This window comes from Apteryx mantelli, chromosome 22 (genome assembly GCF_036417845.1).
Source record: "Apteryx mantelli isolate bAptMan1 chromosome 22, bAptMan1.hap1, whole genome shotgun sequence".
NCBI classification, from domain to species: domain Eukaryota; kingdom Metazoa; phylum Chordata; class Aves; order Apterygiformes; family Apterygidae; genus Apteryx; species Apteryx mantelli.
In genome coordinates, this window is record NC_089999.1 from 2019574 (window position 1) to 2145128 (window position 125555).

Sequence of the window (125555 nt, forward strand, 5' to 3'; positions counted from 1 at the left end):
CTCATGTACAAATCAGTGCAGCACTGCCAGTCTGCAGTTACCCTCACACCTGTGAACTTGAGAGGAACAAAAACAGGAAAGAGACTGAGAAAAGAAGAGGAGAAGAAACAGGGTAAAAATTAGACACACGCTTCCCCAGGAAGTGATGCAGCATATTGCAATCAGAAATGGAACACTGAACAGAGATAGCTCAAAGTTCAGTTGCTGTGCAAATGTTACAATCTGCTTTTGCTCTTTGCAGACCACGCAGACAAAGTTCTGCTATAAATTGAGGGGAATGTGTGTTCTTCAGTTGTATCCTTGAACAAAGGCTCCTTCTGCTAATAACTGCAGAGACATAAGAGCCCAGGAGCTTCACAGAAACATACAAGGGAATACAGAATTTAACCCTTTTCTCGAGTTCTGAATTTATGTCATATATCATTCCTTTGTTTTGATTTCATAAATTACACAGTGGCAGAAAGTTCTTTTCTCTAGAAATGAGTCAGTCTTAAGGCACAGGTGGACAGATTCATTTTACTGATGATTGATCTGTATCTACAAATGCTGACAACTATTATCGGCATTTCTCAAGAAGTTATCTACTCATTTCATTACATGCCAAACAGCGTTCATGCCTTGACCTTCAACATCACTCTCTTCTTTAAGAAGAAAAGCAAACTTACCAAGTCATTGTAGACTTGAGACTTTTATAATCATTTACTATTCAATATTTGAAAAGGTGTTAAAGGGTTCGCAGGTCCAATGTTTGGTGTTTTAGTTTGCCCAGCAAAAGTGTCAACAACTATCTGTATCATTATGGCATGGCAACAAAATGCCTTGAAAAAATGGGGGTCCTTCCACAGGTATCTGTGGAAATGCAAAGATTCTGGGGCTGGATGTGTTACAGACTCCTTCCCCCCATCTAGGGAAAATGGCAAAGGAAGAGCTTGAAAGGCCTCCAGGCACCAGCACTGTGACTCCTCTTGTCCTAGCAGAGAGAAGCTGCTGAGCACTCCCAGGCTGGAGGCAGTTGAGGTGGTGGATCACAGGTCTTGTTTCTGGTGCACAGTGGAGGCAGAAGTGCTTATGAGGTCTTGGGGAAGGCTTTTGCGTGCTTCCTGCATCCGGCGCCGTGCCCTCTGGAAAGCCTCTGCAACACAGCAGGTGAGAGCAAGCCAGAACGCATCAGTGGATACCGAACCAAGGCAGCCTCAGGGAAGGGGAGGGAAGTGTCCAGTGAACATCATCTCTCCAACAACAGGAATCTCACTTCCTAGTACTAACTCCCACCAACAAAGCACCAGGTACTTGCTGCTCTCTTCATTTATTTCTAGTACTGTGCTTCCTCTGGGCATAACAGAATGAGAGACAGAGCCTGTGCACTACAGCCACATGCCAGGCAAGACCGGGCAGCCCAGCCAAGGCTTGGTCCTGACAGAGTGGCTATCCTCCCACCTGCTGATAGCTGATGCCTCCTGAAGGTTCCAGCAATTTCAGATCAGAACATTAAACCTCTGCTGTGATAGTCTCAGACTAAGGAAGCTCAAGGGGGTGGTTACGCCCACAGCAATGGATTCTCCAGAAATCCCCCACCCACTCTGTAAAAAGAGGGCAAAAGTGAGCCAAAGGCTTCCCAGAGGGGAGTGAGATGAAAGCCCTACCCAAAACGTTGTAGACAGAGCTCTGCTGACTGAAGCCTCCAAGCCGGTCCAGCACACTCTGCATGCGCTGTCTCAAGGCACTGGTTTCCAGAAAAGCTCTGCAGAGAAGTACAAGGTCAGGGCTTGCACAACGCAGCACAGAAGATGGAGCTTGCACTCACTTTGCAGCACCTACTTAGACTGCTGCAGGCAGTGAAGCCGGAACGTGACACTCCCTGTTGTCTTTGTGCGAAAGCCAAGGCGGCTCAGACGTTCTCCCTGCAGAGAAAGCACAAGTTAGAATAACCAGAGCCTGCAACCTGCTAGGGCAGGCTGATCCCTAGCAACCACACACCTCACCCCAAAGAGTATCAACAATTGCGGGCACAGAGTCTCTCCCAAATAGTTCTGGGCTGCACTGAGGGCAGGACCTGATTACTAGTGAGCTGACAGCACAGTGCTGGAGAAGGGTTTTAGTCATTGATTCAGGACCTATTCCTATTAAAAACTGCTACTAAGACCAGTTTGTTCGTTACACCAGCAGGCACCTCGGCAGCTTTCCTGAGCATGTGGAATTTTTGTCTGTCTCACATTCCTGTTGGCTTCTTGCTTCAACGAGCTGTTCCAAGCTCAGTACAGCCCAGGTTCCTTACAAATACACATGAAGACTAGAGCTGGTAAGAGATGCTAACCTGAGGGATGCTTTCCAGACATGGCCCAGCAGAAGCAGAGGCAAGGCAAGGCAAGGTAAGCTTTAGTCTCTGTGCACTCACTTCTCTAAGCTGCACACACCCCAGAGGGCAGAGGACTCTACTGCAGGGTTTGTCCGCTCCTTTGTCCCTGCTCACAAGTCCCACAGAGGATCCATTTCTTTTGTCACAGGGATGGGACCATCAGCTCATCCTTGCTCGAGTCTGGTCAAGGCTGTTGACAGGAATCTGAACTTGAGAGCAGCATCTAATATTTCCCAGCAAGAGCAGCATCCTGCAGTTGAACCCACCTTGAAGGATGTTGGTATCCTGATGTAGGTTAAGTCCTCCAGCTCAGGAGATCCACCAATGAAAAATCTTCTCAGCTCAGAGACTGTCCCCAACTCCACAGGGCGCCAGGTAGGGATGGTAAGCGTGTGGAGACCTGATTGAGGATGACAGGCCAGTTTAGTGGCTATGGCCAATTAATCCATTCAGAGTCACAGAGGACAGCATGGTAGATGGATACCATGGTACCGATCCATACCATGGCAGGCTGGAAATGGAAACATTGCACCATATATCTATACCTTTTCCCAGTGACTCAGCCCCAGACAGTCACACACAGGCAGCGCTGAAACTACCCCCTGCTCATGAGGAGCATCCCCTTACTACATCTGGATGTCTGATGTGACCCTCAGAATCCAAGTCGGACAGGAAAGGACTACCACCATAGTAGAGATGGACATGCTGCACCACTCCAGGGCTTTATTGCACAAGATTTTCAGACAGAACCACTGAAGGAGCAAGGACAGCAACACACAATGCTTCTCAACAACAGGCAAAATGGTTCAGGATTCACCAGATCCCTCTTTACTGCCTCACAGGGAGCTAACTATCCCCTTCAGTATGCACAGGAAAACCCTCCCCAGGACCAGCTGAGTCCACTCCCAAGAGAACCACTCAACTCTCATTCTTCTAGGCACTTAACATACTGCTTCCAAATACATTTTACCTGGAGAGGCTGGCAGCACCAAAGAGCCATATCCTTCAACACGATACCTCTGCCAAAAATCCAGGGATAGAACCTCAAAGTAAAGAACGGGCCACTGAGGGAGAGAGTCTGCAAGGAAGGGAAGCAGATGACAGTTGTGTAAAAGCTGCAAACGGAGACTATCACTGAGAATGAGTTTGTTAAATACCCAAGTCCACTAGCAGGAAGTCCTCTCTGTATTTCTTCTAGAATGACAAACCTAGACATATGGGTGATTATCTTCCCCTATAAGATCTGGACCCCCAGACTTCAGGATGAAAAGGGAAATACTGGTAAGAGGCCAAAAATCTTGGAAATTTTTTTGTTTTGATGAGTCTCTGACAACAAGTCCAAACTGGTTGCTCAATTGTCCTTGTGCAGACAAGGCAATCTTTTTTGAACGATGTGATGCAAAACAAGGGAGCTTTTTTATCTCTAACAGATACTTGTTTCACAGTTACTGGAGAGTTACTAACTTGGTTTCTCCTACAAGCTTCCAAGCATTTCTTTTCTCCACTGTGTAATAAACATATCATATTTATTTTAGGCTGAAAGTGTGTTAGTGTTGTATACTCTAATCCAATGTATACATTGGATTCAAGTGGCAAGGCATGATGTGAAGCTGTCCCTAGTGATAACATTCCAAAAAGCAATGGGGCTGGTGACGAAGAAAGAGCAATGTAGTGATGGGGTAGAAAAAGGCAGCAGACAAGCCCAGCTTAAAACAGAGCCAGGAGTTTCAAAGTGACATAAACTATACAAAGATTACACAGGTCATTTAGTGTGTCTACAAACATAAGACTCAGAACAAAGTTCTGGTTGTATACAAAAAAGCTGCCTGTTTCTTCAGCTGCAGAGTCCCCATACTCTGTGCAGTATGTTGGGCATGGTACCACAGACCAGCCTGCCCATCATTTTGAGGCAGACAAACTATGTTCCAAGTAGATTCAGAATTGGATAGAACTGAGTATGGCCTGGAAGCAGCACAACATACTATTCCATGCAAATACTGACACATTGCTGGGCAGAGGATATTTGCTACATGTCCAGAGGTTGTGTGATGATGGGGTGAACGTTTGCTGAATGTGCAACATTTTCCTTTGTTTACATCTGTCCACATGGCATGATGCCTACCTACACTGCAATCAGGAGATTCAGTTTCACCTTTCAGAGCAACAAGGAAACACACCTTCTGATTCATCTTCTTGGGTGAAAAACATCTCCAAAGTGAAGAGGTAGCAGAAGTATGCCACATTATCCTGGAAAAGAGGAACAGGGCAGAGATCAGATTCCTGGACAGGAGTAGAATCCATTACTAGTATTACAATGGGCAGGCACATAGAGAGCAGGGAGAAAAGAACTAATGGGGAGGGGAAGCAGTGGTGCCCTAGATGAGATCAATCACACCACACTAATGAACACATGGCTGCACGAGGGACCTGTACACAACTTCCAGTGCCATGTAGATGGAACAGGCTGTTAAAACTAATGAAAAGGGAGAAAGAGTGACACACCTCAAATGACAAGTCAGCCATTGGCATAATTATTTTACACCATCAGGATCTTTACAGGAACCTAGCAAAATACCTCAAACAACAGGATTACTGAAATGTTGTATGATAATGGTTTTTGTAATATGCAAATTAGCTCTTACAAAGACATGAAAAAGCTGGTAAAATTCAAATCTAGCTATCTGTAAGGGAGGAGCTGGAAACAGCAACTGAACTAACTTCCCAGGCAGGAGGAAGGCTTCACTGTGAGAAATCAATTCAGAGACTGTGTGCATTTCAGGCCCAGTCAAGCCAGAACAATGCTTCATTAACTCTGAGCATTTGAGAGAAGAAAAATCAAAGATCCAAAGGCAATCAGCCAAAAGGATGAAAAAAGTTAGGCTCCAGAAACTGCTTTGAAATTTTATTCAAACACAGCGACACTCTGAAAAAATGTAAGTGACTCAGAAATGTCAGAAATGTCAATGTCAAATGTATAATCAGAATGAGGAGAATCCCAAGTATGGTTTGCTCTAGAAAGCAGCTCTCAGGTCAGAACCTTTGTTGAATACACCCATAGCTTGTAACACTACATGGTCCACCTCAGAGTGCGCCTATTCAAGCTCTGCTCCTCTGGTTTGAAAGCATCCTTACCCAGCCCACTTTCTTGGTGGCACAGGTCTGTGTCACTCCTGAGAGCTGCTGGAATGCCGGGCTCGACCAGCCTAGGAGAAAAGGAGAATCTGAACTCAGTGGTGAACGCTCTGGGTGACAGCGAGGACTCATCAGTCAGAGCAGCTGAAAGGAGAACGTTACTCCCACACTGAATTTTCCCCAGGTGCATCCCACCCTCCTGTTGCAATTACTACATTCCAGAACTCCATGGAACTGTGTATGACAGCACAAACTCCACCTTAAGAGAAAGGAACCTTACCTAAAAATACAGAGTAGCAAAAGCGATAGCCCCTCAGACAAACATCAGGGCTATAGCCAGACGAAGAGGGGAAGCAGGCCCATAGCTTCAGGGTGACGAAACAAGTAGCAGGATGTGCATATTAATGCTGGGGGCCTTACTTCTAAGCCAAGATTTAATACTTTAGCATCAGCAAAAAACATGAGAACATGATGGCTGGCAGTGAAATCAGACAGGGTCACTATTAAGATGGAGAAGACAGGAAGGCTATTCTCTGCAGTATCAGGAACGAACTTGGGTAGTTTGCTGGACACCACCATTGCTGTTTGGGAAGCCAACTGTCCCTTATGTCCCAATCCAATTTGGAAGAGACAAGAGGTGAAGTTGCTACTTTCTCCCAGATGTCAGTTTAGTTCACACCACTGAGTTCTGGGCTTATAGCTCTGACAGCCTCCAGTTAGATCCCAGCCCCTACGCTAATTTTTACTGACTTTTAGCAGAGCTGATCTGATGCATTAGCCAAAGTATGGCTTACATCTTAAACTGCTGTGATACGGCTGGAAACAGGGATACTCACATTTAGGCAGCTCCAGAAAGAAATGAATATAGAGGTTGTCATACTCATAGCCTTGAGCTGAAACTGAGGAAGAGAGAATGAACATTCAGCCTCTTGCTTCCACATAAACTCCTCCAGCACTCACTGTAGAGTGTGGGAGATGCAGCACCAATGGTCTCAGGGATAGTCAGTTACCGCTGGAAGCTGGGAAAAGCCAGGTTCTTCCACGCAACAGAACATGACCCTCAGAGAAGATTCTTTCTCGGGATAAGCCCTGTCCCCACCACCAGATTATGGAGGTCCCATGTTTAATTGCTTTCTTTGCTATAATCTATATTAATTCCCCAATCTGTTCTCCCTTCTTCAGACTTGTATGTTTTCCTACAACAGCTGCCGTGTTTGTAATCTCCAATCTGTTAATGCCACTCAAGGGATTAGTTCACAAAAACAGGGAAGGAGGAGGAAAAGGAAGAGGTGGAAGGAGGCTAGGGAGAGAATCATCTGCTCTGGACTGGCCTGTGAGTCAAGAATCCTTGGACTGTTTCTAGCCTTAGTCATCCCACTAGACCCAGTTTTTGCCCCTACAGTGACTGTTCACAATAAGGACTCACCTACTTCCCCATTCACAAACAGACGCAGCGTACCAGGAAGAGGCTATGAGAACAAGCAGATAAAGAAGATAAAGAGCTTAGTGACTATTGGTGGAACCTCACACAATCCCCTCCCAACAAGGTGTCACATGGATATTTCATGGCTGCTTGCACTTTAAGGCTTCATCCTTTGACTTGCTTCCTGCTGGTCAGGGAGGAATTCTGACTTCTTGTATTAGCTCACCATCATTTCCAGAAGTGACCAGTCTCTCTGGATAGAGCCTCTCTAGAGAGACCAAATTCCCCGATTGCCAGAGTTCACTACTCTGTAAATCAGGTCTTTTACAGTACTTCAGAGTGGATATAAGATGCAATCTGAAGTCACTTGCAGAAATTGTAGTCCCCTTCCCACTGTAGTGCTCCTGCACTAGCCGAAGAATAAAACAAGCACAGGAAGAGCTGAAACAGACTTTTGAAATACAAGAAGGAGTAGAAAAACTTTCACCCATTGGGGAACAAGATTTGAGCAGAAAAGATTCCAGTCTGGGTAATTTAGTGAGCAGTGAAAGCATACATGAGTTTGAGTTTGGAGGTGGGAGGGCTATTTATTGAACTGAGTGACACAATCTGTCTGGCATTCAAGAAGTTAATAGCAACCACTCCCCCAAAATACAAACTTTCCTTCCTTCCTTCTCAGAGTTTTTACAGTCAAAGGCCTTCAGACAATGCATGCAGTCTCACAGAGACCGCAGTGTTCAGCATTCTCTGCTGCAGGTCTGACAGATGCATGTTGGACATCGGCAGGCTCCACATCCATTGCAAACGGATCCTTTCTGCCCAATTTTCAGTAGGAAGTCACATGGTAAAAGCTGCCAACACCCCCCCAGAATTAGACAATCTTTGGAGACTGTGGTACAAACAGCAGCCATGCTGACCAGGTCAGCAGTCTCCAAAAGGTAGGTCCTGCTGAGTGCCAGTGGTACTCACCATTTCAAATTCTGAGCCTACAAGGCCACTGAGGTATTCTTTGTGCCGACTATACAGCTGAAAACACAGAAAAAGAGGATTACAAAAAGTGTCATTTTGATTATATGTTTTGGCTTATATTATTGCAAAAAATATAATGGGTATAAAATAAAACCAATTTAAGTTGTTGACAGGCATAGCTAACAGTTCTTTCGTTGTTATAGCAGATACAGAGTAATGTAAAAATTTAAGAATCTAATACAATTAGAGATGCATAATTGCTAACACTGCATGACACTTCAGCTTCCAAGAAGACCTCATCTAGAGAAAAAAGAAACTCCAAAGAATCAGCAGCTCTTAAATGACACCATGCTAAAACCACAAGCACAAACTATTCCACTGAAATGAACGGATGGGAAATCAGTGTGGCTAAATCATGATTTCCTCATTGATCTCAAATGCAATAAGGAAGTGTACAAATCAAAAACTGAAACAGATTAATAACCTGTATAAACTGCCAAAGACAAAAAGGCAATTCAGAAAGGTCAAGACACAAAATAAGATCCAAGTATCCTGGAACATTAAGGGTAACAAGAAATCATTCTGTAATTATACATTCGGCAAGAGGAAGACCAAGGAAAGAGTTGGCCCACTGCTCAAAAGGGAAGGAATACCATCAGCAGGTGACACTACAAAGACAAGAATTTAGGTGCTTTCTTGCATCAGTCCTGACTAAAAACATCAATTGCAGTCAGTGGTCAACACAACCAATACCAGTGACAAACGGACAAGACCTCAGCCTAGACCAAGGAATGAAGCAGAGTATTCACGGAGTATTTGAATGAGTTGGAGTTTTCAAATTGCTTGGCAGATGAGACTCACCTTCAGTGACATTCATCTTACCTAAGTTTAGGTGTCTATAGCACTAATGTTTATGTCTATGTGAGGGTCTGAGCTCCCTCTGCCAAGTAAGGAGAACTAGTCAGTATAATCAGTGGAAGCTGGTCCTTACATCTCTAAACACACGCTGTTCCCGTTCCTCCTCCTCCTGCTGCACTTGGACAGATGCATTCTCAATGGTGTATTTCCACAGCTCTCGCTTCTCTCCATCCAGCTCAATTCTGCAGAGCCCCAAAACACATGGGTAAAACTCTCCCAGTAGGCAAAGAACAGGCCCAGGCAGCAATATGATCAACCATTACACTCCCTCCCTACAAGGCCTGTGAAGTAACTCAAGGGCGCTAATGACCCTCTCCTCACTCCCAAGTGCCTGCCAGCATCAGTGGCTCAAAAAGGGTCACTCACGTCTTGCATACATATAACCTGTATCCTTAGGGGCCGGCTCCAAAGCCCAGATCACATGTCCAGTGACAACACATATAAGCACACAATAATCTGTCTCAGAAGCCCCTGGAACAAAGCTAAAAAATATCCCTCAACTTCAGTGCTGATCCACTGCCTGAAAGTTGACCGCGGGTATCAACTTTGGCCCTCTGTATCAGTCCCACTAGTGGTACCAGTCCTGTCCCACTCACCGGTAGGCTCCTTTTGTGCCAGTAAAGTCAGGCTTCACTGTGATCACACCATTGCTGTCTACCTTGATTGTGCAAAGAACATGTTCATATTCCCTGTGACCAAGCCTAATGGAAGACACCAAAAAAGACAAAGACAGTCCAAATAGAGCACGTGTACGTTTTCTTGCTCCAGAATAGCAGAGCTAGTAAATGTACATGGAGACACAGAAGGGAACAAATGCACCCATACTTCCCTAGTAGTATAAGAAGCCTTTGGGAGGGACACATTCAGTGCCTCCCAACTGAGGTAAGAGGAAGGAAATAGTAGCTGGAATTACTGAGCTCTTAGAATTTCCAAGCTCTTAGAATTCCCTCCCCTTGACTAATGAAAGAGGCAAGTGATTTGAGTAAGGGCAGGAGATGAGTTTTCATCTGGGAGACTAGATTAGTTCAAGATTTTACTTACTTTCCATAAGGACCCAAGTCCCCCATGATGTACATGGTCTGAACAGGAGTGTTAATCACATGATTGTTCTTTATAAATTCTTCCGAGGGCTCCCAGGTGATGACTTTTGACTTCAGAGAACTCCCTTCTCTGTCAATGACAGGACAGCATAACACACATCTGTCAGACAATCAGATACACTACACCACAGCAGCCTGGTACAGACAGCACCGAACACTCCAGAATGAAAAGTCACAGTGCCAGTTCTGAGCGCAAAAGCCAGTTCCTGAGAGATCTCAGTAGGCAGTTCAAGCTGCCAACTTCCACAGACCACGTTCCTCCATACCTGAGGCACTAGTACCATGAAACCTGCTTTAGCAAGCTCTGAGCCCCAGTTTGTACTCACACTGGCCTACGGTCTTGTCTTCTCCTCCTCACAGTGGCCATCCTCTCTGCCAGATATGATGGCACCTCATGAACTGAGTCAGTTACTTTCTGGCAGTGCTGGAAGAGAGAAACAGAATTAGAACCAGCCTAATTACAACAGGACATCTTTCTCAAACAGAGTCTCACCTTGCAGGAGAATACAGGTAGTTACGCACATACACACAGGGACAAACTGCTAAAACACTCTAGATTTCATTCGCCACTCTTTTGGCAAAGCACAGCTGAACTCCACCCAGCAAGTCACCTAAAGAAAACTCTACGAAGCCAAGTACCTCCAAGCTGTAACTGTACACCCTTCTGAAAAGGGGAGATCTCATCCTGGGTCTGGAGCACCAGGTGAGCATATCGCTTCCGCCTTGTAAAAGCAGTATGTTCTCCTGCTTTCACAATGTCTGGCCCACTTCTGCATGCCTAAGAAATGACAAACATTCCCCTCTGCCCTAAAAAGTTGTAGGCCTGGCCTTGCTGACAGACAGTGCTGTACAGATTATGTGTAACTAAGAATTGGTACCTCCTCCAGGTTGGTGAATCGGTCATGATCAGTGTAGGTGAAGATGCGATAGTTCTTCCGACCTCCAGCCTTCTCCAGTTTCAGGATCTCCTCATGGTACTGCCGGTCCAGGGGAGTCTGACAGGCTGACTCATTTTGATAGAGATCTACCTCAAACTGAGAGCACCACAGGTAAAGCACAAAAGCTGCACTTCATCAACATGGCCAGAGCCAGAAAAGCTTCTCAGTTGAGATTTTTAAAGACACCAAAGACAGATAAGATCCTTTGGGAATCCCAACCAACAGCCCTATGTCCAATACGGCCCTGACACCACTCTGGGACACGGTGGCCCATGGCGCCCACCAGCGCCCTTGCAGAGGGGCTCAGACACAGCAGCTCACCCCAAAAGGGAGAAAACCCGAGGGGATGCATGGACAGGCGGGAGACATGGCTCTCTGGGGGCCGCAGATGGCGGCACGACAAGGAGAAGCCCGGTCAAACTGCCTCCGGGCCCCCACGTCCGTTCCCTCCCGGCCCCAAAAGGGCGTGCGCCCCGACTACCGGGACAAGCGGGAAGGGGAGCGCAGCGGCCGCCCGGGCGGAGCAGGGCCGGCGGCCTCGGGGGAGGCCAGGCCCTGCCGCCGCGCACCCACCTGGCTGAAGAGCTTCTCCTGCCACGCCACCACGGCCTCCTCCTCCTCGTCCGGGGGCCGCCGGGCACCTGCGGGACAAGGGCCGGTCACCTCCGGCAGCGCCCCTGCGAGCGCTGCCGCCGCCCCGCGCCGCCCCCGGGGCGACCCACGTACCGGGCGCGGCGCGGGCGGCCAGGCTGAGGAGCTCGGGGCCGCGCGGGCCGGCGGGCGGTGGCAGCGGGGCCTGCTGCAGCAGGGGGCCGGCGGATGTGAGCCGCTGGATGCGAACCCTGCGGGGAGGCAGCACAGCGTCACGGCGGGCCGCGGGGGCCGGGCCGGGCCGGGGGACGGGAAGCGGCCCTCACCGGAGGCGCAGATTGCGCACGGGGTCGCGGGAGCGATACACGGCGCCGGCCGCGTCCGCGCTCCACAGCGGCTCCTCCATGGCCGACGAGCGGGCCGCGCGCCGCCTCACCATGGACACGGCGCCGCGGCGGCGCGCGGGGCAGCGCCAGCGCCCCCCGCGGCTGGCGGGCAGCCAGCGGCCCGCGGCGGCGGCGCGAGCTCGCGGCGCGCAGGGCCGCGCCGGGCCGCCTCTTGCTTCACCCCGGCCCGCTATGCCCGCTGCTGGCCGCACTGCCGCCCCCGGACCCCAACAGGCCGCCCGGCTCGGTCGCGGGTTGCCTTTTTCCTCCTGTCCTTATTTCTGTCCAGACACTGTCCCCGCACCCACCACCTGTGTCTGGTGTCCCGCCTCGGGCCCCCACGCCTGAGAGTCGCTCCGTGGCCATGCTGAAGCAGGAGGATGAGCCTACGGTGCCCACAACAGCCTGCAGTCGGGGCCGAGGCCGAAACCCATGAGGCTGTGACCAGGCCCTTGGTGGCTGCGTTTGATGGAGCCTCATTCCTGAACTGGAAGAACAAGGGGAGAAGGTATCCCCATCCATCTCTGCCACTGATGATTTTATATGGTTTCTATGATATTTCCTTTTCTTGGTCATCTCCCAGGCTAGAGCACCAGCCTACGTCATGCCTCATACACAAGCCATTCTGCACTTTTGATCCTCCTTGTTGCTCTTCTCCAACCTTCCCTACTCCGTCCCTTTCAAGATTCAGGGACCAGAAATGAACACTAATATGCCAGGTACAAGTACACCAGGGATCTACATAATGTCATCTTCTGTTATTTAATACTGCTTTCCTAAGCGGTCCTAGCATTTAACTGTGTTCTTGACTGCTAAGGAGGTGACATCCTCATGGAAACCACCCATCATCACGCTAAGATCTCATCCGTGAGTGGCCACAACCAGCTCAGAGCCTCTCATTTTGCATGTGAGATCAGGGCTGCACCCCCCCCCCCCCAATACACACCTTGTAGGTCACTTCACACTGAATTTCGGCTGCCCCTTTTACTGCCTAGTCACTCAACCTCACCAGGTTTGTCTGAGCTCTCCACCCTCAGCCTTTATCTCCATTCCATCCCATGTCTACTTAGAGTCTTTTGGCGAGGGGCCTTGTCAAAACATTTTGGAAATCCACATACACTGTAGCAACCAGAGCTGCCCCTTTTTTGGGGTCTCTGGCTAGGTGATATGCACACAGCATATTGCCTAAATGACCCATTTTCGCATCTTTTTAACAAACTTCCTCATTTTATGTAGTTCCCCTTTTTGAAGGTGAGCAAAATGAGTGGATTTTTGGCCTGCCTTGCCGCTGCAAGGAAGGTGGGTTTAAACATGCTATGGGGACAGGTACAGAGCAGCCCTTCATCTGGGAGATTTTGGAGCAGGCCCTCTGTGCTCTTCCAGACCACCACAGCAGACTGGTGTCCTCTCATGGGCCCCATACCCAGCAGGGCCATGAAATAATGCTCAGTATTTTTAGAAATGATCAGTGTTGGTTGCATGTTTTGAGGTAACTTTTTAGCTATAATTATCCTAATTAGGCCTTGGGATTTCAGTCAGTGTGACTGTGGTGCTCACTGACACGGTTACACTGTTAGTCTGATGTGACTCCAAATGCTTTTTTAACATCCAGTGTTAGGCTTTGTAAGCACAGCTGGCCCTGGTCATTCAACATCTCCCCTCCACCATACTTCTGACAGGCCTATAATATTCTGACAGGCCTCTTTATAATATGCTCACCGTCATGATGCTGGGCTTCCGCAGTCTCAGGGGAGGAATATGTGGGTTGAAAACAGCTCAGGCCCGTTGCTCTCTTCAAAATTCTTTTTGTTAGTTGTTCAGTTTTTATACTCTATGTTGGGCTGAGCCACATATTAACCCGCCCCCTCCCCCCATGCTGGTGTGGCTGACTCAGGGAGACATTCACACCATTTTGATTAACTGAGGAAGAAACATTTACACAACCAGTTGATCCACTTGACTGTGATACAGTCACTTGATCAACTCAACTGATACAGCCCTTTATCTAAAAGAAAGGCCACCCTCCAGTCCCCTTTGAGTTGAAATGAATTCAACTTTCTTTGCAACAGCTGTGGCCAGTCACACTACATTCTTCCCTGAGCTTCATGGGCACATCACCCTTGCCCATCTCCTCTGAGCCCTCTTCCATCGTAGGCCTTTATTGGTTGGTCACAGCCCAGTACATCAATGTCTCCATTTAGAGCAAGATGTTTCCAGGTGCCTGACTCCTTTCTCAGCCTTCTGGCATCCCTGTAGAAGCTGCATACCACTGCTCTGGGTCTCTTTTACATCCTGTTGTACTCCTTTCTGGGTCTAGTTTTCATTTCTTATGGGACTATTGCCATCCCCTGTCCCACTGGAAAGGACAGAATTTCTGTGGCCTCATTTACAGTGGATGTGTCACTTGAGGCACAGGCTCTTCTGCCCTGCCACCTTCCCCTGCTCTTCAGTTTGATAGGAAACCCACCAGCCTGATCCCTTGTGGTTCAGACAGCCATTTATTGTGCAAAGGCAGAAAGCTTGTATAATTATGTAAGAGCCATAGCAAAATGTCATTTTCAGGGCAAATATGACATTATCATGCCACTAATTTTTCAGCTTTTTAAAAATCTAATAGTGCTTGTGTCAGAGTAAGCACTAATAGGAGTTGCGTTACAAGACAAACATTGGCAAAGCTCTGGCAATAGTTAACATTTGAGACAGAAAGAAAAGACTTAATTATGTGGTAGATTCTCAACAGTTTTCTGCGCAATCAGAATTTAAAGAGCCATACTGCTTATGTCAAATTTGACATGACAGTAAGAACTGAGCTTTCAACATTTACGCTGAATTGCAACAGCTTGTTAACTTCAATAGTCCCAGTTAGAACGAAGAAATCTTGGTGACTCGCTGCAGTTTCTAAACAGCTTGGGTGGGTACACAGGTGAGCAGCTGCCAAAAGGAAGCAGGGTGAGAGAGAAGTGCTGTATCCTTCTCTAAGTAGCATATTCCTGCCACATCTCATGCCAGCACTAGCACTTGGGCAGCTGCATGATGAGGTAGAGCTGATCTGGCTGAAGACTAATTTGCTAAAAAAACATGAGTTTCCAGCTCGCTGCACCATTACACACCAGACCCTGCTTATGAGAGGGTTGGGACTCTGCTGTTGGGGACAGAACTGCCTCTGTTGACAGAAACCTGCATTTAAGGTGATTTGACTCAACCACAAAACCACAGCCCCAGTCCCAGCAGAGATGAAGACAGCCACCACCACTCCCAAAAGCAGGCAATGGCTATAAATTTTTGGATGAGAAAAGGGAGGATGTGGCTAAAAATTAACCAGTATCTTCCCTCCTAGAAAAAAGCAGGATTTTGAATATTTGCATCTGCACCAGCTGAGATCCAATCAAGGATGGTCCCTGATGTGTTTCCAGCCAGTGTTTCCATTCTGTTGTGCTGAAACAGGTGAGAATCATGCAATCAGTTTAAAGAGCAGGGGAACTGAAAGAACAAGCCTCCAAACTTTTCTATAATTTGTCCAAGTAGCTTGCAATCATTTACTTCCTTCTATAATAGCCATTTTCAGCAATTTGTCCTCCTCAGGTGAGGTGTCCTACAATTAAAATCAATTTTATGAAATATTACAGGCCTGTACATGACAAAATGTGTATATGGAACTGCATCATTTTTTAGCATAGACTACAGAATGAAAAGGGCATCAAATAATCTTAATGCTGCCCTATAATATCACTGAACAAAAAATGAGTGAAGCATTCTAGTGTCTACAGGCTCATATAAGAGTGAATTATCATCTAAAGATGTCTTTTAGGAACATCTTCTCTTTGTGAAACAGCAAATGGAGTTTAGTGTTGGCTCTGGATGCCACACACAGTAAAAGATGAGAGAAATCTCCCTTTGTGCAGGCATGGGGTGGGTGCCAAACACAATGCTGCTTTCAAGGCCTGAGAAATGTTGGATGCTGTCAGGAACAATAACATTTCCTAAAACATCCACTGCTGTCCTGAAGACCAACCTTACCCTGTATTTCCTTACTTGTCTTTTTAGCGCAGGTTCCAGGATCTGATAAAACTCCTCTGTTGCCTTCTGTGTCCTGCACAGGATTGCAATAGCTCTGAACGAATAGCCATGCTTGATATAACTGATGCACTTCCTGGTCACATACTCTGCTATTTAAAATGTTTCCATATTTTTCTTTATTCTGTAGCCACCTGGCAATGAATGGGCACTTTCAGCCTGTTTAAACAACATTTGCAGTGTCCCATATGGCATATGTGTTTTATGTTCTTGGAAGAATTTTCTCCATTACAGGAAACATGGCATCATATATTTGTTTGGCATTACGGACTCCTTTGGTCAGCCATTCTTGAGGATATGGTTCCGAAAATGGAAGACCAGAACCATATGGATGAATGGACTGGAAGAAATCCAGGAAGATCCAGAAAATGCTAGCTTCATCTTGACTGTTTTTCTGGATCAGCTCCTGGGCACATTGTTACCAGATATTTTCTGGATGAAAATTCTGTGCTTCATCAGTCACAACATGTTTCAATCTTGGGAAGTCCCCATTTAAGAAGGCAACATGTCACAGACTGGCAAGTCTCATTTCTGAAGAAAACGCGTATAGATAAATAAAAAGAAGTGATCAGACAAATCTGTATTGACTATTTCTCCATTTCTTAATGTGTTCTTGCTTGGAGGGCTATTGCTGTTTACTATCTAAAAATGCAAAACTTCCTAAGCTCCAGGGTGCTACATCATTTTCAAGGTGAAAATACTAATTTCCAGTGGATTGGCTGTGTGCAAGCATTGCTACACAACCTGCACGCCCCTGGCAACTGTCTTTGGTTCTACCCTAGGAGCAGGAGTCAAAACTCAGACCTAGCCTTCCTATATGGGGGCCTCATGGCAAGCCCCCCCAGGTATGTCCCTCAGTCCTGCTCTCCCAGCTTCATGAACCTTGTGGTCATGGCCATGCAGCACCTGAGCTCCAGCAGGAAAAAAGGGTTCCCCTTTCTCCCCAGAGTGAGTGGGGACAGTAAGCACTTGTGCCAGGTGATCTGCCCTGCTCAGGCCAGGCATTATTGCTTGGGTATTGCAGTGTTTGAAATAGGCTATAGTTTTCTGATGCAAAGTGCAGTCCACCCACGGTGGCTTGCTGACCTCTCTGTGCTGACACAAGTGGAAACACAGTGAGAACAAGACTGGAAAAATGTTCTGGCTGAAATCCTCTACCAAAAAGGCTTTCATTCCTGTTCTGCTTATCTAGATGGCACAAGTCCAAGAGGTAGTTCATAGCACAACAGTAGTTCATAGCACAACATTGCACAGGCAGTGTCAAGGCAGCAATAAGGAAAGGCAGGTGGTCATTTTTGGTGTCAGCAGCAGGCTTAATAGTGTGTTAAACTAAGACCTTAGTCTTTTAAAGTCTAACACAATCCAGCATTCACTGAACATGGGATTCTCACCGCAGCCAGTGAATACTGTATCTGGGCCAGAGCTCAGTTCATTCTGGTTTTCATTCCAATTCCTTCTTGTTTTAACATCTACACTTTTCCCAGGATGATGATGATGATGATGATATGTGTGTGTGTGTGTGTGTGTGTGTGCGTGTGTGTGTGTGAGCCAAAGATATATATTTGGCAAATGGATGCCAAATCAGCAGAACTTGTTCTTTATGTGCAGAGGATGCAATGAAAGAAAAAAGGGGAAATATACATTTCCACATGCTTCCTTGAAACACTGCTTAGACAGTTTACAATTAACTGACTCTAGTTACTTCAAAATCTAACTGAGATTTAAGGATCAGACCAAGATAAAAACAATTGAACCAAATTTCTTGTAAGTCTATGAATGTTTTGAGTCAGTGACTTGTGACCCTGGCTATATATCTCCTCTTCAAGGAAATGAATTACAATGATTCAGAGCCTCAGAACAGAGCTGCAATAGAACTGCTCTCTTGGTTTCCTTGGAGTTGCTCTTGATTCTCATGAGACTTAGTGAGAGGAGGATCATTTTAATTTGGTGTTACTCAGGTAACTCCAATTTAATCCAAGTGACCAGATCACTGCTTACCTTAAAAACTTTTTCAGGGATTGATTTTCACAGTGGAAAATGTTTCTTATTCCACGATCTTCAAAGCCACAATTGTTTTGCCTATTCCAGGAAGACTAAAGACAAACTGCTTCTTGTCTTTCTGCAGGTTCTTAGAAAGCATCTCATAGTGCTTGAGAGTGAGAAGGTTGAAACTCTCACAGCCAAGACAGTCACTTAAAAAGGATCTGAACCTCAGCACAACTATTACAAATGCACACAGGAAGGCAGGGGTGTCCGTGGAAGGGAGGATGCAATTCTCTGGATACAGGCCTGGGTTTTCTTGTTTTTCTTGCTGGGGGTGCCATTCCCTGGAACTTCCATCTGGTTGTTTGTGCAGTTCAGGTGCATTATTTTGGGAATCACACACACTTTTGAAGTCTATCCCCCATCACTGACTAGTTTCTGCTTTAATGCATAAGCAGTTTCTCTTGATCATTCAGACTCAGCAGAAGAGGTATCTGTGAATACAGTACACAGTACTGGGTATGCCTTTTAGCTACTAAGAGAACATTGCACACAGCGTCCTGGTTTTCCAGTAATCCAATGTCAACAGCCCAACTTCTTGAAAATATCAATACCCTCTCATTAAATAGAAGAATTTGCTTTCTCATTAAATCCTCTAATCCAGGATACTCTGAGAACAGTTCAGTGCAGATGGTTTTGGGCTTCCTTTTGATTACATTAGAACCCACTAGAAAAAAAATCAAAGATTAGAAAAACAAGAGACATAGCAAATAAGTTACTCAACACACCAGTTGCCTAAGGAGCATATTGTACCATGAGCTCATCAAAGTAAATGTTATACTGTGAGCAAAAAACTCAGCATTCTTATGGATAACCCAGACACCTGGTGTTAAGTCTGTAAGGATATTTTTTAATATGAATAAAAGGGGTATCGACTCCCAGCTTCAGGCATGACTGACTTCTAAACAGATTAAGGAAAAAGTCTCTCTGGAGGGGCCTGCATCCTTCATATCTGTCTCCTCATTACCCAGGTATTCCTGGGAAGGATATGGTGTTGCCATTGTGAGAGGCTGAACCAGACAGAGCAGCCCTGTTACAGCATCCCCTACACTCCTGACTAGTAAAACTCAACGCATACAGTGAAGGAAAAGGCATCTAGGAGCATCACCAGTCTCTTGATTCTTGATGTATAGATACACATTCCTATTAAATATAGGGGAATATGAGAATACACCTCTTATCACAACTCTAACCTTAGTGCCTTTCCAAAACAATCAATAACTGTAATTTTAAAAATGAATAACATGAATACGCCAAAATTTATACATTAAAATTATAGCTGTGCACATTCACAAGGCACAAATAAATCTCAAAAGCAAATGTGTTTATACTGACTGTCATACAGTTTTCCATTTAAAAAACACATTAGCATCAAGAAAGAGCAAGTACATATCATGTATCAAAACAGTATTAACTGGCTAGTAAATTAATGATCTGAGAGTAAGCATGAAAAGAAAACAAGTATGAAAAGAGAGCAAAATTACAAAATTAATTAGCAAAATTAGCACTTAATACATATATGTACAAGTCAGAATTTGGATTGTATTTGAAAGCAAATTCAGTGGAATATATTTAAAGACAAAGTATCTGTGCGTTACTAATTGGAATGATTTTAGTACTGGACTGTAGACTTGGAGTTCTGTGTCTATCCTATGTACTTTACTCAGAGCTTGACCTAAAAGCCATAGGCCAGTTCTGTGTGAGCAGTCAGGATTTATAGTGTCCTTGGTTATTTTTATTTTCTTGTCCTTAAGAGCTTGTTTTGAATGATATGGGAGTATCTGTTGCTCAGCAACCATAGCTGCTTCTATAGCTCAAATGTTTCTGAAATAAAGCAAAGTGTTTATACATCTCTGTTCACCTAAAAAAGTAAAACAAAGGCAAGATTCTCCACACCTGTACTGTAAGGTGAGAGCTTTACTTTCCCTTATTGGTCCTAAAGTGGACCAATCCCCCATCAATGTGCAATGTGGCAGAATTAACATATTGGCTGAGATAAGTGTCTAAGATAATTAGCCATCTGACACCCAAATATTTGGTGTGTAGTCCTGCAGCCCAGTACTATAGTATTGCCATTGCTAGTACCAAGACACAATATTTGTACTGAGTTTGCAAGGCCTCAGGACTGAGGCTCATCAGGTTTGCTTTGTCTGAGCCTTCCTTGACCTGTCTGGAGCTTTTTTTTTTAATTTGGTTTACCTGCATCAGCAATTTTTCTAATAACAAGGTGGTTGTGGCTAATCTGGTTTGCTTTGCTTATTTTTGTATGGTACCATCATAGTTTTATACAATAGTAGCAACAAGTAGTTATTCTGCATAGAGTGAGATATTTCTGCCTCTAACATAATGATGTAGAGTAGAGAATATAGGCCTGGTATGATAGCAGAGGTCCTGAGAAACGGGAATGCCACAGGATGTGATGTTGAGGATTCTAGATATGGGATGATAAGAGATGGGGCACAGGCTGGCACTGGCAATCCCAAGGCTAGAAACAGCTCTTGAATGCTCAGTTAAAGCAGTGCAGACATGGAGCTGGACAAAACTGGTCTTAGGCGTAACAGAGCAAACAACGAGTATCTGTCTGATGTCAAACACAGCATGTATAGTAAATTCAGATGTAACGGTGAACTTGCAGCCAGTGAAAAACAAATGTGTCGTAGAAGTGTGTTAGCAAACTTGAGGCAAATGACCCCAAGTAGATCTTGGCATGAGGAAGAAACCATCACCATCAACAACATACTCCTCCCCACAAAGGACCTGGGAGGCTGATGACTCACTGCAACACCCTCCACACCAGACTGAAGCCATCAACATGCAGACCCCGAGGGGCAGTGGAAAGCTGAGCATAAGACCAGGAAAAGGGGTAGATACTAGGAAATGGGTGGGTAACAGTTTTAACGTACTATTATTATTAAGAATTTTTCTGTAGAGTAGTATTCATTTATTCTATTTTTCTTTCTTTTTCTGTAATAATTAGATCTAGACTAATAACAAAGTCTTGTTTGACTGTTAAGATTTCAAATATACTACAAATTTCAAATATACTACAAATGTATTGTTGGCTATATATATATGTTTTGCCCATAAGAAGATTTTTGAGCATCACAGGTGGCAGCTCGTGCCTAAGCCCCCAGGACATGGGGTATATTCTCATCAATTGTGTGTGTGTTAAGGATTACACCTAGTGGCAAAAATGGGAAAGAAGAATTCAAAACACCTGAAAAAATCAAGCAAATCAACATTACTGGTGCAGTTGTATCTTTTAAATACCCTACCAGTTGTATGTACGTACCTATGTATGACAATATTGGGTCAAACCAACATGATCTTGATTTGCTGTGGGTGACAGAGCACTGGATCAGGTTGCCCAGAGAGGTTGTGGAGTCTCCTTCTCTGGAGATATTCAAAACCCGCCTGGACGCGATCCTGGGCAACGTGCTGTAGGTGACCCTGCTTGAGCAGGGGGGTTGGACTAGATGATCTCTAGATGTCCATTCCAACCTCAACCATTCTGTGATTCTGTGATTCTGTAGGCAAAATAGGGCTCAAAACATAGATGGTTTTACGATTCAAAGACAAGATTTAAACCACACCTGGGATGAGGTTGTTGACACTCCAGTGCACAGGCAAGAGACACCTGAACAGCGTACAAGCATCTAAAAGGAATAACGTGTGTGTGCCACACGAGTCTCTTCAGAAGACACACATCTCCAAATGCTTTCCCTGCTTCACTGCCCTCCTATCAACATCACTTTCTCTGTGTTTTGTGCAACTTTATTGTCCTTTCAGCCTCCTTCCCTTCTGATCATCACCGACAGGAAACAACTGACTGAAGAGACCAGACGTCTCAGCCCTAAACACAGACCACAGGCACAGGAGGGAATCCATGATGCGCCAGAGCTGCCATGCATGGCCTCAGCTCAGCTTGGACAGGAGGTGCCATTTGACTAATACATTCCTTGTTCATGCTGTCACTGCCATGAGCATACACTCATGGGAGATTTGTGTTACAGGGAACCAGTAGGAAAGGAGAGCTAGTTTCCTTTAAGACTGAAAACCTCTTTTTCAAGTCCCTGGTCTATGAAACAACAGAATGACTTCCCTAGGGCCTGCAGTACAGGTCTTGTCATGGGATGATGGAACACAAGGCAAGACACAGCTTTCCAAGGGGAAGGATTTCAAAATGAAGTGGGACAACATGCTTTAAAACAAGCTAAGCCTTACACTCCTGCTCCTTCAAAACACAGCTTTTAACAGCCATAGAGCCAACAGCAGGTATGCGAAGTGACATTTCAACTGACACCTGAAATGTTTGAGAGCCTCAGTATGGAGGAGCCTTTTGCAGCCTGTGCTTGTTGGCCTGCAGACTTAAAAGCACTTTTCTCAACCTCCAGCTGATCCCTAAAAACCTAATTGAAAAGGCATTAGTAGCCACACCAGTGTTGCTGACTTCATTCCAGATTTTGTTAGTACTTGATAGGAGGAAAGAGAAGAAAAGTTGCAAGTCAGTCTGACACCACCATTACAGTTAAAATGATCATTTTATTTTAATGCTGGCACCAAACACTTTGTGACCAGATGTTGCATCCACAGAGGCCAAACCAGGACAGAGGGGAGATTAATCCTCACTAGCACATCAGGCTCCAGGGATTTCACTCTCTGGGGCACAACGCCAGTAAGGACATTTTTTTAAAACAAGCTCCTTTTAGACACCTAAAGTGGCCAGATTTCCACTAAGCATCCTCCTAAGCATCTTAACAGCCATGGCCAGCTTCAAAAGTCTTCTGCAATTCCCATTAAGAGTAATGGAAGCTCACGGGCAAATTTTGAATCTGGCCACTTTGTTTCAGGGGGCACAGGAGATCTGAACCCTAGGAAAACTTCCACCAGGTGGGAGTGCTTCAAAAAGTCCTGCTGAAACAGTTCAAACAGTACTGCTTCAAATAATGATTTGGCTTTGGAGGTCGGTAACTGTATAGTCACAGAGTGGCACTGTCGAACTGCTGCTGTTGTACTGAAACTACTGCTGTTGTACTGTGACTGTGCCATGGGCCAGAATCCATTCTCTAGGTACAGCAAAAACACAGAACAAAAGAAGTTGGTCTTCGCTCTTGAAAGCTTACAAACCAAGGCAAAAATGAAGATGGCACTAAAATAAATGAAGACTTCCCCCTAATTTTACTGGATCTGCAGCTGTCATGTCCATTTTTTGATGCTCAGTCTGTCAGCCGTGTTACCCTTCACAATCCAGGAGTGAGGGATATCATGGAAAACAGCCCAGCAAAATGGTTTGCCTCTCAGAGCACATACATAGCCATGCAAGTGTTCCTCTTTGTCATAAACATTCAAGATGTTAGACTTAAACTGCACCGTAGCCTGAAACCTACAGAAGTGATAGACGCGCAACAAGCCTATGACATCAGCTACTGTTTTTGCTAAAGCTTCTTTTTCTACTTCATTATGGCTTCCAACAACTTTACTGCTGTCATCCACTCCAAAAATTAAATAACCACCCTGAGTGTTTGCAAAGGCAGAGACATAATTTAGAAGGATTTCTCTAATGTATTTCAAGACATCCCTTGTTGAGAAGTTCTTAAATTCAACATGGGTTGTGTCTGTGAAATCCAAGACTTCTCCAGCCATCAGTTTCTGTCTTCATAAAAACCTGGCCATGACAGCTTGGATGTGGCACTCCTGGGTGTTCAAAGGAGTCTCCTTTGCTCCCCCATCAACATTCAACAGGGCTTTCTTAGGACTTGGCCCATTCTCATCACAGCTCTTGGCATGGTTTTCCTTCTTTCTGAGCAATCCAACAGCTGCACTCGGAGCAATAGGAAGGACTGAAGTGAAAGATCTACAGGACAAACAGGCTACAGATATGTGGCTTTGTGGATTCACTTTTCCCCTGTGGATCTCCACAGCTTCAAGTTTTTCACAAAAAGCAGAAAGTGACTCTGCTGCTGCATCCATGTAAAATATTCACCGGTCTCTGCAGAGTCAATTAAAAACCCTGAGGGACTGCTCTATGTCTAGGCCAATGCTGTGTTCCTGAAAATAATAATTCTTGTTTTCAATCTCCATCCTCACTACTCCTCCTCCTGAATTCAGCAAAGCACACACTGCTTTAACAAGCTCACTTCGTTTCCTTTTCTGATTGTTAGAGATCTTCTTTTTGGATATCTCGCCAAGAACTATTTTCCCAATATCTACAGCCACATCAGGGTAGTTTGTTTTCAAATTAACCAGCAGCTGCCCTTCTTTTCTGGCCATCCTGAACCTGAAATGATAAATTTTGAAAAACACTTAATGATTATACAAGACAGTGTAACAAAGGAAACAGTGAGTCTTTGGTTTAGGCTTACACACTAAATTTAATAAACTGGAAAATGATAATAACTATTTGCAATACACAAACAAATCCAAGACAGACTGTTGCAAAGACACTCATGGACATAATGTTAATTAAAATAATTTATTGGGATCTTTTGCGTGGGGTAATGCTCACATGGGAAATCAAATCTCTTGAACATGACAGCCAGTCACAGTACGGCAAGAGAAGGAAGTTTTCATTGCAAGCATCGTTGCAACAGCATCTTCAGCTGGGTCGGGTCAGCTCCCTGAATTGTTGTCCTGATGAATTATTACAATCCAGTTGGTCCCTGGTCCTGCATGATCACTCCAGTGCATGCATGATCCATTTCTATTCATTATTTTAAAACTACATACAAAACATATCTTAATGCTCTCAACTATGAACAAAGGACTATCCTATGTGACCATGTGCAGGAGCAGTTTCTGCTGCTGAAAATTATCTACACCACAATTGTTAACTATACAGCAAACTTGAATTTCCTCCTGATATCCCCATTATAATATAAATTCCACAGGTGTTGCCAGAAGACTTTGAAAGTATTGTGGTGGACATGCAGGAGACTGTCTAATTTAACCGCAGATTTTAGATAATCAGACAGCTTGGAAAACACCAGCAGTATATGCAAGAGGAGGCTTGCGGGCTGCACCAGTGATCTCTTCCCAGAAAAGCAGTGGTCATTAACTCACCCTGCACTTTATGTACATGCCGAAGCTGGGAATGGAGAATTTGACAAGCCCCATGATGAGTCTTTTATGCTGTGAGCCTCCACCAGTTTGATGCTTTTCAAACAGAAAACTTGCAGACAGAAGGACAGTACAGTTTAGTGACCTTAGAACAATTCTTCAACAGGACAAGTGTCATCACTGACCTATAAACTCAAAATGATGCTGGACAGCGATTCCCAAACTTATTCCAAGAACTACCTCACTTACAAAAACCATAGTGCTGTGTCCCCAAGAGCTAGCAAACCAAAAAGTGGAGGAGACACCTCATTGAGGGATGCCATGCTTTGAATGGGCGACCTGGGACCCACACCCAGGCGAGCCCACATTTGCCCAAGCTAATTTTAGGGTGAAGTTACACAACACAGCTTGGTTGTTTTGGGGGCTGACTGCTGCTTGTGGATCTGCTCACTCCTTGCAGTGGTCTGGCTCTCTTCTAATTCCATGCTGAGTTAACTCAGCCGGTTAACTGCCAGAAATCAAACTCAGAGAGAGTGGGGGAGTAGTTTCGTGCTGGCAGGCAGCTCAGACTTGCTCCGAGTTTGCAGGTCTCAGTTTCATGCTACAGTGCTCTTTGGCTTTCCTCTCTGGGGACCAGCCTTGGGGAGATCCTGGGGATGCCCACACCTGGGGGGTGCCAGAAGCAGGTCGGGAGAGGCTAGAGCTGGGGGACACGTGGACACTCAGCACTGCAGGGTGGCAGGCGATGCCAGGCATGGGTGCTCAGTGACAGGCCCCCAGGTGCAGTGGGCTGGGAGGGGGTCCCTCCGTGGGTCCCCTGGTGCCTGCTGCTGGACCAGGGCTGTCCATGGGTGTCCCCACCGGGGAGGGGGCAGGTTAGGCTGGTACCCACTGTCTCGTGTTCCCCCTGGGCTGCTTGGACACCACTGGGCTGGGCACCCTGCTCTGGGGGCCTGGTTGGTGGGGGGAGGGTCATGGCAAGACCTGAGTGAGGGGGCACCGACCATTGCATGGCCTGACCTGGGCAGGGGGGAGCCTGGGCATGGCCTGACTGTTCAAGGGACACCAGGCACAGCATGGCCTGACCCCGGGGGGGAGCCTGACCAGGTGGGGGGGCACTGAGCATGGCACTGCCTGACCCCGGGAGGGGGAAAGGCCTGGGCATGGGCTGACCGGGGCAGGGGGGGGCACCAGGGAAGGGCTGATGGGGCAAGGCCACCGGGCACCACCTGACCCGGGGGGGGGGCAGGGGGCACTGGGCTCAGGCTGACTGGAACAGGGGGCCCTGGGCACGGCACAGCCTGATTCGGGGCTGGGAAGGGCCTGGGCACGGCCTGACTGGGGTCGGCACCAGGCTCAGGCTGATGGGGCTGGGAACCACACGGCCTGAGGGACACTGGAGGGGGTGGGGACCGGGACCAGCTTGACCAAGGGGGCAAGGGAAGCATTGGCATGGCCTGACTCACAGCCGGGGTGGGGGCAGCAGCCCCACTTGCCCTCCCAGGCTACGAAAGCTCCTGGCGGCAGCACTGCGCCTCGGCCCTGCCACTTCCTGGGCCCCAGCCGGCCCCAAGCAGGCGCAGGGATGAGGGAGCCCCTCCCACCCCCCTGCTGAGACACCATGTGCTGTATTTCAAATAGTTTAATTTTAAAAATATTCTATTCAGTGCTAAAATATCTCTCCACTTCCACGCGCAGCCGGCGCCTTCGACTTCACCAGGCTCGATCACAGACTCGGTGGGACATGCAGATGGCGGCGGGGGGAGGGCTGGGAGGGGCAGCCGGGCAGAGCCCCGGGAGCGGCTCCCCGGGGTGCGGGGTGGTGGGTGCTGCAGGGCCGGGGTGCTCATGGCAGGGAGCGTGAGGGCATGGGGGACTGGGTCCCCACACCGTGCTGGAGGAGAGGCAAGGAGCCCCAGGGCAGGAGGGCTTTCTGGGGAGGGGAACCCTACACCCTACTGAATCCTTCCCCTTCCCAGAGGTCAGAGGTGTACCTAGACGGGTGGCAGGAGCTCCCCCCAGGGCTCAGGAAAGCAGCTCCCTCTGCTCTGCCAGCCTGGCCTGCGGCACTCAGGGCACCAGAGGGAGCTGGAAGGGGAGCAGGGCGCAGACCCAGCTGGGCTGGCCTGGCAGGCTCCCCCACCAGCTGAGCTGTGCTCCAGTCCCAAACCCCTCGGTGATGCCATCTTCAGAGGGTGGTTGGGAGGCTTTGTGAGTGCCTGGCTGCAGAGCAGAGGCAGGCTGTCACCTGATGCATACAGTACCTGCCCTCCACAGCGGTAGTGCTCCTGTGTCTTCCAATACTAATGGCTTAAACTAGCAGCTTATTGCACAGCGTCCCAGCTTGGGATCCCTGCCCAGTGGCATGGAAGGCCTTTGTCTCTATCCCCAGAGTGCTCTCACCCCTCCTGTCTTTTCTCACATCTCATCTACTGCAGAAAAGCTCCAGGATATGGTTACAAGGGAGCAGACAAATCACTTGGTGCAGGTGGAACAAGGCTCTTCCATTCCCAGCACATGGGGAGGGCGGGCAGGGGATCCAGAAGCAGGCAAACAGCTTCTGCCAGTGCCTTAGGGGCTATGGAGAGCAGGCAGCCCTGAGCACTCATCCCCTTGCACATGCAGACTACATGCCAGAGACCCCCACACCACTATAGTACAGATTAGCAGGGAGAGAGGGACCCAATAAATAGAGGCAAATTTGCAGGTATTGGTGGCATGAGGTGCCCATAAGCACCATCCACCTGGGGGAAATGCAGGCTGCCTCTGCAGGGGCTGGTGGGAGGCACCTGTCCCTGAGGGCAGGGCAGGCTGGCTCACAGGTGGCAGGAATGCCCTGTCCCCTGGGAAAAGGCAGGCTAGAGGGAGGCACCCCGTCCCCCAGGGAAGGGCAGGCTGGCTCTGCGAGGGGCTGGCGAAGGCGCTATCCCCGGGGATGGGCAGGCTAGCTCTCCGAGGCCGTGTGGCACACAGAGTTCTGATCGGCACAAAATCTCTTCAGAGGCGGTGCACCAGAGTCCTCCTCCTCTTCAGTTACCTGCAACAGCCAGAAGGCAGAGGTTACTGGCTATGCCAGGGGCTCAGCATGCCCACGAGATCCAGGCCACCATGTCCACCAGCAATGCCAAGGCTAGACAAGGCTTTGTCTCACTTTGTGAGGACACCCTCGGCTTTAACTGTGTGGCAGCTTCAGCAAGAACCAGGCAGTTAATGAGCCACAGGGGCATCCTGTGAGAGTCCAGTTCAGCCCTGGGTCAGCTATAGTCATTATTTTACTCCATTTCCACATTTTTCTTCACACACTTAATTTGTGCCCTAACACCTAAACTGAACCACAGAAAACCTCAGGAAGGTGGGAGGTTTAGGGAGTTGGGCCGAGGGTAGTTTGGGACTGCAGAACAAGTCTATCAATCTTGATGTTTCTGCTGCAATGGGCAGCAATGAAAGAACTCACAGTGGGGCTGTACTGCAGTCATCAGTCAGTTCCAAAGTAAATGTGCCCTGGGGTGAAAGGACCAAGCTGGATCCACGTGCATCTAGCCACAGTTTCAATTCTCCCTCCCTTACCTGAGTCTCAAGGGGGACTGGCTCTTCCTTTGTGAGAGTGGGAGGCTCATCTGCAACTTCCGAGGAAGGCAGGGAGGGCTCTGAAGGGAACAGAAGGGTTAACAACACTGCAGACCCAGGAGCACAGTGTTACCCAGCTCAGCGAGTGAGCCAGACCACTGCTGCAACCCAGGAGCCAGGAGGAGACCTCCAGCCAGACAACATAGGTCTTCACCGCCCTAGCCACTTCCAGCAAAGCTGCCTCAGTCACCCACCAGCACAGAGACCTCCAGACAAGCAACACACACAAGCACTCAAGGGCAGTTCTGCCCAGGCTCCGGTAGGGCCTTCCCTGGGCTCCCCAGCCTGGGCGTCCACTCCTTCTTTCCCAGCACTGCAGCCGTGCCCATGCAGGTCAGCACCCACCTTCCAGCGCCTCCTGCCCCAGTGTGGGTGGCTGCGAGTCATCCGTGCGGAAGTCAGACGTATGAGCAGGGCTCATGGACTCACTCTGCTGAGGACTGGGGCTGGAGTTCGGGCTGCTGTCCACCTTGAGCTGGTAGACGTCTGACAAGGAGCTCTGGTTACTGTTCTCATCTGCAGAAACAGCACCTAGTGAAGAAGAGCACCTTGACCCAGGGGCACAAGCAGCCAAGGGCAGCATTGAGAGCCAGGGCCTTGTGGTGAAGGAAGAGCATGTTCAAAAGGCGGCATTTAGAGTACAGGGGATTCATACAGTCACGAAGCAACAGCAGGAGCTTCCCATATGGGGCTCCCCACAGGGACACAGCTACCATTAGATATGCACTCAGCCCACAGGGGAGAGGGTGCTGCTCTCAGGGGAACGGAAGAGTCTGAGCAGGACAGAGGAGAGCAACCCTGGGCTACTTGGAAAGAATGAGCGCAAGCTACAGGGGTGATACAAAGCTCTGCAGGGGACACCGCCAAATCTCATGTCTGTAGCTTCACGGAGGGCCCCTGGGACCTCTCACAGGCAGGCAGGCATTCAAGTACATGAGACCTCTTGCCTGCGCACCTGGATTTTGTGGAAAAAAATCTATTCCTAAAAATTCCTATTTGCAAGGCAGCAATCTAACAGCAGGAGGAACACCCAGCAGTTGCCTCCAGAAGGGGAAGCAATCCTGGAATGCATCTCTTCCAAGTAAAACAGACCCACAAGGGCCAAACTGCAGGACTGTAATGCTAACCTCTTCCTGCATATACTGGAAAGGCCAACAAAATTGCTGCTTTTCCTCTACTGCACTCAGAGCTGAGTGGGTAGACTGGGCACAGGCATATGGTCTGCCCCTTTTCTGTCCTGGCAGCAAGTCCCTGCTCTGCTTGTGCCTTGCTCAGCTCCACCACAGAGTGTGGCCTACTTGTGGCTGGCTGGAGTGTTTGGGGATCACAAGCAGCAGTACACAGGAGAGAGAGTGTTGATCCAAGAGGAAACGGAGAGGCTGAACAGGACAGAGGAGAACACCTTGCACTTGAGAACGCCCATGCCAACTCAACCAGAGCAGACCAATGGCATGGTGGCAGGGGAGAGGAAACCAGCCCATGCTAGGATCCCCAGCAAGTCAGGCAACAAGGGATGCACAGCTCACTGCCTACAGTACTGTAGTTAGGGCAAACAGTAACCAAACCTCTTCTTTATCATCCTACAGTGCACAAAGTCCTCAGCATAGCAGCAATCAAGGTTCCTCTGTCCTTTCTTCCTAGGTCCATGCAAGTCACTGCTGGAAGCTGGGGGCTCATCTGTAAGCAGCTACCAGCCTCTCCCCAGCAGGGACTGCAAAGGGGGAATGGGAACACCCACTCCTCCAGTTCCCCACTAGGCTTCCCACAGAAAGATCCCAGAAGCAGCTGACTATGATGCTTTCTGACAGGGAAGTACAGCTTCAGCTTCTTAACAGCTTTAGCAGGGACAGAAATGGATCAGAACAAAGTCCACACTGCAGAGACGCATTGCTTTTCCCAATGTGTAGCATATATAAAACCAGTAACATCCCAGCTCCTTTAAGACCTTAGTGTCCTTCCAGAGCTGGAAGGGTGAAGAGGGCTCAGCCAGACTCACCCTGGAACTCCAGAAGGAGAGAGGAGTTGGCAGATGTGTCAGCTGGGAAGCCATTGGGTTCTCGGGCAGTGCTGCTACTTGATTTGGATTTCTCTTTCTTGAGGAGAGAAAGAAAATCAGAAACACAAGGTTAGAGAGTCCACCACTGGCAAGAGGATGCAGGAGATGTATGATCTGCTTCAGAGACAGAGATGCCACCTCCAGGCATGGCTCCTCTATCTCCCAGCAGCCCAGAGGGATGTGCCAGTGCAGACCTTCTCCCTTTCCATTTTGGGCACTCTTCTAACCAGGCCAGAGGGTAAGAGAACCAGCTGACACTCATCTAGGAGTGCAATCAAATTAAAGCAGGTTCCCTGTGGATCAAGGCAAAGAGGTCTGCAGACAGCAACAGGGGATCACTTGAGAGTGCACAAAGTCATATGTAATGAAGAAGAAATAGCCTACTTAAGTACAGACATGTCAACATAGTTGCATTGCTGCAAGATGATAAGAGATGGAAGTCAGGGCTATAGCGGGACAAGGTAGAATTCAGGCTTTGCAGGTCAGCTAGCCTGCATCGATGCATGACTTTTTGCAAGCCCTGATCTCTGCAGATACTAAAGAGGCAAAGGAAAATGCAGGACTGCCAGGCACTGTCAGGCTGTGCAAGCACTAGAAAGAGCCAGGGTGGGGAAAGCCACCTGAGCCTGCACAGGAGAACCCCTGGCTCACCCAACCTCTCAATCCCAGCTTTGTTCACAAAGCAAGTGAGGACAGCCACTCAGCCTGGGCTGCGGAGCAGCGCAGCAGCCTGCCACTCACTCATCTCCCATGACAGGGCCGGGGCTGCGTGCTCAGCCCAGCCACAGTCGGGGCTCGCCGGGAAGAGGCCCCAGCACCCGCCGGGAGGAGCACCACCACCTGGTGCCTTCCCCAAGTAACCGGGCCCCGCATAGGACCTACCTCCTTGCTGTCCGCCACAGGCACCCACTTGAATATCCGCAGGGACGTGTCACCCACCGTCACCCACTTCTTCTCCCTGCGCCGAGGGAGGCGTTAGAGGGGACGGGGGGGGGGAGAGCCGAGCCGAGGCCCGGCCCGCAGCTCCCCCACACTCGCTCGCCCGGCGAGCAGTACAGACAGGGGCCCGGGAAGCCAGACCGGCAGTCACCGTGGTAACAAGCCCCGGCTCCACGCCTACAAAGTGCTGATTGGCCCAGGGAAAAGCCAGTCCAGAGCAGCGCCACATCTCGTCCCCCCACCCTGTAATTCTACCTGTGATTGGCCCTGCCACCTGCTGATTATCTCCGCTTCCGGTTCCCCCACACACACCCGAGCCGTCGGACGAGCTAATTGGTTGCGGTCCCACTAGCCCCGCCCACTGACCCATGCAGCACTTTGATTGGGTACTCGCTACCAGAGCACCTCCACCGAAACCCGTGTGGCCCGGTGATTGGCTGTTCACCGACAGGCCCCACCCCCCGCGGCCCCGCCTCTCACCATTTGCGTACGCGCTCGATGGCGGCCATCACTTTTTTGATGTCATCCTTGGCGCGGCTGCGGGTCTCGGCTCGCACCGAGCGGCCCGACATGGCGCCCGCAGCCCCGGCAGCCCCGGCTCCCGCAGCACCCGCCGCTGGTCCCCGCGCATGCGCGCGCCCCGCCCCGCCCACGCCCAGCGCGTTTTACGTCAGCGCGTTCGCTACGCCCGGGGGAAGGGAGGGGGGAAGAGAGCGCGGAAGGGGCGCAGTGCGCCTGCGCGCGTGGCCCCGCCCGCCGGGCGTGCGGAGAGGAAGCGCGAAGGTGGGGCGACGCCGCCGCCACCATTTTGCTCTGGGGCAGGTCCCGCCCCGGGGGAGGGGCCCCGTGCCCCCTCCTGGGGAACGGGGCGGGGGGGAGGCTGTCCCCGGGCCTGTTCGCGCACGGCTCTCAGGTAGGCACCGCCTCCGTCCCCTGCCTGCACCTGCCACCCCAGCCCCGGGGGCCCTCTGCGCGGCGACCTGCAGGCCTTGTCCTGGGGTGGCCGGGGGGAGGGGAGGCACCGGGCCGGGCCGTGCCCATGCCCAACCCTCCCGGTCTCGGGGCGGCAACGCTGCGGCAGCGCCCCCGTGTCCGAGCACGCTCACGCCCTCCTTTGGTAGGGGATACTCGTATTTGTACACCTCCCCTCACCCATGTCCTACCACCGTTACTGCTGCAGCAGCACCAGCATGCACGTGTGCACCTTATCAAGCTTCCAGAACCAGATCAGAACTTTGAGAAGCCCTGTCTCCCACCCTGGCACTGATACAGGGTTGTTAAACTATTTCCAGTTTCCATGAAGAAACCACCCTCAATTTAGCATCCAGCTTGAGCAGCTTTTAAGGGAGTAAAACCTGCCTCCCATGCTGCTCTCTGGCAGCAAAGCTGGGGGAAGCCATCCTGTGACTATGACTCAGTACCCATTCCATCACACTCGCAGCTACTGGCAGCCCTGCACTGTAACTATCAGTAATCTGGGTTAAAAAAAAAACAAAAAACAAAAAAACCCTTTTAAGCCCAAATACTTCAATGGCCCGTTAAGAGCAAAGGCTCTATCAGTGAGGGGATGAAAACTGCTACACAGAAATAAGTGGCTGGGGAAGAGCATGAGGCTTTGTGGAAGGAAACAACACCCTTACTCTAAAGATAATTCCAAGCTAACTCCCACCTTCTAAGGCAGACACATGCCATTCAGCTGTTCACTACCCATTCAGAAAGCACACAAGGAAAGTCCTAGATGAGCAGTCTATATGCTCTTTTATTATAAGCTGTTCAGTGTTATTAAAATCCAAAAATGCAGAGTACAGTTCTCTGCAACTGCAGAGAACCCGAATATGCCACTGTGGGGAAAGAGGGCTAGTGCTTCTTGCCATAGATTGCGGCCAGCGCTTTCTGGGCATTTGAGATCTGTTGCTCTAGCCTCTCTCGAGTGGCTTTGTTAGCAGTTTTTTTCAGCATGCTCTCCATCTCCTCCACCACTGCCCGGTAACCGGCACTGTTGTGAAACACTCGGATGGCCCGATCCCCACATGACACCAGGTAGCGGCTGTTAATGTCAAAAGCCAAGTCTGTGATGTACTGTCCGTGGACATTGACAAAGCGTTCCTCCTCTTCTCCTCTTCGGGTGTTGTACACAACAATACTGGTACCACTAGAGATGGCCACAACTCGAGCATCAGGGGACAGGGCAATGCGACAAGGCTCTGTCACCTCACACTTTCCTGTCAGAAGCAGGTATGGATCCTGCTGCTTCTTATATTCCACATCTGTGTCCCAGAACTTCCACGTCCCATCCTTTGAAACAGTTGCCATCCTACAGCCAGGACAGAACGCAGAAGTGACAGCAAGGAAAATGGGTAGTACCTACATCCTTTCCACATCTGCAAACCAGGAATCCTGCCAGGGAATGGAACACAGGTGATACCCCACTTCTGCAAACACACTCACTCCACGGAGCTCATGGCTCATGGCTGGGAAGCTCTTTGGGAAGCGTGTGTATGTGTCTGTGCATATATGTATACATTTAGCCTTCACCCTCTTTCCAGATCAGGAAGAACAGTCACCCACCAGGAGGATATCAATGTGGAACAAGGAAATGGCAGAAGCACCGTCAGTGTTTTGCTGCCATGGGCTCTTGTTGCTCCAGATCAGGGACAGAGCAGAGTTCCCACACAGAGCACAGACTGCAGCTTGTTCAGTCAGGCTGCTCATTTATACTGGAAGGGGTCAGCCTGCCATGTCCCAAGGGTGAGCTAAGCATAGTATTTAAGCCAGTGAAAAAATATATCCTTACCGCCTAGAATCATTGGAGAAGGAGAAGGAATGTACGCCAGCTGCATGGCCTTTCAGCTCAAAAGCCCTGGTCACCTCCCGAAAGTCACCGCTCTTGCCAAAACATACCTCCCACACCTTTACATCAGGGGTAAAGCCACATGATGCCACAAACCTGGGCAAAAGAACAAGCAGAGACACAGCATATTTGTAACAAAGCACCTACTTTGACCGGGCCACAGGATCAGCCCTGCAACTGCAGCCACACACAGCTCTTTCCTCCTGCCTCCTGAACTAGGCAAAGGTCAGAGGCAGCCTTCCAGGGTGCTCATGCAGAGGCATGCATAAGAAAGGACTCTGCGACAGCGATCCATCTAAACACCTTTACATTCAAATCTTTGCTTTGGTCAACAGGAAAATAACCGTCACTTTTCACTGAAACCAGGCAATGCTGTGGAAGGGCACCATGGACCATAGCAGCAATTCCAGAGCTCATGAGAAGCTTCTAGGCCTAAGAAAAAAGGGTGAGTGCTCAGACCCCCAAACTCACTGAGCTTAGAGCATGGCCACAGTCTTGCTGCAGTAACAGGTTACAGACAGAACTGAGGACAAATTTTCCTGATAAATACTTTCTTGGTAATAAAGATTTTAATTTCATAATAAACCTTCAGAAGGTTAGAAAAGCTAGAAACACTGTTTGCTTTGGCCAGCCTCTGCCACCTGAAGCCAATGCTGTCCTCTTCCTCAGCTTTCCAGGAGATGGTTAACAAGAATAGCAGTACTGAAGCACAATAGCAAACCACCAAGTGAGACTATGTAGGTGAGAGCGCTCCTGGAGGTGCTGCTCTCAGGGTCCAGGACATCTTATTTAAAATGAGGAACTCTCAGAAAATTTTACTAAAATAACAGTAAACTGCAGATGGTCTGAGCTGATGATGTCCTCTGGGAAGGAGCAAGGCTCCTGCTTATTCTTGTTGGCCTCCCACTCCTCAGTGGGAATGGCCTGGAATATCCACATGGTCCTCACCTCCCGCAGGGTGATACGGCTGCATAGGCATTGTTCATCTGATTAGTGTTAATGCTGGCCAGAACTTCACCCTTCAAGTTCCAGATCAGGATGGTAGTGTCACTGGAAGCTGTCATGATAAACTTTCCTGGGGAACAAAGACAAAGATTAGGAGAGCTCCCAGACCTAACACTGCCACAGGCTTATCAAAGGCCTGGGCCAGTCCCTAAGCAGGGCAATCTCTCTCTGCACCAGAACAGGCAAGAAAAAATAAAAGCAGCACCAAACGTCAAGGAATGCCAATCTCCTGGCATGGAAGTGGCTCATAAAGAGCAATAACAGAAGACTCAGCTCCTGGTTTCACATTAGCACTTGAACCCTTTGGCTTCAGCAGCTGTCAGGTGGAAACGGGCACTATGTGTGCTTCTCTTCTCTGGCACCCTTCAGATCCCATTTCCGGAGTTCAGTAATAAACTGGTACCACAGAAGTGATGCAGCAGACTTGGTCTTCCCTAGATGGTTAAAACACAAGTTGAAGGGATTCCTTTTGCTTTCAAGGGCAAGGGATTCCTTTTGCCATGTATTACAGACAGCTAGCTGATTACAAGTCATGCTACTGTTATCTATGATTACTGTTTGTGTAAGCATTTTTGGACTCCCATTTTTTCATCTTTCAGCCTGGACAATAAGCTTTGTATTTACCTTTAGGCTACTTGTTGCAAAGTTTAAGTTTTCAGTTCCACAGCTGAACAAAGGTCTCAGTCAATATTTTCTGTACTCTTCTGTTACAGAGAGAAACTCACATCCACTCACTTAAAACTGCCCAGTGTCAGATACCTGAAGCACTAACCCATCAGGCCCCTCACCACTAACACATATGCTCCCAAGCTATATTTTAGATGATCCCAGAAGTTCAAGATTGACCATATGCTCCTAAATCTATGAACCCGATAGAGAAAATTTTGACTGGTTAAAACAAAATTTGTGGGCCAGAAAACAGTGATGCTCCCGATATTAAGACAAGAGCTCTCTGCAACAGTACCCCTGAAACCGTAAATTAAGAGACTGTGCATACAGCAGAGCTAATATTGTACTTACTGTACTTACCCAATCTGAAAATTATGTCTTTCAATTTGCTTGCTAGTAAACAAAGGCTAAAGAGTACACAGAATCAAATACTGAATCAGAAATGTGTCTTGAGTATGCCAAAAACTCCAACACTTTCAACGCAAAGCAGCTGTTATTTTACAAGGAAAGCAAAGCAAATCTCTTGAGAGCACAGGCAAATGAGCAACTATGTCAGTTCCATACCTGTCTCTGCAATTCCTATGTTAATGACAGGAGCTTTGTGCTTCTTTGGGAAGTCCTCAGATGTTGCAGTGAACGTGAAATTGCCATCCTCCTTCTTTGTCATTTTATAGACACGAATAGTCTCGCCATTTGCCAGCCAAACAATGAATGCCCTAAGTGGAAAGACAGTCACTCTGGACTGTTAAAATCAGGCCATCCCAGTTTAGGCTAGCTGCAACATGTAAGCTAGTAGGTCATTTAGTGACATCTTGGGGAAGGATACCCCGACAGAAAAAGCTGTAAGCATTTTACAAGTGTGCCAAGTTCTCTCTGTTAGCTCAACTGCAACACTGAATGGAAAAGCACAGAAATTAGTACTCAACATCTGGAAACTAGGTCCCTTCCTCTCTCTCTAAATTAGGCCATTTCATGAAATGCCAAGGCAGGCTTTTCAACCAGTCTTCCCAGCCTGAGAGAGGCCCTCCCCAGCCACCCAGAGAAGCTCAGCAGCTCAACCCAACTGCAGGGCTTGCTGGCAACGACCTTAACAGACACCTTGCACGGTGGCAGCAGCCAGGTCATAGGGATATTTGCCCTGAGCGCCACATTAAAGTGGCAGCTGCTTTCTCAAAAGACCATGAATAAGTGGTACTGTCAAGACCCTGTGAGATTTGCTGTGAGGAACGTGACCTCCTTGCAGCCCAGAGGACGCATCCCTGATCCTGCTCAGGGCTTGGCCTGTTTTCCTGGCAGCTCTGTCTACAGGGTCTCCCAGTGCAGCAATGCCCCAAGTGCTCCCAGGGCTGGGCAAGGATGACACGTGGAAAGGCCTGGCCCTACCGGGAGTCGGGACTGAAGCGGACGAGTTCGGCGTGGTCCAGCTCCACATTGGCACGCAGGCAGCGATGCTCACGCTCCGCGAAGTCGCGGGTGCTCCACAGGCGGACCGTGCGGTCGTCAGCACATGATGCCAGGTACTTGCCGCTGCTGCTGAAGTCCAGGCAGGACACAGAGCCACTGTGGCCCTGTGGAGAGCAGCGCTGTCAGCATCGGGTCGGACCGGGGGGGGGGGCGCCGGGCCGGTACGGGGGGGCTCACGGTACCTTGAGGGCGGCGACCAGGAGCCGGTGGGCAAAGTTGTGCTGCTGCGGCCTGTCCCGCCGGACCCGCGCCGGCAGCTTCACCTTCCTGGGCCCCGCCGGCTTGGCAGCGTCACCGTTCGCCTTAGGGCCTGCGGGGAGCAGAGGGTCAGCGTCGCCCGGCCCGGCCCGGCCCGGCCCCCCCCCTCGCCCGCTCTGCCCGCGCTTACCGTCCGGCGGCGCGGCGGGCGGCCCCCGCGAGGCGGCGCGGCGCAGCGCGGCCGCCAGCAGCAGGAGCAGGGCGCCCAGCAGCACCGAGACGCCAAGCAGCGCAGCCGCCATCTTCCCGCCGCCACCTCAGCGGGGCGGCCCGGGCCGGCGCGCGCCCGCCCCTCCCGCCTGCGCCGGCGTGGGATAGTCCGCCGGGAGGAGCCCGCCGGGAGGGGGCCGAGCGCTCATGCGGGCCGGGAGGGCGCCCCCCCGCGAGTGCAGCGCACGGCGACCCCTGGGGGCCGAGGCCGGCACCACGCCTGCCGCGTGTGCGCCCGGCCCCTGCCCAGACCCTGCCCGGAGCCTTCCCCCGCCCTGCCTGCCCCTGCCCGGCCTGGCCCGCCCCTGCCTTCCTAGGCCCTGCCCAGCCCCGCCTCAAGCCTGCCTAGACCCTCCCTAGCCTTGCTCTTGGCAAGCCCCTGCCTAGCCCCTGCTTGTACCCAGCCTCTGCCCAGTTCTTCCCCAACCCCTGCCCTGCTGAGGCCCTGCCTGCCCTGTCCCTGCCCCACCTGGTCCCGGCCCCAGGCCTGTCCCTGCCCAGCCCTATTCTGCCCTGTCCCAGGCTTGCTCTGCCTCCTCAGGGCCTCTGCTGGGTGCTCTGCACTAGCCCTGGCTGCAGCCCGCCTGCCACCAGTGTGGCACCACAGCCTTGCCCAGCCTCGCCCCTCCAGGCCGGGCAGTCCCGGGAAGAACCACACCAGCGTGCAAACAGAGCGAGTCCTTTATCACACAGGTACAGCCGCGCAGCCCAGCCCCACCACCAGCCGCTCCTGGGCAGAGCGAGACAGGTGGCATCATTGCTGAGGGAGCTTTGCGGCTCCATGCGGAGCCCCGCCACTTGAGTGCTGCCTGCACTTCATGAGCCAGCTTTGGAGTCTGAGCAGGCCCTGGGGTAGCAGGGCACCACTCAGAGACACCCGCAGGGCAGGCGGCAGCCCCACCTCTGTGGCTTGCTGGCTACAAGCTCCAGGACAGGACTCTTGAAGCCTGCATCTGCAGGAGAGGGAGGCCCACATCCTCCCCCACCAAGCTTCCACCAGTCACTGTCTGGTGCCTTGAGCGCAGACCCATGCCATGGAGGCATTCTTGTCTTCCTGGGCCTTCTCCGCTCGCTGGTGTTGTGAGTGCTCATCTTGCAGGACCGAGCATCTTGCCAAGGCTGTTCCCGTTGGGAAGGCCCCTCACTGTGGGCAGCTAGGAGAAGCTGGTGCTGTGGCCTGTTCCTGTCACCGCCTGTGTCGCCTGCTCAGGGACACAAGCTGGGTCACTCAGGATGGAGGTGGAAATGCTCAGCTGGCGGAGAGAGCTCAGAACAGCTGTGGAGAGACACACGGGACTCATCAGCTTCCTCTACCACAACTGGCAGCCTGCCTTCAGGGCTCAGGGCTCTGGCAGCATGCTCCATGCTGCAAAGTGCTGGAAGGGGCCTGGGTTTATCTTTCCCCGAGGGAGATGGCTCTTCCCTTCCCTGCTCTCAGCCCTGCCACGGCCCCTGGGACTGCATGACTGCTCCCTGCCGCATGCAGAGAGGGTGAACAGAAACCCACCCTGAGGGGCTTTGTGGATGGCTTAACTCTGCCCAGCTAGGGTCTGGGCTCCCAGTTTGGGTTAGGGCAGGGCAGCAGGAGCTGGAGCATGGAGTTGAAAGGAGCATGGAAAAGGGTTGCCCCAGGACATGTCCTGCAGGTGCTTCTCTCCCGTGTGGCTGAGGCAGTGTCCAGCACCAACCCCACCTCTCCCCAGGACGCCTCTGTCCTTGTGCCCTTCTGATTTTCCAGAAGTGGGCAGTCTGTGCCACTTGGCCAACCTGGCCTCTTCGGCATGACCACAGAGAAGAATAGGGCTACCTACTGGGCCGAAGAGCCGGGAGGGAGCAGTGCTGGTCCAGCCAGGCAAGAGACGTTTGAGTGAGGCTCTCCATGCTGGCTGTGGAGACCATGCCGTTGAAAGACTCAAAGAGGGGCCGGATGATGATACTAAACTGATAGGAGCAGAGGAGTTAAGGACCAGCATCGCCAAGGTCACCATCTCCTCACTCCTTTTCCTGCTGGTTCCTGGTGCAGTCAGCACCATCCTACAGGCAGCAGGACCAACCTTCCTGGCTCCCTGCTGCAGACCAGAGGCTGCTGGCTGCCTTCCTTGACACAGAACCATGTTGGTCACCAGGCTGTACTGCTGTGGGACAAAAGAAACATGAACGCCTGTAGGACCCAACTGGGAAGCAGGAAAGTGCTGACACCAGAGTCCTGAATGCCTCCCTTGGGTAATTCACTGCAGCATAAGGGACTCAGACATGTGGTCATACGTGCAAGGGGCACCTGTGGGGACCCAGGGACCAGCTTGGAGGCCTGCACCACACAGCCAAGGGCAAGTAGTGGGAGAGGTGCGTAACCACATTGCAGCTGAAGTTGCCAGGAACAGGTAATTAGACATAGGACAACTTTTCTGGATCAGATCAAAGAGGAAGCAAGCCCAGTGTCCTCCACAAGTGCCCAAGAGCAGGACAGGGTACAAGCAAGTATCTTTCCTTGGATACTCGCAGCCTCCAGGTCTCACCTCTGGGGATCGCTGTGCCATGAGTGACTTCTGTGTATTCAGTAATCCACAACAGATTCCTCTGCTATGATCTTGACCACTTCTCCTGGAGCCCATATCAGCTTTCATATCCCCAATGTCCTGTGGAAGGAGCAACATAGCTCCCCCAAAAGTTTATGTGAGGAACCACCTCTGCTTTGACCCTGCTCTCTGCAGTAAGTTCTGCCTATGTCTCTGCTACTTGTGATTTTGTAGACCTCACAGTCATCTCTTCACAGGCTCAAGGCCTCATGTGTCTAATCACTGCTCATGTGGATGCTGGTCCAGCCCTTTCACCATCCCTGACTCTTGGTCTCCTCCATCCTTTTCACCATGCAGAGCCCAGAACTGCCCTGGGGCATGGGCACCCCTGGGTTTCCATGGTGTGCCACACTGGCCATGGAGGCTATGTCATCACATCCCCAAGTTTGTTTCTCTTTCTTTCCTAATCTGTTTTGATGGCTGCTGGCATCTCAGAGCCAGGTCCTACGTCACCAGGAGCTCACTCCTGCATGGCGATGGTCAGCTCAGCCCTACTGGTGACTTCTCTTCTCTCTGAGGACTGACCATTTACTCCTATTCTCTGTTCCCTTGTAATGGGAGCTTCTTCCTACCCATGGCTTCTCAGTGTGTTCCCAGCATGTGCCACTGACTGAGAAACATTCCCCTGTGGTTCCCAGAGCCCCTGGAGCTGGAGGTGTCTCACACAATTGGGGAAGAGTGGGCAGACTGGAGGACCCCAGAGCTCAGTGGAGGGGGGAGAACAAGGAGCAAGCACCAGCCCCAAAGGATACAATCCAGAACTTCCAGTTCTGCAGTGTGGAGGAACGGACGTACTCATCGAACATGCTACGCATCTGGTCAAAGCGCTGACGCGTGATGGGCACCCCCGTAGCAGGCAGCTGCTCCTGGCACAGGCTGTGGGGACACAAGAGATGCCATGGGTCTGCTGCATTCAGGAGGCTGTGAGCTGAGGGGAACTGCCTCAGTGGGGAAAGGCTCTGGTTGGACATGCAGCTCTCAGTGGCACTCAGCAACTCTGAGCGTTTTGAACAGGCAGAACATCTGTTCAGCCACAGCATCCAGTTCCCAAGACAGCTGTGAGGCACACATCCATAATCCAGTCCTGCATCTTGCTGCCTCTTGAGCATGCCCCCAAAACAGGGGTTGGGGGGACACAGTCAAATGCAGCTCCTGCTTCCCTGGGAGGTGCTCAAGAGACCTGCTATGGTCTCCCTGGCACTGCTCCTCACCCTGCCTGTCCTTCCCCACCCAGGCAGCAGCTCCCTCCCACCTCGCCCCAGCCATGCCTCCCTACTTGATTGAGCTGTTGAGCTCCTCGATCTCCTCCCGCAGCCGCTGTGCCTCATCCTGCAGGGCTGCCCGCTCCTGCTGCAGCTTGCAGATGTATTCTGCTGTCTTCTGCAAGGTGGTGGCCTTGCTGACCTGTGGGGTTGTAGGGGGTGAGACGGCAAAGGGAACCCCAGCGGTAGGCAGGGCATGGGGCACCCTGTGCCGAGATCTGGGCAAACGGCTTGTGCAGGCTCCAGCCAGAGGTGAAGGTGGAGGCAGCCAAGGGGTCTGGTAGCACTGTGTGCCTCATGGCCAGCTGCCAAGCCTTGGCATTGCTTCCAAGACAATCCCAGACCACTGTTGCAAGACTCCATGTGCCCAGCATGGGCCCATGGCCCCTGCACTGCTGCTGGTCTGGGCTGGCTGCCCCCTCCCAGCCCTGCCGGCTGCCCCACAGGGTGGCAGTGCAGGGCAGGAGGGATGCCAGAATGGCAGCTGGAGCCCTGCATGCTGGTGCAGACTGGGACACATGGTCCCCTGGTAACGTGCCTTGTCCTTGTGTGCCCAGGGTTAGCCGGCTAGCCCACACAGCCTTGTGCACTCACCTTGATGCTGGGCTGGGCGCTCAGAGTGCTCACCAGGCTGTGCAGTGTTTCGAAGCCCAGCTTGATGTTGAAACGTCTCTTCTGCTCAGCAGAGATATGTGTGATGCGACGGCTCTCCATCTGTGGGCAAGGGCAGAGTCAGGTGCCTCCTGGCAGGGGACAGCAGGGATGGCCCTGTGCCTCCCACCACATGGGTGATGGGCTGGCCCAGTGTTCACAGCAAGGGAGCGGCAGTAGATGGGGGTGAATTTAGGGGTCAGTAGGGAAGGGGGTGCTGGTTGCACAGATTGCTGGTCCCCCCCGCACAGAGGGCAGTGCTGGCTCCTGCCTTACCTTGCTGGACTCAGGCCTGCCCCGGCGAGGAGCTTGGTGATGCAGTGAGATGCCAGGGCTCAGCCCCCCAGTGGGTCCTGGGGAGGCCTGGCTGGGCTTGGGCCAGTTGCTGCCTGGAAAACGAAACAAGATGGTCTGGGGTGACCATCATCAGCAGCATTCCCTTTTGATGGTGGCTAGCACCAGGGCCCCCAGGCTGGCTCTGGGATGAGCAGAGAGGAGCAGTCTGCACTTCTAATCCTGGTTTGGGGGTAGCCAACCCTCCTTAGCTGATGGAGACCTCTGGTCTAGTGTCCAACTACTTCTTATTGACTTTTCTCATCCCACTCCACCCAGGAAATCACACTCATTTTACAAACTGCTCAGAAAATGAGAACATTTGGGGCATGACATTTTGAATTTCCAGTATTTCTGAGGGCAGGAATTGCCAGGAGAATGTCCTGGGGGACTGAAAGGCTGTAGTCTGCAATGACAAAGTGAAACTGGAAATGACACAAGAGCCTGATTTCGAGCCTACACTCTGGTTCCTGTGAGTGAAAGGAGGGTGTTTCCCACTCAAAAACCAAGCTCAGGGTTTTCAAAACCGCAGCCTGACATTTTGCTCCTTTTTGTCTTTTCCTGCTTCTGTTTTTGCCTGTGAAGAATGAACCAGGTGAAGGGGCTGTGCCTCAATACTCAGTTTGGTAATTGTAAAAGAAATCATCCATATTCAGTTTGGTAATTGTAAGTACTTAGAATTGAAGCTGAAATGAAACATTCCCACAGACAATTTGCATTGTCTCTCTCTCTCCCTGCAGCAAATGGGGTTTTGCAGTGTGCTGCACTTGCAGTCGTCTGGGGTAGTCCCAGACCCATGACCAGCCCCGCATGGAAGGGCTTGTGGGGCTCCTGACTCTGGCAATGAACTGAGCAAGCATCCATGGCCCTTGACGCTGGCTGCGTGGGGCCACCACAGGGTCCCAGGTCAGGAGCGCAGGGCTGCATGCCTGCAGAGGGTCCTTGGGGTGCTGTTCTGCCGTGGGCCTCCTGGTATGCATTGCTGCAGAGCCAGGTGGGCCATGTCCTTGTTCTGAGGGTTGCCCCAGACTCACCGCAGGCCAATGTGGGGGAAAGCCGCTCCACCTTGGGGACCAGCAGTGGTCCTGGCTGGGTGCCTACCAGCGGGCCCAGCACAGCCTGGGAAGGGCTGGAGCCAGGAGCCAGTTCTGGGTTCAGCTGGGCCAGTCTGGGCAGGAAGGCAGAAGGGATGTCGGAGACACCGCTGTGCTGCTGAGAGAAGGCAGAAGAGAGTGAGAGGTTGGGGGGGGGGGCAGCGCCCCACGCACACTGGGGACTGGACCTTTCCCCAAGGCACAGAACCCCTTTGGTTGGTCTGTGCCCAGGAACCGACAGCTGGACACCCGCAACAGAACTGGGAAGGAGGACATGCAGCCCCGTTTGCGTGAGGATCCCATACATGGTCCCACACAGCCCCCGAGTGGCATGAGCAGACCCCCATGCCTGCTGCTGCAAGGCCCCATAACCCCCAGGGAGGCATCTCCAAAGAGAAGATCCCTACAAGTGGGATGTTCCTCAGCTCTGCCCAGTTTCTTTTACCTGAGAAAACACTTAAGTGCTCCCTTCCAGCCTTGCTCAGTCTCTGCCGAGCCTTCCCTGGCACCCTGGCCACATGCCCCCTCCTTTGCCCCATGCCTGTCCAGCCCCATTCTGCAAAGGGGACCCAACAGAGTCCCATTTCCCCCCACCATAGGGTGGCTCTACCCCTGCCCCAGCAACCAGGAGGGCAATTCCCAATCTGAGAGGGCAGGTGAGTGCTTACCGGGGAGGCAGGTGATGTGGGCGTGAGCCCAGCGCTGTGCATGTGCGGGGTATCCAGGGCTGGCTTCTGTTTGGCTGCAAGAGGACAGGGAGCAGGAGATTGCTGCACGGTGGTACTGGTGCTTGGGTCACCTTTTCATGCCCCACAGAGACAACCAGCCCCAAGCACCAGTGTTGTTACAGCCCCTTCCCTGCCTGCCCTGTGGTGGATGCCCAAGCCACAGGGAAGGTTGAAATTGTGCCTTTGCCCTCTGCGGTGGGTACGTCCTCACATGGGACCCTTGGTGCAGGCGAGGACTCTGGGCCTTTCCTCAGCAAGCTGTGACCAAGCACGGGGCTACATATGACAAGCCTCTGTGGAGCCTGTCACATTGCACATGCTGGCACCAGGTTGGAGAGGGACACTACCAGCCCCTCAGCCTGTTTGGGCTATGGAGACCAGACTGGTGACACACAGGAGTTTGCAGCAGTGTCTCTGGCTAAGCTCCAGGTCTGGCTGGACCCTGTCTCTCCTCACAGAGATGGCTGGAGCAGAAAAGCTGCCATGCTGTGCTCAGGGGGACAATGCAGAAATCCTTGTCCAGGTATGTTGGTGCTTCCAGGGTCCTGCTGCTGTTTGGCACTGACTGTCCACTCCCTGCCTCACTGAGTGACAGCCAGGTCCAGGACCAGCCATGCGCCCTGGCCAGCATCCCTCATGTCCTCTTCCCAAGGAGGAAGCTGGGGTCTGGCCCTCTCCCTTTCTCCCACAGCCCAGCTGTGTCATGCTGCACCTTTCCCCCTCTCCCCACCACCTGCACACCCTGTCTCCCTCCATGGCAGGGTTACCTGTAGTCAGCAGCTGGGTCAGGCAGGGGTTGGGCACAGCCAAGTGTGGGGGCATGGGGGGCCCCTGGGATCTTTTCACCTTGGTGCTGCTGGGCTTCACCTTTGGCTGGCTGCCCCCAGTCTGAGCTAGCCCTTTGGGCATTGCAAACCTGGGACTGCTCAGCACCATATGGGGCAGGTGCTGGGAGCCAGCCAAGGCTGGGTATCCTGGAGGCATCAGGTCCATGGTGTAGCCAATGCCTGGGGCATGCTGAGCAAAGCATGGTGTGGAGAGCGGAGAGGCTGAGTGGGAGATGAGCGAGGAGCCGGGGGAGCTGGGGTAGGGGAACTTGGAGCGTGGGACAGAGGCAGGGGGGTAGTGGGGATCCTGGCCCAGCAGTGGCGTGCCAGGGGACAGGCTCGGGGTGGAGTAGGGAGAGCTGAATGGCTCCATGCCGAGGCACTTGCTGGGGAACGCATACTGGAGCAAGGGCTTGTGTTTGAGTTCGGGGCTGAGGCTGCCAGGCACTCCACCAGGCGAGTTGGAGGCCAGTGGAGGCGGGGGGAATTCGGAGCTGAGGAAGGTGCCGTGGAGGCTGACCTGGGATGTGCTGCCGGCCTGTGAGAGAGACAGAGGGGTTAGGAGAGGTGGCTTGGGCACTGGGGCAGCCGTGGGCTGTGGGCTGGAGCCCTGCTCACCTGGAGGAGGCCGCTGGGCGGGAGTGGGGTGTCAGGGCTGGCGGGCAACCCCCTTGGCCCGATCAGGGCACTGGCAGGGCTGGCAGGCTGGGCACCCCCACTGCTGTACAGGGGCTCAGCCATGGGCATGAAGCAGTGCGGCTCCTGGTAGCCCAGTTGCGTCTGTGAAGGCAGTGGCCGGTGGCTAGTGAAAATATCTGCAGGGCAAAGTGGAGATACATTGATACATGGCGGTAAAGCTGGGAGACCACAGGCCAGGCCACCAGGTCAGCATGGCTGGAAAACAGTACTGTGTAAGTGCCCTGCTCTGGTGAGAGCCACAGAGCCAGTAATGCAGTCAGGATCAGAGCTCCTTCGCTGGGGCCAGCGTTGTCGTCAAGGTATCAGGGTTACACAGTGGTCCCAGTGCTGTGCTGACAGAGGGGATGTGCCACCAGGCATTGCCTGTTCATCCACACAGCTCCTGCCTCCGCTGCAGACAGCCAGTGGGAAGGGTTGTGGGTGCCAGGGCTGCTTCAACCCTGCTGATGTCCTTGACCCTGCACCTTGAGCCATTCATGGAGATGTGGGTGACAAACACTGGGGCAGGCCAGAGGGTAGTCATACCCAGTGTCTGGCACTGGTGGAGCTTTACCAGTCCTGTGCTCACCTTGAGGGGCTGGGGCAGTTCCTGGCTTCATGGGCAGATTTGGTGGCTGTGTTGTGAAATGCTGGAGTTTCACATGCCGAGAGGGAAGAGACAGTCCATATGCCTGGGGCCAGCCTTGCCACATGCAGAGGGACAGGAAAACCCGCCCTGTGCCCAGGGACACCACCCAGGCGGGTGAGGATCCCATCCCCAGCCTGCTCCCACCCAGCCAAGGGCTGTGTAATCTGCAGGATGAGGCTGCTCCCAGTGGCATTTGTGGCCTTCTGGCTCCCTCTTGAACCAGCCACTGACCTTTCACAGGGATCAGTCCACCCAGGCTGCAGGTCAGCTGTGGGGCCAGCCTCGAGGCCGTGGCTGGGGTAACTCAGAGGACCAGGTCACACTGGCCCTGAGCCATGGGGGACAGTCCCACTGGGGCCAGCGTTAGGCTGGAGCATTCGCTTACCCTGCCGTCTCTGCTTCCCCTACCCTGCGCTGCCTTGCGTGCAGCCTGTGGCTAACCACATCCCATGGCCTTCCCGAAGCCGAGCCCCGTGACCCTGCCGCGACTCCCTCTCCCTTCCTGTCCCCTTTCCACAACCCTGCTCTTTCCGCAGGCTCAGACACCACAGCAAAAAGTGCTGGCCTGACACTTTGGCCAGCTGCCTCCCTGGTGAAACAAGCTTCTCCAAGTACGTCAGATGCCCCCCACACACACTTCGGCACAGTGCTGGAGCTGCCGCTGTCCATGCTAGCACTGGGGACAGGCTGCCATTGGGAGGGCGTCTCCCCATGGCACTGTGCCACCCCCTGCCCTTGGGGCCCCTTGAGATGGATCCCCTGTTGAGGACACATGGGGATGACTGTGGAGAGGGGATGGGGCTGCCAGGTGTGTCTGGAGGGTATTTCCCTGCATGATGGAACAGGAGCACTATCTGGGTTTGCAGGCTGCACACAAGGCACAGCAACATGCCTGACAGCCCCTGGCAGGGGCTCTCTGTCTGAACAGCCACCCTGGGACAGGAGCACTTGTAACTCTGGCAGGGAGCACCGGGGCTGTCCCTCCATTGCTATGCCAGCCCATATGGGCTGGCACGAACATCTCTGCCTCCAGATAGCTTGCTGCTCTGTGTGCCCACCTGCAGCAAGGGCAGTGCCCAGGCTGTCTTTGCTTCCCTAGCCATGTTCTGGGCACTGGCAGGGCTGCAAGGACTCTGCTCTCCCATGAAGCTCTGGCACACAGGCTCCAATGCCCAGGAGTGCCCTGACTGGGAGAGGCAAAACTTCTGGGCCCAAGACCCTTCTGAGTCTATGTCAGAGGGACAAATGTGCCAACAGCAGGAGATGCAACGGAGCTGAGAGCAACAATGAACCTGGGGAGCCTGGTGCTGCCATGCAACACAGTACACAGCTGGCTTAGGATAACGCCAGTAAGACATGGGGTAGTGTCGTTGCTGAGCTGCCCCACTCAGCCCCGAGACTTCCCCAGGAGTTGCAGCCTGCATGCCCCAGCTGGGTCAAGGTGCTTGGCTCCATGCCACGGCAGCTTACAGGCATGGGTGAGCCCTGGTGAGAAGCAGCACTGACACCCTGCTTCTTCCCAGCCCTAGGTTAGGGGCTGTGGTAAGATGGAGGATCGGCCGTTGCCTGCACCAGCCCAATGCTGCCATACTGGAAATGTTCTTCAAGGTGCTTGGAGCCTCGCCAGCCCCACTGTCCTTCCCAGTGGCCACAGCACATCCTCCTCCTTGGAGCTGAGCCCTGTCTGCTCCTGGTGTCACCTGGACCAGGGCTGGGGACACAGGGAATGGCCAGGAGCAGGACAGAGCTATCCCCTGCCCCTCTCCATGGGCTGGTGTTCAGCATGGGGTGCAGAACTGCCAGGCAGGGTCTCAGTCCTCCCCAGGGCAGAGCACCCAGCTCACCTCAGATGTCCCTGCCCTTCACTGTGCCCATGCCAGGCTGTCCCCAGGCCTGGGACCAAACCACCAGCACTGAAGCTTGCATGTATTTATAGGCATTTCTGGTGCCCAGCTCTGCAGATTCGATTCCTCTTGTGCTTCTGACTGTGCTGTAAGGATGGATAGAGGGTGCTGCCCAGAGCAGCGGCTGGGAGCGCCTGGGCACCCTCTCCTCCCTTTCTCCTGCTCTTTCCCCATGCTAGAGCTCTTGCCCACGCTCCTCTCTGCTGTCACATCACCCCAGCCCACTCCCAAGCCGCGCAGCATGGCTGGGGTGTGCTGGTACTCCAGGTGAGAAGAGTCTGCTGTTGGCACACCAGGTCTGCGACATCTAGTGCAAACCTGGGGCCACTCTCTAGAGGCAACTGGGGTACAGAGCCCCTTCCCAAACCTAGGACCCTCTGGTGTTGCCCTGGGACTCTGGGAGAGCCCTGCAGTGCTAAGGGGGCCATGCTGTCCCATGGCTGGCCTGCCTGGACCCGAGAGCCCCAGTGCCCGGAGCATGTCCTACCTGGAACACGGTGCCAGCAGCACTCGGACACCAGGCTGGGCCGTTCCCTTGCCTCTGCCATCAGGACTTCTCCATCTGGCCCACACTGCTCTCTGGCACCCGCTGAGGACGCGAGGTGGTTCCTCATTTGAGGATTGGTTTGCACTCGCTGACTGACAGGCACCAAGCTCTGTGACAGCCACCACACACGGTGACAGACTGAGTGACCCTGCAGGAGGCCTGGGGCCCCAGCTCTGCTCTGCTCGCCTTGCCCATGAGATGTGGATTTAGCTGCAGGCCTGATAGGGCTGTTGAGGCACTGACCCCACACACTCACACCACGGTGCTCTGCATGAGGCGGCTGGGTGGGATCCTCACTCCTGAGTCACAGAAAGCCATTGTGCATGCTGCTAGAAAAAGCAGCTTCAGCCACAAAAGTCGGGGCCAGCTGGCACCCGTAGCTCTGGCACCCAGTGCCCAGCCTTCATGACCAGTGTCCCTTCCCTGAAAAGGGGCCCCCGGTGTCCTCTCCCTACTCATCCCACAGCCCTGCACTCACAGCCACAGCCCCATGTACCCCGGTCACACTGCCCCTCCACACAGTGCAGATACACCTAACAACACATGCCTGGCACTGCCCGATGCAAGGTGTACACACACACCTCTGCTCTGATACCTCTGCCCCATGTGCACCCCTGTGCACATGCCAGGGCACACTTGCATCCTGTCACCCTGCTGATGCTCACATTACTTGCACACACAGATGCAATGTTTGGCTGTTGCTGGACAATAGACTGTCCAAGGTGAGGATGAGCTGCTCTGTGCAAAGTACCGGGAAATGATAGGTCCTGGACAAAATTTTCCCCACGTGCATCACCCTGGAGTGTGCCCAGTGCAGTGCTGCCCTGCACAGTAGCACATGAACCTGTCTCCAGCAGGGCATACAGCAAGCCACAGATGGGGTGCCATCTCTGACCCACCTGGTCTCAGGATCCTCCTTAGACCAGTGGACCCCAGACTCAGAGCCTATGGGCATTGGCAGAAAAGGGAAGGGAGGGTTTCCTGCAATTTAGTAGCTTGCAATGAGACTCTGTTTCCAGACAACACCCCAGTGCAAAACGTAGCCCTTTTGTCTAGGGAAAAAAAAGATTTTGCTGCTCATGGAAACATATCTGTCCAGATGGGCACCACAGTGCCCTTTGCCACCTCCTTCTGCTGACCATGAGGCAGCCTGTGCCATGCTGGGACCATGCTGGCAGGGACCCCAGGGCAGCATGGACTGCAATCAGACCCACAAGGAGAGGTGCTGGGGTCTTGGACATGACACCACTGCCATGAGACACTGCTTGGAAGAGGACTACAGCAGCTTCCCAGTGCCATGAGGGGCCTTCCTGAGGAAGGGACATTTGTGAAATATCATTTTGTCTCATTTGAAGCTGTCCCACCTCCCAGTTACTGACACCCATGAAGGGCACCTGGAGACAGGGTGCAAAGGGCCAGCAGTAGGAGCAGAGTCTTTCCCCCAGCAAGGCTTGCCCCATCGTGGTCTCTGGAGGGAAAGAGTTGGGACAGGCTGGTGATGGTCTTCCCACTGTATCCACTCAGACGCTAGCATATGGTGCTGGCAGAGGGCATCCCTTCACCTAGCCTGGCCCATCAGACTCTGCCTGCCCCCTGCTCTCTGTCAGCATCTGGTCTTGCAACACCCTGCAGCCGTATGGTGCAAGCACACTCGTTTCCTTCAGCAGAAGGAAGTGGGAAGTGGAGCCTGGCCATGGAGCTCCAGGAGGACCTGGCCAGGCTCAGCTCACAGGGCACTCAGAGATGCACAGAGCTTGAACAAGGGCTCCAGAGACACTGGTGCTTCCCAAGGCTGCTGGCTACCCAAGAGAACCCAGCCTGGCAGGCCAGACCTGCTCCCACCCTGCAAAGTGTCCCCAGGCCACCAACTCCTGCACATTCAAAGGCAGAAGAGCTCATCCTTGATGCAGCATGTGCCAGTGGTGCCTGGCCCTGGCACAGTCCACAAGGGCACTGCACAGCACAGCCAGGACTGGGATGCATCCTTACTGACTTAACGGAACTCATGGACACTGTGTGGCTACACATGAGGGCTGGCTTTGCATGAGGGGACATGGGGACTGGAAGAACATTGCAAGCTGTGCCCACCCACTGCCACCAGGAGATCCCTGGGCTGCTAGACACCAGCATGGTCACACAGTGTGGTGCTAGTATCTGCTCTCCTACCCTCCACCATTTCCAGCTCTCCTTCCCTGTGATAGTCCTGTTGCTCCTAGTTCTCTCCTCTGCTCATTTCACACACTCCCTCCATGCTCAGCTCTCTCTGCACAAGCCCTGAGCATACTGTAGGCTCTGAGTAGCCTGTCTGCCCTGTGTTGCAGGAAGATCCTGCATGGCAGAGCTGATGGCAGCCCCATGGGAAGATGCTGCCATTGCCTGCTTCCCTGGTTCCCTCTCAGCCTGGCTTGGAACCAGTGCCAGATTCCTCTCTTGTGGCCAGGTTGGTGGGGCAGTGCCTTGCCCCCAAGGGTTGTAGCACTGGCTAGCACTGGGGTCCCAGCTCCAAGCCAGCCCCCTGGGGCTGCCTGCTGGCTGGGATCAGCCAGCATGGTGCAGGTGTGCATGATGAGGAGGGGGGACACGGCAGCACAGAACCTGCTCTCTCTAGAGGTTTCCTCTTTTGGGGGCAGTTGACCTTCCTGTGTCTGCAGCCAAACCTAGGTGGTTTCACACTCCTGGAAAGATCCTCTGTTTGGAGAAGTTCCCTTCCACAGCTTCTGCCCAGGCCCTTCCTGACCTGCCATGGCTCTGGCCTCAGCACAGCAGCCCCTGCCCTACAGCCTAACACAGTACCATGGCCCATGCATCTGACTTTTTTCAATGCTGGCAGGTGCTCAGTGCTTTCTGACTCTCCCAGCAGCAGCTGCTGGGGCCCTGCTGCTGTCTTGGCAGCCCTCTACCTCCTCACTTCTCCCTGCTGTGGGGGGCAGAGCACAGTGGACTGTCTGCAGCTGGAACTCTGCACCGCAACCAGGCTGGTTCCTACCTGAGATCTCCATGATATCGTCCAGGCTGGGCTGCAGGGGTGCCAAGTCCGGCTGGATCATATCAGCATTCCCAATATAAGCTGGAAGAAGGCAGAGCTGCAGCCTTAGGACCTGGCTACTGTGTCCATATAGTCCCCTCCTCTCAGGGCTCATCCCACCTCTCCCATCATGCCTGCCTTATTGCCACCACCTTCCCAGGCATCCTAGCATCACACCACAGTAGAGTACACTGCCCCACAGCAGCACAAGGGCAGGGGAGGGAGTGCCAGCCCTGGAAAGTCCCAGCCTCCAGAGCCATCCAGTCCCCAACATCCTGCCTCTCAGCACCTCTGGGGCTTCATCCAGGGCCCAAGAACCACAGAGAGCAGCTGATCCTGGCATAGGACCTCCCTGGAGAGGCCTGACACAGAGGAACCCTCCCGACCAGGCCAGGAAGGGACAGCAAATAGAGGCTATGGCAAGCAGAATCTGCCTGCTGGTTGCCCAGGCCTTGTAGAGCTGTCCTGGGGGTCTGGCACAGCAAGGTGCTTCCTGCGGTCAGCCCTGCAGGCCTCTGCTGAGGTGAGGAAGAAGACAAGCTCACCTGGCTCCTCCCCTGGGCTCACTAACTGCTATTAAACACTGCCCTCAGCACCACACCCCGGCTTCCCTGGGGAAAGCCTTCAGGCTGACCCGTAAAGAGCTACCAGCAACTCCTTGCTCCATTTTTGTACGGCAAGAGCATCCCTGTTTCCTGCCCCAGGCAGAAGGGATGCCTGGGCCCTGATCACTGCCAGGGGGCTCCAAGGGCTGCTCTCCAAAGGACACAGACAGTAACTTCTCAGGGGCTAAGTCAAGAGGAAGCAATGTCTACAATGGACCATGCTGCCTGGACCTTGTCCTCCACCTCAGGTAAGAACATGGCCTGGGGCACCTACCATCCTCTGGGAGCGCCTGGTGGGCACTAGGTGTCTGTGTCATGGTGAAGAGGGTGTCAGAGATGTCTGAGAGGAAGCTGTCCAAGTCAAAGTGCTGCCTACCCCCAGGGTCCTCTTCCTCATCCCCAAGCAGCATGGGCACCACATTGCAGAAGAGCTGGTTGCACCATTTCTCTGTTGGCCTCCAGACATCCTCATCCTGCATGAGACAGTTAGCAAAGGAGCCCAGTGGGCATCTCTTGTGAGCAGGGCCCATGCCCTGCTCCCTGGCCTCTCTCCTTGGGTGACTCCCGCACTCCTTGCTGTATTTATCAACCCAGAACTTCAAGGCTCGTGTGTTGCTCCTCATGGAATGAAGAACCTGGCATTCAAAGTGCTTCTGCTCAGCAGGTCACCATACCCACTGGGAGTTTTCATGCCCTGGGTCTTTTGCCCTCCCTTCTCCCAAACAGCCCAGCCCAGGGATCCACATTGTGCCCCACTCCCCCCCTCCACCAAGCCCTTCCCCAGGGGACTCACCCGCTTTGGACTGGAGAGCTCCCCTTCCCGGCTGGACTTTCGGAGCTGGAAGGAGAACACAACATGTTACCCCTGACTGAGGCTGGCACCCCCAGGTGCAGGGTGGTACTAGGGGCAGGGCAGGAGGTGGCAGGGCTCAGGACAAGGGTCCCTGGGGAGCTCTGCAGAACAGAGCCTGGACCCTGCCCTCATGCCCCTTGGTCACCTACTTTGAGTGTGGAGGACCCCACGCACTGCCCGCTCTAGGGTCTAGCTGAGGCCACCATGAGTTCGCATCCGCCTTTATTTTACAGGGCCTAGGCCTCTCCCTGTGATGCCAATGGCCAAGCTGCTGCTGAGCCAGTGGGAGCCCAGCATAGTGGTGCACACGGTGTGGAGGCTGCCAGCACCCTGCCCTGGCTCATAGCACCCTGGGCTTTATCAGGCCTGAGCGGGCAGCCAGGGAGGAGGCTGGCATCACGCTCCACCCCACATGGCGCATGGCCAAGGGCCATGGAGATGTTCATGCAACCGCTAGATGGCAGGCCTGTAAAGCAGGCACCTGCCTGGGGTCACCCCAGGCCAGCCTGTGCCTGCCTGACAGCACGTGCTGGCAGGGTGAGTCATGAGTGAACCATGGGTGCCAGCTGCAGCCCAGCAAATCCCAGTCCAGCAGGTGAGCCATGGGCAAGCCATGGCCCTGCTCATCCCACCCAGCACGTGCACCATGGGTGCACTGCCAGCCACAGCCTGGCAAGCCCCAGCCCAGTGCATGAGCTGCCAACAACAGCCTGGCAAACCCTAGCCCCAGATCATGCCACAGGCAAGGGAGAGTCATCCTGGGCCAGATTGCGAGACTGCACGCCACACCTCTGTGCACTGCTGAGGCCAGGGTCTCTGCAGAGCTCTTCTCCACCAGCAGGTGTGGGGCCATGGCACAGGCCCTGGTGGGAGCCAGCCTCTGCCTCCTGCACCAGCCGAGAATCTGCTATGGCCAGTTCTAGGTCAGCGTACTTCTCGCAGTTATGACTGCCATGTCAGGCGCCCTTACCAGCCCATCGCACCACCACCACTACCATGGAGGAGACAGCAGCAGGGACAGTGCCACTTACCCGCTTCTTGTAGTAGATCCTCCACTTGTGGTACTCCCTCATCACCACCTCAATGCGGCGCTTCCAATAGTTGCCTTCAAGTACAACAGCCTGGCAGAGGCAGGATGACAGGGGGGTCACAGCCACATGGCACCCCTGGGCCCTTGCCCTCCCAGCATGAGAGCCCTACAGCCAGCCCTTCAACCTGCTCCTGGCCAGTGGCTCCCATGAGCTCACAGCCAAGGCTGATTTCCTTGGGCCACTACAGAAACACTTTCCCTGGCAAATATAGCAAATGCTGTGAGCTGGGTGGCTCTGCCACCTGTGGTGGCCCCAGCTCCCACCCATGCGCTCAGACCTGTCCCTGACCCATAGGACTGCAAGGGCCTTTATGCTACCTCTGGTTTTCGGTGCTCATCGGCCTCTGACCCCTCCAGGGGCGTGACAAAGCCACACATGGGGTTCTTCCTCCGTTCCACATCTGCCCAGGGGAAAACACAATCAGACTTTACTCACAGCTCCCTGTCAGCACAGGGAAGGATGCCTGGGCATACAGCCCAGCACCCCTCCTGGCCCTGCCTGAAGCTCCACTGCCCCGGCACCTGCCCCTTTCCCTCATGGCATCACCCAAGCTTCAGTAGGAATAAGGACCCAGGGTCTGGCACCTCATACTCACACTGGATGTACCATGCTCTCCAGATAGCATTGTTGAGACGGATTTTATCCCGGCAAAGCAGCCGCAGCCCCTTGAAATTCTTCCACTTTGGAGACACCAGCTTCCCACTAAAATACCAAGCAAAGGAGAGGCAGAGAGGGATCATCCCAGAGCCCTCTTGGTCAGGGGCCTCATGAGGATGGACCTACTGTGCCTTGAGGCAGCCCTAAGGCCTCCAGCCAGGTAGCTCCAAAGCACGTGCAGTCGGACAACTCACTTGCATAGCTCACTCACACACTGCCTGCCTGGCCCGCTCACAGCGGGTGAATTTGGGAGTACTCTTGAGCTCCTGTTCACTCTTTAAGAGCAGCACAGATGTAAATGGGGAGCTTCACAAACCCACAAGAGGCTTCCCAAACCTCTGGGATTAAAGCATAGCATATGGAAGAACTGATTCATTGAAACTCGAAATGCAGCTGGTTGTGGGAAGAGACCCTGCAGCCTTCAATGAGTGCCAGCTACGTCCTGGCACCAGCTGGGGTCAGAAGGGAAGTTGTCAAGCCATCCAAGATGCCAGCAACATGTGCTGCTGTGGCTCTTGCTACATCATGACATTTGGGCAGACACTCCTTTTAACTCCAGGCAAGACTTGGAAAGTCTGCCTTCAGCAGAGTGGCCAGGCACAGGCAGCAGGATGGGCAGGGTGAGGGGAAGTTGTTTGGGTGAGTCTTGGGAAAGGCAGGATGACAAGCCTGAGGCCATTAACAGATGCTTACCTCTGCCCAAAAGAGGTGCAGTGATCTGGACCCATTCTGCCTCCAGCTAAGCACTGCCCTGGATGCCCCTTTGTGCCCTGCCAATCTGTGCACCCCACTGCAAAATCTGCTCCCTCAGCAGTGATCAGGCCCACATTCCTCATCTGGGAAGCCAAGATCAGCCCCTGCAGCCCAGGCGCTGCTCCGTCTTTCCTTGTTTCCAGGCTCCCGGAGGCAGCAGTGTTTGTTTTACAGCTTGTTGAGGTGGTAGTGATGTCCCTAATGGAGTCGGCAGTGCTGGCAGCCTCATTTCACTAATCCAGCCACAGCACTCATTTCCTTCTAGTTGAGAGACACGTCACCCTCACATGCACACAGCAACACTGCACGTAGGGATCGCAAGGGTTCTTCTGCTCAAGGAGCTTTGCAGAGGAAGCTGGGATCCCTCCGCCTTGTCATGCAGCACTTGCCACCCCAACCAGCCTCCCCGGCCCCATCCTGCTGGTACTCTCCCTCCTGTTATTGGTTTGGGGTCCTTTCTACCTCTTTCTGTAAGCCCAGATGGCTGCCACTGCTCTCCCACACTCCAGGGCCTATCCTGTGGAGGGGCTGATCTTGGCTTCACTCACTGCTGCAATGGAGGGCCCCTTAGAGAGCAGACTGGGGGCTATACAGCATCTCTCCATGGAGAAACCTGGCATAATACAGGCCCAGACTGCCAGTGCAAGCACACAGAGCACAAAGCATGAGTAAGGCCACAACTGCACTTTTTCCTATCCCTCTTGTGCCAAAAGTTTTTCCCTTAAAGTCATAGGTGCTGCTTGAGGTCCCATGGATTCCCTCTACATGCAGGGAGGGGAAAAGGTAGAGGCTGGACTGAGCATAGGGGTGCCATATTTCTCCACTGCCAGTATTTGCTCAGCTGCTCCCAACTCATCCTGTAGACAGTGTGATGGAAAGATGTCATCCTGGTATGTTCTTGTGGAAGTGTTGGGGCAGCAAAGCTGGGCCCAGCGAATGCATTAAGCAGCAGCATGCTTGTTTGTCCAAACATTTAAAGTCTCCTTCACGCATCCTCTAACAAAGACTCTGTGCCCAGTCTGTCTTGAAAACTCTTTTCCCTGACGCAGCATCATGGACTCCTGTATCACATGTCCTCCTGCAAGCAGGGCTCTCTCCCTTGATCACTGGGTGCTGATGAGTTCTGCAAGGAGTGCTATGCAGCAGAACGGAGCCGACCAAGCAGGGCCAGCACTTCCCTCTGAAGCCGCTCGGGGACTGCTGACTGCCTGGGGCTACGGCTGAAGCCCTGAAGGCACTCTTGTCCTGATCTATGGTGCAGGAAGGTGGCAAGACAGTGTGCCATCCTTGACATTGCTGCAAAATATCACTAACAGGCAGCAGTGTCTGCAGAAAGACCCCAGCTACTGGAGGGAGGCATGCTGAGCAGAGAGTCAGGGGCAGACAGGTGAGGAGAGCACTGCCATCTGATCCTGTTGGGGCTGGGCAAAGGAGCAGGGACCCTTGAGATGCCCTCCAACTCCAGAGCCTGATGGAGGAGCATGTTGGGGAGCAGGTGCTCTCAGCCACTGGGGTGGAAGGTGCCAGTCTACCCCAGGATCGCCAAGGCCGCTGGCCGCTCACCCAGCCCCAGGCCCACTGCACCCCCAACACAGTGAGATAGCCAACAACGGTGGCAGTGCCAGGCTCTGCTGTGGGCTCCTCAAACTGTGGAGCGGCTGTCCTGCACAAAGTGGGACAAGCCCGAATCCTGTCTGAGAAAGGGTTAGGTGCAGCTGGAGGGTCAGGGAGCCACAGAGGCCTTCTCCACACAGGTGTCACGGGGCCCTGCAGCCCCAGGGTGTGCATGCTCCTGCTGCTGCAGGTGGCCCTCCGGGGCTCGGGGAAGGGCTCAACATCCCTGCGGCTCCAGCCTGCAGAGAGTTAAAGACTTGGCTACACACCGGCTACTCCACTATCACCAGGGAGTTTGAACTTTCCCCAGTGGCACAAGGCAAACAGTGCGGCAGTGCCAAGCAGATGAGCCAATGGAAGGGCCAGGTTTCCTGGGCATGTGGCCAAATCCTGCCGGTCAAGGCTACCCAGCCACACTCTGCGCTAATGGTGCCTTGCGTGCCGCCAGGAAGCTTAAAGGCACAGCCCGAGCCCCGGCCCTGAGCCCTGGGTCCCAGGTCAGGCACCTTGGGCCAGGCCATGGCTGTGAAGCCACCCATGGGCACATGGAGACAAGGGGGAGATGACTTCGGGCCTAGGTGATAACTGCCTTTTTTTCTCCCATTAATAATCCCTTGGGTTTTTGAGCTTATCAGGCTGATCTTTGCTCCCTGATTTGCTTTTAAAAGGGCCCCACCCTTTCCTGAAATAATTCCCTGAGGAGGTGGATGCAAACCCCATGCTGAGCCACAAGGGTGATTTGGGACACCCCGTGGGCCGTGGCACAGGCCTTTACCCCATCAAGGGGTGGAGGGGACAGGAGGGGATGCAGTCTCGGCCGCAGTGGGGAAGTGAGATTTCCCTGGGCACTGAGGCTGACTGCAGCGGCCTGTCCTGGCAGCACTGGGCCTCTGGCTGGGCCAGACCTGGCACCACCCCGCTTGGAGGGTCGGCTTGGAGGCACAAAGAGGAAGGGTCAGAGCCGGTCACTGCAGCAGCAGGCGTGGGTCACTCTCAGAGTCCCCAGCGGGGCGGTCAGGGCACCCAGCATGGGGACAGTGGGGCAGCGGGAGAGGCAGTGGTGGAGTGTCCCCATGGCAGGGGACCAGGCCCCCCCAGGACAGGCTGCCCTGAGCACCAGAGGAGGCCTGGGGCCACCTCTCTGATCAGGCTGCAGGCCTGATCACAGGGCTATCCTCAGGCCCCGGCATCTACGTGCCCTGCCTGGGCTCAGGCCACAGCAGCGAGGGCAAGAGGGAGGGAGGGGAGCTGGTGTGGGGAGCCATGAAGGCAGGGAAAAAGACCCCGCGACCTTCAAAGTGACTTCTGTGAGCTGGGGCGAGGTGGAAATGGGGCTCAGCCCGTGACCGAACTGTCCAAAGCCGTTCAGGACCGAGTCTGTCTCAGCTGGTAGCACCTGTTTTCTCTCTGATTCATTTTGCCTGTCCAGAAGTTTAAGGTGTCGTGGCCCCTGCTTTCACCACAAAATGAGTATTTTGTCCTCCATAAATGCCAAGGGTGGAAGGGGAGGAATGACCTGTGAGATACGGGCTGCACAAGGGGAAATGGGCTGAAGCAAGAAGGGCAAAGCAAGGCTGAAAATCCTCCTGCTGCTACAAGCCTGGGATGAAAAGCCTTAACCTTCCCAAGTGTGCAAATATTGCAGCCAGGAGCAGGGTCCCCCCATGGGGCTGTCAGAGTCCCCCTCATTCCCTAGGCTGCAGGGGTAGAGCTGGCTCCAAATGGGCTGAAAAACAACAGCTTTCCCTGGAACCCCTAAAATCTCCCGCTCACTTTCTCACAATTTTTTTCAGCAAAGTCATGTTTTTTTCTTGAATCTTTACATTTTAAGTCCAAAATCTGGAACGGAAAGTTAAAAATGTAACCACATTTTTCTGGAAAAATGTCAAAAAGCAAAAAGAGATCGTTCATGTTCAAATCATGAAAAATGGTCATGAAAAATGTCCTTACTATTTGAATGAATTCTTTTCTTTACAATGTTGTATTGATGAAAAAAGTATTCCGCCAGCTCTACTGTTTACTGTGTTCTTTTCTGGAAGGTACGAGCTCTGCTCTGGCAGGCATTACAGTGGAGATTGGTATGGGAGTATCAGGGGTAATTTGGGTGCATGTTGTGACAAAGGTATTAATGGACTATACTTGGGATTAGCTATGGATGTGCTCTGTCTATTTGTCCTGGGTAGAAGAGCCTGTGTCCTTACAACTCTTGCCTCTTCAGCAGCCATTTACCCCAGTGCACAGAAAGCATGAAATGCCCCAGATGAGAAGGGAAGTCATCTAAATCCTCTTGCAAATAATTGCCTGGGAAGCTGGATAGCTGTGAGTCAAGCTAGCAGTATCTCCACAAAGCCTAACCACCAGTTATTTTGGTGATCTCTAGAGGTGTGTCCCCACTCTTCTTCAGTGTGGGAACAGACTCGCACACAAGCCCAACTTCTCTCTACAGTGTTTGAACAGGAACAGCCCCAAAATCCTCAGGGCATGACAAAGAAAACTCATGCAGCTCCCCACTGCAAACCACAGCACACTCTCACTGCAGTGTGCATGGGCTGGCCTCACCTGGTTTAGCCTTTCCTCTCTCCCCTCTGTGAAGGTGCATGTTATGCAGTCAATTCCCAGGCCCGCTGAGATCTGCGGACCACCTGAGCTGGAGCTGCTATCGACACTGAGCCCTGTCCCCTATGTCCAGAGCCTTACTCCTTGCAGCCAGGGCATATGAGACAGTCTTTAGTCTGGGTAAGACCAAAGTCTCATCAAATGGAGGAGCGAGACCCAGCAAACACAGGATATGGTCAAATCTGTGCATAGATGTTTAAGGCACTGTGAATTAGAGAAGCGATTAGAGAATATGGCAAACCTATAGCAGCAATTTCACTTTGTGTAGGAAAGCCTCAGAAGCTATCAGCCTGCCAGGATGAATTAATACCGAATTGGCACACAAGTGTATAAGTAAAGCCCATCTTGTTGTAAATCATGTGAGGATGACCAAGTTAATACTCCAAGTTGCTTCCCAGTCTGATCCCTAAATGCTAAATCTCCACTCTCAGTACTTACAGGGGAGGCAAGGTGGTTATTCCAGAAAGTATTCTTGAAACAACTGCAGAAAGTTTTTTCTAAAGACATGTGCAAGAGGGGATGACATGTGTCTGCAATTTGCAATTTTCATCTCTGTCTGATTTTTCTCCCTTCAGGAGTGTAGTTCCCCAGAACTAGTCAGCCATCTAATAATTCCCTGTAATGGTATTACAAGGACCTGATGGGAACGTGTGCGAGCCCAGAAGAGTAGCCCTGAGAGGTAGGACCCTGGGGAGTGACACTCTGAGTTACTGGGGAAAAGGAGCTTGCTCAGATGTGGAGTTTGTGCCAAGGCCAAAAGGTGATCAATTCTTGAAACAAGCTCAGGTCCACATGCTAAGCTTTTTGGGTGGAACTTGGGGACATGCAGTGTGCTTCAGGGAAGTTCACTTGCAGGAGCCATGAAAAATGGTAGTCTAAGGAAGGGTTTCAAGAAGCGTAGCAGATTGCAAGAGAGTATGGAGTGGAAGAGAATGATTAACTCTTTGGCAGAAAAGCTCCTGGAAGGAGAGCAGCGTCCTGGAAAATGGCTACAAACAGTTTGGGAACTGCTGCATCCCTGTCTCCAGCACAGGGAGAAAGACCTTGGTGGGAAGAGCTGCCACTCTTTGAGAGATCTGAAAAAAAATCATTGCTAGAAACAAGCCTTGACGTGGAGAGGGAATGTTTCTTTCCCAGCAAAGAGGTGACGAACGGTTTGACCCACAGAAAGGGGAGAATGGATAATATGGCAGATCCTTGGGGCAATTGCTCACACTGAGACAGGACTGGCATAAAGGGCTGTGAAGTGCTGCAGAGGAATGCTGGAGGGGGGAGGAGTTACAGCTACCTGAATGACTGCTCAGCTACAGTCATTAAAGCGGTGACATAGTTTAGAGAGAGTTTAGCACATTTGCCTTTGAAACGGTGTGAACCAGGCTTTGGACAACCAGGAATGGGTATGCTGCAACAGCCAGAGTTTGGCCAGCAGGTCAAGAGAAGTGATTATTCCCTTCTATTCAGCAGTGGTGAGGCCATGTCTAGATATTAGGTCCAGATTTGTCCCTCCAAAATACAAGAGAGATGTCCACAAACTACAGTAATTCCAGTGAAATCCATTAAGATGGTTGGGGGACTGGTGAACATGACATACAAGAAGAGGCTGAGGGAGCTAGGTTTGTTCAGCCTGAAGAAGAGAAGGTGAAGAGAAGATCCACTTACTGTCTTCAACTACCCAAAAGAGGTACAGTACAAAGATGTGCTGAGAACGAACAAGAGGCAATGGGCACAAGCTAGAACAAAGGAAATTCCCATTAGAGCTGTGGAGGACACTCTTCGCTGTGAGAGTGGTGCAGCCCTGGGACAGGGCCCAGAGAGGCGATAGGGTCTCCATCCTTCATCTCCTTCAAACTTCAACAGAACATGGCCCTGAGCAACCTGATCTGGCTTTGGAGTTGTCATGTCTTGTGCAGGGGTTGGACTAGAGACTCCAGACATGCCTCCCCACCTGTACCTTTCTATAGTGTCTGCTTCATTAAGACGTTACTCTACAACATAACTGTGCACACCACTTCTAGGGTGCATGCACCCCTAAAGATCAGAGGATATGTGACTGGTCACTCCAACTGAGGTGGTGTGCCACACCAATACCCTGGAACCTGGGCTTGGAGAGAGAGTGCAAAATGCCAAACCATGCAGAGAGTCTAATCAGCTAAGACTAAAGGTGCAGGTCAGCTAAATATTTTTAAGCTCCATTTTTCCCTTCTGATACCTTGCTCCAACTGCTGCTTGCCAGTCTGCCAAAAATGTATTAGCAAAGATGTGATGGGCTTCCAAAGGGAGAAAACAAATGCCTGAGCAGCAGCTAGCCAGCACAGTAGTTAGTTCTAAAGCCACCTGCAGCCAGGGTCTGATCCCAGCCATGGAGAGGCATATCCAGGGCTGCATCACACCCTGATCAGTGCTTCTTGTAATCCTGTTTTTAAGGTGCTGGCAAGCTGCAGAGCATTACAGCTGAGAGCTGGAGGAGGACAGTGTGTGAGGATGGGAGCACCTCTGGGAGAGATATGAACTGAGTATGAAGTTTGGGGAATATCTAATGTCAAAATTTCCCTGGATGGGTCCCATGGCCTGCAGCTACCCCGACACCATGGCAGACCATGAACTTCTCCCAAAGGTGCTGAGCAAGACCTTGTCTTGCACCAAGATAGCCAGGAGACATCTCTAGTGCTCTGTCCTCCAGGGTGGCCATCAGCAGTGGCACTATGCTTTGTAGCTGGTGGTGATCCCCTTCACTGACGACTACTGTTCAGCTGTGGTTGCAGTTTGTCATGGTGCTGGGCTTGAGGCTGGTGTGCGCACTATCATCCTCAATGCAGGAGGGAAGCGAAGCCCAGAAGCAGTCTGAGGGTTAGAGAAATCTGGTGGGATGAAGCCCTATCTGCAGTGTAAGGGCCAGCCTTTGGTGGCATGCCACCCGTCCAGTCCACTGCCAAAGCGCTTGCACCCTATTCCTTTCTTCTCTGCCTGGGGGCCACCCCCCAGATGCTAGAGTTTCCTCTTGCTGATGTTTCCAGTCACAGTGGAGGCTGTGGTGTCTCTCAGGAGTCAACAGCTTGGACACCGTTGGGCAGAGCAGTGTCTGCCCCTCTAGCTCTATGCAGCAAGACTCAGAGTAGGGCAAGAAAAGTGCGGCTATGAGAGCGAGACTACCAGTGGATTGTTGTCACCTATGTGCAGCACCTAGGGGTGATGTGCCTGACAGTGCCAGGCTCCTGAAGGATGCACAACCCTCAGCTGAGTCACCAAGGGCCCTGCCCATGCTGAAGCCCACCATATTCCTGCGTGGCACCAGCCTCCTCACCAGTGCCATAGAGGAAAGTCGTACCTCACTGACTGTGAGCAAATCATTTGGTCTAGCATGCAGATGCATGGCTATGGGCCAAAAGTACACAGCTATGTGGCAACTAGTACCCTGTGGAGTGTTGTCCGAGCAGCCGGTGGCACGGGCACTGCTCTGAGAGTGCTCATGTGTTCCGTTGCTTGGAGCTCTTTCCCAAGGACTTCAAGGCACACCCTGCCGAAGCTAGCAATCAAATGAAAACCTGCAAGGGACCACGAGTTGGGCAACTTTTCAAGGCTGTTTTGCTCGGGTTTTCTTTCCCTGGGACATCAGTAGACATCATTGTTCCACGTCTTCACCTGGATGTTTTAGGAAAGCTGTGCAAATAGTTTTGCACTGAGACCTGTACAGTAAGTTGCCCTGATGCTAGACCTGAGAAAGCTCAAGGCCTTGATAAAAGAGGGGAGCTGCATCCAAGAATATGGATCAAGGCACTGAGAGACATGATGCGGATTCTCCTATTGTCACTGAGGAGCTGTGTGTGGAATGAGCAGGTCCCCAGCTCCTTGGGCTTGCAGGAGATGTCTATGTATGATTTGTGCGGATGGGGGGAACAATGCAGTCACTCATTTGTCGGTGTGAGAAGGTGACTGCACAGGAGGGAAGGGGACAAGATTTCGTGAGGCCCTGGACAAAACCTCTCGAAGTCCTCCAGCCATTAAGTGCTGCTGTGCATCCTGGAACAACCTTGGGAAGTGTAGGCAGAGCTGAAAACGGGAAAGCAGGACTCCTGAGCTGGATTGCCAAAGACTGATAGTGACTTTTAATGTTGGCTAGACACAGGATCGCTACTGCTCAACAGAGTGTGCAGGGCCTGGCCATGATGATGCTACAGCTGAGTGCAGTAACTACAGATCTTCTGGGAAGGCGAAGGGTTGGTTAAGCTACATATTAAGAGAGGAGGAACTTCTCAGTTTGCTCCCTGGCAGACTCCCCAGCATGATCTCTTTCTCCCTGAAACCTCCCAGGATGGCCTTTCCTGAGCAGAATTCACACCCCAACCCAATGGGCAAGAACATGATGTCAGTTTGCAATTAGCAACAGGTTCCTGGAGAGTGAATCAGCCAAGACAGCCCAGCCTTCCCAGCATGCTGGACTCATGCTTTTAAAGAGCTGGGGAGTTCTATGTTAAATATGTGCTGGGTGCAAGGGCTCTCAGACTCACCTGTACTCCAGGCTCATGCATTCGAAGAGCCGGGTCAGGGTCGGGTCGGTGCTCCGGGGATCAGTGGTTTCAGGCTCAGTGCGGTGGTGACGTCGCCGAGGTAGCGAGTCTCTGTGCGGAGATGAAACCATGAAGTGGCCGCTATGAATGACCTGAGAAGGGTTCTGCAAGCCAGCACCAGTTCCTGCGCTGCCCGTGGCTGGGTCCTCAGAGTCGGAGTCAGAGTCGGAGTCTGGGTCTGGCTGAACCTGGGGCTCTGGGAAGGATCCCGAGAGCCCTACCTGAGCTCCAGCCATCACGCTATGCCTGTTACAGGAGCAGATACCTGTCAGGAAGCCCTTATCAGTCTGCCTGGGCACTGTGGTCCATATCCTGGTTGCTTCTGAGCCCTACAGATGCTGTATTAGCATAGAGCACATGCTATTGTCCTCATCAGTATAATATATGAACACCACACCTCCCCTTTAGAGTTTCTTTGCCCCACCCCTGTCCTGGCTGACACTGACACTGTCTCGTCCACGCTTAGTGTTTAAGCTTTCGGTTCGCTGGGGAAGCTCTCAGCGAGTCCTATTTATAGTGGTGGCCCGGGTGATCCCGCCCATGGTGCACTGCCAGCCAGGCCACTGCGCCTGGGCCACAGGCCTGGCCGGGCAGCTGAGCTCTGTGCTGCAGTCCCCACTCTTGCAAAGCGCCCGATTGCTCCAGCTTTTATTTCCCCAGCAAAGGCTGGGTGCTCGGGGAGGAAGGGCTCCAGATTTCACTGTGTCCCACCCTCACCAGCAAGGCGACCGGCGGGATTTGCTGGCAGGCGGAGCGCGCAGTCATCTCTGTTTACCCTGGCTTAATAGCTGCTCCCAGTGTGCCTGTGGGGGAGAAGAATACTTGGTATTTACCTAGCACCTCTGCCCTAATGTATCTCCCCGCACTTCCAAGGGAACAAATATAGATTAAAAGACACAAACAGGTGAAATTATAGCAACGGACATCCAGCTCAGCACAAAGCACATTGAGTCACTGAGCCATGCAGCGAAGCTGTGAAGCAGCCGAGGCAAAAGTCTACTCTGAAAAGAGCACTCTGACTGAGCAGGAAAGGAGATGCAAACACACCTTGCAAGTTCCAGAGAGGACAATGCAGAGCTGAGGTTCAGTGGAATTTATGCACCTTACAGACATGTAGTCCTTAAAAATAATTCCCTTCACCTCCAAAAAGTCCTGAAGAAAGCAGCTAGGCAGGACTCCCTGTGTCAGCCACCTTCCCCTGCACAAATGAGGGCAATGAACTGCTTGCGCATCTCCTTGATGCCCACAGCTGCACTGTTGTTGTCGATCTTTGGTAAAGTAGTGAGAATGATTGCCAAGGCTCATTCTTTCCATGCCAGCTGGACATTCACCCATGCCACAAGCCCCTCCTCACTGACCAGAGCCTCAGAGGGACAAGGTGGAGATAGTTTCATGTCTAAATCACTTTTTTTCTATCTAGTTTCTGTTAACATCCTCCCCCAGTTCCACAACCTGATACAGGCATACAGGCCTAGAACAGCATCCAGGCACAACCTTTAGATGCCTCTGATGAAAAGATGGGCTAAGCAGTGGCATAAGGCTAATATTAGTCTCCCTAAGGCATCTAAACTTTAGGCCATATCCCAGCCGGAACTGAGCAGACTCGTCCCATACAGATGGATCCTGCTCGTGCTCCAGATGAGTGAACAGACATCCAACATACTGTTAAGAACTAGAAGAAGAATATGCACAAATAGTTGATTTGGAAAGCATTTATACTGACTGGTGCAAACCTCACTTAGGAATCATTTCTTCATTATCCAGCCAGATCTTCATTGCTTTGTAGCTCTCTTTTTCTTCTTTGTGATTCATTCCAAATGTATCAGCTCATCTCAGGCTGCCTGTCAAGATGCTGAAGAGGAGTAATTTAAAAAGTACCATCTTCAGACATCTGAAGGCAATAGTGGGCATGTGGGTGTCCTGAGAAACTAAGGATTAGACAATACAGGAGAAATAAGAGAAATTAAGGTATGAGAGATATATGGGCTTTCTGGGAGCACAGTCCCATGGACTCCTCTGTGCCAGGGCCATGTTGTACAATAGGAGCTTTCCAGTTTATTGACCGAGATCATTTGGCCTCCAGGTACATCTAAGGGAGGCAGAGAAATGCATCAGTGAAGCTTTAGGAACATTGCAGCAAACTCATCTCCAGTCTAGTGGCACTTGTGTTGCAGAAGAGGAGGTAAATCTCAGGGGAGAAGGTCATCTAGCTTGGGGAAGGGAGTGACAGATCCCACAGAGGGATGTTCCCTGACAAACTATAGCCTTTATCTTCTTGCACAGATGACAGCCCTCTGGGAGTGGAGATCCCGCACAGGAATGGTTGGACTGAAGTGCTGAGGGATTTTACTACTGGCCATTTGGATGCCTAAATGTGTGATGCTGTTTAGAGCCATATCGATACAACACACAGTTTCTGAGAGAATGCTGAGAAGAAACTGTGGTCCTGAGCGCGATTTAACAGGAAGGTCCCCAAAGCAAAACACAAGCTGTCATACAGGAGATTAAAGATCAGAGTCCCCATAGGGATTCTCTAAAATGATCCCCAAACCATGCACAGGGGTAGAGAGTCTCAATGTCTGGGTGGGAGAACAGTGCTGGGGCAGAGAATTTAGATTTATTTGTAACTGAGAAAACTGGGAATCGATGAAACGTACACCAGTGTGAAGGTCTCTGCTAACCCAGGCAGAGTGGGGTGCTGACATGTACAATCACAACAGCTACTGGGATGTTTTCAACTAAAACCTGAAGGGTAATCAACAGATGCAGAGGAGCACACAGACCACAGTTTAGTCTGCCAAAATAGGGGATCCTCTGAAGTCCTAAAAATTTGGAATCCTAAAAAAAAGAAATAGTACTGAAACTGTTAACATTGCTATTGGAAATAAGGCAGGTAGGAGAAGTATATTGTGAAAGCTTTATTATCAACCACCCAGCAAAATTGGTAGTGTGATTAAGTCATGTTCAGGGAAACCAGAGAAACTGTGTGGGTAGGAATAGTGGGAAACTTGTGAACTTGCTAAAAGGAAATTAAAAGGAGCAGATAGAAGGGCAAAATGCTAGTGAGCAGTAGGGAAGGTGTTTACAATTCTTGGAAGGAGGCAATGTGTATGTGGACAATGGTGATCCGATCACTATAATGTAATTCGAAAAAGCTTTCAAAAAGATCCATCACAAACTGCTTCCAAAGACACTGAGCTATCACAGCTCAATAACTGGCAAAGTTAGGATGCAAAGATAAGGCTACTTGGTTAATTTTCAAATGTACAGAGATAACCAGTTGGATGCTCTGAGTATCTGTATACTGGGGGCTATCTATATACTGGGGGCTAGATTTTTTCAGCATATTCATAAGTGATGGAGAAAAAGAGGTAAATAACATGGTGGCAACATTTTCTGGTGTTGCAAAATAATTTAGAGCAGTCAAATCTAAAGGTGACTGGAAAAAGCTGTGGAAGGATTTCAGGATGCTGAGTGAGTGGGTGATAAAATGGCAAATGAAATTCAGGGTTGATAAGAATAAAGTGAAGTACATCCTAACTGTACACAGTGATGGACTCTAAAGTAGTCATTACCATTCAAGAGGTAGATCTGAAAGTAGGTAATTCTCTGAAAACATCTGCTGAAAATTCAGGGGCAATTAAAAAAGTAAATAGGTTTTAAAAATTGCTAGGAAAGGAATAGACTTACAACAGAAAACATCACTTGGCACTGTATAAACCAGAGGGTGCTCACTGCTGTGTGCAGTTTTGGTTTCCTGAGCTCAAAAAATATGTGAAAGAACTGGAAAAAGTTATGGACATAAAAAACTTGGGTGATCAGAGGTGTGGGGTGGCTTCCATACAAGAAAAAGCTGAATAGACTATGACTGTACATCTTGAAAAAGAGATTATGGATGTAGTATATGCTAGGGGTGCATAAAATGATGCAGAATGACTAGAGAATGACTAGGGAGTGGTTGTTCAACACTTCTTATAACACAAGAGATAGGGGTGCCAGGCAAAAGAATGGTAAGTAAATTTATCTCAGGATGTTGTGAAACCAGAAGTCTAAATGGACTCAACAAGGAATTAGGTAAATTGATGGAGGACTGGAGCTATTAAAATTGACAGTACAGGTAAAGCTTCTGGCTCAGGAGTCCCTAAATCACTGCGTGCCAGAAGAAAAGCTCACTCGTGGGAACTCAGACAGAACACACAGATAAGCTCACGATCAGTCTCCTGTTGCACAGACAGGAGTTGGTGAGCACTTGATGGAGACCTTCCAAACATTCAGATAGGCATCTCCAGCTTGTCCTAACTGTCTGCACTGACCATGGAGATCTGTCCCATAGGCCCATGCAAGGGTGGTCTGCAGAAGAAGTGTTTGCACTTTCTTTCTTTGGCTCCAGATTCATAAAAGATGTGCAAAAAGCAAATGATATATTTCTATCTTATCTTTTTCCTACAGTGTAAAAAATGTGCAAGCTGTTCTCTGTCTTACCTAGGATGTGAACAGATAGCAGTGCCCTGAAGGCCGTGGTCCTTCAGAACTTCTCCCAGTATTCACTGCTGAACTGAAAGGATGTGGATGTCTGGGAAAAGCAGCAAGGCATTCCTCCATCTCTAGAGGCTCCCTGCTTTGACACCTCTCCCTGACAGCAACAACCCACCCTCTCCATATAGTTGTAGGAGAAGATAGCCTGGGATACATCTTCCTGAACCCCATTATCCCTGCTCATGCAGACTAGATGCATTTCCTAGAAAACAATTCTGAGACCCACATCCCAGCAAGAAGTGGCTGAAGTTCCTGCAGGGTAGCTCCATCCCAGATACCGAATAGTGGCCAATAGAGCGGACTGGATTAATGTTAAAGGAGTGGATTGCAGGATGCTGACACAGAAAATGTGGATGCAGTCCAATCAGAAGTACCTGCCCTTATTGCTTTGAAGGTGTGGATGGAGGAGATGGTGTCATGCTGGTGGTCTTGCCATATGTCCTATGAGTGATAGTGATTTGCTGTTAGGCATCTCTCTCGCTCGTGGCACTAATTCAGGCCAGGACTGAAATTCCTTTCTTGGCCCCAGCATTTATAAGGATCCAAAGGACCATCAAAGCAGATAGCTCTCAGAGAAAGTGCATGTTCTTTTGCCTACTTTTGGCAAGGCTTTAGCCCTAACTCAGAAATGGTGGCGCCACTCACATCTGTGACAGACAGCAATTTTTATTCCTCCCTGGCAGTGTCAGGGAAGCTGCGGAAGCTGGAGATGTGGTGGTATATTTTGCTCATTGGATCATTCGCTCTTCTTCATCAAGACATTTGAGGAATGGAGGAAGAGTCTGAAAACTCTCCTTTGTTGTGGGCTCACCTCTGCCCGATTCCCTTTGGAGCTGCCATGGCCATCCTCAAATTTCTGAGAACACCCTGGACCTTCTCGGTGCCAGTGGGTGAGAGTGAGGTGGTGGCAGAAGAGAAATCCAGTCAAAGGTATTGCTGAGATGCAGCCCTCCCTCAAGGGCTGAGGACCCCTAAATGACAGCAGGTCCCTATGCCACAATGGTATTGTCATCTGCAATTTTGTGAAAATGTTCATTTGAGAAGGTTGAATCCTCAGACTGCTGCAGCAGAAACTTTTCCCTGACAGTCATTGACACCCCAAATGGCTCAGAGCCAGGTACTGTGTGCCAGTTGTTATCTGAAAGGGATCAGCAACCTATTTCTTAGCATCTTCTGTAGCCCAGAAAATGTCACCAAGTATCCCAGAAGTCAAATCAGAATTACTGTCACAGAGCTCAATTAGGATATGTTGAAGAGGGTGGAAGCAGGAGGTACTGGTGCAGTTTTGTCACCTTGACTGGAGTCAGGTGGGTGCTGTGGTACAGGGGTTAGATTTAAGGCCTCAGTCTTATGGCAGGCTCCAAAATCACTGAAGAGTCCATCCTGTCAGGAACCAAGGCACGTTCTACCTTGGTGTGGAAAAGTATCATGTGAGAAGGTCATCTCCATGCCCCAGTTTTAGGGAGTCTAGTATGGAGTGACGGTGACTTTTTGTGCCTCTGGTCCTACCCACCGGAAATTTTTGGAGGCTCGATAGCATAATCTGATGTGGCCTCCTCAGATATGATGAATATGTGTCCTTCTACCTAATCAGAAGAAAACAGGCCCAGGACTGCTCCCTCCTATGCATAGCTCCTGACAAAAGTATCAGGAGGTCCCTGTTTGGGGAGGAGAAGAGTCAGTCACCAGGGAAGGGTTCCACAAAGTCTGGGGATCTTTGTGGATCACCAGAAAGGGCTCCAGAGACAGCTGGGACGTGCACAACTGTAAGGGTCCAGATAAAACAGAGCATTCCTACTAGAAAGAGAGAGAGCCTGTAATTACAAGTAGTGAAAATCAGATATGGCATTAATGAGAAATCTAAACTACCAGGCAAAGGAAGATGGCTTTGTATGTGTGACTCAGCAGGGGGATCTGGCCCTATTTCTGTCTCTAACTGCTGTTTCAAGGGCTCTTTCCTCTACATGCGAGCCCAGCTGGGGAGGACTGCCACATGTCACAGCTTGTGACAGTCCTAATTGTGGCAGCACTGCTATATCTTACCTACGGTGTGTTGCTTCTCTACTTCATGTGCCTGTAAAATGGGGCCAGCCTTGCCTCTCCTGAGAGCATGTGTGCCTGTGGAGCTGTATTTATCAATCTGGGCAGGGTTTGACTGGATCGAAGTGAGATAAAGGAGAGAGACAACCCACAAAATGCAAATTCATCTTTTCGTTCCACAGCTATAGCACATGAAGAAAATCAAGCAGTCACTTCAGCCATGGCTGGAGGGTGGGGACTTTCACAAGCCCATACTGAGAGAGATACCAGGGAATGAATCCTTGCAGGTGCAGCCACACTATGGCATATGTAAAGGCCAGTGCCTGGCTGGACCCATGGTGCTAGGCATCTGTATCACACTGCCCTCTGCCTCATTCTGCTCTGCCAGGTGCCAAAAGCAGTTCTTTGCACAGACATCAGCTCATGTGGCCTTGGGAGGAGTCAGGACCAAAGGTGTGCTCTCCCGGAGCATTCCTCTGCATGCCTGAGCCAGGTAGGGAAGGCCAGTGGGTATCACCTCCTGCTCATGATGGCAGAAGTTAAGCAGCGCCGTCTTCCCTGCCGTCAGGTCAGCCACATCCATCCGTCTGCCTGTTTCTGGCCCTGGGGATGGCAGGGGCAGGATGTAGAGAGACAGTGAAAGGTAGCTCTGGGACTGAGATAACACCATATTAATCCTTTACGCTGTCAGATCCAGTGTGATAGCTGATCCACAGTAATCTCTGCTTCCCCCTGCCTCTCAGATAGACCCCAGACCATGGAGAAATGGCTGTTCCTCTGACTGAACACCTACTCCAAGCCCCTGCTCCCATAAGCGTGTGGCCCCCAAGCAAGAACAAAAGGAAGTCACTGAGACTTCCTTGCCCCTAGAACCGACCCACAGATCATACCTACCTAATGCAATGTGGGGTTACAGGCATCAGCCACCACCTCCTCCAGATGTGGTCCCAGTCCCCAGCCCCCAGCCCACTCTGGGTAGTATTTCTGTGTGTTTAACACAAGCAGAAGTTACAAAGTGTCTTGGAAACATACTTCTTATGCTGTTGAAGCTCTGAGCGGTGGTCAGACAAAGGACACTGCTTTCTGTCTCCCAACTCAAACTGTTCAGATGCTGTGAGAGAGAGGGGGACCCCGGGAAGTTGTTCAGAGGAGATCTGATGGAACCCTGACATGCTGAGAGAAGTCATTTTCAGAGAAAGTAGAGAAGGTAAAGACATTACTTTCAAAAATGAGATGGGCAGAATGAAGGAAACAGATTAGACCATGGATACTGAAAGAAAGTAGCAAAAGCTTTTGGAGGAAGGTAGAGTATCGGTTTCTTTCTTCTGCAAAAGAGATAGTGGCATTCCAGATAATTAAATCCTTTGAAAAGGGTTGGGAAACCCTAGTACAGAGAGAGCGAATCATATTCCCTCTGCCCTGGAAAAGATTTTTCAGGTGTATATCCATGCAGTGAGATTCTTGGGATTTTCCTCCTTGGAAGATCTTGCTCACACTCTCACATGTGTGGGCCCTGCACCAAAAAGTTCTCTGCATTTCAGTGTTTTTAGCAGTGGTAGCATAGAGCAGTGAACCTGGAATAGAAAAATGTAACCTGCAGCTTGAATTTTTATCAATATTTCTGGGATCTCCTTGCTGTATTGCTGCCCAGCAACACTTCTCTCCCAGTCAAAGGTTGCCTGGCAAACCCTGAGACAAGAGCACCCTCTGGAGACCAGGAGAAATATAAGTAACAAAAGTCAGGATTTCTTAAATCCTGTTATGTTGCCTTTGCTTTTTAAGTGCATTTAATATTGGTGATGGCTGCTAGCTTGCTTACCCAGTAGCGTGGACCCTTTCCAGAGAGGGCTGGCTTGCTGCACTGGATCTCTGTGATCACAAGACAAGTTGCCTGGGCCTCTCTGGGGAGAGCGGAAGAGACTTCAGATCTGCACACAGCAGCCTTAAGGGTTTGTTGAAAGAGCAGGATATCACTTGACAAAAGTCACGTTGCTTACTGGTGGTGAGAGGACCTGGCACAAAAGGGACTTTTCTGCATTTAGCTTAGGACACTCACTGCAAGGGTGTGCTATGCACTGGTATTTTCTTTTCCGTGTTAGAAGGTGAATGTGCTGATTGAAATGCAGTGGAGACTGGGTGCTGCTGCCTCTCCGAGAAGCAAGATGTTGGCTTTCACTGTAGCAGCAGTGCATTACTTGTACACATCCATTGCGTTCCTTATGGGAAAGGTGTTAGCAGCAAATCACTTTAATCGTGGGTATCCAAATCTATCTTAAGGCAAGAGAGTTAGCCAAAAAAAGATTTCTAAATGCACCAAGAAATTCCCAAGTTTGACAGCTGAGATCATTTTATTTAGGTTGTTATCTCCTACACTGAGTATAGTCTTCGTTCTGAGCTGGCAGCTGCCTGTTCTTTCCTGTCATATGCCTCATTACTCACTGAAAGCAGGACTTGAACAGGAGGTGGTAGGAGGCAGGGAGAGAAATACCGCTTTCTAAAATGCAGACTGGCAGAGCTGGTAAAACTTTAATGTAAAAAAAATCCACATAAGCATAATAAGATGATAAGAGGTTTGTTTTCACCAATTTTTATTTGCTAACCTGTATTTCTCCATTTATGGAGAAGACAGCTCTCATCTCTCTGAGCCAAAGACACCCTATAATTTGCATGGCATTGTAGACATTTGTAGCACATTAATGTCCCAGGGGCTGGAAACTAAAATGGATGGGATCTGCCAATGTGCGTCTTCCCTCAAAAAAAGGAAAATATTGATTCTTCCAGGAAAATGTAAAAACAGGATTTTTGTGGGAAACACTGCTTTGTGGTGGTGGGTTGGTGGTCTAAATGATGGAACTGGTATATCGATAGGCTTGATTTTGGAAGAGATGATAGATCTGGCTTGAAGACTTCTGGGTTTTCTAAGCTGTGTTGTGGAGTCCTGATACAATTCAATGCAAAAGTTGCTCTGTTCACTTACCTGCCAATATCTGGTGTCAGAGCTCTTCTGAACCCTTCCTGGGCTTCCTCACTTTGTTCTTTCCTGCTAGTTCAGATCTAAGTCCCCTTCACAAATGAAACCTCTAATGCACATTCTTAAAATTCCTAAAGACGTAAACTATCTTCTTCCTAGGATGTGTTAATTATGCATGAACTATATTAAACCTACAGACTTTAGTAGGCTTCAGCTCTTGGAAAGGCTAGGCAGTTTTTTGGATGTTCTGTTAGAAAGCCCAGGCACAGAAACAAGGGGTTGTGCAGACATTTCTGAGGATGGGATGCCTTCCCTGCGCAGTTTTGGCTTGAGGATTTCCAGGTCGCACCCTCCTGCCAAGAGAACATTAGGACACAAATGGACACGTCCTGCTTCCCTTTTCTGCAGGTTGGTAACTGTGGAAGTCACCACGCAGCAAGCAGTGGGAGTCAGGTGTGCAGCAGTGCCTATCTGCAAACCAAGAAACTGGTTGATACAGCAGAAAAATCCTCTGTCTATAAGGAGCAGTCCCTGGAGTGCCAGAGGGATGAACTATGGGAGCCACTAAGACTTTTCCACTTTGAGCTGCTATGACACTTTCAAATCTCTTTACAGTTTTAAGATCGCAAAGACAGGATGGAGCCTTCCCTCTGTGCTGTCATCTCTTGAAAGTCATTCTGGCCCTGGTGTAGGGGATGGGTTCCCCTAGGCACTTAAGGACACAAGTTGCATGGACAGCAAAGCCTAAAACTTCCTTCTCCGCACTCTTAGTTCCCCCTGTTCGTGAATTGCCTCTCCCTCATGTAATTAGACGTCACTGCAGAGAAGGCAGTGAAGTTCATGAGGGGTTACGCTTGCAGAAGTGCCGTGCCCAAGTGCCTTCACTATTCTGCACATTACTGAAAAAAGTAATGAGAGTTGAATGGGGCTCCTGAGTACTGTCCCCTTAATACTCAAAATTCAAGTCAGTGCTGTAGTAATCTTTGATATGTTGAAGCAGCATATTCATTTATTGTACACATGTTCGGCGAGGCTCAGAGCAGCAGCAGTATTGTGTGCAATACAGAGCTCAACAGGGCCACAGTAAGTACAAGAAATTGCATTTGCAGGCTGGCAACCAAAGATGGGAAATTAGCTCCTCAAGTAGCATTTTGGTTCAATAAAAATGACAAATTTTTAAAGAAATAAGTATATATATATATAAAAAGCTGTATAGAGACTTCATAGAGACTGCAGAGCCATGGTTCAACAGTAACACCAAAGCCTATGGCTCTCTTGAGCAGTCCTGTCATACATCTGCAGGGTATTTAGGACTGTTTCCATCCACGCTCAGGATAGTCACACCTGGCACAGTAACTTAACATATCTGGTGTTACATGATCTACTGTAGCAAAGCATTTTTCCTCAGTGCATTGTATAGATCCACAGCAATAGTAAGTTTTTCCACTGCTGAGCTCAATGAGGCCAGGATTTACTGCTTTCATTCAAATTAATTGATAGCAACACATTTACCTTTCCAAACTGTAGACAAACAAAACAGCTCATCATGTACAGCACACTCAGCTTGTATTATCTCATTTAATTAGACCCAAAAGCAGAGCATGTTTAGATGATGTCTGTGGTGAACTGTCAGTTACCCTTTTAGTATTATCCTGTATCTAGTCAGAAAGTAACCAAATGCCTTTATAATTTAGGACAAAAGCCAACCATAATGCTGTATATATTATAATGTGTCAGAAAAAAGTCCTTGTAAAACCAGCATTATATTAGGAAGCTGAAGGATTTTTATTCAGATCTAAGCTATTGCTTGCTCCTTCCCTAACATATTTCAGGTATGACTTTTGTAGCTATACTGCTGCAACTGTGCACTGTGAGGCTTGCTCTCTGTTAAAGAGTGGTTCCCTTGCTAGTAGCAAGCCTGCATTTACTTTCCTTCCAGAAATCTTGGTCCTTTAAACTAAAGTCTTCATTGCCATCTGATTGATCCTTTCTGTCACTCTCCCACCCAGAGACACAGGTCAGCCAACTGCTTTGCATGATTGCAAAGATTTTTACCTTATTCACGGCTTTCTCCAGCTTCTGATGCATCCACTTATTGTTAGAAAAGCCTCTCACTTGCTCTTCTTATAGCAGATGATGTGGCAGCTCTGTTTCCTCCTCAGGCTAACTGCTGTTTTCCTGAGCCCATCCTTGGTAAGTTTTAACTGGATAACTTGCTTTATTAAGCTTAGGAAGTATTAGCTTACTTGTTTTCATTATATTCTTAGTGAAGATCTAATTCTTACCATGTATACTACTTTATAAGTAGTGATCAAATGACTAATTTATTAATTTGCCAAAATGCACACAGGTATCTGATAGTTATGTTGTTCAAATTTAGACATAACAAATATCCTGGGAACGGGAGTATTTTCCCCAGGACAGTGAGGGGAGAGTTGCAGCTCCCTGGTAAGCACCAGCTGGTGCTGAAGAGCTCGTCTGGTCAGATGGGCCCTGCACAAAATGTACCTGCAGCCCTATGATCAGTGACACCTCTCCCTCCTGCAGTTGATCTGGGGGTCATTTCATGATCTCCAGCTCAGCGGCTGCCAGACTGGCTTCCCTTAGCCTGCCACGGCTATTTGCAGAGCGAACTCCCGGACTTCAGCTCACCTCTGCTCCCAGACAGCTGCTGAAGGCAGCAGATGGCATCACCATACAGCAGATGCCTGCTGCTTTTACTGGCCAGGCTGGGTATAGACTTGGTCTTACTGATTTGATTTCTCTGTTGACATTTACTATGGAATTTCCCCTTATTTCATAATTTCAGCTTTAGATAATGGCAGAACGCTTGTATTTTTTCAGCTCTTTTTTCATTTTTGTGAAAGACAATTTTCTACCAGTTTTCTAGTGGGGCAATCGTTTTGAACGCAAATGAAATCCCTGAAAGCTGCTGTAAATCTTACGTGTATAGTTTGAGTCTAATTACATGTCATGGCTCAACAAATCCTTTATTCTGAAGGTGAAAAGACTATAAGATGTATTCAGAGAGATGGTACACTGTGCTCCTTCAGGTTTCACAGCAGGGTTTATACAAATTCCTAACTTACCATTCTTTCCTATCTCTGTTGGTTGGATTCTCTTGGCTTTCACAGAGGGATACCCATAAGCTCTTAATTTACAGTCTCTTCCCATTTCTGCACACAGGACACTAACAGCCATCATCTGTTCTGGTTTGTAAGATAAGATGTTCTCTGTTGGCAACAGGGTATCTCTAAAGTTTGGCAGAGGAAATCTGCCCATGAGTAAGTCCTCTGCATAATGGAGCATTGCTTGTGCAGCCAAGGGCCTGTGCAGGCAGACAAAGTTCACCCACTCCTGATTTGCCCGGGATGAGGGTTTTGTGGTCAGGAAGCGAGAAGGTGGTTTCACCCATTTTTCATCACAACGTGCCTCAGTGGAGGGAGGTATAGTGCAGACCGCTCTTCCCATTCCTGGAGAGACAGAGCCTGCAGGCTCTCACATCTAGGCTCACCTCCTGCGGTGGAGGAGTGAAGAACCTGATGTTGTTTCTGGCTGGCACACAGAAAATTTGTGTGATGTGATGTACCCCCATCACACTCCCGCAGCAGCGGCTGGAGGTAGGAGGAGAGCCTGTCTCTGTGCTGTTCTTCTCAATTTGCCAACAGCAGAGGACAGATGTTTGCTCACTGTTGGCTGTTCCTTTCTGTGTGTTCAGCTTCACAAAAACAACAGCCCTCAATTTCTTCCAAAGTTTTTGAAGGAAAGGTAACTCACAAAATTGGAGTTTCTGAGGACAGCAGTACAAGGCCTCTACCCGGTGCGTGGACATTTATAGAAACATAATCTAGGCAAAGAGAAGGGTAAGTAAAGGATTCAAGTGTCAACCAAGGCCTTGGGCAAGCTAAGTAAAATGACTCAACTGTAATGATCCTTTGGCCTTTTTGGCCAGGGTAGTGTAGACCAGCTCCAAGGCTGTGTGTATAACAGCTAACAGAGACCACCTCTTACTGGAGATGGTTGTTTCAATGGCTGATTTCAGTCTGATTCATTCTGATACTCTCCAAGCTTTTTTCTTGCACAGAAAACTGACAAAGGCCATGACCTCTTTGGAGGCTCAGGAAAACAGATGTCAGATTGTATCTGAGTAAATTTTTCAGTGAGTGGTTTACATACTAAAACCAGCAGTTTCAGGAGACAGAACACTACTCATGTACTCAAGCTGAATTCAGCATGTTTTAGGAAAATGAAAAAGAAGTCTTGAGCACTGTGACAACGGCTTATTTTGCATGTGCTGAGCTGGATGTTTCATCTGGGAGTGATATTCCCAAAGACCTGGGAACAAGGGGTGCTTTGCTCTTGCCCTGCAATTTTTCTGTCTAAATGCAATCATCTACAATGCAGATGTCGGCATCCAAGTTGTTTGTGCCAGACTTCCTTTGTGGTCCATGGAAAGAAAGGGAGGAATTCATCCAACACATTTACTTGTCAACTTAAGGATGAAATGTGTCATGCCTGAGGCTCCACCGCTTGTCGCGAGTAGGTCCCCTAACTATAAAGAGATCCTGAAATGACAAGCTCAGATGTACCCCTGCCCTTTTCAAACACACCTCTAGAATTGGAAAATAACTGTTAGGTACTGAAGAAAGTCTTCTGACAGTAAATAACATTTACAGCAAAACTTGTCCTTGTATCTTAGCAGTGGCGTTGAGTAAATGCTGTCACTTGTGAAAGCTCAGTGTGAGCTGAATACTTTTAGCTGTTGCTAAGAAAAGTGAAAACCTTTTGATGTTTCCTACTCTTGCACAAAACTAATATGTGTAAATGCAGAAGTCTGCATGCAGTATTTCAAGTTTTCCTTATTTATTGCTTTTGCTTTTCAATCCCAAATGCCTGTCCTAGAAGAAAGCTATACTTCAGTGGTAGAAACCTTCTAACACATTAACCTGTGTGAGCATACGAAAGATTTGAAATAGACATTTACAGTTGTGATAGTTTTTGGAATACTGATTTATTTGAATATTTAACAACTACTAAGCCTGAAATGCAGGAGGTGTAAAGATTGAGAATTTGACTGTGCATATTAATAACTTGAGCAAGATCTTCAGCAAGTGAAAATTATGTCATTTGCCTGAAGTCAGGGATGTATATTCATTTACACAGTCAGATACATCCATTGGTGTTTGACAGTTTCGCATTCTATCTGAAGGACACTACGGATCTGGAAACTCCAGATTTTGCAAATGACTGTTCTGATTATTAACATAATTAAAATGATCTGGCTCTGAGCAAAAGGATAAAGGCCCAGTTGAGGAGTGCAGGAAATTTACAGGAGTGAGAAGTGAAAGGTAGTTTCTTTGGTAACTGTGATATGACTACCCTCAGCAAAGATCCACTAGGACAACAGGTTTGGCCATGACATAATTTGCCTTTTCCATCTCTTTTCATGGCTAGATTTAACTTCAGGTTGGACAGATAGGAAAGGAAAATGCAACTAGCAGTAGGAAGCTGGTTTGATGAGGATGACAGAAGCTTTGCAGTTCCCATTGCACAGACTGCCCCATGTTATGGCACCCTTGACATTCAGCCGTACAGAATAACATGCTGAGTACCACCACCCACCCCCATAGTTGGAGGCACAGTTCCCACTGTAAGTGTCCTGATCCTGATCTTTAGCAGAGAACTTCATGTTGTCGTGTACATAGGAAGAACTGGTTGAAGTCATGGCATCCCCTGCAGTCCCTGTGTAAGTTCCCAGCCTCAACCGGTAACCTTGTGACATATCTTCCACACTGAAGAGATTGTAGTCTGCAAATTTGGTGGCATTTGTGGCATCCCAGATAACAAACTTGACCTGGTAGACCTTCTGCTTGGCAATCTGATAGATGTACTCGGTGCCTAGCCAGTAGTCAGTCTGCACGTTCCCAAAGCCGTACTTGTAGGTGCTCCAAGACTCAGCCCACGTGATCTCTGTGTTGTACCGGTTCCTCTGAATGACTGTCCAGCCCCCGTCTGTCACATTCATTTCACAGTACACCACAAGCTGGTGGAGTCCTGTGGGCTGAATGATGTAGATGCCACTGGGGCTGCCAGCGGGGAGCTCGCTGCAGTCCTTGGGCCAACCTAGGGCAAGAGAGAATATGGAGAACCAACAGGCACAGTAACATCCCAAGCTGCTTGTCTGGCTCTATGAGAGTGATTTCTAGAAAATGACAGGATATGGGATTTTGCCAGAGTCATAAAAAGGCTACCACTGTGTTTCCTGCTTTAAGTTTAGAAGCAGAAAACCTCTGCATAGGAAATACAGTGATTAAAATAATATGCATGTATTTTGAATGCATAATCATAGAATTTGCTTCTCTTTCTATGCTCAGCCTTTCCAAATGTTAAGATATTTCCCCTCCTTCACAATGTTACAAGGTTCCAAGTTTGGCCTAGTGATGTCTATTCTAACTTAGTTATGCAGAAGGTTGAATGAGAAAATCAGGCTGGTTGCTACTTTAGAATCAGTGTGGCCCTAACAGTAAATCAGAGCTGGTCCTGCAGTCCTAGCATCCACTGCATCCCTGGGGCTGGCAAGGTGAAAACCACATTCCCTGGGCCTTGAACCCTATGACCTACTGAGAAATCCCTATGAGCATTGCTCTGGAGGCATATCCTCTGCTTGATCTGTACAGAGCTTCACACCAGAGAGGAGGACATGTGGCACACATGGGAGAGTTGCAAAGACCTTTGGGTTCTCCTAAGGCACTGTTTAGTGTGAAGCTATCACTAATACTGAGTGACATCTCCTGAGTGGGCTTGACATGCGTTGCGGAAGACCAATCCAATCTTGTCCCACAAGAGCTGAGCTGACTTATCCCCAGGTTCAGTGCCCACCCACCACGATTTGACCATTCCTGTTGCCTAGGCCTCTCAGGGATGGAGCCATTCCCTTGGAGGGTGACAGAGATTCTTACTGCGGTGCTCTGCCTGTTGAAGGTCATTGGATCTGCTCTGCCGCATGTTTCCTCCGTCTTGATCTGCATGGAAAAAACAGAGAGTATTGGGAGTGAGGTGAGCAGCCCTGCATGCTGCAATATAGAGGTAACTCCAGCCTCCAGAGGCTGTTGTTTCTAGCACCAAGTTTTCTGTGGGGCACTTCAACAACTTCACTTGGCTGATTTTTCTTCTTATAATGTATCTTTTGGTTGTAAACTCTGTGAGGGGATAGGATGCTAAGAGGGGTAACGATACAGGGGACGAATCATCAAGCAGCTGCCTATTCAGTCTGCTCACCGTTATGGCCTTACAGGATTGCATGGAGTAGACTGCATATCAGAGTAGTAGTGGTGAGAACTAGGAGGTATTTCTAGAGAGGAGGGACTGAGAAGGAAACACTGCATGTGGTATCAGACGAAGATTAAACTGTTGAGTGATTTTGCTGTAAACTAGCATTGCTTCTCAAAGGTGATTGAAGAGATTCGTTTATTTGTTCAACCTGTAAAGAGCTTCAGAAAGGAAAGGGAGTTCAAAACATGTTATTCTCAAGATAACGATGCTCTCAGAGAGCAATCACAGCACTTTGTTCCATAAGATAGCTTTCCCTGAGAGCCTCAAGTGGATGCTCTATCAGTGATGTGACCAGTTTATTGTATCATTTAGCTAAGTTCTATCTTCAGAAAGCATTTTGGTTGACCACTCATGCAAATTTTCTCAGAATTTTCAGTATTTTAGATGGACTACAGATAGCAAGAGAAAAGGCCTTCTTTTGAATATTTATAACTCTCTAGAAAAAGCTATTACATACAGTCTTGTCAATCAGAAAGAATATTGAACTCCCAAATCTTATGTTTGGAGCAGATTGGAAATTGGAGGAAGTTTTGACCAGGTTTCTGTTATTTCTGAGTGTGACTGCCTTCTCTGACATTATTTTCCATGTCTCCCTCTCTCCTCAAAGGGTAGAGGACTCCTGCTGTTTGAACACGGCTTAGGAATGTAAAACAGAAAAAACATACCAGAGTTGAGCTCCTGTGTAGGAAGGTTAATGATTTCATCTAAGTTTCCTTTTAATATGTTCAGGTTTTCAATGTCCACAGCAAGAAGAGGGGCTAGCAGGGCCAGCACACAGGTGAAGAACAGGAGATGGGAGTGCTGAGCAGCTGGAGAGAGAAGACAGGGTGAATCTGGAAATGCAAGCCTTCCCTTCCTGCAGAAGGAGAATTGGCTCACTAAATTCAACAGAAATTAAAAAGTACTTATGGAGTAGACAGAACTACAGCATTAATTATGCCTTGGCTTTATTGAGCAGCAGAAATATAAAAATAAATTCCATAAATAATCATTCTGCAAAAGCACATATCTCCAGGAAGAAACATTGTAGCAAAGATTGCAACCACAACCTACAGGTCTAAGTCTGCTTCTAAGAGCAGGGTTGTTCTCTTTGACTGTGATATGGGCAAAATGAGGCCCCAGATCCCAGAATCTACATGTAAAGTGGGCATCAGTATGTGCATCTTGAGAAAAATGCATTCTAGTGATATAGGACAGCATGCTAATTTGTAGATACTTCTCTAACCATAAGATAGACAGCAGATACTACAGCAGTGATAAAGGAGGTACTGGGACCTAGGATCTTGGGAAAGAAGGGAATTGTCATGGCCAAAACAATGCTGGTGGTACCCTGAGAGTCAGTGGCTTCATTTATAGTTGTCCCAGAACTGCACCCTCTCAACACAATGTCAGACAGACTGAAAATTGATCTTTGCACAATAACGCCAGGGAGCCAAAATCATGGGATGAGAGCATCCTGCACAAAGCCGACAGCATTAATTAAGCACAAACCCCTGTTATGTGTCAAAAAACGTGGCTTCTGCAGGGAAATACCTGAAGTCAGTGCATCTCAGCTAAAATCTGGGTCATAACACTTTAAGCTTTAAAGGATCATTTCTGCCAGTATTTGAAATCTGAGTTATTTCACTCCTTTGGACCATACCGGATCAGGAGGTTCCTCAATAGTTCGTTCATGGTCAGCTCTATAGATTTGTATCTACAACTTGCCCACCCAATTTTGGTGCCCTGGGGATGATGGATGATTAATACATTAATTAGCTTCCATTTTGATTTTTTAAAATACTCCATTTGGTACTCTGGGCTCTGGCACAAATACAAGCTAAATTAACGTTGCCTTTACAACAGCACACAGTGCAGGATGTTTTTGACTGTGACCAGGTATGGAGGAGAGAGTGTAAGGAGCAGGACTGGCACAGAGAACTGGGGGGGAGGTAAGACAGGAATAGGGTGATCCCCAGTCCTAAGGTCAGAAACAGTCGGTGGGAAAAGTGAAGCTGCAGTGTCAGTGACAGAAACGTGGTGGGAGGGAGCCCTGGAGAAGACAAAGTGCAGGGAGAGGAAGCAGAGCTTCTCAGTGACCAGTGGCCACGCAGAGCGGTGTAGAGTGGCATGGTGTCTTCCCCTCCCAGCCCGCCAGCCCACACTCACCCATGCTGTCTCTGCGGGGACCCTGTGGATCAGGAAGCCAAGCAGGTTTGACCTGGATGCAAGGTGGCCAGCCCCGCAGTTATAGGGCTTGGAAGGTGAGGTGGGGCCAGCTGCCCCAAACCACAGCACTCTTCCTCTGGTTGGCATCAGTGCTGGAAATTTACGGTTTATTTGTCCTCCATCTGTAAGATTCTCTGTTCACACGCCAGCTGTTGCTCTTCTATGATAAGAAATCCTAACAGAATGCCAACAAATAGTGTTTGATGTTGATAAGAGATTCCACCAAACTGAGAATTGTACTCAACCCACACTTCTGATAAGGATTTTATTTGGGTTTGTTGCTACTTACTGTATTTGACACCAAGCCCTACAGTGACATTCTCTGACCTGAGCTGTGCAGGAGATCCCCTACAGAGAGCCTTTAGGGTTTGCCCTCTCTAACATGGCCAAACTTGCCAAGTCTCATTGACCACCCTAGATGCAGTCTTCCTCTGCAGTATTGCATTGCCCACCGGCAAACCTCCCGTGCTGGCTCAGCCCTGAGGCCTCCTCCCCGGCCATCACTCTCCATACTGATGCAAATGCTCAGCTTGATCTGGGTCCCCCAGCAGTTTTGCCTAGTACGTGTGATTGTGGACCACAGCAGTGAACAGTCAACTCCCACAGGGCAGCACATCCCACAGGGTCCAGCACAGCAAACCCTGACATGCATGCAGAGGTGTCCCAGTGCCTGGCAGGTCCTGGTGCTCTCCTGCAGCTGGGAGTCCCATGCTGGGACCATGCAGGCAGTCCTGCAGCTGGGACTGAGGGGGGGGGGTCTGCTCAGGGAGTTAACTCTGACTTTGCAATTCTAGGGTATCCTGGGGAGCAGTCCTGATCACAGAGCTGGTTGCAAACTAAATTAACAAGGTGACTGTGTGTTAAGTGGAGTGAATGCTTAACAGACATTTGGCACTGTACAGTCTGAAGCCAGCCTTGCAACTGGTAAATGAATGAGAAGGGAATGGAAGACAGGCAGTGAAACAACCATAGTTATGTTAGTTTATAAATCAGTTACACTGATTTAGAGCTGTGGTGAAATATTGATGGTTTGAGATGATAACTGCTCTCCAGTTAGAGTGTTTCTCTGCATTGGACATAAGAAAGTCTGGGGCACCCACTTGCACATCCGCATTTCTCTTCTCTGGGAAGGCTGATACTGAAACTTGTTAGTCAGCCCCCCCATTGCCTTCAGCCTCAGGTGGCACTGCCACCTCTGCTGTCTTCCAGGAGACCAGCAGGTGGTGGTGAAGGGCTCTGTGCCTGCACGGGCCTCACCACCCTTGTCACTAACCTTGCTGTTCTCTGCTTGAGCCTTTGCACTGGATTACTCCAATATTAAATGAGTTTCCTTTGATTACAGTGTGGGGAATGTTTTTCATCAAAGGACACATATTGCCCTGCCCTATACCACCCCATTGTAAAACTACCAGTTCCAAAATTACAAGTGTATTCACAGAAAAAAATGATTCTTGTCAACTTTGCTTTGCAATAATATTTCTTCTTTCTTCTTGCTGTTGGGTAATGATGAGTGAGATGATCCAAGGATGCTCCTCAGCAGTTTGCTTTCAATGGAGCAGCTTTCTCTGTACAAGTGCTTCATGAAAACTCTTGATAGGCAACCTTGGGGCATTGATATACTTCTGTCATCCAAGTTCGAAAAAGATAAATGGTACCTTCTTAGTCCTTTCATTCCTACCTTACGCAGAACCAAAACCCATATTTCCTCTGGCTTCAAGCCATGCATGGACAGAGGGCTGGCTGCTGACACCCACCCATGCACTAAGTGTCAGGACCAAAGTTAAGGGTGTCAAGCCATGAAACCCCAACTTGTCACCGTATGTGACCCCTGCGACTACTGGGATGGTCCTGCCTGCACATCCTTCAGTGTGTCCTCAGGCAGGGCCTACTGGTTTCTGCCACCTTCATTTGATAGCCATAAAAGAGGTCCATGCAGCAGGGACCCGGTGGCAGCCAAGGTGACACAGACACAGGAAGTGGAGCTGAATTACTGAACAAGGCTCAGAGGCAGAGGAGAGCCTGCAAGAGGACTGGGACTGAGCCTCCCATGTCGATAATGACAGACATCTGCCCCCTTGCTCATTCCCTGCCCTCACAGCAGGCACGTGCATGGTGGTGTATGCTGATGGTACTTGCTGCTAAAGGAAGCATCACTTTAGAGAAAATAAACTGTACTGTAGGCAAATAAAAACACGCTGCTAGTGACACACCAGGAACACAAAATAGCCAAACAGGACAGTCAAAATGTGAGTCTGGCAGGGTCAGCCAGCAGGCACCAAGTGAGGAGCTGCTGATGGCTCACTGTGCACTGTATGAGAAGAGGCATAGGAAGAAGAGGGGAACAAGGAGGAAACATATCAACAAAGCCCTTGGGAGGGCTTGCCAAAACATCCTGAGGTGGTGCCTGACACAAATTAAACCTACCCTGACGCATGTGGTCCCAACAGCTGTAATCATAAATGCTGGTTCAAAAACTGGCCCTGAGTATGCATTTAAGATGCCCTCCCAAACAGCATCCAGCCTGGACCAGGCTGCTGGGGCAATGTCCATCCCACATACAGTAAGGGCAGGAAGTTAACAGAGCCTTCCTGAGCCTACTTCTTCCCAACAGAACATACAGTCCAAAGGGGGAAGTGCAGGGGAAGGGGTATGGCATAGACACCCAGAGACCCCCCGACGTTCCTATTAAGGGATGCAGCCTGCAGGGAAGGCTGCTGCCTTCAGCCCTCAGACTCTACAGAGAGAGGATAAACAAGGGGCCAGTGTCTGCATTCCAGGTTTGGGGCTGACTTCTTGGTTGCTATGTGCAGAGAAAGAGCCCAAGAAAGAACTCAGGCCATCACAGAATGATCATGATGTGCTGTTCATTGGCAGCTATTGACAAACCATTGCTGGTAGCTTTTACAGTCACTAATCTCCAGATGATATGAATATGCTCTTAGAGCCCACATTCTTTCCCTCCTGTTTGACTTTCCCCTCTCCTTTTACTCCTTTATTGCACTGCAGCAGCTGGTAGATCCCCAGAAAGGCTTAATTCCTGGGCAGGTCCAGTTGTTTGTAGTTGATAAATGACCCACAGGTGGGAGTTTTGAAACATTTTTATATTTCTTGGGAAGAAACTTATGATATATTTGTGCTATCTTGAGCAAAGAGAGCACAGAGAAGCCATCAGATGTGCACACAGTGATAAATTTTCTCCATGCAAACAAGGGGACTAAGATCCTAACACAAGGTGGGTGTGCATGGAGATGAACACAGCTATAAAGGGACAGATTCTGGCATGGAGTTCAGAGCAGCGGGACACACTGCTCAGGTTCCCAGCATCTGCTCAGCAGCACTGTGGTGATGGGTGAGTTCTGATCTTCCTAATGGCTCATTTTTCAGTGCTCACAGCTGTGGGCTCAGTCCTACCCCATGTAAAAGGTGCAAGTAGAAGAACAAGGTAAGATGATAGTGGCAGGGGAGCATGGGAGCCTATGCTGATGAGGGTGTCCAGTGTCTGTCTCAGTCCTTCTCTTTCCACCAAGCCATTTCTTGCAAATTCTGTGATGCTACTGCTCAGTTGTTTCCTGCATCCATGTGAACTGCATGGTCTTTGTCTGGAGTACCAGCTTTATATGCCATACTCAGCTGCAGTTCTTTGAACTATTTGCCCTGAATGCCTTTAACACAGTATTTGTTCTTTCCCATAAAAATAACCTTTTGCCTCTAGCCATTTAGAAAAAATATATATAATTTAGGAGAAACGTGAGAAAATATGACTGTGGCTTGCTCTGTGGTGCAGGGAATGAGTGGATCAGGAGGGCAACAAAGCCTTTTCTAGCCGTGCTTCAACCCTGCAGAGGCAGACTCTCCACCAAAACTGCATTTCCAACACCCAGGGAGCCCTCTGCTCCTGCCTGTCCCCTGTGCCTCCAATCTCCCTTGCTCAGAGTTCTCTGGGGGGGGCTATCGGCAGGTGATGGAGGAGCAGGGACTGCCCCAGGGATCCTCATGGTACTGGGTCCTTTCCTTCCCAGGGCTCCAGGCTGGGATGCGCCTGCTCTGTGGGGGCCTTGCCCTCCTGCCCATGGTGGTGGTGATGTTTCTCCTCTACATGAGCCCAGCAGTAACTGCTGCAGGATTCCAGAGCGGTGAGTACAGACACCAGCGCGGGGGGCTTTTCTCTCTGTGATCTGCACAAAACAGCTACAGCCATCACATTTGCCATGCAGTTGCACTGCCCACCACTGAGTATGGTCAGGATCCTAGGTGTTGTGTGCAAATGTCTCCATGCTGAGAGCCAGTGAGAGACAGCAGATCTCTGCATTCAAATCTAAGCTGCAAAGTCAGATAATACCTGGTTTTTATCACCAGCCTCTGAGTATTTCAGTGCAGAGATCAGAGCCTGTGTCCCCTCTTCACAGTCAAGGACACAGAGGAGAGAGGGGAAGTGCCATGCCTAAGGAGATCTAGCAGGCCAGTGGCAGAGCAGGACTAGCATCCAGGCCTCCTTGCTGTGGCGGCACTGCACCTGCTGCCCAGACACACAGCAAAGCTCCCATCTTGGGTGCACAGAAAACATGCTCTAGAGCACACAGCACTGCAGGAGCCTCCCTAGTCTCCAGGAAATCTGTTCTGTGCATATTCTTTTGAAAGTCAAATGCATATGTTTCTGCTGAGTTTTTCCTCCCTTCATGAACCTGTCCCCAGCAGTATTTTAAGGGACAACTTCCTGGCAGAAGCATTCACACCCTGTTCCACAGGAAGGGTGCAGAGTGCCCAGTGAAATCCAGCACCAGCAGCATCAGTACAGCTACTCTAGAATAGCTTATTAAAGCTTTTTCCAAGAGTAGTCCCTCATGTCTGATTTGCTGTTGTAGGGTTCCCTGCAGACTGCAGCCACCTTCACAGCAGCAGCCCCAGTGGGGTCTATGTAATCCAGCCGGCAGGGGCTCCCCCGCGGGTGGTTTGGTGCGACATGGACACCGAAGGCAAGGGCTGGACTGTCATCCAGAGGAATACTTACAACACCGAAATCACGTGGAAGGAGACTTGGACCACCTACAAGTATGGCTTTGGGAATGTGAGGGCAGATTACTGGCTGGGCACTGAGTACCTGCACCTGCTCACACAGCAGAATGCCTACAAGGTCCGCTTCGTTGTGGAGAATAAATCCAACGTCACCCATTATGCTGAGTACGACATCTTCAGCGTAGAGGGCGAGGCCAGCGGGTACCCTCTGAGGCTGGGCAGGTTCTCTGGTGAGGGGGAAGACTATCTGACCACCTACCACACCAGATATGGGGGCATACATGACAACATGAAGTTCAGCACCAGTGACAGGGACCAGGACCAGGCCAGCGGGAACTGCGCCAGCAGCTATGGGGGCTGGTGGTATGATAAGTGTCAGAACATCCTGCTCAATGCCAAAAACTACATCCTATGGCCAGGGATCTGCAATAGCGGTGACTGCAAATCTTCCCTCATCCTGATCAAACCCACAGACGTGTGCTGACTGGGCTGGAGAGCCTCCTGGGAGCTTGGCCACCACCTCCAACAAGTGCCCCATTCCAGCGCCTGCCAACAGCTTTGTGCCAGCACTGGTGCAAGTCTTGCACTGCCCACAGCTCCCGCGTTGTCACCGGAGTGAAACACAGCAGCTTTGGGGTTCACGCAGCAACCACCCTGAGCCCTGTCTGCACAGGCAGCTTTTCCCAGTGCCGTGATGCTGGCCAGCACTGGAATACAGGCACTAGTCTGGGGTGGGTGCCCCCACTCTTGTTCTGGGGGAAGGGGAGACAGCACAAGTTCCCTTCCCTGCGTAATCAGCATATTCCCTGCTTTTACTCAGGTCCTGCTCCCTCCCTGAGCCCTGTAAGCCTGAGCTCTGCTATCCACGGTGGGAGAAATCAGCTGCAATAAATTCTGGAGGCAGACTTTTCTGCCTTTGTGTCTATCATCTGCTGCGGCGACATTGTGCATACACACGGAGGGGGGGATGGCTCTGCCTGGGTGCAGGGGTGGTGGACGGGGCTGGGGAGGCCACTGTGTTCGCACAAGTTCCCGTTTGCTGTATCCCTTGTCTTGCCCCGCTCTGCGCCATGGCTGGGGGAGTTGGAGTCCTAACCCTATTCTGCAGTGAGGGCCAGGGGGGGTCAGGGTGCCCCTGAGGGACCTCGGGGCTTGGCAGTGGGGTGTTTCTGAGGAGACTTGGGGCTTGGGGGGTAGTCAGGTTGCCAAGTGGGGTCTGTGCCATGGGGGATCCATCCCCAGGCTGGTTCCCGGGGTCCCTCAGAAGCCTGGGGCTGAGAAGGGGGTGGGTCCTTGTGCTGGGGGGGTCAGTGCTGCAGGCTATGAGGCCTGGGGGCAAGTGGTTGTGATGTAGTCCCAGAGATAATAGGGGAGCCTTGGGGCAGGCCCCACAGTGCTCAGCCCCTGGACAGGGGCAGGCACCATGGGGCACCAGGGGCAGGAGCTGCACCACCCAGGGCAGGCCCTACGGCACTTGGCACAGGTGTGCAGATGGCCAGGGCACTGTGGGAGCCAATGGCTTTCCGGGGTCTGGCACTGTGGGGATCCCCATGCCAGCAGGGCTGCGCAGCTGGGGCCCATCGCACTCCCCCTGCCCGCGGGAGCAGGCAGGCCAGGATGGGGGGCAGCCCCAGCCCTGGGCATCAGGCTCCTCCGGGGGGCAGGGCCAGGCCAAGGCCAGGCTGGTAGCTGCCTGCGGCTTGGGGGTCCCAGGCTGGATCCACGGGGCCGTGGCATGCGTGGCAGCGCTGCAGTGGGGGCTGTCGCTCAGGGCAGGCCTCGGGGCCGAGCCTCAGTGGAAAGCAGGTCCCCGTGGCCAGGGGGGTCACCGTGCTGCTCCGCCCCAGTGCTGGCTGGGAGCACTCCCCGTGCTGGGAAGGAGGCAGCCCCCAGCAGCGCTGTTCCAAGGCCAGCCTGGCGCCTGGCCCCCCAGAGCACCTTGCACGCTGTCCCAGGGTTTGCTTTATGCTGGCAGCAGTTCTGGTGGCGATGGGGCAGATTGGCTCCCCCCCAGGGCAGCTGCTCCTGCAGCCAGCTTCCGAGCAGGGCATGTTTGAGCAGCCTGGACTAGCGGGAAGCTGGCTGGCCGGGGGTGACGCACGCCTGCGCTTCAGCTCCAGGCCAGGCAGCATGCACAGGGCTCTGGGGACGGCACTTATGCCGTAATGAACCAGGCCTATGTTTGTAGCAACCCATGCCTGCAGCACTGGAGTGAGCGTGCTGCAGCGGGACCGTGTGTCTGGAAGGGCACGTGGGCCTGAGTGTTAATGGGGGTGCTGGACGGTGGGGAAGATGGATACCCCCAAGCCAGGCTTGGAGTCTACTGTGCCTCCCTCTGGGAGAGCAGAGGGGCTGGCTGATCCCACAGCAGACACTGAAGGAACACATTTCTTTTCCTGGCTGACCTGCAGCCGCTGACAGTGTTGTCACTTGTGTTTGCACTCAGACTGGCAAGCTGCATTCGGGGACAGGATGGAGCCTGGGCCACCCAGCCCAGGAGGGAAAGGGCTGGCTGGCCCTTCTTACCTGTGCAAAGAAGGCCACGTGCTGCCTGGCCCCAGGGCTGCTGAGCAACCCATGGCCAGCGCAGACATCCAGGCATAACTGGAAGAGATGCCAGGAGCAGCCTGGACAAGCATAGCCCTGTCCCATTTGCCCTGCACAACCCCAGGTTTGTGTGGTTCTTCAGGAGCATAGCTCTGGGGCAAATCTACTCTCTTAGAAAGGTTGTTTTGAACTTCCTTGGGCCTAACAGGAAGAAAAGGTCAACCTTGGATGTGGTGCAAATCACTCAGTTACCTGTCCTTCCCTAAAGCTTCTCCAATATCAAAAACTTGTAGAGTTGTGTTGAGAAATTTATGTAAGTGTAGATGTGTCTTTTAAGTTAATTCCCTATTCAATTACTTCCCTGTAATCCCACACACTTTTTTGTGAGAAGAAGCCTGCTACTGCCATACTACGGCTGCTCAGTCACATATCAGCCTGTATGAGCACATCAGAGATATGGAATAGATATTTGCAAGTGGGAGGTGTTGTTTAGAAATGGGATTTTATTGAAGGCTTTAACAACCACTGAATAGAGACCCAGTGTGGGCAAAAACACCTCTCCTGGTGTAGGTCTCAAGGCCACATTTTCAGCTAGTGAAAGTGGGGTTAGTTCAAGGTTCAGCTTTACTAAGAAATAAGGAAGCTTTATCTTTCCCTCAACCCCAGCTAATAAGGTGGTGACAGAAGCCCTGATTCATTATACAGCTAAGAATAGGGACCTTTTTCTCTGGATATGCCTGCAGAAACTCATCCAGGTATGATGTTTCTAAGCACATTTTACTCTCCAGAACAGATGTGTTCCAGACGTACAAGTTTTGCAATGTATTACATTGATTTTAATACAATTAAAATAATAACAGCCCAAAGAGGAAGAACTCAGAAAGGAAAGCAGAGGAACTCTGCAGAAGAGGCAAAAGAAAATCTCTTGATAACCCAGGCTCTCCCCCACTTTCACCCACTCTACTCCCAGGCAGGAAACAGTGGCCCAGCAGAGCACTGGTCTGGCCATGTGCCCGATGCAGACAGACATGGAAGAAGTACTAACAATAGGGAGATGGTTTGATGAGGATGGCAGAAGCTTTGCAGTTCCCATTGCACAGACTGCCCCATGTTATGGCACCCTTGACATTCAGCCGTACAGAATAACATGCTGAGTACCACCACCCACCCCCATAGCTGGAGGCACAGTTCCCACTGTAAGTGTCCTGATCCTGATCTTTAGCAGAGAACTTCATGTTGTCGTGTACATAGGAAGAACTGGCCATGGCATCCCCTGCAGTCCCTGTGTAGGAGCCCAGCCTCAACCGGTAACCTTGTGACATATCTTCCACACTGAAGAGATTGTAGTCTGCAAATTTGGTGGCATTTGTGGCATCCCAGATAACAAACTTGACCTGGTAGACCTTCTGCTTGGCAATCTGATAGATGTACTCGGTACCTAGCCAGTAGTCAGTCTGCACGTTCCCAAAGCCGTACTTGTAGGTGCTCCAAGACTCAGCCCACGTGATCTCTGTGTTGTACCGGTTCCTCTGAATGACTGTCCAGCCCCCGTCTGTCACATTCATTTCACAGTACACCACAAGCTGGTGGAGTCCTGTGGGCTGAATGATGTAGATGCCACTGGGGCTGCCAGCGGGGAGCTCGCTGCAGTCCTTGGGCCAACCTAGGGCAAGAGAGAGGGGGATTTAGTAAGAGCCTGTGCAACAGGACAGAGGACATCCTGTAGTCCTCCTGTAGCTAGTTCTGCAAGATCAAGGTGTAAATGAAAACTGGTGGCTTAATGATCACAGGGTACTGCAAACACCATCCTCACCTGCGCACACAACACCTGCATCCTCGTTATGACCACAGTTGTGTTCTCCCCATGCCTTCAGATTACACTCAGTGAGGAACTGCTCCTTTCCATTGCAGTTAACATCATCCAGCCAGATAGACCCAGATCCTCTCCCAAAATGAGCAGAACCTGGGGCTGATACTGCATCTCCACAGCCCACCTGCCTACACACGACAGAGGCGTCATTCAGGTCCCAGGCATCATCACACACTGTCCCCCAGGCATCGCGGTACCAAATCTCCACCCGTCCAGAGCACTGGTTGGAGCCATTCACCAGCCGGAGCTGACCTGGAGCCAACAGGTAGGGAGAAGATTTAGAAATGGCAGGGAGGCACCAAAGAAAGCTGCCCCCCCCAGTCAGGAAGTGCTGCCTGGCTCAAGGAGTGGAGTTCATGCAGTAAGATGTAGGACCTTTACACCTCTGATCTTGCTCCTGGCAGGGGGAAGGTGGCTAGGAGCCTTTGTCCGCTGGATTTTCCATTTCCAACTGGTTTTGATTTAATGTGGCCTGAGACTGAACGTGGGGTTGACATGTTCCCTCAGGCAAGCAGGCTTTAGATGTCCTTCTAGCCCTGCAGAATCTATGCTTCACCCTTCTGAGAGTGTGAATACACTGGGAACAAGGGAATGGTGAGTCTGGCAAAATACCCTCAGATGAGTGTGTTTCAGAAAAGACCATTTTTCTAGTTCTTAGCCATGAGACAGGCAAAATTGCTGGGGAAACTGGGGGACCTGCTGGCATGGGAACATTTCCTTTCTTCTCTTTCATCCTTCCCAGTACCTGTCCTTCCTGTCCTCATCCAGGGCAGGGAATATGTGGGGAAGGACAGGCTTGGCTCTGTGAGGGAAACCTAATAAATCCTCCCTGATTCTCCACACCAACAAATGAGTAGAATGTCTGTGAGTGATGTCCTTCTCCACCTGACATGGCAGTCAGGCAGGGGTGGGACGGCTAAAAGGAGACAACAGTGCCACTTCTGCAAGTGGAGGCTCTACTGAGATTTGGCCTGAATTTAGATGGTGGTTTGTGGCAGTTTGTGTTGCTTCTCAGTCAGTTCCCCCTTATTCCATAACACAGGGACCAAACAGATGTCTGAGCTGCTCGCCTAGACAGACTCAGAGCCTACCTCCTTTCAGAGCCAACTCTCATCATCCTAACAGGATATTTGAGAAAGGGCAGGCGACTCATGCCCTGGGCGTACATCCTCCTCTGTGGCTGCCAGGTCTCTGCTGACAGCTCAGGGGAGCACCAGGTCAGATGAAGCCCTCGCCGGCAGCAGGGTACCTACTCTGAGGTAGTCCTAGCAGTGTGCTGCTGGCATACATAGAGACTTTCCATATACCTACCATTCACAAATGTGTTCAGAGGAAGTGCGGTGCGGTTTTGGATGGTCCCGGTGAGAAGTGGGGCAGGCAGAGCCAACACACAGGCAAGGAACAGGAGGGGAGCGCACTGGGCAGCTGGGGGATGAAGGGACAGGACAGGAGTGAAACAGGAAGTCCCACTGCAGGTGTAAAACACACAGTGGGTGATTAGCAGTCTTGTAACACCTCAGCATCCCCACATGTTGCCTGTTGCCCCGAGCCCATGATGATGGTACAGAGGTTGCCTTTCTGACATGAATTTTGTAGCTGGACTTCTTCCTTTCCCCAGATTTCCTACCAGAGACCAAGATGCTCAAGAAATTTGGGGAGCAAAGTCAGCCAAACACGAGAGCTTCCTTTGCAGACCAGAAGAAACCTGACCAAAGTGTTTATTATCAATCACAACCTTTAACAGAAATCCTGCCTAATATTTTTTGCCCCTCAGCTCACTAAACAGCTAGATGGTATTTCTTGAGACTTTCCACCACACTCTGGGAAATTCAAATAAAAAATAAATCACAACTAAATAAAAAGAACAATGTTGATTCCATTTAGTTATAATAACAATAATCTGAATAATTATCCAGTTTAAAAGTGAACATTCATTTAAATATGGCTTCAAAGCTGCACCCCTGGAGGGTTACAGTGTTCTTGGATTGCAAAACACCTGGAAAAGGATGACTTTTTCAACAGTGCCTCTATTTTGGACACGCCACAATGATAGACCCTGATTGCATTTGGAAGCAGTTGGTCTAAGTTTTTCAAATACCTGTAAATTTAGTCTTATATTTTTAACACACACACATAGAATTATGACTCTGCAGGACTAGAAATAAAGAGCACTGACTATCTGCTAGACATGAACCTGTCTTTTCCTGGCAGAAGAAAGGTTCATGCTGCTGGGATAGCAGACTACTCCTCGGATTTAAGTTGCTGGAATGTTGTTCTTTATTTGACATCTTTTCTATGTCCACTGACAAATTTGCATGCAGAAAGGCCACTCTGACCTTCTTCCTGCAGATTTTGCCCTCCATCACACAAGTACAGCCCTTATTTCAGTGGCAGCCTCAGCCTGGGTGGGCTTTGTTTGCAGAGACCCGCCCTTGTTTTGCCTGGACCCCTGTGTCTAGCTTGAGTCTGAAGCTCTTCCAGCTGTGTTCACAGCAATATGAGGTGCTGAGAGCTCCTGGCTATAAGGTCAGACTGGCCTGGTGACCTCGGTCTGCAGGACAGTGAGGACAGGTTTGCTCTACCCTCAGAGCACAGTCCATGGCTGTGGTGTCAGACCATGAGTACATGTGGCCATGGCTCTGTTAAAACCCTCAGCTGGGGGACAGGTGCTAGCCCACTTCCGTATGCACTCAGCTTGGCAGAGGCTCAGTCAGCCTTTCCGAAGTGGCATGTGAACCCTGGACACCTGATTCAGTGCTGGGTCAAACAGGCATGGCTGTAGGCCTGTTCTGACCCACCTCTGCTCCCCAGCTCTCCTGCAGTGGGACAGGGCAGAACATAGTTCCCTCTTCCATTGTCATACCCCTCCTGAGGTCTCCTCTGCAACAAAGCTGCCCAGAGAGCTGCTGGGCTGGACTGAGGTCAGACTCAGTGACTCACATGTCCCACTCGAACCCCCAGGGAAGCAGCACAGACCTTGAGTCTTACCTGCGTTATGACCTGTATCATCTGTGGAAAGCCCTCTAGCCACAGAAGCAAACGGATGGCTCTGCCAGGGTGGAGGTACCCAGCACACCCGCTCCTCTATCACTGCTCCTGGGGACCCATGGGTCCAGGAGATCACCCTGCCCCACTCCCCATGCTCACACTCACCCATGTTGCTTCCACAGGGACACCTGGAAGACCAGAAAGCTGCTTTGGATAGCCTTTGAGTCACAAGATTTATAGTTGCCCTATGCCAGGGGAGGAGCGCGACCAAGACTGCTCCCAGAGGTCGTGTCCCATTCTCATCTTGGGGTGCATTAATGTCCTGCCAGCTCTAGGGCTATATCCTGAATTGGCACTTCCCCGCAGCAGGGATGTTATTTTGCTCTGATAAGAGCCCTTATCAGGAGTTGAGCAAATACAGCCCTGGAGCAGCAGGTAATTCCTTAGAAGAACTCATACATGCAGTCCCCCATGTGTCAAGCAGGACTTCTCAGGGATCTGCCACCAACTGGCATTCAGAGATATTAGCTGGCCTCCTTCTTGTTGTTTCTTCTGGGCACAACCCTTGAAAGGTAAAACTGCAGACATGCAGCCCCACTCTCTATGCAGCCCACTCCCACCATTGCAAGGCTGAGTAGGTTCTGGGGTCACTCTTTCTGAACTGACCCTGAGGCAGACAGGAGTGGGAGGCAGCAAACCAGCCCTGTGAAAGATCCCAGTGACATTTTCACTTTCTTCTGAAACAAACACTGCATGGCTCAATAGTGGTCCAACACAGGTGTGAAGCAGAACCAGACCAATGGCAGCAACCATCCAACTTGTCATTTCCATGTCAGGACCTGGGCTATTGGGGCTGAATCATTTGAAACACAAGGCTCTCTATTTCTATCTCAGTCTCAGAGAAAAGCAGAAATCACTCCAGGAAGCACTTGGTGCTCAGAAAACCACCTGCCTCTTCCACTGTTGGAGGCAACCCTTGGGTGGGAGCATGCAGATATAGTGAGGTTTGTGGCTTCTCCTGTGCATGGGGCAGACATGTGCCACCAGCAATCACTGAGTGAGGGCCCTTCTATGTAAAGTGTAACCTCTGTTGGCAAATGACACTTTTTGTCCAAGCTAACTTTGAGTTATGATTGAGAAAACACTGAAAAAAATGTTTTCCAAAGTCTTACATTTGAAAAGTGACTGAATAAAATCAGCAGCTGTCTTTGCTGGAGCCCCTGGAAAGAGGCGAGCTGAGCAGACATTGTGCCTGTTCTCCTTTGCCAGGGGATAGTACCTTCATGCATCTGCTCTGTGCTGAGGCAATGATTCAGTGGAAGTCAATCACTGGTACAACTGCAGGCTTGGCCTCCCTGCGGACACGGCCACAGCGTCTGGAGGTCTTGTGCAGACAATGGGCTTGTCTGCAATGCCAGCCATCTCCAGAGAATCAGTGCAAATTAGCCTGTCAGAGCCAGCATCCACTCTAGCTGGTTTAATATGAAATTGTGGAACTCTGCTCCACACCACTGGTGCTGGCAGGGGCTTGCTCATGCTTTGAGAAACATCTTTCAAGTATTTCACTGGTGATTATTTCCTGAAACCACAGAAAGTCTAATTATCCAAATGAATCCCTGTGTCTCTGTGCAGCTGAAAGGAACACAGTCCCAGAGCTCCCCTTGTGCTGCTCTGACCCCTGAGCTAATCCAGATGGGGCTAGCCTTAAAGCAGATTTATGGCAGTGAGAAACTGCCCTAACACAAATAAAAAGCTGTCCCACAAGAGCACAGCCTCGACGGCCCTTGCTGGGCATGAGCTTGGAGCAGGGGCAGCCTGAGCCATTGGGTCCTGCTGCACATGTGGACCTTGAGCGCTGAGCAAACAAGAAGCAGCTTCTTCCACTGTGGGTACTCTATCCTGCCAGCATCTGCCTGTTGACCATCATGACCAGGGTTTATTGAACTGCCAGGGCATGCTACTAGCAAGCTGTTCTCCACAGTATTTGCAGACATTTGTTTCTCTACGGAAATCTCTTACCTCCCCACTTGACTTTTCCCCTTTGAAGTCTTTCCTTATTGGCTTTGGGAACATCTGCAATAGGGGAAGTGTTCAGCTCCCAGCTGTGAGGTCTCAGCAGTGTTTGATTTTCTGAGAACAAACCTCAGATCATATCTTGAGTAAAGGAAAAAATTATATCTATGCTTTCAGGTATTTACACACACCAGTAAAATTTTACTGTAATTTATGTGTCCCTTTCTCCTCCTATTTACAGCATTATAAACTAGGATCAAGTTTCTTAAATCAACTATTACTGTATTGGGAAGATCAGACTCAAGAATCTAATATTATCTGATTATGAAGAACAACAAAATTCTTGCAATAACTGATGCACTCTATCTCTATGCTGGGAAGGAGAGACGGGTCATCTCATTCACAGAGGAACTTCCTCTTGCTCTGTGGTTGGATTCGGTGCATGCAGGTTAAGGCACTAAAAAGCACCATTTATGAAGACTTTGCTGCTTTCTGAACCCTAACTGAGAAGTCAGTTTTGCTCCCTTCTTTATACATGTGTTCTGGTGTATTTATGGTGTATTTGTACCTCTGCTTTTGCACAAATTTTGGTGAACTTTCTTCCCATCGTCACCCTTTCCTTGTGCTGCTGGGAAAATTTGCTCCATCTCTGCTGTTGACTGTGCTGGAATGTGAGCTCGAAGCAGGACTCACTTGTCCTTTCCTGTGACATTTCTGGGGAGGGTGAGGCACTTCTAGGATTTCTAGCAGTGCCCAGGTGCTGTCAAAAGGTGGCCCCTGCCTCTCAGTGATAACAGAGTGGCTAATCTGCTTCTTTTTTCTCTTTCATCCACAGCTGTTACAACATCTTTGCTTTCCACTGGTCAAGCAAGATCAGGTCAGTGGCTGACCACGTTCCCCTTCCCATCGTGTTGCCTGAGACCCATGCAGGTATCCAGAAGAGTTGACCCGACCAGTGAACCCATCCCAGCGCCTCAAGTAAATGAGACCACTCAGGAAAAAGATCATTTGTGCTGGGGGAAGAGTGAGCAGGAGAGTGCCTACTGCTTTCTTAAATCCCTGCAGTAGCAGGCAATGTGTTTGCTGGTGAGCAGAGGAAGTTGGTAACAACCCCCTGCCCCCAGGAAACTGCCCCTGGACCCAAAATCTGCATGCAGAGGGGGTGGGGCAAGTGAAAAGGATCGTCCTGACCCCTGTCAATGACAGTGCTCTGAAATGTGGGATTAATTAAAATCTGCCATGTAAATAGAAAAAAAGTCAGCAAAGGCTGGGACTCTGCCTCCAGCCATGGCTCACTGAATCCAAGTGCTTCCATACAAAAAACCCAGAGTCACATTTGGCCATTGAACTGGGAGGCTACTGGCCTGTTCCCCTACTAAAAACTCAAGGCCATCACTAGCCACTATGCCTTTCCTGTCCCTGTTTCATGTGGTTATGTTTTAACCCTGAGCACGTGAGCAAGGCTCCTGAAGCATATCCTACCCCATCTCTCCTCCTAGTTATGATCATGATGCTGTGCAGGGAGCAAAGAAATGCCAAGCTGTACATCAGGAGACATCATGGGAAGCAACACTGACTGCCCAGCGTGGCAGATAACCTGACCCTGCAGCCCTCAGAACAGCTGGGAGACAGGAATGGGCAAAGGGGCCTTCTGCTAGGTGCTCTTTGTCTGAACTATGAGACAGAAATGTGTCATGATTGCGCAGCAGGCACAGTCCCTTCCCTATTGCTGTCTGGGGCCAGGGGACTTCCAGGGCTGGCAAAGGGCAGGACCATCCATATCATGGAGAGGGTGACTGGCCTGGTCTGTCTGGGAATGAATGAGCTGCCAGAGGTGAGAAGCAGCATCAGGTGAATTAAATGAGTGTGCTGTACTGGTGGGACCTCCTGAGAAACAGGCACGAAGAGTCAGACTTCCCGACACTGCCGGAAACTGAACCAAGTTGCATCCACACACAAGCAGGAATTATGTCTTGTTCTCCACCCCAGAGACACAGTATGGCACCTTCCTATGTTTGGGTGGCTCTTCTCACCTTCAGAGAATGTCGTTTGTCCTCCTGTGAGCCCTCAAGGGCAAAGTGAGACACGGGAGGTACGATGTGAACCTGCCTGCACAGTGTGGGAACTGGCTATTTTCCTCCTAAAATGCCCTGGGGACATGATGTGGAAAATGGAAATACATAAGCACTGGACCTGTGTGTAAACCTGTCATTGTGAAAGAAATTGCTTAAAAAGGAGGAATTTAATGGCTATTAAATGTTGACCAAGAAATATAATCCTCTGAATCACATCATGGATGATGGCGAGCAGCAGACATCTGTGGTACAGTGATGCCATCTGCTGCCTCCAGCAGTCTGGGAGCCTGCTCTGCAAATGGCCATGGCAGGTTAAAGGAAGCCAGTCCAGCAGCCACTGAACCCAAGAACGTGAAATGATCCCCTAATCGGCTGCAGGAGTGAGAGGTGCTGGACACAGGGCCCCTCAGCAGCCCAGCCTTACCAGGATTGCCTTCAGGGATCTCTTCTTCACATGACAGAAATGGTAGGGGACCTCTGCAGCACTCACCAATGTATAAGTTGGTAACCAGCCTTCAGAAAAATCCAGGCTTAAAAACAAAAAATAGCTGGCTCTGAAACATCTGGACTGAGAATAACAGGCCTGGGAAGGCAGAGGACTGAGGGAAATATCTCTCATTATTCTCCATCTTTCAAAATCCAGAATTTATTGTCACAGACAAATTGATTAGCAAGCAAAGAATGAAACTAAGTGCTTTTATGCACTGCATCTGTCTTCCAGGAAGACTTCAACCAACAGAGATGGTACCTCCGTGCCATTCATTTAAACCATTATGATGGTTTAACACTTAATCTTCCCTGATGGGGAAGGAGAGTAACTGGTCTGGCATTTGGAGTCTTGTACATGAAATTTCATCCCAGGAAGGGCTGGATTCTACGGAACCTCATTCAGGTATGGAGGTTTATTGCTGATCTCATGACTAATTTGTGTCCTGCAATTGTATATTCCAATAATGCAAACTCTAAGAGAGAAAACGAGTTCAAGGAGTTCACAGTGTCTAAATACACATATTGCAGATAGTCATTACCAGAGGGACAGGTCTGAACACAGATCTTGAAAGGAAGCATTGGCACAGGACTGAAGAGTGTGACAAGGGCTGTTCTAGGAGGAAAAATCTTATTGGAGTTAAAATTCAAAATGTTAGCCAAATTCTCCAATTCTCTGCCTTATTTATATTATTGGACAAAGGTTAGGTAATCTCTGCAGCCCCCAGGGTTCGGCAGGAGAATCAGGAAAAGAAAGGAGAAGTGAAAGATGAAACTGTGCGCTCATACTGGGTTGTTTAGAAGAGACCAAGCTCTCACAGCCACTGAGACCCAATGGGAAATCCTGGACCCCTGGGCAAGAAGCAGTCTGGGCATGCAATGGAGCAGGCACAAGTCAGTTGGAGCTGAATCAGGATGGAAAAACTTGGAGGAACCCCCACGCAGAGGCAGACGTCCATTCACATGATGTCCTGGGATGGACAGGCTCTGCCACACTCCAAGAGGTCACAGGTGGCCTGTGCTTTATGGCACACTCACATGAAGTTATTTACCCCCTTCTTCTCCCCTGCCAAAGCCTAGCCTGGCCCCAGGCCATCCCAGGAGCCTGTGCTCTGCATCTCAGCACCAGCCAGTTCCTGTGCCAGGCTGCTCCTCCCCTATGTCTCTGACCACTTCTGACTTTGCAGGGTTTTGACATGCTCCACACAGTGTTTAAAATAATGGTACAGTGGTTCTGCTAAGCTTCAGTACATTATCAACATCCTGGACATCCACCCTTTGGCTGTGCTCTCCCCAAACTGTGTGCCAAGCCATCCGTTTTGTCAGATTTGTGAGCTTCTGCCCTTGACAGTACATGCAAGGACATTGCAAAGAGCTGTGTTTAGAAAGGCAAAACACAAGAATGTTTGAGCTTACCAGCTATATTGATAAAATTTAAAGGCAGTCCTGACAAAAGACAAATCCTCCATATTCCCAACCTGGACATGGAAGAAATAGGATGATACAGATATAATCCTGGGGCCATGCTCCAAAGAGGCACTTTTAACAGCCTTTTAGTTTCAAGCCAGTGAATTTTCATATGCGCTCATAGTACACATGGCCCCACAGTGACATGAATGCCAAGTTTTATCATTTTAGCAAAACATCATTTGCTTTTACAGTGCTGCAGCATTCGATCACAGCATTCTCTTCCCTTCCCTTTGCCCATAGATAGGAAATATTTTGAAGTCAAGGCTACTTGTCTCATGAAATACCTTGACTTTTTTTTCTACCCTGTCCTAATAAATTGGCTAAGATTACAGCTCTGCTCTTCTGCAAGGGCTCATCCAAGCCCTGATTGTGGCTGTTACTGCCTCATCCTCGTTCCTGCATCTCAGGAGCCCATCGGTCCCCTCCAGGCCTGCAGGCTCCTTCTCCCAGCCTTCCCCATACTGTGCCTGTTCCTTGCCTCTCTGGGCTGGTGTGTCCTTCTCCTGGCTTCCTGCATTTGCCCCTGGGATGAAGGTGCTGTGGATGGTTTTATCAGTGCTGTGGGCCACCCCAGGGGTAGAACAAGCTGCAGTTTGGTACAGGCTCATGGTCCTGCAGTGGCAAGAGGTGGCGGGTGGCCTAGGAGAGGCTCTGGTTAGGTGGGCATGGGAATCTAGGGGGCAGTGGGACTGCCCACGGGTGCTCTGTGCAGGGCCTTGCAGCAGGACAGCCTCCTGGGAGTGTGTTGCTATTTGCAGCTGCTCTGCTAGAGCTGCTCTGTGGCAATGCCAGCTCATGCTGGTGTCTGCTGGGCCAGGCTGGCTCTGCTTGCAGCATATGCAGAGGCGACTTCAGTGCAAGCAATGTGTGGTCCCAGGGGAACTGAAGAAAAGCTTTAGCAGAAGCACTGACAGTGTGCCAGGAGGAAGCACCATGTCTGTCACACCTGGAGCCACCAGTATTCCCCAAAAGGTGAAAAACAGTTAAATAGCAGCTTAACTTTGTCTCCTCTTGGCCAGCATGGAGTGCTAAAGCAAGAGAGCTGTGTCACACGGCCCTAGGATGGGCATCTCCTTTGCATATCTCAGTTCCCTGGTTACAGAAACCCACTGCATTTGGATGAGCTTTCCTGCCTACTCACCAGCCTATATAAAATGCTTCTTTTAAACTAGAGCAACTTCTTACCAAGTAGGGATCAAAGAAGAGGGGGGAGAGGACATGCGAAACAGCTTGGGTAAATGCCGCATTCATTCCACTTAAGAACTCTCCTCTGCAAGTTCAGCACCTTCTCAAACAGACCTTTGCGTGACAAGAGAAAGGTGCTATGTTTGGGTGCAAAGGTTACCTCTAGGTTCAGAGGTGGCCACAGATACCTACCTCTTGTCCATGTAGGTACAAAGAGGCTCCTAGAACCTGCTGGACAACCCATAGCTGCAAACTTTGCTGTGACTGACCCCAAGGTAGGGTTTCCCCTTGGCAATGGCCTGCTGTAAGGAGCTATTTTTCCGGCCATGACTCTGAGAGGGTTGAGGCTGATCTTGTTTAGTGGGGTTTGACCATTGCTCACATCTGCAGGCTCTGCTGCCACAGTGCAGCCATGCTTTTTTGCTGCCTGCTGCAGCCCATCTTCCAGCCATGCAGCTGCCTGGGCCGCAAGGCTCGCTGTGGTGCCCCATCCAAGCACTTAGGAGTTATCTGAATCTGATCATGGGAATAGTGTTCTTGGATCTGACAGTGAAATGAAGAGTGAAAACATACAAGTATATATATATGTACCCAGGATGGCTGTGTACTGCAGTCTCCCTTAAAATAGTTGCTAAGGATTGGCACCTTTGATACCAGGAATAGTGCTATCCCCCAAATACATTTGTCCAGAGGGAATGCCGCATACTGCCCATCTTGCTTCAGCATGACCATTGGCATGAGAATATGCTCCAGGCACACAGATACTGCATTAAGCTGGACTGCTGTCCAGCTCTCTTTATTTTGCTGGAGAAGTTGGGTCTTGGATGTGGGACCTGGAGATTTAAAAAGCATATATTAGAAGAGATGAGACTCAGTTTTGTAAAGAGATTAGTCACCATCTTTCATTGTCAGCTCTTCAAAAGCAAGGAGCATTTCTATGAAATCTGCTGGCTAATGAGCAAAGTTCAAGATCATTTTGCTTAAAAGACCCTCAGCAACCTTTTTTTTCCCCAAAGCTGTTTATAAACCTAAATCCAGGAGGCAGTTTGGGAAAGTCCCCTCTGTGTCTTCTGGTTAGAGCAACCCAACAGAAGCAATGTCTGTGCCTATCAGCCTACAGCATGAATTGGGCAGCAGGCTACAATTCCCAAAACCAGGCTTGTCCGAGGCTCACAGCAGGAGGAAAACCTTGAGGCAGAAGCTGAGCAGTGCAGAGGGGTCAGCAGTCTCTGGTTCCTGAGCAGGCCTGGGCCAGGGCCATCCGCTCCATCACTGCCCAAGCATGTTAGCCGAGGGGATGGCAGGGAGGTATTTCTGCTCTGTTTAATACCACTGTATTATATACCCAGTATATACTCAAGCTATCCATCCAACTCTCCCAGTACTTCAAAATCCTGCCTGCCTGGATTCCCCATTCATATCTCTGATTGCATCTCCCTCACTGTGATTTAAACACAGCATTTCCTGCCCTGGCTGTGATGGCCACAGAGCAGAGGTTGTTCCCGTTCCTTGTGCTGTGACACGCTTGAAGAGCCTCCATCACATCCTGGGGTTCAACAGAAGGCTCACTCAGACAGCTGAAGGGCATGGCAACTGCTTTCAGAGGCTGTGCTAAATGGGCCCCCAGGGTGCTGGGGCTCTGGTGGATGGAGAGATGCCCCAGAGGAGTGGGGCCAGGAGTCCTCCGTATGACATGGGTGCCACCAGCGCCAAGGACTATTTCCTGTGATTTCCTCTACCCCCTCCCTCCTCCTCCTATACTTCAAAAGCAATGCAAATGCATCCTGGGCCTAGAGACCACTCAGAAAGGGGACAAACCCAATGAGAAACAGCTGTCTTCCCTGTTCAAGGAAGGCAGACTTGTGGGAGACAGACTGCACCTGCACATTGCTGTCGGTGAGCAGCAGCCAGCTGTGACAGGAGTCATGGTAGGCATGAGAAAGCCCATCACTAAATCTGCCATCTACACTATCTGTAGGTCTTGTGGGGCTCTATAGGCAGCTGATGACATGCCCAGGATCATAAACCTGAAGGATAATTATGCAGCTGGTAATTTTTGATGTGCAGCATGGGGAAGGCTGAGAAGGTGTGTAAAGATATGTATTAAGTGGTCTGGAGCTGGAGAAATCCAGTAGACAAATCTGACCTTCCTTGTTTTCCCACTGGGCCTGTCCAGCATTGCAAGGAAGAGGAGGGGTAAAGTGGGCAAACCTGAGGTATGTCTTGCCACTAGAAGCAAAGAGAAAGAGCATTTGTAGGTTCTCCATGGGATCTGAACACATTGCCTGTGGTATGAGCCTGGACTCATGCAGTGTTTGCTGTCAAGCTGAGAAGATGTTGGCGATGCTGGTACTGTTTTCAGAAAGAGTATCCACCAACAGCCCTGCGAGAACTGTGGCATGTAGTGGGGTCAGGGTTATCCCACAGTCGGATCCTTGCAAACTCTACTTTTTCAGTGAGCCTGTTGGCTCTCTGAAGGGTGCCTTGCTGGAAGGTGCTGCTCTGTCAGCCTCACTGTGGGCTCATGGGATCTCGCCTGCCTGGCAGGGATGCAGATGCCACCTCACCTCCAGGCAGACAGCTGTCTCCATGGGAGAGGTGACTGAAGTCAGCTGGGGAAAGCTGTGACAGAAAGTTTAGCACACTCTCCTTGGAATATATCAAAGCAGCATGAGTCATCTAATAGGATAAGCAACATAAGCTGTGTTACACAAAGAGGAGCTCTAATGAGATATTGCTTTATGCAGAAGACAGTTTGATGTATCTGGGCCACTGCTAACTAAATCCTCCCTGAAGTCCCCTCTTCTTTGGCTCTCCTGGTTCCAGGATTAATCAGCTCTGGCTTTTTTATCTGCAAGACACAAGGCCATTGGCTGCTTGCAGCTCTGGATTTGAAATATCAAGGAAGCCCTTACTGCCTCACCTTACCTTCCCAGTAAGCATCTACTGGGAGAGCACGACAGCAGCCTCAGGCAGTGGTTTGAGGCCTGCGTCCTGCTCTCAGGTCCTTCTTTAATTACTGTGGGTTGAAACTGCCCCTGTGGGAGATACTGCTCCAGCAGCAGCTGGTGGGTCAGACAAGGGACTCCTTGCCAGCAAATGCAGGCATCAGCATGGAGTTTGCCTGGGGTGGAGGGGGGGTATGCAAAGATTTCCTTAGGACTGGCTGCACACAAAGAACTATCAGTTCCAGAGCAGACTCCTCGGCCATAGCAGGACCACCCCTACACCACTCACCTGCAGGTGCCTACAGGACGGCGCTGCCATAGAACACCACCCCGCTGACACTCAGCAACCCCAGCAGGACTCCCAGCGGCATGCAGCAGCACCAGTGGCCTCCTGCAGAAACACAAAGCCCTTGTACTGACTAGTTCTGCAACCTGCCAGACCCCAAAACAAAAGGCTTCTTTGCAGAGAGTCACAGAGCAGGAGAAGAGAGGACAAATAAGAGACATACGGAGAGGAGTTGAAATGTCCTCCTGAAAGATGCCCACAGCAAATTCAGCTGCTTGTATCTTGGGGGATAACAGGCCAAGTGACTCCCAGAAGGACCTGAACATCCTCCAGTTTCGAGTAGTTGGGGCATAAACCAGAGAAAGACACCCCATTTCGTTTCAGTGAACAGCTAAGCAAAGCCCTGCACTGAGACAAGCTCTGAAAGCAGTTGTAGGAATCCAGCTTTTTGTGGGCAGAGCCATTTGGCCCCTTGAACCTCCTCCCCCTGCCTCATTTCTGTGCATTGATTTCATTCGATCAAATCCCCATTTCAGGAAGGTGAAACATCCATTTGCAAAGGCAAGACTTACAGCCCAGCAGACGTTTCTGCTGCAGCATGCAAGTTTGGTGCAAGCACTGAGTGCTACAGACAGCACTCCCAGGTGCTGAGCCAGGTCAGGGCCCTAATGCCAGGCTGAAGTGTCCCAAGGGAGCAGTGGCATCACCCAGAGCATGTGTCAGCCTTGCTACCGAATGGCCTTGCTATGGACCTGCCCGCTTCTTCCCTGTCTGCCCATCTTGCCTGCAGGGAAAACTGGTGGCTCATTGCTGGAGCCTGGTGGGCTCAGGAAGTGCCTATTGTCTTCCACCAAATTAAAACTGCAACTTTCTTCTTGCAGATGTGGGGCTATGCAGAGGTTACAGAGCTCCTCTACCCCCTGATCCCCGATCCTTGCCATACACAGCCCATTCCCAGCCTTGTGTTAGCAGTCTGTGCCAGAACAACATGCCATGCAACAGGTCAAGAGGGAGAAATGCAGCTCTTTTCTGAGCCCTGCTTCTCCTACCCATCTCTGCAGCTGGGCTGGGGAGCTCTGGGTTGCGCAGAGAGCTGCTCTCCTGTGGCAGGACCTGGGGACTGGGGGCTGCCTAGCCCACAGCAGCCCTGAGTAGTCTGCGGTGCAGTGCAGCTTCCAGCAGCTGCCCTGTCTGCTCCCATCCCACCAGCTGCAGGGCCAGCTCCAAGCCCCCCAGCATCCAGCCCCAGGCGCCGGCACCCACATCAACTGGTGGAGCAGCTTCAGGCAGAGGCAGGCATGTATGCGGCCTTCCCTGGACCTGGGTGGGATGTGCTGCCCTTGGAGATGCTGGCTCTGAAAGATCATCTGCAGCAGGAGCTGGAGGAGCCAGGCCAGGGTAAATTGTCTCTGGAGCACCACATCCATCGAGGCATCCTTGCTGGCTCCTGGCAGTGGGTGTGTGCTGCAGTCTAGCTCTGCTGCTGTGCCCATGGGGCCTGGGCAGGAGCCCCACAGTGGGCCCATGTGCGAGCTGACTCTTTGCAGTGCCAGGGGCTGCTCTGCTGGCCCAGCTCCTTTGGTAGCACCTGTGCTGCACAGCCCAGGGCGCATGTGCTGGGTAACAGCCTGGTGCCTGAGGCCTCCCAGCGACACCAGGCTTGGCCTCCCAGCCCGCAGCATCATGGCCAGCTCCACACAGCCACTCTGCTGCAGCCCCAGCTGCACCCCCAGCTCCCAGTGCAGCCACTCTGGGCCTGGCAGAACCCCCCTGCCCTGCACCATGGCTCCTGACTCAGCCTCCTCCATGCTCAAAGTGGTCCAGTTCTCCTTCCAGGGCTGCACATCCATGTGGCAGGGCTCTGCTCTGCCCACAGGGGCCCCTCTGCATTCCACGGTTTCTGCCCCCTCTCCTTTGCCCAAAGCTCCAGCTCCTGCTTCCTTTGTGACCCTAGCCTCCTTGTCACAAACTTCCCAACCTGCGCTGAGACTGTCCCCAGCAAGCCATCAGCACCCCTAGGAGTGTGGGGCTGCTTTTGTCCCTCCATGTCAAATAGAACCTGGAAGACATGTCAGAGGAGGATGACAAGGATGTAAAGGACAGTAAATGGGTTGCCAGCTTGGAAGAAGACCAGACAAGGGGAACTGGGACGTCTGTGTAGTTGTGGGAGGGATGAAGAAGCTGACTGAGGAACAAATGCTCATCATTGCTCATGGTGCCGAAACACAAGAGGAAATAGTATTAACACAGATCCCAAGAATAGCTGATAGATCAGCAGGATGCTGTGCTGAAGCATCCAGGGATCCTATGCAATTTAGTTTTGTCAAGGGAGGGGGTAAGTGACCCAAGGAAGGGCCTTGCAAACAGATAAAATCAGATAAAATCTAACAAAAATCTAACAAAAATCTAAAATCTAATTAAAATATAAAAACAGATAACATCTAATTGGGTTACTTTAATGCAGTTGTTCATGGTCCTGAGACCAGAAAATGAAGTGTCTCCAAGTCAAACCTTGTATATGGAAGCTGCCAGGAACACCACCGAAGCTGCCTCTCCCCATGTCCCCTCAGGTCCACGGAGCAGGGTGGCATGGCACACACCAGGGGGGAGATCCCCCATCTCTGCAGAGCCTGGCCATGAGTGGGGCCAGCGCACACTGCCGGCGGTCCCTGCAAGACCAGCTGCCCTGGGGCAAGCTCCGCGCATCACCTCTCACACCTTTCGCTGGCTCCTTGCTCCCACAGGTCACCAGTTCCCAGACTCCCTCTCCAATCATGTATGTGCCTGACTTGTAAATCTTCTGCTTTTGTCTTTGTAGAGGGAAAATCGGAGAACATCCTTAGAGAGGCAGTTTTATCTCTTTCTTGTATTCAGCTCATTTTCTCAGATAAATCCCCTTAGTTTCACCAGGGCTTAATGGAAGTGGAAAGTATGTTACCAATGAGTCCAAACACTTCTATTTCCTATATACACATCTTTTAGCTTTAAAACAGCCTTTTTAACCGCCAGTGATTCTTAAACAGCCTTTAGCCTTAAACAGCCAGCGAAGGAAGAACTGGCCAGTCTGGGAGAGTAGACAATCCTGAGCTTGTTAAGGAACTGTGAGATAATAAATTAATTCTCCAAATAATCAGAATATTTCATACTGAAAGGGTTTTCTATAGTAATCAGTCTGAGGAGGTTTCTTGATCTGCATTTGTACGTGAAGCTATTTCCCTGTTTATACAGGAATGGCAACTGACCGTTATTGTTTAAAAGTGCTGGTCTTCTATATAAAACATTCATAAAGAAACATTTGAAAAGAAGCTCTTAGGGTTGCAAACATTTAAAGAACAACAATGTTTTCCATCTTTAAGTGAAAAAGTGATCAAGAAATGACTGATAACTGCAGTACAATATTATATAAACATAAACATTTGCAAAGTTTAAAGGATAAAGACTACAAAGCATCTGTTAAAGAACTGAATTTCAATAGGGGGATTTTTAGAACTGCTTATGTGATTTTAAAGAGAAAAGGGATGAAGGGGCCACATTTCTCAAAGGAGTTTATAGCTCTGCAACATGATTGCGAACATCATTCTTCTTTGCAGTGCTGAGCAGAGCGGTGTAACAGCATTTCCAGCTACAAAGTTGTTTCTAACATACAAATATCCCAAGAAGTTTGTTTTCTTGCTTTTAAGGTCAGATCTTTCCCTATCTGGTTTCTCATGCCAGGGAAAAGGTTCTCATTTGAGAAGATGCTCTTTTGGGTTGATTCCCTTTGGGCCCAACCATCTCCGGATTTACAAGCTCTATTTGCAGTACATCTATAATCTGAAATCTCCTACCAGGTGTTCTGTGCAGCACAAAATCAATAATACTAACACTGATGAACATCTTTCAAACTACAAAAGAAACCAGGAGAACAATAAAGGGAACAAGAATTTTGAAGCTGCAGCCCAGAACAGACACCCAGGAGGTACTACACCTCAACTTCTTCCCAAGGTGGTGGCACTGCCTGGCCTATTTGTTGCTTGTTCCTGGCTGAGAGAGAGGTGAGATTTCCTTGATAGGCTCAACTTTTTGTTTAGCATACAGATCAGTTTTGGTTTAACAACCAAAAATGTGCCATTTGTCTCCTCCCTGAACATCCCAAGGGTAAGTCATTGTGAACACCTCCTAACCTGTAATGACAAAGACAAGTTTGCAATAACCAAGAATTAGATCCCAAGTTGTTGCTGGTTATTTCCAACCACCTCTGTAAAGGTCTGTGCATCAAGGATTGGTCCTAGCACCCTTCTTGCAACTGTACCTCTTGCTCAGCTCTGCTGTTCTTCCTTTGAGCAGAAAACTGCTCCACCATGAACGTTGCCTCTCCTGGACCAAAGGGCAAGAAATGAGGGCAGGGAGATGGAGAGAGGGGAACAGCACCTGAGCCTGGCAGAAAAGGGGATGCAGAGTCTCCGGCAGGACAAGGGTGACCTGGGGACATTGGTGCAGACAAGGGAGAATGGAGCCCAAGGGGAAACCTGAGGGCTGGAAATGGGGAGCACAGGAACATGTGGGGCTCCTGGTAGCGCTGAGGGGGGCTGTCAGTGAGAACAGGAAGGAAAGGTTCCCTTCTGCACTCCCTGCATGAAGCTTAAAGGCACCGGACCTGGCTCCCATTGGGAAGAGGTGGACAATGATTAGGCTTCATTACCATGTGCTCGATTCTTGCAGGGAAACTTTAGCTGGCTGTGATTAAGGCCTTCAGACTTTGAGGAGCTGAAGCTGTACAGCCCTCCCATGTTCAGGTCCTCCTTGGTGACATCTCCTTGACAGCGGCTCCATGCCACTGCTGAGGTTTGTGTCGCTAAGTACGTATCCGGGAAAACTTGTCTGCTGGCGACAGACTGTCTTCATTGCTGATGGCTCACAATCCCAGTTTATCACTTTGGTATCTCATGGTGTAGGACTGACTGTCCATAAGTGCAAACATAGCCCATCCCTCCCCAAGCCTCCTCTTCCTTTCAAGTCTCATACTTCTCTTCAAGAAATCTCTGGTGCCGTCCGGTGTCATTCGTGCAAGCTGTCCAAATACAGGACTGCCATCTTCTGGGCAGCTGGGAAACTAAGTATTTGACAGCCCAGAAAGCTGTCCAGAGTAATTCAGAGGTCAGGTGGCTGAGATGCTGCTGCAGTATCATGTACTGCCCAAAGAAGAGAAACACAACCTTTCGGTAGTTCAAAAGCAGCTACAGTGCAAATTCCTGGGGCAATTAACAGTTCTGTAGACACCACTGTGTTTAAAGCATGCACTAGCAAAGCACAGTTCCCAGCACTGAGTACATTTTTGCTCTTATGCAAAAATTAACAGGCCATCATGTAATTAAAGGCCCTAGAGACTCAACTGGGAGGGAATAGATACCTTCACTCTGGTATTTGCCTGTCTCTTGAGTTCTTAACACTGCCATGTCACTGCGGCTTTAGTGTAGTGTCTTGCACATTCTTCCCTAGCTTGAAAAATTAACTGGAAAAAAGCAGACCTTCTGCCAAACAGCTCTGCATGGATGCTGGATGGGCTGCCCACACCTCGGAGCCTGCAGGTTTGCCTCAGATGGACGGAGGCACTGACAGCCTGTGTAGGCTAGCCCCACACTAGATGGAGGGAAGATGCACAGCTCACCCTCCCGCCCATCACCATTGGTCTTGCTCTGACCCATCACTCGGTCTCAGGGTCTCCTTTGGCTACTTGCAGGAGCACCGGCCTTGGGCTCATCGGCCCCCATGGCCCGCCTGTCACCCTCCCTACAGCCAGCAGCACTGGCCCCACGCTGGACACTGTAGCTGGACCCCTCGAACAGCCGTGCAGTGTCCGAGCCTGCAGCTGGGCCAGGATCACTCACCCTCGCCTTTCAGTCAAACACCCCCTCCCCAGCCTGCACTGCTCCCTGGCAGTGCCCCGGCTTCTGTCAGGTCTGTATCTGCCCCCCAAAATCCAAATTCACTCTTCATTTTTATTAAATTCCACTTTTTCTTCTCCTCGCCTTCTCCTGCAGCCCAATGAGGCAAGCACCAAATATGGGGAATTTCAGTCCAAGTAGCTACAGTCTGACAAAGTTACAATTGATGAAACTGAGACTTATGGGAAGCATCGTGAAATCCTTTTTATTGTCTGTGGTGCCCACTTTGCCTATGCTTTTAAAATAGCTGCTAATAACACCTTACAGAAATAATGGGAATCTTCAACAGCAGTTCTTAAACTCACCACTAGATTTATGGCATTAAATGTCAGTTCTGGTAGCAGCAGTAAATATGAACAACAGCACGTGTGACCAATAAAAAACTTCAGACATCTGTGTTTAGCTGATGATCTGACATACACAGATCTGACATATACATATATCAGATGATATGACATAAACATTTCTTCTGGTACTTGCTAATTATTAAGAATTTTTAAATCTAACTGCCTTCATGGTGCAAATTCAAACATCTGACAAGGAATGAGCTTTTTTCAACTGTAAGCTTTTCCCTAATCTATCTATAGGTTCTTTTCAGTGGATCAGACTTCCTGAAGAAAACTGGATTAAAGCCAAAGGGATTCAAGCTTATTATTGCAGAATGTGTTTGCTGTCATGCATGTGCCTCTATTCATTCTAATTTAGAGAAATGATAGCTCATTTGAGACAGTCAGTGCTAAATCTCAAGAGATGTTCCCACTTAAAAAATACTGATTGCCTTTCATTCAGACTTCCCAGAACATTAATTCTGTGGTCTATTAATGTGTGTAGAAATTAGGGGAAGATCCTTACTTGGAGTAAAAAACTATGGAGGCATTAGCAGTGTTCCCAAAGCATCACTTATGACACCAGAGCTGTGCTTCCCAGGACAGACCTGGTCCCTGCCACACCAGGCTCATGCACCAGCTAACTCAACATGAGAAGAAAAAAGAGGTGAAACTGGGGGAGACAAAGAGATGGGGCAGCAGAGAAGGCAGCCAGAGTTCACTGTGGGGAATCAGGCTCTTCTGCTCCTCACGATCCTGGCTTGTTTGGCATGGCAGGAGCGACAGTGGGAAGCCCAGCTAGCCCATCAGAGTGGGTCATGCCCCTGCCCCATAGGCCACTCACCAAGCAGGATGGGCATGGAGGTTTCCTGGCAGCACTGTGGTAGGATACAGGAACTGAGTGAGAAATGAGGGTCAAGGAGGGGCGTTTGTAGGGACAAACTTGTGCGGAAGATGTATCTCAGAAGCAGACAAGGAGGCTCTAGCTAAATGGCTGAACTTGGAGGGGACTGTCCTGAGACTAAGCCAAGCACAGTGAGATGGTGATGTGCCTTTAGATGTAGGAAGGACGAATCCAACTTTTGTCAAAACGTAGAAGTCAGGTTAAAGATACCAAGATGATCAATGCAGGGGGAAGAGAGAGAGACCATTTCTAGCAGCCCCATATAGACTGTCAGCTAAAGAAGAGGTAAAGAGAAGCCAATTAAATAACCATTCTGTGATTGTATTTCTCCTATTAAGTAACCCCGCGAAGCCACTACTTGCTGTACAACATGGCATTTGCACAGGAAAATAACAGGAGATGAGCTTTGTACTCCTAATCACCTACTGCCAAATGAGCTTCCAGCAGAGCCATCCACACACCCCAGTCCTCTCTGGCACTACAGAAACAGTATCCAGGACACATCTGATTTCGGTTGTCAGATATTTATCTTCTCCTCTCTCTAAGCATGCTGTTCAATCCCTACACTGCATACAGGATGCATATGTATATGCATTTGTAAGCTGCACACACTGGTAGGCACTTTTATTCTGTTAATTAACTTTATGTTACAGTATCACCACTATCTCCAGCCCGTCAAACAATAATTTAAAAATATGGTGAAAAACACAGCTGATTTCTGTATGTCAACTGACATTATGCTCAGTACGTTAATAGATATGTTATAGGGACACTCAATGCAAAACATCTGTTACTGAGATTACAAACACCTTAATTAAATAAATGCCCTGTGAAGTTAATTGCTGTTATTATTCCACCTGCAAAAATGATGTGACCCTTCTCTATTAAAATAATCCAGTAAATACTTTTCCCCCTATTAAGTGTAAGATCCAAATACTCTCATGTCTGTTACAGAAATGAATAACCCTTCTGGCTCTGCTGCTCAAGATCAGAACTGGTTTCAGTCTGTACACCCATTTGTGCCAAGGCTCTCAGGGTAAAAAACTATTATTGCAATGTGGGTAACACAGGTGGCACGTCTTGCAGACCACAAGCAGAAAAAAACAAGGAGCAGAGAAACGGAGGCTGGAATAGGGGACAAAAAGATCAGAAATGGTGTCTCTGGCCTGAGATTGGGACCAGACTTGGCAGTGTCTCAGACCTGGAAAGGAGGTCTAAAGGTGATGGACAGGGCAAGGAGGAGTCTTGAGGCATTAACTGCTAGCTACCAAAAATCCCCCCCAATATGCTTCCCTTCCTAGATCAAGTCCTCTGTGAGAGTCTCAGCACTCATCGGCACGTGGCAGGAGCCTGTGGGCAGAGGCTGTGGGTTGGGAAGCATCAGTATACACTTGCCCACATCTTCTGCCCTGCAATGGAAAATGGGTTCTTATTTGCCTACTTCTTTCCACTTGTGAGTTTACAGACCTCTGTTCTCCCTTTCCAATGAGAACATTGACCATTATTTCACTTGTTTGTTTGTTTTTTTCTAACCAGTTATTTGTTCATATGAGGACATTCCTCCTTATCAGCTGAATTTCTGTAAGAGTCTTTGGGATGAATGCTGGCAGACATATTTGTTACAGCTACAACTCCTTTGTCCACATGATTTTTGAGTCCTTGAAAGGGCACTCCCAGATCTGTGAGGCATGACTTCTCTTTGCAAAAGCTGGGCTCTTCCCCATATTTATCTATGACATTCTCTTGTGTGTGTTTCAGCTTTTACCGGTTTGCCTGCTATAGACTTCAGAGAGGACTGTAGCTCACATGGTTGGAGACAGGATAGAGACCTGGGCCCTGACTTGGTAATGTTGTTCTCATGTTCTTATTAGCTGTTCTGACTTATCTTGAAGTAAATGATACTTCTTAGTAAGCTTCAACCATATTTTAGGACAGCTTCAGGATTAAAACATACGTAATCTGTACATAAAAAGAAACACTAAGGACCAAAGGTGACTGGAAAAGTCATGAAAATATGGGTATCATCTGAGTCTTGAGTCTGTCCTGTTTTTCTACAGAGACATTTGCTATGAAGACTTTTACGTCAAATGCAAAAGCTGCATATTTTTATTTAAGAAGTGATAAAGGTTTTCATGATATACATATTTGTAGGAACATAAAACCAACACATTCTGATAACCTGGGTTATAGCTGAGGTCTGGGGTCACAGCATGAGAAAAGAAATGGGAGTGATTAATGAGGCAGTACCTGCAGCAGTTTAAAACAGGTAAAATAGATCTACAGTAATATATCTGATTAATCATCCTCTGCATTACACCCCTGGAAGTTAACTGCAAGTTACTTACCCTCTAGGGTCCTTTCATATTGCTAAAGTGATGGGAAAAGGCCTCTGTGTTCCTGCCAACTAGCCTATAAGCGAACAGCACTGAAGAGATCTCCATCAAACTGGAACAGGTTTTAGTTCATTCAGTCCAAAGGGAGAGCATAAAGTTTGATTAACTTAATAGCTGTCAAGAGCTCAGAAAGCTGCTAGTTAATGGTGCTGGCCATAAAGCTGCAGAGCATCAGTACTGTACGAGGAAGCCCTGCCCCACAAAAGAGTGGCACGGAGCAAAAAGACCTGTGCAAGAAACTCCCCTACCCTCCAGTGACATGCTAGTGCCAGGGGAACTCTTCAGCAGGTCCCCCCAAAATACCAAAGCCCAGAATAGGTGTCAGCCCAAGCTGTCCAATGTGTGATGGGCACCTGCCACTTCCAGCAGGCTCCTTGCATGGAGCTGCAGCATGTTGGAGTTCGGGGAAATGCAGAGGGCTCTGGATCATCTGGGCATCTCTTATCCTGGGAAGTGATGATATGAACAGCAAAAAACCTGCCTTCTTCCACATGCACAGTCAAACTCTACCTATGGAATGGTTGCAGCAAAGCACCAATTCCTGCCATGCGACAGTCGGTACCTCCCAAAGCCCTGAGCCTCTGGCAGCATAAAAACAGTAACACGGAAATATTACTGCAGGGAGGGCACCAGGACAAGCCTGCTCCAGGCCCACTGGAAAGGGAGAATCAGAATGTAAGTCACTGACAGCCCTGACCATGTTTGTGCGTATCAAGCAATGCTAGCTTGCATATGACATAACCAAAGGACACTGAGCTCGCTTTGAGACCCTCAGATGACAAACCCTGTGTGTGGGAAGAAGATCAAATGCTCAACTGTCCTGACTCGCATTCCTTTTCCCAAATCCTGGATTCCCTCCCTCCACTGGCAGCTGGACATAGGGCTGTCTGGACCACTAGCAGTCCACTTGCTGCCAAAGGACACACATCAAATCAATCTTCTTTCCCTTCTTTTTAACACAATTACTGAACACCATACAAAAAGTGAAAGTAAAAATGCCACGATTGACAGAGAAGCCCTGCCAAGACAGAAGATGCCAAAAGCGAAGAAATACCTGCAGACATAGGTCTGTGTATGTATTATGATCTACTCTCTGATTTTGTAGGTGTTGGGGGGGTTATGCATGAAATATGAATGTGTCAAAACACATTGGTTCCCATGTGGTCCTCCTGTGCATGACTAAGCATTTGCCTTTTGGCTTTTGTCAGTCCTGGAATGGCCTTGTGTCCTGGTTGATGCTAGCTGAGTCGAGCATGGTCCAGTCCTCCTCCCACTTCTTTGCTCGGCACACTTCATCTGTAGGTTTCCCCTGGTATCACACCCAGAAAAGTCTCTCCTGATGGCTCCCTTCTTGCAGAGTAATTTCCTGAAGGAAAAGTTTTCTAACCTGCCCACTTCACACTGCTGCCACATCCCAAGCATGCCTGGTTGGTCAATAGAGATCCCAGGCCCTAAGTTACACTCTCTTGGGTGAGGAAGGATTTATATTCTCCTTTAACAAGCTTACACAGATGAAGCTGCTAAAAACACAGCCCTTTTAAAGCACAGGTTCTGCTGACAAGCCCTCACTCCAGACACTAAAAGGGCATTTCTCTCTTGGGCACCTGCCAAGCATCATCACTCTGTACAGGGTGGGCAAAGCTGGTGCTTCCGGATGCTTGTCCAAATCAGATGTCTTGATATGGGACCAGAAAACCTTTAGCAATTGTGTCGATGTGCCCAGCACCTTGCACCGTGTCCCTGGGCACCTGCGGGAGCAAGCCGAGAGCAGGTGTCGCTCCCACCTGAGCTCCAGCCCCATGACAGCCAGGAGAGTTTTCCCCGCACTGAGGGCTGCCACCTGATTCCACCAGTGTGTGCCAGGATTTATGGAATAACTCCACAGGAGTGGTGCTCCAGGGTGAGCATGGTGGCCCACACTGAGAGGGATTGTGACACAGCGGTGGGCCGCAGCGGGCAGTGGCACCACCATGGAGCGGCAGGAGCAGCCCACAGCCCCCTCGGCCCCCATCCCTGAGGGTGACTGCAGGGCTGTGGTGCGGCACACCCAGGTGCTGCTGCTGGCCGGGGAGACATGGGTGCCGCAGTGCGCCTGTGCTGCCTGTGCTACCGTTGCCCATGAGGTGCTGTCCCTCGCTGCCGGTGGCCCCCTGGCAGCCCAGCTCATCTTCTTCCTCTGCCGGCCCACAGAGCTGGAGACGGAGGCCGGGCAGCTGCGGGTGGCGCTGGGGGCCTTGCAGGAGCAGCTCTGCGGTGCCCCTGGTGCCCTGGTTGGCGTTGTGGTGGAGCCACGGCCTGCTGAGGAGGTGGTGGCGTGGCAAGCACTGAAGGCCTTGCTCTGCGATGTCTTCCGCAGTGCTGATCCCAGTGGCCAGATCCCACTGGAGCTGCACACAGCCATCTTCTGTCCTGGCCACCCTGACAGCACCCTCCAGGTGCAGAGAGTCACCTGCAGTGGCCTGAGGGAGGACCTGCCAGCAGCGACGGTGCCAGGCACGTCTGGGGATGGCGGGTGGGTGGCAGGACTCCCAGGGCCCAGCAGAGCGCCCCATCTGTGTGCCGGGTGCTGCATCCTGTGGGCGGCCTCACCTGTCACTTCACAGAGGGCATTGGAGCCACCTCCTCCCTCCTCGCCCACCCGCACACCCAGCTGGGGGAGGCATCTCTGCCTGCTCCTCTCAGTGCCCACTGGGCCCAGCCCTGGGTCCTGGCTGGGAGCCCTTGGGGCCTTGCTGGGCCTTGCGCCAGCCCCAGCAGGCCACATCATTTCGTGCCCCCAGGCAAAACTCTTTCCCACTGCAGACACCCAGGTCTACACTCAGGACAAGACTCCTTTTTCTTCATCCTCAGACTTAATGCCCAAGGTTTACCTGCAGGATGGTCTCATTATTGAGCTTTTTCATTATGTTGACCAGCTCTCGTGTGTGGGCCTAGGCAGGAAATAAATCCTGCTGTTAGTTCTACTCATTTTATGTCCTTGGTTAAATGGATTGAAACATTAGAACAGGGTATGTTTGGACCTAGTGGAATTTAGTTTCCTCTGGGCTGAATCACTGAGCTGCTTCCTGCCTGGTGGCTGGGGGCCTTTAGGTCTGCATGCTTGTATGTGCGCAAGGGCATGTGCACGAGGATTGCCCACTGCAGCTCTGTGTAACACAGCGGACGCGCTGAATGCATGTGTTTGCATGTATGCGGACTCATGGTGCCACAAAGGCAGGGAGGGCCCAGGGCAAGAGGCAGCTGGCCCCTTGCGCAATGGGGCAGAGCCTGGTAGTGTGACCTAGGGAAAGGGAAGTGCAGTGTGATCCTTTGGGATGTGGGGGGCAGAAGGCAGGAGAGCCCATGCAAAGAAGGAAGACATGGATGAGGACAGGTGTCAGAACACTCTCCTGCACTCCAGGAATCTGCACAGAAATGCCTAAAAGATTTTGAAATCTAAGCTAAGGTGTGAGAGAGCTTGAAGGAAGTACAGCCACAAAGCCCCTGCTGCCCTGGTGGGTGCTGTCATGCCGCCCAGGAAGGAGGATGAGGCAGAGGCCTTGGAGGCTGATGGAGAGCCTGCTTCAGGGTATCTTCCCTCAGCAGCCCTGTCAGAAGAGCAAACAGAACAGCAAGCAGGTGGAACTAGAGGTGGAGATCTTTGTTCCAGGCCAGCCAGGAGTTAAACTGGCCATCATGAAAGCTACCTGCCAGGCATCAGAGCAGTAAAGCAGAAGCCTCTAGGTGTGGGGAAGGATAGGGGGTGCAGTGGTGTATGGGATCATGAAAGAGTAAATGGAAGCAGAGAAGGCAGGATGGGCATGAGAAGGTAGCTCAATACCATTCCATTGCTGTGTCTTTTGTACAGCCTGAAGACAGAAGGTGTTACAGATATTACTAATAAAGGGCACTTTCCCTTCTCATCTCATCGCCAGGCCCCTTTAAACATAAGAACAGTTGAACTAAGTCAGAACAAGGGTATGTCAAGGCCAGCATCCTTTCTCTGACAGCTGCCATGAGTCGGTCCCTAGGGAAGAGCACGAACAGGACAATGATATGTGATAATTATCATAAGAACATTTTAGCCTCCAAATATCTTCAGCTGAGGGGATTTTCTGGGCTGGATATGATTTTGGTTCTCCCTTGCTAGCTGTTAAACTGGTGGGAATGATTTCTTGCCTATCACAGGCTTTCCTTTGTTCTGGGAAGCACATGGCATCATTTATAGGAGCTCATAAATAGTAATGGGTCTTCCAGGCCCCTGCTCTTCTGACCCACTTTGACATGCTGCCTTGGAGAAACAGGATCCAAGTGACAGGATCCTACTCCCTTGAAGTGGCTACCTGGATGTCATCATTCCTACACAAGAATGTGGGGAGCGGCAAAGATCCTTCTGGTCTTTAAGGCTCTGTTTGACTAATGCTCCAAAGTGCTGGCTGCCTGTTGTAGCAATTCAATGTGAGCAGCAGCACTGCACTGAACATTTCTGGGCTGAGAATGCAAGGGGGAAGGTACAGAGGCTGAGTTTGCTATTATCTCTGAAACCTGGAAACTGCAGGGTGTGGACTTGCAGCTTCCACCCAGCTCACAGCCCCCATTAGTTATTGCAGGACCTCCCCTGAACATGAGGCTGCTGACGTCCTGGCTGCGTACCCAATAGGTTTCTCTTAAACTACAGCTCTTGTTAGAAGCAGCAGTGGAATTACTGCAGTTGTGAACAGATAGGAGGCTCTTCATTCTCCCTGCTGCAATAACGGGAGTGAGTCTTTGTTCTAAGTAGGTGGATGTATGGGAGTCAGCAGTGCTGTGCAGGGCCTGAGTCATTCAAAGGGGCTGCAGTTGTGCATGCTTCAGGGAGGAGCCAAAGATCACAACCATCACCCCAGAGAGCCATTCAGATTTTGTATACTTGGAAAGTGCTTGGGCTAGGCATGTGAAACATCATCTCCAAGGACTTCAGATGGAAATGCCTTGATTACTAAGGAACTTGGAAATTACTGTGGGGAGACTTTGAAACAAATCAGTGTTCAGTTTTGGTAGATAATTAAAATATGGAAAAAGAACAACAGCAAGCTCTGCTCATGCATTGGCTTCAGGGATGTGAAGGGCTCCAGGAAGGTCACTATGCAGAGTGCAAGGAAAATACAGGAGAGCTGTTAGTGTGGTTTCATATGGGGTTAAAATACAATTTCAAAGCTTTTGAGAGTGTTTGAGGAGCTAAAACACTTACTAAGCATATCCTCTAGAGTACACAAAAGGAAATGGTGTGCCTTCATTTCAGCTGAGCAAGTGGGGAACTGGCACTGCAGGAATCGGAAGGAGAATTGTCTTTCCATGACAGTAACCAGGAAGACTCTTTGAAATGCAGCAAGATAGTGGGGTGCACTCTTGCACCTAGAGGATTGCAAAAGATCACGTCACAGACTCTTAGAGACGTGGTGTGGTCTACCAACACAAAGGGTTTTGTAGCTTCTTTGAGGGCGTATCTGTTCCTTCAGTCTCTGGATAGATGTCCCATACCACTTCAGGCATATTGTACAGATGAATACAAGGTGGTGTTGACCTTGAAAATGAAGGGACATTTGGCTTGATGGCCTTACGGCCATTGGAAGTTCTCTCAGAAAGGAAAGGGAGTGCAGAATAAATTTTAACAGTGGAGAGTGCTCTGGCACTCTGCATTGGGGTTAGTTAAGGCCCCAGGCTGTGCCAGGGCACAAGAGCAAGCATCTACAGAGGGGAATGTCTGAACGCTTGGAGTAGATACCTGTGTTTATCAAATACTTTCTGCCAGTGAGAATGTGAAGTGTTGGAGACAAACATGAGAACTTGGCTAGAAGAAACGGTAAAGTCTGGGAAGGAAATCCCTATGCACACTAACTGCTTTTTACAGTGACTGTAGAGTTAACCTGCTGAAAAACTGGCCAAGATGGAAACCTGCTTTTGATTAGAACTAGGCTTTGCAGACTGAGGGAAGCAGTCACCAGCCCTCTTACCTCCAGATGATATGCAGGGCCACTACAAAACTAAATAAGAAAAATAGAACCACACTCATCTTAGAAGTATGTGGAAACAGGCCTTCCTAAATCTATCCAGGCCCACAACCTACCTGCTGCTTGCTGCTAAAATTGGTATCACATTTTGAGCTCTGGTTCAGCATGTTAAATAAACTGAAGAGATAAGAAAGTTGACATTTTAAATCCAGTGTTAATTGCACCCCTCTGGCCACCTGGATGTACTGGCAAGTAGAGATGCTCTGCATATGCCTGGTCTATGACTTTCACTGTTGCTGAGAGATCAGCCCCCTTTACAGCAGGAGAGATAGCATCTGCTCACAGCTGAGTGATGTATTTACCCTGTGTGAGTCACATCTGCTCACTCTAGCTGAGGAAAGAACTTGTCTTTCTAGTCACCTCCTTGGAAATAAGGTCAATTCAAGTGAAAATCATGCAAGGGAATGCCTCTAATGGCCTGAAACACATGGATATCGATTCTCTCTCTGGATCATTTAGGAGACAGCTAAATGGAAAATAACAGGATCTCGTTAGGCCTTGGAATTTACTTATTTTTTCTTTGTGCTCAGCCTCAGCTTTTTAAAGCTATTAGTGTTGTAAGGAAGCAAGTGCTTGGTTTCCAGAGAAATCCCTGAAGGGCTGTCAGGCTTCCCTCCAGATCATCTCAGAGGCATGATACCACTTTGCACGCTACATGGAACTGTCCTCAAGCAGGCCACTTCAAATAGTGCATCCCTTTCTGCAGTCCAGGGCTGAGTCATTGAGAGAAAACACAGAATCCATCACACCCATGAGAACACTGTGCAACTAAGGGAGTATTAGGTACAGCAGAGGCAGCCACCTTGTGACAGCTACAGCCAAAGGAAGGAAGCTAGGTGACAACAGGATGAAGCTGAGATGTTACGCCTTACTGAAGGCTGCACTCACTTGCAGCACTCAGCAGGTGACTGAAGCAAGAGCAACTCCATAGATACTCAGAAAGATGGTGTTGAATTATTTTGGCAGAATTATACAAGGGAGCTGCTTGGTGTTCAACAGCGTAATATCTGAATTTAAACATGAATAGGAAAGGGGTCAGTTAAGGAAGAATTTTCACGGTCTCTGACCATACCTAAATGCTGCAATATTTGGCAAACTTCCAGCTCAATTGTTTTAGTTTCCTCTTGTAAAATTGGTTCCCTGTTCCTCTACTAACCCTTCTTTGCACGGATTCCAGCTTGAGCTCATCATTCTTGTACCTGGCAATGAGAATGGGACTCCACAGAAAAGCACAGCAGTACCACATACAGTGGCACAAATGCTGCCTTATGGAAACACCTCATCCAGAACAACTTAAGCTCATGTTTGGCTTTTTAATGGCTAGATATATTAATGGCCCCTAGTCATGCTGTGATACACAAAGGCATATAGACTTTCTTCTTCCTGTTATTTCCAGCTGATGAACTTTCCACTTAGAAATTCTTTCAGTTCACAACTTTGCACTCTGTTTTGTTATATTTCTTTTGAATGAAACTCCTCCAGATCATCCTGTACCTCTGATATTGTCTGATCCTTCTGTGTCCTGGCAGCCTCTCCCAACCTTGCAGTGTAATAAAATAATTAGTGTGTTCTAGCACAAATACCTCATGAACTTTTCTCCACCCCAATATTCCCCCTCCAGTAAATTGTCTTCTTACCTAGTTCCTTACCTACGTCATAATTCTTATATACTGCTTTAAGAGAGTCAGTTAACTTCAAAACAATCAAATTAACTCTTAATGAACCTGCATCATATTTTACCTCATTTTTCATGCATTTGCCCTATCAAGCCCTGGGGCTCGACTAGTCAGGTTGCCAAAAACCAAGCCAGTAAGACTGAGACTGTTTGCCATAGGAAGTAGAAAGGTTCAGTACTTCAGGACCTGGTTAGAGCTTCAGCTGCTACTGTATTCTCAGGGAGCAGTTACATCTCCATATGCTTTCACTGATGGCTGGCAAGGTGGAGATGAGGGGAACCTTCCTGTTATTACACTCTCTTCACTGCTAGATGAAGCTATTGTGATAAACCAATATCTCCTTTGCTTATGTAATCCTAGTTGCTCAGTGGAGATTCATAACAGAAGAATAGTGTTGATGCCCCAGCTTGTATAATGGCTGCACCTAACTTTACAGGCAGTCTGAACAGCTGAATTTAACCTGTGTAGCTCCAAGCAGTTACTCAGGACTTCTTCTCTTCATCCCAAAGTAACCATAGCACGGCTAAACAAAGCAGACATTTCCTCAATGCCATGAAGCAGCAGAGATCCAAGATCACTAGAATATACTTCAATTGAAACACCTCTTTTTAAACAGTCACATGCATTCCTAATCACTGAAGAAGGAGTGAGAGGGAGCACAAAGAGCACTCCTAGGCTCATATTTTTGATATGACAGATTTTGGCAGGCAGCCTGTCAGCTGTTACCTTTGAGAAAATATTAATGACTATGGTCCCTAATAAACACTGAAAGCAAATATACTCCGCATACACCATTTCTCGGTGGAGAGGAGAGAAAGAGAGAGAACTCTCAACCTTTTGACGTGTTTTCCTTTCACAGAAGCAGCACCCCATGGCGACATCTGGGGCTCTCATTTCACCATGTTCAGGATCATGGCAGCAGTCGGCGCGGCGTTTGCTGCGTATATTGGAAGCTGGTACCTCGGCTTACAGGCATCAGAGTGAACCGGCTCCCCCGGAGCAAGGGGGCCTTCCTCATCCGCTATTAAAGCCATCCTGCGGGGCCGTGTCCCAGAGACGAGTCCGCTCGCGAGGCACAACGGTGCACCGGGAGCCCTTCAGGCGGACGAGCCCGGTGCGCCGTCCAGCGTTAACACGTTCACGACACAACCGGCCGCGCCGCTCCCCACCGTCCGCCCCGGAGGACCGGCCCGCCGGAGGCGCCGCCTCGCTTCCCTACGGAGCCCAGCAGCGAGACCCCAG

General features: G+C 50.2%; 9 protein-coding genes and 1 long non-coding RNA gene across 12 annotated transcripts; 2 read left to right on the forward strand and 8 right to left on the reverse strand.

The window, feature by feature from the left end:
- Window positions 1-502: 502 nt before the first annotated feature.
- On the reverse strand, window positions 503-11860 carry MKS1 (MKS transition zone complex subunit 1). 2 transcript variants are annotated; one of them, XM_067309671.1, is made up of 18 exons: window positions 11754-11860; window positions 11563-11678; window positions 11410-11477; window positions 10777-10932; window positions 10225-10322; window positions 9840-9968; window positions 9395-9499; window positions 8872-8980; window positions 7881-7937; window positions 6915-6957; window positions 6325-6387; window positions 5489-5559; window positions 4534-4603; window positions 3327-3434; window positions 2623-2756; window positions 1819-1901; window positions 1644-1741; window positions 503-1132 (listed from the first exon to the last, which is right to left on the reverse strand). In XM_067309671.1, exons 1-18 carry the CDS (start codon window positions 11831-11833, stop codon window positions 1026-1028), a joined length of 1695 nt encoding a protein of 564 aa, XP_067165772.1. In that variant the 5' UTR covers window positions 11834-11860; the 3' UTR covers window positions 503-1025. The 2 variants fall into 2 exon arrangements, 1 of the variants encoding a protein (XP_067165772.1); XR_010886202.1 differs by lacking the exons at window positions 503-1132; window positions 1644-1741 and having other exon boundaries at window positions 1818-1901; window positions 2396-2756.
- Window positions 11861-17881: 6021 nt separating this feature from the next.
- On the reverse strand, window positions 17882-18931 carry LOC106496086 (schlafen family member 9-like). Its single transcript, XM_067309922.1, is given in 5 exon segments — window positions 17882-17934; window positions 17937-18176; window positions 18209-18391; window positions 18394-18597; window positions 18898-18931. Coding segments are annotated over 5 exon segments (714 nt in total).
- Window positions 18932-23089: 4158 nt separating this feature from the next.
- Window positions 23090-24201, reverse strand: LOC136993953 (protein SLFN14-like). Its single transcript, XM_067309923.1, has 2 exons — window positions 23940-24201; window positions 23090-23579 (listed from the first exon to the last, which is right to left on the reverse strand). Exons 1-2 carry the CDS (start codon window positions 24198-24200, stop codon window positions 23127-23129), a joined length of 714 nt encoding a protein of 237 aa, XP_067166024.1. The 5' UTR covers window position 24201; the 3' UTR covers window positions 23090-23126.
- A 2412-nt stretch (window positions 24202-26613) lies between these two features.
- Window positions 26614-32218, reverse strand: BCL7B (BAF chromatin remodeling complex subunit BCL7B). 2 transcript variants are annotated; one of them, XM_013956691.2, is made up of 6 exons: window positions 32089-32218; window positions 31552-31627; window positions 30610-30706; window positions 28959-29129; window positions 28554-28633; window positions 26614-28023 (listed from the first exon to the last, which is right to left on the reverse strand). In XM_013956691.2, exons 1-6 carry the CDS (start codon window positions 32178-32180, stop codon window positions 27931-27933), a joined length of 609 nt encoding a protein of 202 aa, XP_013812145.2. In that variant the 5' UTR covers window positions 32181-32218; the 3' UTR covers window positions 26614-27930. The 2 variants fall into 2 exon arrangements, with proteins under 2 accessions (XP_013812145.2, XP_067165801.1); XM_067309700.1 differs by having other exon boundaries at window positions 28959-29144.
- Window positions 32219-32467: 249 nt separating this feature from the next.
- Window positions 32468-36683, forward strand: LOC136993933 (uncharacterized). Its single transcript, XR_010886200.1, has 3 exons — window positions 32468-32521; window positions 34795-34904; window positions 35642-36683. It is a non-coding gene; the product is annotated as an uncharacterized lncRNA (long non-coding RNA).
- Window positions 33350-38245, reverse strand: TBL2 (transducin beta like 2). The gene is made up of 7 exons (XM_067309645.1): window positions 37986-38245; window positions 37780-37907; window positions 37517-37701; window positions 36698-36849; window positions 35408-35534; window positions 34403-34555; window positions 33350-33922 (listed from the first exon to the last, which is right to left on the reverse strand). Exons 1-7 carry the CDS (start codon window positions 38095-38097, stop codon window positions 33466-33468), a joined length of 1314 nt encoding a protein of 437 aa, XP_067165746.1. The 5' UTR covers window positions 38098-38245; the 3' UTR covers window positions 33350-33465.
- Window positions 38246-38810: 565 nt separating this feature from the next.
- On the reverse strand, window positions 38811-65329 carry MLXIPL (MLX interacting protein like). The gene is made up of 17 exons (XM_067309580.1): window positions 65034-65329; window positions 55484-55590; window positions 55206-55288; window positions 54829-54918; window positions 53738-53782; window positions 53219-53417; window positions 52301-52381; window positions 46155-46393; window positions 45477-46074; window positions 44650-44723; window positions 43922-44099; window positions 42831-42943; window positions 42498-42617; window positions 41918-42045; window positions 41394-41517; window positions 39877-40006; window positions 38811-39341 (listed from the first exon to the last, which is right to left on the reverse strand). Exons 1-17 carry the CDS (start codon window positions 65327-65329, stop codon window positions 39220-39222), a joined length of 2727 nt encoding a protein of 908 aa, XP_067165681.1. The 3' UTR covers window positions 38811-39219.
- A 14805-nt stretch (window positions 65330-80134) lies between these two features.
- Window positions 80135-84124, reverse strand: LOC106496088 (fibrinogen-like protein 1-like protein). Its single transcript, XM_013956681.2, has 4 exons — window positions 84121-84124; window positions 82638-82781; window positions 81600-81662; window positions 80135-80763 (listed from the first exon to the last, which is right to left on the reverse strand). The coding sequence occupies exons 1-4, from the start codon at window positions 84122-84124 to the stop codon at window positions 80135-80137; spliced, it is 840 nt and encodes a 279-aa protein (XP_013812135.2).
- Window positions 84125-87525: 3401 nt separating this feature from the next.
- LOC106496089 (fibrinogen-like protein 1-like protein) lies at window positions 87526-89677 on the forward strand. The gene is made up of 3 exons (XM_067309925.1): window positions 87526-87529; window positions 88200-88313; window positions 89043-89677. The coding sequence occupies exons 1-3, from the start codon at window positions 87526-87528 to the stop codon at window positions 89675-89677; spliced, it is 753 nt and encodes a 250-aa protein (XP_067166026.1).
- Window positions 89678-92716: 3039 nt separating this feature from the next.
- On the reverse strand, window positions 92717-96767 carry LOC106496090 (fibrinogen-like protein 1-like protein). The gene is made up of 3 exons (XM_067309926.1): window positions 96599-96767; window positions 93554-93862; window positions 92717-93406 (listed from the first exon to the last, which is right to left on the reverse strand). Exons 1-3 carry the CDS (start codon window positions 96765-96767, stop codon window positions 92781-92783), a joined length of 1104 nt encoding a protein of 367 aa, XP_067166027.1. The 3' UTR covers window positions 92717-92780.
- Between the last annotated feature and the right edge of the window lie 28788 nt (window positions 96768-125555).

Coding starts and splice junctions, on each gene's coding strand:
- MKS1 (XM_067309671.1), bottom strand. CDS start 11,833: ATGGAGGAGCCGCTGTGGAGCGCGGACGCGGCCGGCGCCGTGTATCGC. Junction 8,981..9,394: donor GGCACAAAAGGAGCCTACCG/GTGAGTGGGACA, acceptor GGGGCTCTGCAG/AATTGAGCTGGATGGAGAGA. Junction 4,604..5,488: donor CCACCAAGAAAGTGGGCTGG/GTAAGGATGCTT, acceptor CCTCTTTTCCAG/GATAATGTGGCATACTTCTG.
- LOC136993953 (XM_067309923.1), bottom strand. CDS start 24,200: ATGGCCAGAAAAGAAGGGCAGCTGCTGGTTAATTTGAAAACAAACTAC. Junction 23,580..23,939: donor ACATAGAGCAGTCCCTCAGG/GTTTTTAATTGA, acceptor TTATGAAGACAG/AAACTGATGGCTGGAGAAGT.
- BCL7B (XM_067309700.1), bottom strand. CDS start 32,180: ATGTCGGGCCGCTCGGTGCGAGCCGAGACCCGCAGCCGCGCCAAGGAT. Junction 31,628..32,088: donor ATCGAGCGCGTACGCAAATG/GTGAGAGGCGGG, acceptor CCCTCGGCGCAG/GGAGAAGAAGTGGGTGACGG. Junction 28,634..28,958: donor GGGGCAGGAGGCGCTGGAAG/GTGGGTGCTGAC, acceptor TGTTCCCTTCAG/AGCCCTCCCTGCCTTCCTCG.
- TBL2 (XM_067309645.1), bottom strand. CDS start 38,097: ATGGCGGCTGCGCTGCTTGGCGTCTCGGTGCTGCTGGGCGCCCTGCTC. Junction 37,702..37,779: donor TCCTGGTCGCCGCCCTCAAG/GTACCGTGAGCC, acceptor TGCTCTCCACAG/GGCCACAGTGGCTCTGTGTC. Junction 36,850..37,516: donor CGCTTCAGTCCCGACTCCCG/GTAGGGCCAGGC, acceptor CTTTCCACTTAG/GGCATTCATTGTTTGGCTGG.
- MLXIPL (XM_067309580.1), bottom strand. CDS start 65,329: ATGGCTGGAGCTCAGGTAGGGCTCTCGGGATCCTTCCCAGAGCCCCAG. Junction 46,394..52,300: donor CGATATCATGGAGATCTCAG/GTAGGAACCAGC, acceptor GTGGTCTCCCAG/CTTTACCGCCATGTATCAAT. Junction 42,618..42,830: donor GCAGGCCTGAGTCCAGCAAG/GTAAGGCAGGAG, acceptor CCTTGCCCACAG/ATGGAGAGCCGTCGCATCAC.
- LOC106496088 (XM_013956681.2), bottom strand. Junction 81,663..82,637: donor TACACAGGAGCTCAACTCTG/GTATGTTTTTTC, acceptor TTTTCCATGCAG/ATCAAGACGGAGGAAACATG. Junction 80,764..81,599: donor TCAACAGGCAGAGCACCGCA/GTAAGAATCTCT, acceptor CTCTTGCCCTAG/GTTGGCCCAAGGACTGCAGC.
- LOC106496089 (XM_067309925.1), top strand. Junction 88,314..89,042: donor TGCTGCAGGATTCCAGAGCG/GTGAGTACAGAC, acceptor TTGCTGTTGTAG/GGTTCCCTGCAGACTGCAGC.
- LOC106496090 (XM_067309926.1), bottom strand. CDS start 96,767: ATGGGTGAGTGTGAGCATGGGGAGTGGGGCAGGGTGATCTCCTGGACC. Junction 93,863..96,598: donor TGATACAGGTCATAACGCAG/GTAAGACTCAAG, acceptor TGTTGGCTCCAG/GTCAGCTCCGGCTGGTGAAT. Junction 93,407..93,553: donor TGCAGGTGTTGTGTGCGCAG/GTGAGGATGGTG, acceptor TCTCTCTTGCCC/TAGGTTGGCCCAAGGACTGC.